This window comes from Musa acuminata, chromosome BXJ1-8 (assembly GCF_036884655.1).
Source record: "Musa acuminata AAA Group cultivar baxijiao chromosome BXJ1-8, Cavendish_Baxijiao_AAA, whole genome shotgun sequence".
In the NCBI taxonomy this organism is placed as follows: domain Eukaryota; kingdom Viridiplantae; phylum Streptophyta; class Magnoliopsida; order Zingiberales; family Musaceae; genus Musa; species Musa acuminata.
The window spans coordinates 49,376,918-49,495,729 of NC_088334.1; the positions used below are offsets into that span (position 1 = coordinate 49,376,918).

Here is a 118,812-nt window from a genome sequence, read left to right on the forward strand (position 1 = left end):
CAAAGTCTCATCTTTTTCTCTCGATCTTGACACGAGCACAATTATCACCTTACACAGGTACCACAATTGATCCATGTCGACTGGAACTCCAATCTCTTCATGGTGACTGCTCCACTATTGACCCTCAGACATTAATCATCACAGGATTGACGAGGCTGAATGTTCTACCTAATCCAAAGCACTAACTTCGCGTGTCAAGCTGCTGCTGGTCATACAAACCACAGTCTGTCTGGTCTTTTGTTCACTTCAATCACCGGCATGCCTCATGGTCCCATAGTCGGGTCATCGTTAATCATCTACCCCCTCACATTGTGTTCAAACTCATCATCTTCTGAATCTGATGCCTGCCATGTTCTCATTCCACTGGCTACCCATTTTAATTCTTCCACAAGAATTGCCAATTCTTCTTTGTTCGGCCATGCCTGGAATGATATGGACTGTTCATGCTACCTACACGTGAAGGATGCACTCTGTCGTTGATCAGCCAAATGACCAAAAAGCCAAAAAGGAGAGGAAAAGCCAAAGCTAAACAACGCACAGTAAGGTCCCATGCTATTAAATTAGGCCAAAGAAGAGGGTATCTGTTCTCTCATTTCATCATTAGTTCAACACACCCGAAACACATTGAGCCACTCACCCCCCACCTCTCCTCCCTCTGTCATGCTTCTCCTTCCCTAGAACTTTTGAGACCATGCCTTGTGGCAGTGGTGTGGTCAATCCACTAATGAGACTTGCTTTTACTTCTTCCTTCCTTTATCGAGTCGACACTCTCCCCTTCCCAAGCCCGAAGCTCCAACCTTGCAATTGAAGTTTGTCAACGGAACTTGAACAGGTCGTGTCATTTATAGGACTTCCCTCCCCTTATTGCCATTAAGACAAGCTTCCGCCTTCGAGGGTGCCCCGTCTAAAATTGTGCTCTTTGTTCGTAGCAGGCGTGATTTGTATCATATATTTGTCCTCATACCAGATTTCAGTTGTGGTTCAGCTAAAATCTAAGCTCTTTATTTGTCGCAGAGTGAGTTGTACCGAGAAGCTGTTCTCTTCTTCTATTGCTTATAGGGAGGGGAAAGGAAGAGGGAATAAGCTAAAGGTTGGTATCTTTCCTTCGTAGAATTGCTAGATGGAGTGGTTGAGAAGGCCGTGTTTGGTGGCGGTGGTGGTGTTGTTGGTGGCGTGGAGGGGAGTTGAAGGGTCTCCGGAAGAGGACTTGGTGGTGAGATTGCCTGGGCAGCCGAAGGTGGGATTCAGGCAGTACGCAGGGCATGTGGATGTTGATGTGAAAGCGGGGAGGAGTCTATTCTATTACCTTGCCGAGGCTGACGGAGACGCCCACAAGAAGCCTCTCACCCTCTGGCTCAATGGAGGTTGGTGTTTGGTGGCCTTTCCTGTTGACAAAATCACTCCTTGTTCATCTTCTGTCTGGTGATCTCGATGCTTTCTCGATCGAGATTGCTCGATTTACACGTCTGCGTCTTTCTCTTGCGATGGTTTCGGTGTTTTGGCTATCAAGATTTCTCCTTTTTGCATCTTGAGATGGTTTGGCAGTTTTCTTCTACTGTTCTATTGTTGGCACTATACGGATTGCTCGGTGTCGCGGCACTCGATGTTGTTCCTGCTGATGCTTGTTCTTGGATCTGTGAACTGCTTCCGGATGCCGGGCTTGACCTTGTTAAAGATTGTCGTATTTGTTTGTGCTCGTGTGAATGCTTAGATCGTACGTCGCTGTGCTCTCATTTCTTAAAATATTATGGTTGTCGTTTGATGTGGGGATGTTTACTACTGTTTTAGGTTTTATTATATTAGCACTGTTTCCTTCTGAAAGTATCTGTGCATTCATTATTATGCCATTTATGAGCTGGTTGTTGTTGGTGGGACTACAAGATACGAACTCTCCTCGGTGAAAAAGGTTATCTTTCTTGCTTTGACTCAAAAGAACAAATAAAAGAAAACAGAAAACTTGGTGTCTCTTGCATCATTTGATTGTTTTTTTTTTTTTCACCTTTTGATTTTCCACTATGTAGGCAATCTTCTTGTTGAAGTAAAAGTTTTACTTTATGCTTCTCTCACAAGAAAGAAAAAAAAAAAAGAATCCATGATCTTTTCTTGCATCATTCAATTATTTTTCTTCCTTTTGATTTGCTACTGTGGAAGCAATCTTTCGATGTACTTATTTATACTAGCATCTTACTTGCTTCCTCGAAGAAGATACTCGATAGACATGCACAATTGGAAACTGAAGTATATAAATTCTTCTCTTTTAGTTTTGTTCTTACCTAATAATGGAATTGAAATATGTTAATTTGCACCAGAATCATGCAAAACTTTTGTCGGATATGCTGTGGATTTTACAGCTTCTTGACTGTCACAATTCTGAACTGTTCACAAATTTCAGCAGGAATCAACTTGATTTATAATTCTATACTTGTGGACATCGAAAAGGCACCTTGTGGAATCTATATTTGTTTGTATGCATAGAAGAATGGAATTAAAAGTTAAAACATACTCTTCCTTTATCTTTGCTTTGTCTTGAATTTTATATTTGTCCTCTACATTTGATACGCATATAAATCGACATATTTCTTCTTTAAATTCATACTTGCTAGAAATATTATAAAAGTTTAAATAGACTGGATCTGCCCAATGCCTCAAATGATTTTATATGCAGGTCCAGGTTGTTCTTCGGTCGGAGGTGGTGCATTCACTGAGTTGGGTCCATTTTACCCTAGAGGAGATGGACGGGGCCTTCAAATAAATAAAATGTCATGGAATAAAGGTTTGGTTATCTTGTCAACCCAAGTGAAATAATTTGAACCACTACAGAAATTATAAAATAAATTAGATACCTTGTGTTCTGATTCACTTAACTGACTCATGTTGTTCAACATCCTAGTATCAAATCTCCTTTTTGTTGAATCTCCTGCTGGGGTTGGATGGTCTTATTCGAATACAACTTCTGATTATAATCGTGATGACGAATCAACTGGTATGCTTGTAGACTCCATTGCACCTCTGTGCTTATTCAGTTTATTCTTCGATTAACAAGGGAATTATAATTTTTTCCAACTTCAGTTTCTTAAAATATGGTTTATTCTGTTTGTGTTTTTGATTAACTGTATAATTCAATATCTGCCATTGTTCTCTCTTCTAACTGGTTTTTTATCCTTCTGTCTTGGAAGCCAATGACATGTACATATTTCTGTTGCGATGGTATGACAAATTCCCTGAGTTCAGATCAAGGGATTTATTTCTGACTGGAGAAAGCTATGCAGGTCAAAGCATCCCTTACTAGTTCTCCCTCCTATGCATTAAAGAACAGGTTTACCATTTTTCTTTTATATAAATGATCCACAGGGCACTACATACCACAATTGGCCAATGTTCTCCTGAATCATAATCAGCATTCTGTGGGTTTCAAGTTCAAGATCAAAGGAGTTGCTGTAAGAAGACTTGCTTTTACTGCCAGATTATTTGTTGATTTATACATATAAACATTTCAAACTCTACTGCTCAGATTGGGAACCCACTTCTCAAGCTCGATCGGGATATTCCAGCAACATATGAGTTTTTCTGGTCACATGGCATGATTTCTGATGAGATAGGCCTGACGATCATTAACGAATGTGATTTTGAGGATTACACCTTCAGCAGTGCACATAATGTGAGCAAATCATGCAATGATGCAATTCTGGAGGCAAATGCCGTGGTTGGGGACTACATAAATTCATATGATGTGATTCTGGATGTCTGTTATCCTTCACTCGTGGAGCAAGAGTTAAGATTACGAAAATATGTATGTGTATCTATTCAATCTTTTGTATTATTTCATAGAAATTTTACTATAACAAATACTTGCAAAGTTTTCATCTAATTCTCTTTTTTTGCGTCCGTGTCAAACCTCAGGTCACTAAGCTGAGTGTTGGTGTTGATGTTTGCATGTCCTATGAAAGGCGTTTCTATTTCAACCTTCCAGAAGTTCAACATTCTCTTCATGCTAACAGGACAAAATTGCCTTATCCTTGGAGCATGTGTAGTAAGTAGGTGTTTTTATTCTTATCCCAATCGATATTTGTATTTTTTGTATAGATATGACAAAATCTAACATGCGAATCAGAGATGATTTGATCTATCAGTTAAGAGCAAACTGAGCTTTTTATAAATAACATGACAGTTCATTGCTGGTCATGTTTTAACACTATAAGGAGAGCATGATTCTCTTTTAATATAATAGAGGAAGCATAATGATTCCAGAATTGGATATCGAGAAAATATGATTAACATATATAGCATAAGGAAAAAAATTAGCATATTCAACTTTTAAGAATATGAACTATATTAAGAAAGAAATTGGTTATTAGTCCTCTCTCTGTACACCACAAAGGCTATTCAATAGAAAGAGTAAATTCTATCTGCTAAAATGAGGCTATACTGAAGTCGAACTTAGTTTATGCCTCTGCCAATTTTTCTTTTATTTTTTTTGAAGAAAATATTCTCAGAGTTGTTAACATCTGTTGAAATGGTTCTTACTTGAAATGAAATGCAAGATATCCAGTTCTTCTTATTATTCTTGAAAGTTATCCGAGAAACAGTATTGCTGATAACTATGAAATTTTGGAACCAAAATATGTCAGCTAGCAAATCAAAGAACAAAATTTTCTCTTTGTATTACAATGATATCGGATTCCTGGGGACTCCTACTATGGTTCTTAACCTAACGATATACGGAACTGAAATTTTCTTGTCTAATTATTTAACAAATCATCTTGTGAATGTTTTCTTTCATATATTGTTATTCCTTTAATTCACAAAATCAAGGTAAATATGAAATCGATCTCTCACTATCGAATGCAGCTGGTGGTTATTTCTCACAATTTCTTTTGCTGATTTTACAAATGATTCTTTGTCAGTGTCCTAAACTACAGCTACACCGATGGTAATATCAATATCCTGCCCTTGCTCAAGAGAATTGTTAAGCATCAAATACCAGTTTGGGTTTTCAGGTAAAGTCTGATGTTTGCAAACATTGAACATCTACCCAGTATTATATGTTTCATACTCAGGCTAAAAATCTTTGTTCAACATCTTGTGGCTACAGTGGTGACCAAGATTCTGTCGTGCCGCTCTTGGGCTCTCGAACGCTTGTGCGAGAATTAGCTCATGACCTGAAATTTGGAATAACAGTCCCTTACAGTAATTGGTTTTACAAAGGCCAGGTATTCAAATATCCTCTGTGGCTTTTTGTTATTTCAAATGCTATTTTTCGGATTTCCTTGTTATTCTCGAATACATTCGATCACATAGGAATGATAAGTATAACATGGATCTTCATCTTGTTCTTATCGTTTACTGGAAAAAGAATAATTAATTCACAGTTGTCTCTTGTAATTAATACCAATGTGTTTACTCACAATGTTTGTATTAGGTGGTCACAATATAGAACTAAGATGGCGAAACTGTGTTCGTACAATTTCAATCTTTGTTACCATGCTCTTATTGATTTCTTTTTAACCAACTTATCCATGTATTTAAGCTCATCGCCTTCTTTCTAATTATGACAAGGTCGGCGGCTGGGTAACAGAATACGGGAACCTATTGACTTTTGCGACGGTAAGAGGTGCATCTCACATGGTTCCATTTGCACAACCTGGGCGAGCTCTTCGCCTGTTCGCATCATTTGTTCATGGCCAAAGGTTGCCAAACTCGACATACCCTCCAATCGATTAAATGACAATAGATGAAGAAGGAAGCAGCAAACTGTTTCTGATTTCCTTTTAACAGTTCAGCCATTTGTTATTCTGACAATTGCCTCATTGAATAAAAGTTTCAAGTTGTTCATTCCTTGTCATAGATTGCTGCTGCAGTTGTGAAGTTCTTAAGCTGTTATCATACATGTTTCTGATTCCTGAGACTGTTTCTTCTTCATTTATATGGAAGTCTTTGGGTTTCATTTTTGTCTATTCATTTTCTGATATGTTTTCTGCTCCCCATTTCTCTTTTGAGAACAAGTTTGCATCAGTCATCAGCCACATGAAACAAAACTGAGGAAGATAGATACATGGATCGATTGATCTACTGAGAATAAGTTGAAAATGAGGTAAATTTAGCTTACAAGACCACACAAACCACAGCAGAGGAAGCAAAACAAAGCATGGAGGATCTTATCTACTAGCTTATTGGTGAATTAATAATGTATTAGATAAAACTTGATCTCATACTTGTACCATTGAATTGCATTGATAGAAGATGTTGTACCCATATTTCTAATGTAAGACTTGGGCTTCTGAGTAATCAAATCCATGTCTCCTTGTAATCACGCCATAACTTTGTTTTTAAGCATTCCTTTTATTTAGCCTTTAAGCTTAGAATAATTGATTTATTAGCTTATTGAGGCACGTGATGTGCCCGATGATCCTATGTCGATAATCAATTCATTATGATTCGGTTTGAACAATAAATCCAATCAGAACTAAATCGATCAATAGTTTCATGGTTTTGAACTAAATCAGAAATCGAAACTGAACTAAACCGATTGAAAAAAAAAAGATTAAGATATAAATAATTTACATAATATAGTGATTAGTATTTCCAACTCATAGCCTATGGATTCTAATCTTTATAAAATCTTTTTATTTTTTTTCTCTTTTTTATCAATCGAAAGTGATAGTTCGTAACCTAAGATCTAATCAAAATCTTATAAGTCAATCTAAATCTTTATCTAGAAATAATATAAGAGTAAACTGAGATATTACAAGTATTACTCCACAATATCAAGGTATTCGATATTTTGCTTGTATTGGCAGGATAGGAAACAATATATTGAAGGCAAGAAAAGCTTAATCATCTAAGTTCATAGACTTTTTGGTAGATATGGCAGTATTAGCTAACCTATTATTGTAAAGCCCTACCAAAGCACCCATCACACTCAATGCTTATTCTCCCTACCAAAAGCACCCATCACACTCAATCTCTAAGTTAGGTGAAGCCTCCCCTAGAAAGCTGTCTTTAGGAGCCACCCACATTTCCTTAGGAGGCAGAACAGCTGATTCATCGCTATGTGTGACATCAATATCTGTTTAGTTAGACTCATGACTTTTATTAGAATAGCCAAAATGATATAAAATTTCTTTTCTAACAATATATGATAAATAACATAACTCAATTCAATCAAAATTTTTATTTATTAATTTAAATCAACTAATATCTTTTCTCCTCACGATGATGACCTCTAAAGAATGACCAATTCAATATACTTTAAACCTGAATTACATGAGAAAGAAAACCTAAAGTCATCGATATGGTGTCAAGTTAGCAAAGGTTTTCAACGTGATTCTTATGATATCTAATTTAATAATTTTAATAAAAATAAAAAAAAATCATATCTACGACTTCTTTTTATAGTCAATATTCTAATAGTAAATAAAAAAAATTCTCTAAAATAAATAAAAAAATATTTATGAAATATATATGTATATTTTTTTCAAATGAGTTATGAAATATATATTTTTTTCAAAAATCATTAAATAAAATTTTAAAATTTCAAATTTTCATAAATGGGTGCGATGATTACCAAAAAAAAAATTTAAACCCTTAATTTTAACAAATGAGTTGATATCAATAATTTAGGCATAAAGAGATATATGACTCTGCTCTCCGCCGTCCCACGCCGGTCGGTCGACACAAATGTGGCGACTAAAGTCACGAGGCATAGTAATATTCTTCTGCTGCGATGGGTACGACACGTTTCTCTCGGCACGCTTTCCGATGCTCCCGCTGATTCCCGCGAAACGCGTCACGAATTCGCGTGCGGAACGATACCGAGGGTCGCACTAGAAACCCACGGGTCGATTCCCCTGTTCCGGCGCATAGTTTTAGACGTCTCTCTTCTCGGCATCCCACCGACTCAACTCGTCAGTTATTATGTTCGTCTCACCCACGGGTACATCATACCGAAAAGGCCGATGCGGGGCACTGTACTCCGAAACCGGGTCCTCGTCACGCCGTTGTATGAGATCGGGAGGCGTCCACGCGACCATACTGTGAGAAAAGCATGGGAGAGGTAGGACTCGATTTGTGTTCCTCACCCTCTCTCTCTCTCTCGCGCTTGGTGGCTATATATAGCTGTGTCGATCCCCGCTCTTCTCTGCGAATGTGCATTGTATCTGTGTAGGGAGGAAAAAGAGTGGCAGAGATGTCGAGCACGGCTGGTCAGGTCATCAGATGCAGAGGTAGGTGTCGATTGTGATGATGGAGTCGTAATGCTTGGGTTGGTTTTGGTTTAGTGCTGAATGATGTTTTCTGCAGCTGCGGTTGCTTGGGAGGCTGGGAAGCCGCTGGTGGTCGAAGAGATCGAGGTGGCTCCTCCAAAGGCCATGGAAGTTCGGGTGAAGATCCTCTACACTTCTCTTTGCCACACCGACGTCTACTTCTGGGAAGCTAAGGTACCATCAAAGACGCTACCTTTGAGATGTACCATGTTATGGTTATATTAGCCGTGTGTTCTGTGATTTGCAGGGCCAGACTCCGGTGTTTCCTCGGATCTTTGGCCACGAAGCAGGAGGGTATGCATCCACATTTCATGTCAATTGATTCATTGGAGTTGTTCTTTGGTCGTGATTGTGGTTTGGTGATGTTAGAGTTGTGGAGAGTGTGGGGGAGGGTGTCACCGGTCTTGCTCCGGGAGACCATGTCCTGCCTATTTTCACGGGAGAATGCGGAGAATGTGCTCACTGCAAGTCCCAAGAAAGCAACATGTGTGATCTCCTCAGAATAAACACCGACAGAGGAGTGATGATAGGTGATGGGCAGTCGAGGTTCTCCATCAACGGAAAGCCGATCTACCATTTCTTGGGCACCTCTACCTTCAGCGAGTACACCGTCATCCATGTTGGTTGTCTCGCCAAGATCAACCCTTCGGCTCCTCTTGATAAAGTCTGTGTTGTTAGCTGTGGCATTTCAACAGGTGATTGGCAGATGCTGTGCATGGGATCTATGGAGTGTTATTATGGACATCGCTTCTGATCCTTGTGCTTGTTAATCTCTTGTAGGTTATGGTGCTACTGTCAATGTTGCAAGACCACCAAAAGGCTCAACAGTTGCGGTTTTTGGCCTTGGAGCTGTAGGACTTGCAGTGAGTTTCTTCCTCTATCTCATCTTGTCATTACATCTCGCACATCACTTCATTGGTTTGAGAACATGTGATGTATGTACTACTAGGCTGCTGAAGGGGCAAGGGCCTCAGGGGCATCAAGGATAATTGGTGTTGATCTTAATCCTAGCAGATTTGAGGGAGGTGAGATTACTCAAAACTCTTACTGCATGCACATCTCTAAGTTTGATGCTCCTTACATTTTGATCTGTGAGTAATTTGTTCTGACTCCATTGGTTTTTGTCACCAGCTAAGAAGTTTGGTGTAAATGAGTTTGTGAATCCAGCAGACCATAAGAAACCAGTTCAAGAGGTTTGTTTCTAATGTTAATTATTCATGCTGGTATATTGCTCCTTACATTATCATGTCATTGTGCAAAACCTTGCATTTCTATACTAGTATAGAATCGTTAACATTGTATTACCAAGAATAATATTTTTTCATGTTTGTCAATGCAAATAAGAGAAAAAGAAAAGTGAATGTTAAGGACTTAATACCAAACTAATATTGTACTAAAACACCAAGAAATGGCACTATATGAATCAGTGTAGCAAGAAGGACCCTGATACTGTTATGTAACATTCCATTAGGAAAACATCGAAAACCTAAGAAGAAAGTGTAGAAATTCTATGTGAAATGTTTACAATATTGATAATACAAGTCACTAAAATCTTCCATCTGGTAAAGACAAGAACTTCAAGGAAAAACCAGAGTTCATTGAACTGTTTAAGATCCATTTTGGAAATATTGCAGCCAAAATGCAAAAAATGGTTGATATGAAAGAAGTCTCACATTGCTGCAATTTAATTGTTGGTGTTTCCTTATTTTGATAATGAGAGTTGAATAGCAATGGAATGGATACCCGTCTCTGTTTCATCCACACCACCTTTCATTACATGGAAACACCTCTCCTGAGTTCTACCTTGAAATGTATTCTTTGCACCAACTGCAATGATGTGTCCCACTGAAACTAGTGTCTCTTCCAGGTGCTTGCTGAAATGACCAATGGTGGAGTCGATCGGAGCATCGAATGCACCGGCAACATAAACGCCATGATCTCCGCATTTGAATGTGTTCATGATGTATGTTCTTGCTTCCCAACCTTGCTTTCCTCCGAATCCACCAGTACTAGAATTTAGACTACCATTTGTTAGTATCATGGAAATGTGTCATCAACCTCAGGGTTGGGGTGTTGCTGTACTCGTGGGGGTTCCTCACAAGGATGCCGTATTCAAGACGCACCCTGTGAACTTCCTCAACGAAAGGACCTTGAAGGGAACCTTCTTCGGAAACTACAAACCGCGGTCGGACATTCCCGGAGTCGTCGAAAAGTATATGAACAAGGTAAAAAAAGGATGAGTTCATCTATCCGATCTGATGCAAGTGCACCGTTCTAATCCTTCTTGGCTGGCACGCACAACTTGTGCAGGAGCTGGAACTGGAAAAGTTCATAACTCATAGTGTGACCTTCTCTGAGATCAACAAGGCTTTTGACTACATGCTCCAAGGTGTGGGTCTTCGTTGTATCATTCGAATGGATGGCTAGAGTTCTTCTGAGCACGCTCACAAGCTAAGCTTCAAGCAGGACTTAAATGTTAGGGAAGAGGGAATAAACTTGTGTTACTTTCCAAAGAGAGTTGGATCAAGTAGAATTTCTGATCTGTGATTTGCTTTGCTTGTATCAAGTTTGGAGGAAGTGATATTAATGTCTGCTTGTTGGGTTTTGTTTCCATGGGTTTGCTTTCTTTACATGAAAGCCATGTAATGTCATTTTCCATGATGTTAGATTGGATTTGTGGAAAGTATATACTGCTGGTTAATGGTTAATTGTTGCCTATGAAATAAGCATAATTATAGGAATCTTCTGTTAATGCTCACAAAGCTTTCCAAAATTAACCTTCTTATGTCATTAAAACTAAACCTATTTAGAGTAACCATAAATCATAGTTGATGATTTCATATAACCACCACCACCTTAGAGACTAATAGTCTCACTTAACTCATAAGGATTATACAAGTATATAAGAAGCACTATGCCCTAAGTGGACTCATTATCTGTAGAACTGATGTTAGCATAAAGCTCTTAGTAGAAGTTTCTTGTGGAAGCAATTTTTGACGCCAATACGACCTCTCTCTCGCCATTTGATCGTGAAATCATCTATCGAAATAGGCGTTTAGAGTTTAGAAAATGTTAATGAACAGTATGTGTGCAGTAGATCAAATTATTAGGCCCCATGAGATGCACCATTTCTTGTGTGGTTTTGTTCCGAGATTGTCTCGATAGTTAAAGACCCACTGCAGTCCAAAAGTTCGACAAGACTACCATTAAAAAAATAAATTTAATTCTAAAAAAATATAAATAAAAATTAAATTAGAATCAGTTAGACCAAATTAAATGGAAATTTGATGAAGCTTACTGTAGGTAGTCCCCTTCTTTACCATAGACAATCTTCTTGCTATTGATAATCTTATAAATAAAATAAAATTATTAATTTACTATTTATAACACTTATATTATCGATTTATTTTTTTTCTTTCTAATAACCTCTTATTTTATCCTTATCGTTGTTGTTAGATGTTGTCCAACTAAGGACGAGGAGGAGAACCAAGGGAGGAAGAAGAAAAAGGGAAAACTTGAAAGAAAAATCTTATAATATATATAACCAACCAATCATGAATAGTCCTGCTTACGAATTAAACATTATATTGAAAATGATAACAATAATGAAAATAGCTTAAAACACGTGTAAAGAATATTGCCCAAAAATGAAAGATTAAATGTCTAATAAAAAAAGGGGGCATTCCGAGAATCGAACTCGGGACCTCTCGCACCCAAAGCGAGAATCATACCACTAGACCAAATGCCCTGAATGCAATGTTTAATCATTTTAAATTTATAATCAATTAAAATAAATATATAAGACAAAACGAAAAATAAAATTGGGGCATTTCGAGAATCGAACTCGAGACCTCTCGCACCCAAAGCGAGAATCATACCACTAGACCAAATGCCCTGAATACAACTTTGGATCTTTTTCAATTTATAATTAATTAAAATAAATATCTAAGACAAAACAAAAAATGAAATTGGGGCATTCCGAGAATCGAACTCGGGACCTCTCGCACCCAAAGCGAGAATCATACCACTAGACCAAATGCCCTGAGTCCCATTTTGGATCTTTTTAGTTTATAATTAATTAAAATAAATGTCTAAGACGAAACAAAAAAGTAAAATTGGAGCGTTCCGAGAATCGAACTCGGGATAATGACCGGGTAGTATTCAATCTTAATTTTATGTTTATTTTTTTGAAAATAATAATAATAATAATAATAAACTATCTCTGTTGAAATCCAAAACAAAAAAACAAAAGGTGTGTTGAAAGGATTATGAGCTAGAAATAATCCTAGAGAGAGTGCAAAGGAATTGTTCTATATTGGACATCATCAACGTAGCTTCGATTCCCATCGAGCGCTAACATTCGACTACGAACCAAGTCGAAGAACTATCTTTGCGAGTGATTCGATTTGACGATCTGACTTTGAAACGAACAAACAGTTTTAGAGCAAGTTTTCCTTAGTACAGTACCTTTGGGAAGGGTGGGCTGCACTGTGGTAGCACTCTTAACTACTCTTAAAAAGTTATTCTATTGGAAGTTGATTCTAACAACAGTTTTGAAATTTTCTATCCCACTACGCCAGTTAATTAAGATCCCTTGGAAGATACTACACATCATTGTTAAAGACATTCTTGGTATTTTCTTGTTTTTAATTCAAATTTATCTATATTCATACACAGGATAATTAGACAATTACTTGCTATGATCCCTTCTACTAATTGTCTTCTTCTATACACCTTCAAATATTTGTCACTCCTCTTAACATCCTTCTTATAAACTTATATCAACTACCATAAATTATGATTATTATACCCTTCATTGCTTTCACTAATTAACTCAACACTTAAGTTCCCAGTATTTTAGATGAATATTAATATCTAAAAATAACCTTTTGCCTACCAACAAGCTTGTGATCAAAGGAGACATACCTCAGTTCTAAATTAGGTTCAGCGGTTAACACGAGATTAAGGTGGTGCAAGCTACCTCTGAGGAAAAACATCATCCAGTCAAATGGAAGCCAATAGGAAATAATTAGACGCCAAATACATTGCTTAACTTAGTGTGAAAAATAGTACATAGCCGCGAAACCCTTGCATACCTATCGATGGCCTGCCACCTCGGTGGCTTTGACCGGAAAACATACCTGCTAAACTGCAGCTACTCCATATATACAACATCAAAGTTGTGTTGCATCTCCCTGCTAACTTCTGGTTTCTCATGGCATCGTGGACTACTTTGTCCAGCTTCTCTTGTAGACAGCTTTCCCTTCTTAACAACTCAGTATCACGTACAAGAGTGGTGCAAGGAGCAAATGAACAGAACTCTTGCCTGAAGCAAAAGCTGAACACAAACGAAACTGATGTTACACCAAGAATAATGCAGTAATTGTATGAAGCAAAGAGTTTATAAGAACAGTGGTAACAGTCAACAGGTAACAATTGCTTCTGATGCTTCACATTTAGGACAATGCACTTGATTTGGTTCTTCGTCTATTTCAAAGACACATTAGCATTCTTTTTTTTTCCAAAAATACTGAAAATTTTAATTAGAATAAGGAAGTCTACAATAGTAGGAGAGCCATCCAACAAAGAAGAACCCTGATGAGCCAACAAGATGATGCATAACCATTGTTGATTAATTGTCAAACAAGTATTTGATCAAATTAGTTCTTCCAAACTTATTTAAATAGTTGATACTTTAGACGAAAATTCAAAATTAGTCATCTTCATTTAACTTTGTTTGTTCGATTAGAAATGGAATCTGAATGCATGTAAATCTTGTTCTACGATGAAAACTCACCCCTACATTCACTTGAAAATATGATTGGATATTTTTCTCACAGTTCATCTTACCGGTCCGTACCAATGTACCGACCAACAATCTATATGATACATACCGATGTGCAAACACATAGTATAGTGGGACGAACCAACAAACTGGTATATACCGCCCATACCGGTTCCTTATCGGATCGGTATGTACCGCCCATACTGGACGATATACCATGGTACGACGAACCATGATTCTTCTTATATGTATGAACATGAACGAATTTCATGAAGACTCCTTCCATATTTTAACAGTAAAACAATAAAAAACATCCATAATGGATGGAAGGGAATTGTTTTTCTCATTCCAAAATAGAGAATATTTCTCTTAACACTATTTGAACCTCATTAAGAGCCCAAGTTTAAACTAGTCATTAAGTAGAAAAAGTTAAACAAAAAAGGGTTAAGATGTCTGGTTAACGACTAAAAACATTTAACCATGTCAAACAGTCAAAATGATCATTTCAAAACACTCACAAAACTAAATCAAGAAAATTATTTCACAATAAATGATACTGAATGGTGAGGGTGTGTGTAAGACTAGGTGTATGGTACATTACCAGTCTGGACGTTTAGCGAAACTACTAGTCTAGATTCGAGATTTATATCCTTGCTAGGACAACCTAATATATTTTACAACTAACAACTCTTTGATTTTATCCTTGTGCCAAAATAATCATGAACATAGGGTGATCGAGACAACGGCTAAAGAACCTAAAAGGCCTCTCCTGCTGTTAAACTCATGCATAATAGAAATCGTCATTGGTGTTGCCTGAAACACCATGATTAAAGAAGTCAAATTCAAATCCTGGATATTTCTGCATCCAAAAGTAGCTCACCATAGATCTATCAAGTTTCCTGCTAATTCTATCAACTACTAATTGTTGCTTCCATCAAGACCAACTGAAGCCTTTGTATTCTAAATCATTGACACCAATTTTAAAAAGCATTCCTTCATATCAGCACAATTGCTAAGAGAAAATTTTCTATCCTTGGAATCATCTGGATTTATTATTGCATTCAAATCTCCTAGGAGAACCCATAAAATAGTACAATTGATGTCTACATCTTAAACTTTCCAATAGCTTGCATATTTTCAGATCCAGAATTAGCTCCATGAATGACAGACAACAAAATATCATTTCCTTTGGACAATGTCATCTAACAATGAATAACTTGTCTCTCTTTACTCAAGGGATGAATAGTAAAAACAACATTGTTCTTGGAATTTAATAATAACTTGAAGGGACCATTCAAACAACTCTTTAAGAAACCATATTAAAGTTGAATATCGAGCCTCTTGATAAATGTTCTTGGAATTAAAAGGATGCATCTGTGACCTTTGTTGAAGCCAATGGAATTCAATAACTCCACATAGTCTAGTAAAAAAGAAAGGCTTACACTTGGAGTGCTTCTTCTTAACTAAAACTGACAGTTCCTTCTTCTTACTTGCAGTTGGAGGAGCTGATAATGACACACCAGCATTTGGTGATGGTCATTCACAAGGACAGACAGAGATTAAAAGGGATTGGCAGGATATCTGCATGGATAGCTTGGAAAAGGGATGACTATGAAATTAGAAATATTTACTAAACAGGAATGTACCCCGTAGCCTCTACCACACAAACCATATGCACAAACTCTGGTAACACTTAAACCCACAAGGTCAATCTGTTGAAGAATGATATAGGAAGTTGGCTAACATACAGAACTGATCATTCTCAGTGACAACTGGTCCAATGAGATTGCTAACAGATAGCTAATGAACCTTACTTTTTGCAACCATCTGCTAAAACATTCATTAAGTCTGAGACCATCCACATATGTTTCTTCATTAAGCCGAGTAATTTCAACTCCTAAAGAGAAGCACGGTTTTATAGTCATGGGCACATAAAGGGAATTACATATGGAACACCAAAGTGCACACCCTTGGATTCAAGATACAATGTATACTAAAAATTTTGTCCAACTGGTATTTCCTAGTCTAACCATTTAATTGATTAGAATTGGTTAAAACCACAACACATCAGTCCCCAGTTTTTGGACTGACGATGTCACCCAAGGGGACAATCATCAAGTATACAACACTACCAATGAATTATGCAGATGAGAAGAAACTTGATCAAGATCATGCATGATAGACATAACTAGAAAATGGTTATTCCACAAGAACGAGAAGAAACTTGATAGAATGGGTAAAACAACATGTGATGACACCCATCATGTCATAAGTTATGCAACTTAACTTTGACCTAAATCAGGTTTAATCAAGTTGATTATTCAAAAGAATAAAGACAAGAAAAATCCACTTCAAATCATGAAATTATTCGGAAAATTATGTCATAGCAAGATCTTAGCAGTCAATGTTTTTATCTATTTTCCATAAGTCATTATCAAAAAAATTAACAAGCTCTGACTATGGCATGAAATCACATGATAAAATATTTGAAACCATGTTGAAACAAGATCATACTATCACATGTCTTCTCTTTAGCTTATTTTCAGTTAATTATATCATTTGCTGTAGAAGTTAGTGTAACAATTCAAGCTTTTGCTAAATAATCAGTGATGGTATGAGAAAAACTCACATGAATATGGTGCAGGTGAAATAGATGGCAACCTATCAGGAGGCTTGTTATCTGTTATACCCTCACTACGAGGTTGAACATGGGTAAAAGAAACAGCAGGTGAAGGAGAAGGTGGATTCATGTTTGGAGCTGGAACAGGTGAATTTTCATGCACACGAGGAGCAAGTAGATGTTGTGGAGCACTTGCAGGCCTAGTAGAGTGCCCCAAAACAGCTTCTGGTGCAGCAGAATGCTTTGGAGCATCAACAGGTGCAGCAACTGGGGCTAAATAACCCTTGCTTCTTGGTTTTCTTGAAAATCGATATCGGCAGCCAGAGGGAGTTGGAGATTGGTAAGCAGGTTGTGGAGCTGTATCAGGCACAGGAGCAGGAGCAAGGTGCATAGGAATATGGTGATGATGGCCATGGTGATGATGGTGGTGGTGCAAGTAATGATGATTATGATCTGGATTTGGTTGAGGAGCTGGACTTGGTGAACCAGTATTTCCTCCATTATTCAAGGAATGTTGAGGAAAAGAGAAAAGACGTATTTGCTTTACTCTACCAAATACAGTATGATTTAGGCCAAGGTTTCCTGCAGAAGAATTCTGAATTGTTTGAGCCAACTCTTTCCACCTTGGTAGGGAGGGCTGCCGATTCCCAACTGCAAGTATAATGGAGGTTTGAACAATTGTTGGAGGAGCAACTGTAGAGCCCTCCAAGTTTGTCAATCTAACATATAAATTCTGCAACAAGTAACGAAGAAGTTAGTATCTAAAAAACAACAATTTAAGAAGTGAAAAGCTCACTATTAGTAACTTGTTATTTATAAGTTGCAGCTTATATATCAGAATGCTCACATAAACCATCCAAGATGATGTTTTGCCACTGGAACCATGGGATCATGCTATGCAGGTGATGAGGCAAGTGCCCATTGACAACTGCACCAGCTATACAGGCACGGGGCACAGTTGCATTGTATCAACCTGAAGCATTCTTTTTTTTCTTTTGAGACATCCTTGCCTAAATTGCTCTACTAGATTTTCCAAAATGACTAGTAGGAGTCTCTTTCAAGCCAATGCTATACCCTAAATTATCTAGGGTCTGGTAATTGTAATAGTAACTACAAATAATAGTCACTCTATATAGGAGAACTAGAAATCAAGATCCCAGAAAAAATGATCGATAAAATGGCTTCAGATATTAAATTCTTCAGGTTGTGCACATAAAAAAACCTTAAGCATACCCGGAAGCTAGCTTCTTTCAATAATCTGTTTATGGTAACAAAAGTAATTCAGTAAACAGATGCACCATAAGCAATGAAAAATAGAAAAATATATATATATATCATTTAAGTGAAAATGAAAGAAGCCATTGGCACAGGGAATGGACATTGTGTTCAAACCTCATTCGAGTTGAGAAGTAGTCCAGCCTTCATCTGATCCTTCAGTTCACTGACTTTGTCCTGGACTTGATCAATAGAAAAATTTAAAGTAAAATTGAAAAGCATTTGCACCTTCTGCAAAAGAAAAGCTCTTTGAGGGGGTATTATGGTGATCCCTCCAGGAAACTTAAGCACTTCAAAGAACCATGAGTTCCCAAACAAGGATGCAGTCAGATGAAGAGTTGACTGCCTTACGACCAAGGACATAAAAGACTCCCTAAGTATGCTTAGCCCAGTTGTTGAGAGAGTTGAATTTCTTGGATAGGGCCAAACTCCAAAAACCACATTTGTCCAGTTAGATCCACCCAAAGGCTCCAGATAGATTACGGCTACCTGATCGAGTTAAAGCATTCAATAAGTGCATGTTCATGTTGAGGTAAACATAAAATATGCATTAAGAGTAAAAGAAAGAGCACCGAAGAATCAGGGACACCAATTTCTTCAAAGATGTCAAATTGAAGTTTTCCAATATTGGCATTTAGCAGAGCCACTGGCTTTTGTAGTCTGAAACTCGCAACAACTTCGGCTGGCAAAACTAACTTAGTCAATTAAAAAACTCAAATGACCAAATTAATAAAAATATAATATAATACAAAAACCACATCATAGTTTGTATATAAGAAGATTTGACAAATATATTAATTTAACACATTTTAAGCAAATGATGGTTAGGAGCAATTGGAAAGAACATCATTGTTGTGAATCATACAATATTGCTGTTGGTGGAACTAAATAGCAGAGAAATAATGTAGCGTTGGCTTTCTTGCTCTAAATCGAGACATACATGAACAAGAACTTCCGCTCTTGTTAAATTCCAAGGCAACAAAGATACTCAATAATCTATATAACTTAACCATTTTACATCAAGCCTCAAGGCCATCGTTCTTGTTAGATACAGCAATCAGCAGCAAGAGGGGACAACTAAAAGTGACAATTTCTTCAAAAGGATTTCAATTTTTTTCTACAAAATATCCAACTCATTTTTGCCTACATATGAACAATGAAGTACTGAGACAACAAAGCCCATTACATTATAAAGGTAATATCTAACATAAAATTGCAGAAGATTTTGTGGGCATAAAATGTGATATCCATACAACCAAATAACATGCTGAAAGGTGTGCTACTAAGAAGAGAGCGCCATCATATGATTAGACAATTATTTGGTATCGATCAGTCATGAACTATTATGAACTACACAGAGCACATAACTTTACGTTTTCATGTCCTGAACAGTTCTTTAGGACCCGACACTGATTAATTCTTGTAAAACTAACTAAAGGATGATGCTAATAAGGGTTAATGGCACAAGATAATTATCAATCTCATTAAACTTCCTACGTTCTACTGAATACTAGTCAATCGTTTGTCCCTATGCCGGTGTTGCTAACATGGATGGTGTTGCTGTAAGTTTCTATTGAAAATTATTATAATTTTGCTGAAGTTGACCCACTAAACCTTAAATTTTGCTTTGTCATCACTGGCCAAGCCCTACTTCTGTCGCCTAATATTCCTTTCCTCTTCCTTCGCGCCGCCGCACCACCACCTTCTGCTCCTCTCCTTCACCGTCATCATCCTCCCCCCCTCATCCGCGGCCTGATTCCCAGGCCTTCCCCGCTACTGTTAGAATTTCTTTCACTACCACCACCACAACGCCAAGGGGATCTGTGAATAGGAAGGAACGGACGAAAAGGGGAGGCGGAGATGGTGGTTGTGATGGTGGCGGTGGTATCGGAAGAGGAGGAGGAGGAAGAAGAAGAAAATGAGGTGGCAACGATAATGCCGCTTTCAACCCAAAAATATACCAAGCTTTTAACACTCCGCCACCTGACCTGTGAACCGCGAACCTCGATCGTGACGCCCGTACATCTTCACGAACGGCGGCAACCAGAACACCGCCGACAGCAGCACCGCGAGGCCAAGAATCAGAGCGGCGACGCAGCGGGGCCGCACTACACGCCCGATCGAGCGGCAGCGCGGGAATCCGGAGCCGGAACTCCTCTCGGAAGCCTCAGGCGGGGACGTCGGCAGCGCGGGCGCAGGCTGCTCCTCTTCGGATTTCCCCATCGCCACCCCACCAGATCTCCTCAGCCCGCATTCCCACCGTAATCTCCTTCCAATGCGCCCATTGCCTCAACACGGCGACTAATCGTAGCGGAGATCAACAAGACTGAGAGGGTTAGAGCTGGACCGATTAGGGTTAGAGCAAGGCGAGGGGGACGGAGAGGAGGGAGAGATGAAGGTGAAGGGGGGAGAGAGAGAGAGAGAGTTAAGTAGACTTCAACACTGTGCTTTATTCATATATATTGTCATATAGTTTCTTTTGCCAAACCATCGGAGAGACGTTTTTGCATTTGCACCCCTATAATCCCGTGTTTCGCACTCACGTTCTTTCTGGTGACAAACTGACATGTAAACCCGCCATGTGTCAATATAATACAATTGCGTTTCGATCCTGGAAGCACGCATGTGAAATTTTAAAATGGTGAGGGTGTTAATGCAAAAAAACTCAGGCCGTTTGAATCGACCCGTGACGCTGGTGAGCGTTCTTTGCTTCACAGTCAAGGGAGAGGTTGGACATGGGGCACAGATTGGTGGATAATTACGAGAGTGCCATATTCCTCAGAAGACACGTGTGTGGTCGATGGGACAAGTGGCATGAGTCAAGATGGAAGACTTGTCGTGGACCGGACTCCGGTTCATGAACCGTGGGTTCCGGTTTAGTCTAATTTGGAATCTAAACCGAATCTGTTGCAGGTGATTTCAGTCCAATTTAAGATTCGATTATTTCGAATCTGATTTTGAACTAAATTATTTTTTATTTTTTTAATATCTTTTAAATTAGTTATTTAATTTATCATTTACAGGATATTTATTTTTTTTTTACTAGTTCGAATTTCGATTTTGATTTTAAATTTTAGAAACTGAAACTGATCTGAATCATTTCAGTCTAATTTAGTTTGAAATCGTCCGATTCAATTTTGGTTTAGTTTTGATTCGAACTGAATCGAGTTAAGTTGATAAGCTTTGATATGCTAATTAATTAATTAATTATATATATATAACTTAATTAAAAACTTATGCATGATATATATATAATAAATCACTTTCGAACGTAGGTGATTAGACTACAAACATGCCTTATTTATTTTAGGTTTTTATCATTCTACCAATTATGTAATGTGGTGAATTTTTGCTTACAATAATTACAAAAATATTGTCCAAAGATTTTGCCAAATATTTATACAAGATATTTTCTACAAGATTGTCAATGATTTTATGATATTATTCATAAAGCTAGAACGGAAAAAATAAAAAAAAAAATATTTTAGTAGACTAGTTGAAATCCCATCATCTTGGTCTTTGAACCCTACTTTGATTGTTGAGCCTTATCACTTCAGCTTATCCAATCCAATCCAAATGTCACGTGTTAGTTGTTTGTGAGTGTTTCAAAAAAAAAAAAATATTAATTTTCGTTATTATAAATAAAACCAACAAATAATATTTCATATAAAAGTGAGATATGCATGTATTGTTAAAATTTTAAAAATTATTATATTAAATGAAACATATGTTATCCATATAAAAGTTTTTGTTGGGCATTCACTACTCAAATTTGTTGTTCAAATTTCAGCAAATGAAAAGGAGATTGCAAAAGATTATTTTCAAGCTCATGAAACAATAGTTCAATTTATGCTAAACTCTTTAATCTGGTATTGTATTTACTTTTGAACTCAAGGAAGATTGCATATAGTTTTATCATCACTAACCAACTAGAAAAAGATGATATAGTAAAATACACATCCTCAAATAGTAAGGAGCATGAGACTGAATACACGACCCAATGAAATTTCCGGATCAGATGCATAATTTATGCTGAGTAAGATATCTGTAAAGCATATATAATAGTGGAAATATGCAGGTCAAAATGTCCTAAATGTCCATTTAAATAATGTTGAAGATGTACTAAATGTAACTTATATTAAATCTTATATAGAGTTGGATATCATTAAAACATATGAAAGTTGAATGAGAAAATAATTCTCCCCAAATAAGAGCTTTGACACACAAGGACTGAAGAGAAATGCTAAAAAAATATTCCGCTCATACCTCAAAATATTTATCAATCCATCAAAACATTAAAATTAAAATCGACATAGAGTACGTATCCGAGTCCACCTTAGCCCTCCAACAAGCGCTCGAACTCCATTCTTAAGCAGACGATCATGAACCGAATCAGGTTGATTCAGACATCACTAACAACATACCTATCAAAAAATATTATTGTGTTTACAAAAACAACAATAATGTCCCTACCATATGGCATCAGCTACATTGTTATTTCCATGCTCCCACAAGCCCTTGTGCAAGACAAGAAGACAACATCCTTGGTTATTGGCTGTGGCTATGTAACACTTCAGTAAAAGAAAACTACAAAACCTACCTTCTAGATCAAAAAGTTTTTCTTTCAACTTTTGCTTTGACCCATAAGAAATACTCATGATGTATAAAAGAAAAATTGTAGGCAGGAACTATATAAAATAGAAACTTGTTCCACCAATAATCAAGCAGCCAATTTTCTCGAGCATTTCTAACTTGGTATACTATGGCACAATATATAAAGCTCAAAATTTGTTCTGTGACAACATTGTCCAGTAAAGAAAACCAAAATGATGTGTAATTCTTCGACACTAATTTGCCATTGTCAAAACAATTGGCAGCTGGAAAAGGCCTCAATCCTATGATGACAAACCATGATTGGCCATTGACAAATCTTCATCAACAAAATTACAGCAAAAGGCTTTATAACACATTTCATAACCACACAAATGCATACCAAATCCTATATTTGAAAGATAACCACCTTTCAGAACAGATGATTACATTAAAAAGTGTAAATTACATGATTCCAGAGAAATTTGCTTCATCTCATATTGAACATCCAATTCACTCCACACAGCAGTGACAGGAGACTTCAACCTCAAACAGTGTCATACAGCTACTAGAGCTTCAACTTAGGATCATACAAGTCATATCCATTTTCTCCACTTCACTTTATCCTTATCTTATAATGGTATAGGATATGAAGAAATTACAATTAAGAAGCAACAAGAGAATTCTAAGAAACATGTTTACTTTGAGTTATTATTCAAAGAATTTTGAATAATCAGAAACTCCACACTTTTGATGGAAAGCATTCAATTTATGGATAAGAGAATTCTAAGAAACATGTCTACTTCGAGAATTCTAAGAAATATGTCTACTTTGAGTTATTATTCAAAGAATTTTGAATAATCAGAAACTCCACACTTTTGTTGGAAAGCATTCAATTTATGGATAAGAAATACTGTACAGAAGACCAGTCCAAAACCAGCATTTAGCTGATAATTTTATGTACAGAAGAAAATACTAGAAACAATGTACAGACATGAATACTAAATTTGAACAACATCGAAATGAATAAGTAATAAGAGCAATATGCTCAGTAAATTACCGAAAGCATGCCCTTGACAAGGTATCATGCAGGTAAGTGATGCTTACTCCGTTATGTCAAAACACAGTTTAGCTTCATCCCATGGACCATTTATCTCAAACTTGTATTCCTGTATCCTTATAAGCCAGTAGGGGCAAACAACAGATATGAAAAGTAGAAGACCTAACAAGAGAACAAAGAGCATGCCATGCAACTGGTACACAACACTCAGTGTCATACTCATTAATGCAAATGAAAAGCCTAGGTGCACTCTGTTGGAGTATTTCTTGATGCAAAACGTGATAAGTGGCGCAAAAAGAAAGATTTGCAAAGAAAAGAGCATGATGGCAAAGACATGAAGCCTAGATGGGAGGCGTGAGGCCACAAGAACTGATGCCACTATTGACGCATTCAAAGAGATGTTACTTGCCAGATTCGGGTTCTTCAGAGCACCGGGGGGTCTTATTGTGGAGCCAGAATAATCATGCAGGAAAAGATGGATGATGAGAAGCGATACAGTTAGTGCCACTATTGAATCTGAACTCATAGACCTGGTGAGAGTGTGATAGATAGGTGCCAAAATGTATAGGCCACATATGAAAAAGGAAATGTTGAGAAAATACCGTGAGAGAAGCTGCACGGAGAGCTGACTAGTAGTGATCAAGAGTATCGAAAAACCAAGTGCTAGGAGACCTACATCCAGTTTAAGGAGAGAGATCTCATCAATGTTCAAGCTCAATGTGTGAGCCCATACAGAGACCACAAGAGCTACTATGCATATATATTGAGTAATGGAGACAGAATCTTGCATCACTTTCCAAAGATCCCTCTTTACCACATTAGCATTCATAACCATTTCTTCAAGAAATGACTCATCGGTGTAGTTGTCATCATAACCTGGCTGCATTCCTCCATAGGCCACTTTCTTCCACATTGGCCGTTCTATGACCTGATCTGTAGCACCTTCCATCTACCTTGTTAGGTCTTCGGATGCTGAAGTCTTCAGTAATCAACTTTTCCCTGCAGAGGGTAAGAAAGTGAAGTCCAAATGAACCAACAGGATAAGGTCGATTAAACGGATTCTCTCCTGCAATCCAGCACAATAATACCACATGATGGTATCCATATATAACGTGATGATAGTCTAATGCATACCGATCGATGGCTGAATTGGTATGACGCAGTACAGATCAACATACCAACGCTCAGTATAGATCAGTATCACCTATACAAGAGAAAAGAGGGAGAGAAGAAAGGGAAGGTCTGAGGCAGAGGAGGGTTGGGATCGGGAAGGAGAAAAGGGGTGGAGGGTACCGGGGCAAAGGGCACGGGCGGTGGCGGCGGCGACAGGAGGAGAGGAACGCGAAGCGTCTGGGAAGCTGGGCTTGAGAGGGATCACCGGCGGCGGCGGCAGCAGCACCGATTAGAAGACCGATACCGACTAGGGTGAAGGACCGGATAAATCACTCTATTTCTTTTATATTTGGGGGGTTTTATTTATGAGTTGGCTTGAGTTGCATAGCTAAACTCGGATCAACTCGTGCGAGTGGACGATTCACTGTCCCAATCGATTCGCTGGAGTTGACCAGATCGTCATTTTGACCACTTGCTCTTTGCGTGCCGAAATTATGAATACAAAGTGTCTATACAAAGTGGAAAAATTCCATTTTTCAAGAAATTATTAAATACTAAAACGAGGTACAAATTGATCCAAGATATAAAGTACTTTCAACATTAATTTTTATCTACACGTAAGATATTCATTTGATGATAATATATCATAATTATTTATTTAAGAGTTATGATTCATTTTAATCATTGTGATTTTGATTATTGACCTCTTAAATTCTTATGGTTTACTCATGTTTAAAATAATTTTTATTTTTTAAAAAATATAACATATAAACTTCTTCCGTCAACTCTAAGTTTATAAGTTTATTTACGTGACATTCTAATTCATAATAAATTATTAATATAATGATACTTACAATTTAAGTTTAAAGGATTAAGGTTCATTTTAGCGGTTTTGGTCATAGACCTCTTAAAATCTTATTATTTATTCGTATCTTAAAATAATTTATATATTTTAAAAAATATAAGATATAAGCTCCTCTCGTAAAGTTTGAGTTAACAGACGTTAAAGTTTGCGTATGTAGCACGTTAACTCATAATAATATATTAATATAATGATATATATATAATTTAAGTTTAAAAAAAAAAAACTAAGACCATCATCGATTATGGGAGGAGGCGTTATCGTGAAAGTGACCACTAATAGCAGCACCGAGTCGTTGTTGTCTGGCAATGCATCATACTCACGTAGCCTCTCTCACGCTAATGATAAACTCAGAAGCTTTTGATCATAGTATATCAATACACATCCACTTATGATAGAACTATAAACTCATAAACTCATTGTAAATGCAGAAGAGATTTTATGTATATGACGCCCTAGTAGACAACAACTCGATGCTGCTGTTGATGGTTGTTTTTAATTTAAATTATATGAGTTAATAGTTTATTATGAGTTATTATACCATGTAAGCTGACTATAATGTTTGTTAACTCTGATTTGATGGAAGTGACATATGTGTTATGTATTTTTTATAAAAAAAATTATTTTAAACGTAAATAAATTATAAGAGCTTAAGAGATCAATGACTAATGCCACAAGAGCTAAAATAAATTTTAATCATTTTAAAATTAAATTATATATATCATTCTATTAATGATTTATTTTTAGTTAGTATGTCACATAAACAGATTCTAACGTCTATTAACTCAGGCATGATAGAAGGGTCTTATATGCTATATTTTTTAAAATATAAATGTTATTTTAGATACGAGTAAACAATAAGGACTTAAGTTCACCAAAATTATAAAAGTTAAAATAAACATTAAACCTTCATTTTTGAACGCATCTTGATTAGTAAAAATTTTATTAAATCATTGTAAGACTTTCACAATTTTATTAAATCGTAAGACTTTCACTTACTCTTGCAAAAGAAAAAAAAAAAGTCAAGAATTACATTCAATTAAAATGTCAATTATCATATTTATAAATCTGCAAGGAGTCTAACGGGCTCATTGATTAAAAGGTTGTCAAATAAAAGGTAATTGACACCCACGATATCCGCACCCCTTACATGTCAAATAAAAGGTAATACAATCCAACTAAATTAATTGTTCGGCTTGACCGTGCCATTCTTCTGTACATACGTAAAATAATGAAGCCAACTTGTAATTTTGGATCGTCGCAACATTCACACGCACACACCAACAATAATTTGGTCCATGGTATGGTCCACATCAGCTCCATGAAACACCCTCTCCAATCCCCCCCCCCAACTCAGCATGGGGCCTACTACCCATTAAAGGAAAAAAAAAGGCATGTGCCACACGAAACGCAATCCCAGCCGTTTGATCCCGCTCCCTCCATCATGATCGTATAAATAATGTCTCCTTTGCTTATGATACAAATAATGTAACATTAAGTGAGGTTATATTTGCTGTAGCAGAAGATTAAGGGGGTAGTCTTAGCTGGAATTTGTGGAGGACAGCTGTCAGTCTCGTACGGCCGACAGAACGAGAATATGCTGCCGATACTTTCCCACTCAACTCCAAACTACCCCTTCACAAACCTCATCTTTTATTCGACGTACCTGCGGGTCCCGCGCTCCGCAATGACTAACTTCGTTTGGCCAAAACCCATCGAAGCGGGAAGGAGAACATGACACGCAGCGTCCGTCGCCGTTCGCGACCCTCCGCTCCCGACGCCCGAATCTGTAGCCGCGCTGCTTCCGCCCCACCTCTTATTATCTGTATTCCTATTTTACCCTTTTCACATGCGATCAATAATAACACCTCTCTCTCTCTCTCTCTCTCCTTCAACGACTTATCTCGGCTCTCTCAATAATTGGATTTGTTGGTAACTACAATCATTATGCAAAAGGTGGTCAGTGACTTGGGGCCATGATATAATGGCTGCGATGCATGTGATCCGAATGGGTCCCTCCACGGTTGATGGACACGGTGGACGACGTGTCTATCTTATCATTCTCCAAGTCAAGGAGTTGACGGGGTTGATATTTACGGTGGCGTCATCGCAAATAGGCCCCAAAGTAACGTCCTAATTCGGGGGCCACAAAGAACACGAGTCAAACACTCGCCCAGTTATGAAAGGACCACAGGGGCAAATCCGTCATTTAGGGAATTCCCAGCACGCCACTTCGCTGTCCATCTCTAAACTCAATATTATATATATAAATATATATTTTTATTAGAACTTATATTAAAGGAAATCTTCCGTATAAAAGAGAGGCACCCACTAATTAACCCCTCTCCTCTCCCTCTCGCTATACTCGCTCCGCAGGCTGTTCCATACTCCCTCGACTTCTCTTCGGCGCTCCGTCGAGCACTCGTCCCGTCGGCACCGGCCGGCCGGCCGCCGTGATTTGTTTCCTCCGCTGTTTCCTTCGGATTCATCTATTGTCCCTCCCTGCTGGCGGTGGTTCCTTGTCCTGGGGCCCTTGGGGGCCGGTGGATGGAGTGATCGATACGAGGTTGCGGGGGGATTGATGGCGAGGGTCGGCCTCGGGTTGGCGGTGGGGTGCGCCGTGGTGACGTGCGCGATCGCGGCGGCGCTCGTGAGCCGCAGCGTGAGGAGGCGGTGGCGCTGGGGTCAGGCGGTGGCGCTGGTGAGGGAGTTGGAGGTGGCGTGCGACACCCCAGTTGGGAGGCTGCGCCAGGTGGTCGACGCCATGGCGGTGGAGATGCACGCTGGTCTCGCGTCCGACGGCGGCAGCAAGCTCAAGATGTTGCTCACCTTCATCGATAACCTGCCGGATGGGTAAGTGGTAATTGCTTTTGTTTCTTCATTTGCCCTGGTCCATCATTCCGAACACAGACTTTGCGGCTTTTCCCTTTTGTGTTATTGTACTGTTTGTTGGATACATACAAAGGATCTTGAAGCGTTTCTGCTGTGTTTGTTTCTTTTGGGATATCTGTATCTGCTGCAACTTTGACTTTTATTGCATTAAGGAACCTTATCTTTATGTTGGAATATGTGCTTATAGTGTGATCAGCGGGAACACAGACCGAAGTGGTGAACTATTTATTGACTTTAATTCTTGTTCAATGCTTATTTTTATTATCCTTTTCCTCTTTTAGTTGTTTGTTTATGGCGTTGTATTAATTGGTACCTTGTTCTAATAGATTGCTATTTTTCTTGCAGAATTGATGGTCTGAATCTGTAAATATTTTGAAAAGATTTATAGTGTGCTTGCATTGTATATGTTATCATTCAATTTGCATGTGATGTCTTTTTATTATTATTTTTGTTTCTAGATAAAGTTGGATAGATGAACGTTTTCTTCATTTAGAATGATGGAAACAACTTCATGCATAAATCTATCAATTCACTCTTTCTTTTGGCTTTTAGTGAATCAAGTTGGTTATTTGCATTCCATTTTTCCTTAAATGAACATTTTTTCCTTGCAGTACTTCTGAATTATACCTCATTTTAAGTACTTCTCATCATAGCCTGGGTATTACTGACACTTTACTGCTTACAAGCTGAATCCATGCGATTAGTTGTATCATGGGTTAATTCTTCTCATATCAATTCAACTTGATTGGTTAGTGTATTATAGTTGTTGGTATATGAGTTTCGAGCATAGTTAGTAATGACATTTAGGAGCTACCGCTATATTCTGAGAAGAGATGGAGAAAGTTTTGTGCTCCTGGTTGTTCTTCATACCATAGTGTTATTAATGGCAAGAAATGGCGAATACAACCAAGTATTATTAATAATATCATTTTAGACCAAAAAGAAGCTGATTCGAGATGACATAATAGGGCTGGGAGGGGATTGTTCACTGCAAGAAATTATGATTTTAAATTTGGGCTGGAAGCATTAATCTTGCTCGTTTGGTAATGCCATTTTGATACTAAGAAACATGCACCTATTAGGTTGATTCATGTCATAACATTGGTGATGTAAGCATAAAAGCCATCAAAGGAAATTTGATCTTTCATTGTTGAGTCTAGGACCTACTGAGAATAGTATTTGCGGTCTTCCTTTTCTTTTTTTTCCTTCATTCTACTTCCATGGGGTCATGATAAGGATGGTTCTCTGCAACATGGGTGATCAGTATTGGAAGCACAGGAATAGTACTCTGCTTGCCAGGTTATGACTATGCATATCGACGCTTATGATGTGTTGTATTGGCCGTCCTTCGAGAACTGAACAATATGTTTTGACTTCCCCTAAACATAGATTACCATCATATGTCTATTGTTCACTGAAAGAAATGGCAAATACAACCAAGTATTATTAATAATTTCATTTTAGACCAAAAAGAAGCTGATTAGAGATGATGTAATAGGGTTGGGAGGGGTTAGTTCACTGCAAGAAATTATTATTTTAAATTTGGGCTGGAAGCATTAATCTTGCTCATTTAGTAATGCCATTTTGATACTAAGATACATGCACCTATGCAGTTGATTTAGCATATGCACTTGATTTATGTCATAATTGTGGTGATGTAAGCATAAAACCATGAAAGGAAATTTGATCTTTCATTGTTGAGTCTAGGACTTCCACAAGAATAGTATTTGTGGTTTTCCGTTTCTTTTTTTTTCCTTCTTGGGGTCATGATAAGGTTGCTTCTTTGCAACGTAGGTGATGAGCAGGAATAGTCCTGTGCTTGTCGACCCTTTCAATGTGTTGTATTGGCTGTCCTTCGAGAAGTGAACAATATGTTTTGACTTCCTCTCAAAATAAATCAGCATCATATGTGTCATAAAGTCATGATTAGGATGTGTTGCTTCATATTTGGTTTCTTCTTGATAGTTGTTGTATATTGTTTGGCATATATGAATATGATTAAGCCTTTGATCAATTTCATGCGTATATCTCTATTTTTATATATTCATGGAAGCACCTTAAAATGATTTTAGGAAACCCTTTGGTGAATCAGTGAATCTCAACTAATTTGACTTAATTTTTCAAGACATGTAGGGTAATTGGGTTGCTTGAGGGGTGCACAAACATGCATCTTTTACGTTAAATCATGTCAACTGGAAAGATGATATTCTATGTAAGGAAGCTCTAGAGGTTTTTGCAGATCAGTTTTCACAGTCTTTCTTTTTAGTTTTTTCTTAACTTCTTCAGGAAGTGAACAGTGGATTTGGACTGTACAAAATGCATATCACTATGATAAGTTTCACAAAGTTATGATGAGGATTGGCTGTTTCCTTTCCTTTTGGCTATGTTTTCTTCTTATTAGAAATGATTGAATGAACTGATGTTGATTTCTTACCAGAACCGAAGAAGGTACATACTACGCACTTGATTTAGGAGGTTCAAATTTTAGGGTCCTGCGGGTTCAGCTTGGTGGTAAAGGGTCCATGATATTGAGTCACAAAGTGGAAAGTCAACCAATTCCCCAGGAATTAATGACTGGTACAAGTGAGGTACTTCTTGCTTTCCTGTTTGGTCCATCTAATTTGTTTGTCTAATTTTCCTTATTTTGGCTCTTTTTAGTGGTTTCTTTAACCTAGTAAATTTCATTATTTTCTATGCAGGAGCTGTTTAATTTTATTGCTTCAATACTAAAGCGGTTTGTTCAAAGTGAGAATGATGGTTTTCAACAGCTACCAGATGATAGAAAAGATCTTGGATTTACATTTTCTTTTCCTGTGAAACAATTGTCTATTTCTTCTGGTGTTCTTATCAAGTGGACTAAAGGGTTTTCAATTGAAGATGCTGTGAGTTGAACTTATTGATGTGTATCATTGTTTTGTAAAGGGGTACTGACATATTGGTTTTGTGTCTTTTACCAGCAGCTTCTCTAGCGCTTGTGCCTACTCTGTCATGTTTTTCACATTTATCAGCATGAAATATTTGACATGTGGAAATAGAATATATGATGTCGGCTTTTGGTACCTTAATTATAGTTACAGTTTTATATACATGCTTCTCAGCAAGCATCTTTCCAAAGCTGGATGTGGTGTTCCTATAAATAGAAATATTTGTGATTATAATTATAGTAAGCTAACATCACCAATGCAGGCCCCAAGCTCGGAATAAAAAGGTGGAGGGTTGCGTTAGGTTACTGATAACCAGCGTAAAACTATGTTAGATCTCATGACATGGATCTTAACTGATTTTAGCATAGAGCTATGTCGTCACCCGGAAGTGACGTGAGACGCCTTCACTTTATAGGTGTCCTCAATTGATCTCAATGACGACAAAAGATCTATGTAGCCAACCTCAAAAAATTGAGACTTACAGTCTTGTTATTGTTGTTGTATAATTATAGTAAGCTTTATTTGTCACGTTAGACATTCATTTTACTGTTAGATTTTCTGTTCTCTTTATATTAAGATGTGACACTTTTACAGATGTGTTTGCTAATATAACTATTCCATGAATAACAACAGCATATAATTACAGTTATTATTGAGGTTTTGTTTCAAATATCTCATGTTAAAGGCCGCTACTTTCTTGATTTTACTGCAATGAAAGCATAAAAAGGGAACATTTTTTGCTTTTTGTTGCTTGTATTATTTTTTCCAAGCTTGTATTGAGATAATATTGATGTGGTTACACTCTCATGATCTGTCAAGTGAAAAGTAGCAGTAACCTTTTACATTTGAGTACTGTTTTTAAACATGATCTTCCACTAGCTAATACCTTGAAGTAGCTTGCTGCACTGGTAAAATACTGATCTATTATATGTGACAATTTTGGTAATTAAACATTTGAAATTGGCACAGTCCATTTGGTTTATTAACTTGAATTTTTAACTAATTCCTAGTCTGTATCTTTGTGAGCCTGCGCATAAAGCTAGATCTGGGAACAAGTTTATACATCATGGGATTGCATTTTATAAATTTTATGTTTGGGTAAAATTGTATAATGATAAAGATATGGTATACAGATATAACTTATGTCATATTGACCTGGAATATGATTTATATTGCTGATGACTTCATTCAATACAAGCCATAATGACAATTTTAGTGGTTGTTTTGACTAATTTATGCTTTGGGATTTAGGTTGGAAAAGATATTGCACAGTGTTTAAATGAAGCCATGACAAAGATTGGACTTAATATGCGGGTAGCTGCATTGGTATGATCTTAGTCTTCTAGCTGTTACAGCTTAAAAGCTTCACTATATTTCTTCAGATGTTATTGTTGTTTGCTAAAGTTGTTTAATCATTCAATGCCAAGTCTGTGCATGCATGTAAATGCATATTTTTGCATATTCTTGTAAATGCATGCTTAAAACATTTAGCATTAAGTGTTCATAGCATTGTAAATACTTTCATCATCTCAAAGAAGCTGGTGTTTCTTTAATGTGGGAATGCTACTATGTGTCAGAACCTTGTGTCGGTACATACATCCAGGGATTGATATGCCTGGTCGGATATTTGATGACAAACCTTGATTTTTATTCAGATAATTAAGTTGGTATTCACGTAAATAATTCAGTGAACTCTAGATGGACCGCATGACCATGTTTGTGTGACTGGTCATCATCTGTATAGTACGAATTACCTTCTTGACAATGTATCAACTTGCAGATTGATATTAAGACTGGAGCATTCGACTGCTCCATCTGGTGATTGCAAATAATGGCTTAACCTAAAGTTGGATCGGTTTATGATTTTCTGGATGTTAGACCTAATTATCTCCTAATTTTGTTGTGTTTTTTTATTTGGATTTTGTTATTGTACTCAAAAGTTTGCAATAAAGTCTGCTGCCCAAGTGATTTTGATCAAGTTCTATGTGCTGGTTGTAACCAGGTGAATGACACTGTTGGCACATTGGCTCTTGGGCATTATAATGATGAGGACACTGTCGCTGCTGTGATAATTGGAACAGGGACAAATGCTTGCTATCTTGAGCGCACTGATGCAATTATTAAGTGTCAAGGCCTTCTTACAAATTCTGGTGCAATGGTATCTTTTACTTTTATTATTCAAGTCATACAGTTTGATGCCTTTCTCATTCTGTACTAAAAGTAAAGTGCTGGTTTTATATCATCTGTGCCCATTCATTATTATACTGATTAGGTTGTCAACATGGAATGGGGGAATTTCTGGTCATCACATCTACCGAGAACCTCCTATGATATAGCTCTAGATGATGAGAGCCCTAATCGTAATGAACAGGCAAGGATTACAGTGCACCCACTTTTTTGTATACTCTAATTCTTGGTTGAGATGGCTTCTGGTTTTGATTTTGTGGTATAGGGTTTTGAGAAAATGATTTCAGGAATGTACTTGGGTGACATTGTTAGAAGGGTGCTTTATAGGATGGCAGAGGAGTCAGATATCTTTTTAGATCCTGCAAAAAATTTATCAGTCCCCTTTATCTTAAGGTATGCTATTGATACATATTAAAACTTGCTGCTGGATCTTGGTCTAAGATTGGCTTGTCAGTTAACTGCTGTTCATTTCTAGTATACTTGTTATATCATGAAGCATTCTCATTTTTCTTTGGCAAATTTGTAGTGCTATTGCTTTTTAGTTCCTATTATACTTTAACTGAAGCTGTTCTTGTGATCTTTTATTGTGATGCTCTAGTTGATTTTCTGTTAGGACATTTATTGGTGTTGCTTAACGACTTAACATTTGCTTGTGTGCATGCTATCGCACACAAAGACATGAAGCCACAAACATCAGCATGTTTCATTTAGAGAAGAACAATACATGAATGGAACACAAATGGAAAAAGAAAAACTATTAGATATGCAAGACGCTCATATGTCATATGCCTCTAACATAATCCAGAAAGTGTAATCTGACCACATTGAACATGACCAATCACATATCATCAATATGAATTCAATTTCTACATTAAATAAAATAGATTGACTTTTTTGTTTTATAAAGATGACTATTGGACCTTCAGATCTACATCACAGAGACATAGTCATCTTGGATAACACTTTTAGAGTTTGAGGGTTGATAGTTGATACTATTAATTTATGAAAAAATGACCTAGTTAAGATCAATGGAGATATGCTGGCAATTGATCCTGCTCTGTTACTAATGCCATCATTGCATGGTGATACAAGGTTTTTCCTCACTATGGTGTGAAATCGTTTTCTTCTTCATGCTGATGTGATTGCATTAATATCAAGTTTTAGATCATGACACCGTAGCTGGTTCTTATCATATGATGGCTTCTTTTGGTCAGTTGAGTTCATGAACTTTCTCCAATTCTCAGTGCAATGGCATAGTATTGATGTTTGTAAAAGAGTAACAGCGTTAATTTCATAGTAATAACACAATAACAAGTCATAATGTTCCAACTATTTGAGATCACTTACGTGGATACTGTCTTAATTTTATTGAAAGGATAATGTTGCTAGAAAAAAGGTGCCGGCATCATCCAGAAGGTTCTTCTACAAATTTTTTGGTACGATGGAGAAATAATGAGCTGGTGCAGCAATAACTTTACTCTGATATCTCTCTCTCTCTCTCTCTCTCTTTATTTTTTGTCTGAAGGTGTATTAAGTGCAAACAAAACCCTCTTATTTGCGACTTTAAATTGCTCATGGCTTAAGTACTTACTATCCTGTAAGAGTTTCCCAATTACCTCAAACTTCCCATTTGATCAGGACACCTCTGATGGCTAACATGCATGAGGATGATTCACCTGATCTGACAGAAGTTGGAAGGGTACTTGAGGAACACTTGAAGGTAGGCGCACTGTTCAACAATATCTTCATGGTCTTTTGCACCCAATTAACCCATTTTAGTTAGCATTCTAATCATTTCTGCTGGATCATGCCAGATATCTAGAGTCCCTTTGAAGGTAAGAAGGCTCGTTGTGAGAGTATGTGACATAGTCACAAGAAGAGCTTCCCGGTTAGCTGCAGCAGGCATAGTTGGGATGCTGAAGAAAACAGGACGAGATGGGAGTGGTGGTGTTGCGAGTGGAAGAACGAGAGGCAAACCGAGAAGAACCGTGGTCGTAGTCGAAGGCGGTCTCTACATTGGCTATACAATGTTCAAGCAGTATTTGAACGAAGCTATCGGTGAGATCTTAGGTGATGAGGTCGCCCCATACGTTCTTCTCAAAGTCTCCGAGGATGGATCGGGAATCGGTGCTGCTCTCCTTGCTGCAGTATATTCATCAAATAGATAAATCTTTCTATACATATATTATTATGTGCAAATATAGAAAGATCAGTTGATCATATATATATGTGTAGAGTTTTCATGATGTGCAGAATCTTGTTTCTTCACACTCACTTTTTCTTCTAGAATAGAACTCATAACAAACTGACATCGAAGATCAGTTGATCAAATATATAGAAAGATCAGTCGATCATATATATATATATGTATGTATATATATATGTATGTATATATATATATATGTATATATATATATATATATATATATATATATATATATATATATATATATATATATATATATATATATATAATTTTCTTAGATTTCACAATGATGTCACATTAAATCTTCATATATTTTCTTATTCTTCAAAATCATTAGTAGCCTATTACAATCCTTCATCCATCAAGTAGGACAAGAAGAATTAATTGATTCTTTTACAGGTCATATTAATATAAAATTTCCATTCAATTGTATCCTTGTAGCAAAAGAAAGAAAAAAGAAATTGCACTAAAGGGCAGGAAGAGATGGAGAAATTGAGGTTTCTATCGAACAATCCATGTTTAATCTCCGAGGATATATCTCAATAAAATAATCTTCTAATTTTAACTTTGATATTAATATGATACAAGAATAATTCATTAATTGCTCAAACGAGACTCTTAACGAGAGGAACACTAAATTGCCGATGAGTGGTTCGATTCATTCGGAACCCTAATTTTACTCCAATAGGGCCGGAAACAAGTCGGGCCTCCGCGATAGTAACCCCGCCACCGCCCATCAAACGCGATCGAGCGATATAGAAAGGTTCTTCCGCTTGGCGTCTTCCCGCCTAGCTTCCTTTAGTCTCTCTCTCTCTCTCTCTCTCTCTCTCTCTCTCTCTCTCTATTTCCCCATCCTGTTCCCTCGCCCCCCAAAACCCTAATCGTCCGGCTCCTCTGATTTCTCCAACGATCTAGGGTCATCTTTCTCCGTTTTCTCTCTCCTCTCTCCTCACCCGGCTCGATCTGGTCTCAGATTTGGTGCGATCATGGCATCTTAGATATCTTTCTCTCCGTTACATCTCAGGCACGAAGTATTAGGTGGTCTGGATATTTCGATTCCGGACCAGATGGAGCCGCTCAACACCAAACTGTATGAAAAATACAAGAATCTGAAGGTACTTCTTTCCCTTTCCCCACTCATCTTTCGTTTGGGCACCCTAGGGCACCTTACACTTCGTTTCGTTTTGTGATTTGAGCTCACTTTTCTCAGAAAAGAAAGTTCTTTGAGGAGGAGGAGTGGAACCGTAAAAGAGATACTGACCTGAGGAGTTATCAGTCTGGTATATTCGTTAAACTTGCTCGGAAATCTTTGGTCATATGTGCACCATGTTGGTTTGACATTTGTGTTTCTTGTAGCTATGGAGGACTTAATAGAAGAGATGAAGAATGCAAATGAACGGCTCCGAGCTGAATTGTAAGACTAATTGACTGTGAATTATAAGTGATGGAAGAAGTCTTTCTTATCAAGTAAGCTGGAAAGTATTGAAATTGTGTTAATCTGATTGCAGGTATTCCTTTCAGGAACAATATGCTAACTGTGAAAAGTCACTGCTTGAAGAGAGCCAGAAATGTGAGAGAAAAATCTGTTTTTTCTATTTTGAACTCTGATAATTTTTTACTTACATTGTTGACTTTTAACCAACCATGCTAGGATAAATTCTGGTGCATCAAAACTTTTTTTAAGGTGACTACTCCCTGCACTGAATCAATATTGGACAACACTAAATATTTTGACAACAGATTTAATTGGTTGATTTTTCTCATATTCCAATCTACAGTGTTTGGATACAATGTGTCTTCTATTGGCGAGATGGTTGAAACTTTATGTTTTTAGCTTGGACCTTCGCTATGAATTTAAGAAAAGAACCATGCTTTTTAAAGAAAAATATGTCTTGTCATGCTCCAAGGCAAGTACATTCTACTACTACTATTATAAATGTACTGACCCAATTTTTTTTGCCTTGTCAGCACTGGCACAGTTGATTTGAATGCATCTTGGGAACTCCTTTGTGGTTGTGAAACCTAGTTATATGACTCTCAAATTATTTCCTAGATGTATAACTGAAAAAGTTTCTGCAACTTCTGGGCACTCTTATTGATGAATTCAATGCCTTCGTGCTTTCGCCTCAGCTCCCAAACTTGAATCACTTGCAGATTGGTTGCTTTATATATGCCAAAACTCTGTTAAAGGTGATTCTCGAGAGTTGACATGGCTTACATGCCTTGATGAAATACTATGAGCAATTGGACCACCTAAAGGAAATGAAAAGGAGAAAAAACATGAGGAACATACACCTTTTAGACCAACTGACATGAAACTGTGGACTAGTATATAAATTAGATTTATATTAATGGCTTTTGAACTTTATCATAGTTGAAGTTCTCATTCTGCATTTGTTTATCTTCTGGAATTTGATGGTTCTTCTACTCTTTAATTAATGCACTTTCTAAGGTTGTCCTTGTTGAACCTTTTTAGTGCTTAGTTGATACTTGCACAGCGTTGGATTTTTTCAGTTTTCCCTTGTGTATGTTGTCAAATATGAGAAATTTGAACTCCCAGTCTGACTAAACTCCATTACTATCCACAATAATCAACATCATAGCTAACTGCTACAATGTAACTACTGTGCACCACAGATCAATGTGTTTGTGGTTTAACAGATATAACCATTGTACTCTTGACCTTCATGTTTGTTGCAATTTCCTTACTTGGCAATCAACTTCATATCTTGGAATCATCATGATTGTGTATGTCAATGTTTTGTCAAGGAACTATAAGGAACTCTCTTTGCTTTTTACTGTGATATATATTTTACATATGATTGTGACATGGAAAGTTCTTATTTCCCCCACCCCCACTCACTCTCAGAGTTTGACATTTATGATTAAAAAATGTAAATTTTATTCACAGCCAAAGAGCTCTCTGATGAAGTTGGAAGACTCCAGAATCTTTTATTGAGGAAAAATGACACAAGTGACAAATCACTGATGTCATCACCTTGTTCAATAGCTGGAGTAATGTCCACAGAAATACCTAAGAGCTTACCAAGACAGAAAACACCAGACTTATGTGAGGAAATCAGCCCCATTCAAAATAAAGAAGCAGCTACCCTTACCTATGATAGCCACAAAGTAGAGACTAAGGTGGTGAGTAAATGCTATTGGTCTACACCATCATTTCTTCTCACGTTTGTAAATTTAAGGTTGAATAGTTTGATTTTGGAATCAGTTTTTTGCATCTCATTAATTCTTGGTTTGGATATTTTCAGCCAGATTGTTGCAGAAGAAACATGGGCAGTTCAAGTATGTATCGGCGGATATAACTTGCTGTTGGATTTTCTTGAAGCATTTTGCTATAGTTTTATTCTACTTTGCAGGTGATGCTTCAGAAGATTGCTGCAATTGCGTTTTCCAGACTCTTATGAAGCTCTTGGTTGGCATGGATTTTTCTGTCAATAGTCAAACTGAAAGTCTTTGTCTTTTAGTTGTTCACAAAATGAGTGGTAATATTTCCTTGACTTAGTTGTTCACAAAAAATTAGTTTTTTCTGAGATTGTGTCCCTTGTTTATATATTTCCCACAGAGTGTCCCTAATTTCAGGGGCAGACCAAAATGCCTTGGAAAAGTAGCCCACATTTTACCCATTGAAATAGTTGGACCGGATCAGTTCAAGAGAAAAAAAAACTTGGTTTGTGCTTGCACTAACTTTTAATGAGTGTAATAACATACATGATCTGACCTTATCTTATATGAATCCAAAGCTTATACGAAGTTATTAAAAAATGTTTTTATATGATAATTAATACAAAAAACCATAGTCATGGGGAGTTTGTCAATGTAAATGGTGATTATTTAATTTAAAATTTACGTATTGGAGTTTATGCCGCTTGTTATCTGACAGTTGTTAGACATAAGGATGTGTTTGTTAATGATGATTCTTGTAACTTATAGAAGCTAACATCACTCTGCATACGCTGATGTCATAAAAGCTTGCGCCTTGGTTATTTGATATATGCCTCTTGCCTTGTATTCTGATGATAGTGAATTGTTTGTGATCTTTGATTTTCTTGGTTATCTTTACTTTATCATGATAAACAGAATATTATTGTAAGGGTGTGCTAGTGATTTTCACCCATGAAATTCTAATATTTTGACTATATTGTTTTATATAATCTGGAATATTGCCTGTGGGGCTGACTTATTACTGATTTGGTCTAACTGTTTGCAGGTTACAGTTTTAGCTTAACATGGATGCCACGTGATGGTGGAGAAGGTGAGTTGATGTATCGTGTTTCTTCACTGGGGACACTGGAGAGGGTAGCTTTGGATTGGATGAAGGAGGACATGATATTTAGCACAGCCATGTGTCGTGTTTTCTTTGAGCGGGTAACACGAGTCACCGGGCATTCTTGATTCGATACTTGATGTGCTACACACGAAAAAAGGATTGTACTCCAGCCACGTTTCCTGTCTAATGGGGTTCCAAAAGCATCACCATAATCCAAACACATGGAGGGTTCAAGAAATCTGCATCAGCAACTCTTTAGTAAGTTGCTTTTGTTGGATTCTCCTTGAAGAACTTGTATCTTACTGTCCATGCCAAACAAGTCAATCTTTTTCTTGCTTCACTTGTCTTCAAACTTATTTATTGGCCTCTTTAGCTGATGCTTCATCCTCATAATGTGGTCTGTTTGGTTGAACATGAATGCTATGTTCTCTGATTAAAAGGATGCAAAATTGTTTAGCTTGATGGAGAGAGATCTATTTGTGGCTATGCTGTTGCAGTTTTACTGTTAGATATGTGGATGTTCTTTGAGGCTTCAGTCTTAGCCAAACTCGACCAGTTGTCGGGTTTGGACTCTTATTTAACTCGACGCATCCACATTTGGATTAATTTATCTGAGTGTGGGTTGGCTCGAGTTACCTTCGTATGGATTGTTATACTTGCTGTGTGATGGCACGTGAAGGAATAAAAAGACTTATTATCGACGCCAGTTTTTAATGCAGCATCTGGTTGTTCTACTGGGTTGTGAATTTGAAGCCAATCAAGATTCTAATCTGGACTGTCTATTTAGGGTTAATGGAGGTCCTATTTTGTGCTTTGTTTTAGACTAATATCAGGAATTGTTCAACCCACCCAATTTAGGATGTGTCGAACCCAACAAAAATTAAATTAGGTCAAGATGTGATGTGTAAGTTAATCTTAATTGTGAGTTGTGTCAGCCAAATGTTGAGTCATATTTGGTACTCGTCTCAAACCAGTGTCAAGAAATGTTGAACCCATACTTAAGTTAGTCTGAAATATGAGTTATCGACCAAATGTCAACTCCTTAAAAAAATTGAATGTTATAGAGTTTTAAGAGTTTTAGGGACTTGGGGAACGCAACTAGTGGGCCTTTTATAGTGAGATTTTAGGATCATTATGGTCAAAGATGCGTCTTACCGTCGGAGATGATTACACATCTTTTATGGTTTTGGGTGAGATTGCATTGTGTCAAATCTCGAGAACATGCAACGATTGTAATGTTTAAGGAATGTTACTCATGTGGTGTCAAGGTGTTAGTAACATGTCATTAGGGTGGTGACCACGTGATCTTGAGGTGTGTAGTATTAGGATGTCAGCTATGTGATGCCAATGTGTTTACCATATTGTCGTGGACTTAGTTGGTTTTACCTAAGTCGTGTGGTACCCTTACATATTCGTTTATAAATGATCAACCTCCTATGATCCTTTAAAGACATATAAAAGAGAGGACGTGTTAGATGAAGCATTTAACTTGGGATTCCACAAGCAATCAATTCAGTGAACACTTCATACGCAATATAAATTATAAGTATAAACTTCGTAAGCTCTGAACGATCGCATGACAGAGGGTCCAAGGTGGTTAGCCACAGTCAAAAGTCCCCACAAGTGGCCATATGATACTACTATGGAATAAGGTAGCGAACCACCTTAAACACTATCCTAAAAACCTATCCAGCCATGTGCCACCTGGGTAGCTCCTAAATACTATGTTAGCTTACACTCTGTACCACTTTGAAGAGCTAAAAAACCCCCCAAATGGCTATTTGGATGGTTTGTTTCTAAATAGTTTTGCCTCTACACAATGACTTTACACAACTTGCGTTTACAAGTCTGAAACAACCACAAAAACTAACCAAAATGGGATTACCAAGCCTATTGTAAGCTCTCTACATGTAGTGTAAAGTATGAACAAAACTAAAAGAAACAAACATGCACGAGCATTACATCAAACACCATATTTACAGCTTTGACATTCTCCCCCACTTATTCATTTGATATCCTTATCGAAGCCTTTACATACGCTACATCTCTTTGCTTTTACTAAATCTTTTATCTTCTGCTCTACTTGCAATATGCCTCTTGGCTCTCAATTGCTTTATGTTGTTGTTGTTGAGTAGTCGAACTTTAATCCACTATGTTACTTCAACTTGCCAATGACTCTGACTCTGGTATGAGGTTAGTGGGGTTATGTTAATCTTTATTGGTTCCTACGAATCCTTCAGATGAGAAAAAAAATATTCTTTGTTATTCACTAGTCTCTTAACTGTATCACACCACTTGAATTGGGTAGATGCTTATTAGAACTTTAATGAGCATCGCCTTATAGACTTTGAAGTTTTTATAGTCTTTCCTTTATAAAATTTACCCATCGATTTCTCTTTCACTTAGTTGATGCCTTCAAGTAAGTTCACATCACTTCCACTTTCGATTGACATTCTGTTGAGAAATAAAGTAGATAGTCTACTCTTAGTAGCATCGATCATCATTAATGAGAATTTGATGACTATTGTCTTCCATTATGTTTTTTTAAAGGATCTTTAAATATATTTAAAGCTCCTTTGTTGGGTAAATGAGAGAACTAGAGTACTTGATCTCCTTAGGATAATCATAGACAGTCCATCGTCTACATACAAGCCCTTGCATGAGTACTGAATTCTTTAAGTTAGCAATTCTTCTCACCTCTAACAGCTTTGCGTAACTCTTTCAATCATCATGCAACCTATCCCTCATTGCACAATCTCATCCTTTGTCAAGCATCTCGCTTGCTTTAAGCACCATTAAATTTGGTTGCCAACATCAAGCCATAGCTCAAACTTAAACATCCTAACCTTTGTGCTTTATGTGTTTTTCCTAGCTCGTTTATCCTCATGGTGTCTCTCATGTGAAGGGTTAGTTATTTATCTAAATGTCGATCTTGGATGCCCACTCCTTTGAGCGTCTTCTTTCCCTACATCTCAATGCCTGTTTCCCTCAAATGATAGCGCGTATTGGTAGCCCTCAATGCAACCTTGTTAGGTTCCCCACGTTTGCATGCTAAGTGTTTCTAAATATACTTGTCCCGATCTGATATCATTTGTCATAGGCTTAGCTGGTTTTGCTAAATTCGTGCGACACCCTTGCATACCCGTCCACAAAGAGTCAACCTTCCTAAAACCTAATATGGTCCCTTAAAGACCTATAAAAAAGAAGACGGGTTAGAGGAAGCATTTAACTCAGGATCCCATAAGTAGTCATTTCAACAAACACTTGATAGACAATGTAAATTACAAATATAGACTTTGTAAACTCTGAACGATCATGCGACGAAGGATCCAAAGTGGTCATCAAAAGTCTCCACAAGTGCCTACATAATACTATTATGGAGCAAGATAGCCAACTAACCCTAGACACTACCCTAAAGGCCATCTAGCCATATGCCATCGGGATATCTCTTGGTTGCTATGTTGGCTGATATTCTGCACCATTTTACGTAGCTAGAAAACCCTCAAAACGATTGCCTGGATGGCTTATTTCTAGGCAATTTTGCCTCTACATGGTAACTGCACACAACCTGCATTTACAAGCTTGAAATGACTATAAAAGTCAATCAAAATGGTACTTCCAAGCCTATTACAAATCCTCTATATGCTTTGCAAAGCATAAATAAAATTAAAAGATACGGACATATACGAGCATTACATCGTGCATCTTGCTTATAGCTTTATTTGTGATAATATGGTATCGATATTTTGATAACATAACACTAGAGTATCGATCATGTGGTGCCCAAGTATCCACCACGTGACACTGAGGTTTTGGCCACATAGTGTAAGGGTGTTGACCGTGTGGTATCTAGGTGTCCATCGAGTGACATTAGTGTATTGTCCACATAGCAAGTAGATATTGACCCCAAATAGCAAGACATAAATAGATTGATTATCAACTCCAACAAATCTTGATCAAAGAAAAAAGAATATCGTTGTTGATATGAATTAAACATAAATTTATTATATTTTGTGAAGATAATATCAATTTCATTTCATGGCGCTAGAGTGCTACTAGACATGTGATGTCCAGATAGATGCCCACCACATGACATCAAGATATTAGCTATATGATATCGAGATGTCAATCACGTAACCCTGATCATATGCTTTGCTGCCCAAGTTTTCCACCACATGACATCAGAATTTTCGATCAAATAATATCAAGGCATAAATCATGTGATGTCGGGATGTCCATCTCTAAGCATTAACAAATAGTTGTCGATCATATTATCATCCTCACAGGGTAAGGAATAAAAAGAACCCAATAATAAATCTTGAAAACAAAAAAGATTGAAGTTGATGATATGAATTAAAACTCACATTCATTATATTTTGTGAAAACAGTGCCGGTGGGTACATTATGAGTGCTCCTCCATTCAGTTGTCCATAAAAGAAAAATTCTTAGCAGGGTCCGGTTCTGAAAATTAATTCTTCGGTCAATTGCAACATGAATCATTCACACACTGCAATTAATTTAACAGGGATACATGGAACATTATGAAAACACCCCGGCGCTGCACAACAACTTCTTGTCAACTTTACTACATTTCTACACCTTTTTCACAATTTTTTACTTGAGTTTGGTGCCACTGCCAACACTTAGCAACTAAACAACACTACAGCTAACAGCTGCTTTTTAAGTTCTTCTATACAGAGAGCAGGACAGGTTGCTTCCCACACTGGCTGGCTGGCTGGCTGGCAACCGAATGCCTCTCAACGAGGCTGCTGGATGACATGGTGGGGGCCGCACCTCGGGCTCAGGCGCTGCGCAGGTTTCTCCCGATGCTTTGTTGGTTCCAAGATCGATCTACTTCCATTCTTCGGAGATTCTACGCCCAGGCTCCTTGCCACTGCTTCTGCATCACTCGGAACACCTGTCCCAAAAGAACACAATAGCTGCTATCGGACATGATCATTTATGATTTATCACATTATGGATGAGATGCGGTCAATTACCGTTACCAATTCTTTCTTTCTTCAGGGCCATGGAAATTTGGTCTCCAGCTGCATCATCATGCTCCGCCTCGAGAATGGATGACTCATCACCGACGCCAAGATCAAAGGAGTCTGGCAGCAGGTTTATAACATCCTCATCATCATCAGCAGCATCAAAGGTTTCTTGATCTTGGTGCTGATGGAGCCAATGTTCACGGAACCATGTGGTGGTCTTCACCAACTCCCACCACTCTGCTGAAAAATCTTCCACTTGTTGAAATGCCATCGGGATGAAGAGTGGAGCATCGGGGTTCAACATCGATTTTCCAGTTGCTCCCGATGACGCTGCCATTGTACTCATTGTCTCCCAGTCGTTGCTTCCTTTCTGACTACAAGCATGATGAAATTAGATAATCTAGAAGGTCTTACTGGACAATAAAAATGCTTCTCTAGACAACGATGCCACTCAAAATAAAGCCATTGTAATCATTTCATGCTTGCCGATACCTTTTCATCTACCCTTTAGTTATTGATCTAAATACTAACAAACATAAGCAATCTAGGTTTTGGGAAATTATGCACATTATCTGTTCATTTCTCCCGACGACATGAATAATGGATGAATTCAACTGCTGTGGTCCTTCTTCTTTATCAGTACAATTATTCAATACATTCATACTCTGAGACCAAGTTTAAGATCATCAAAGTTTGGAGGGAGAAACAACAGCCGAAGCAGCTCATGTTACCTTAGATAGTATGAAGTTATAATCATGTCAATTTACTAATACCAAACAAACAACACTTAATCTAATCTGCACCCAAAAATCATATAAAAAAAATGCTACCATGCTATAAGTTCTATCTTATGGTGTTTATTGTGGACTAATGAATAAATTATGTAGAAATGGATCAACTGAATAAACGCTGAGTCAAAAATAAAAAAGTCAAAGGAGAAATATAACATTTGATGTTTTTCAAAACAATTTAACTGACTACACAGGATTTTGCTACTGGAAAATGGAGTCAAGCTGCAAAGTAGGAAATATATTCTCAATACAGCTATTATATTTAGAAGCAATTGGAAAAGAAATTATGACTGAGAACGCAACATCTTAAGCCTACAAGTAAAACCTTTTGAGCTCACATAGCAGACAATCGATTGATCTCTAGCAAGTTCTGGAAACTCTCAAGCAAATGACTTGAGAAATTCTAACATAGAATAGAGTGTTTTTGCATTAATCAAAATATGCATAATACGATGAAAAACTAAAATGCATAATAGATGCCAAACATGAGATTGGAAAAGCATTCAGATTCATCAAAAAGATCAATATCAACCACTAAAACAAGAAAAAAGGGATCTAAAAGAACCTACATGAATGATCCGGTCTTCGATTTTAGGTTTTAAGGACTATAAAAATCCATCAACTAATTGAATAAAGCAGTCGAAAACGAAGAACATTAAGGTAATTGACACATACCCACAAGATCCATAGACAACAAAATCTAGCTAATGAAATTTGACAATCTTGGTCTATTTTGCCCACCATAACAAACAGCAAAAAAACTTAATCCAAGCTGCCCTTCCAAAATTTCAAATCAAAAGATGCACAAATTTGGTTGCGTCAATCGAGAATTTGAACTCGATAATGAGAAGTATAATTGGCGAATCTAGCTAGGGTAGAAAACAGCGTTTAAGTTTCCGGATCTTATTTTCGAGGGCAAAGCCACCATCTATCTGAATCTGCCCTAAAACTGATGGCCATATCAGGGTTCAAATCAACGTCCCCCCAACAAACAAATCAATTCAGAGACATGCAAAGATCTACCACATCCTCATGGAAGAAGCAGCATCGAGATCAGATCGTCCAGACCCAACAATTATCACAAAATTGGGGGATCACATCGACAGAGAATGATCGATGATTCAGATCACTCGATTCTTCTGGATTTTATGACAGATCGAGAGATAACTGCAGCTGAATCATGGATATAACACACCGATTCAAATAACATATATCGTTTACCTTTTCAGATCTACTGCTCAAAACATCCGAAGACTTCGATGGGTCGTCAGAAGAGGACCAAAAGAGAGCTGTTATTATTGGTGGGGTTTGATTGGGGTAGAACCGAAGCGAAGTTTGGGTTATCGCTTTATAGAGCCATGATGGGGTGCCCGAACCACCACCGGCTCCGATTAGTCCGAAGCAACGGCTTTTCGGTGACGAAGCGTAAACGCATTGGCCCCACCGCGTCAGTTATTTTTCGCTTCTTTTATTTTCGGAAATGTGTTCCCAATCCCTCCACCGCGGTCTAATCGACTCTGACTTATGATTCGCTGGAGAAGTGGCTCCCGCAACGGTTCTAACCTGGGACCCACTATTTCCTCTACTCACGTGACAGGTATAGCAGTGGATTAAACAAACGGGTACGGACGACAATTTTTCTTTATTAGATTAGCCCGCATGTACGGATGACCTTAAACTTTCTATTATTATTATTATTATTATTAGTTTAATACTATTTGTTTCACATTGTTGGGTACTCCGTCAGCAAATGTCTCTCGATTTCTTATGGGGTCTCTCGATGTCTTTTCGATAGTGGATCCAATCCTTACTTCGGATTAGTAAGCTTATAGGTTTCGGATTTGTATGGCGGATCCGATCCGACGTATACCATCTTAGTGTATGGACATAACATGTCTAGCACAGCCACATAAGTACATGTAAAAGATCTACCCGGTCTCCAAACCTCTCTCTGCCTCGGATGGCTTCTTCGTCCTTCCCTCCCTCCGCTTGGGCTTTCGCTCCCACCCAACTCAACTCTTCCTCGGCCAAGCCAGCCGTCCTCCTCTTCCGGACGAGGCCCTTCTCTTCCTTTACGCCAAACCGCGCCTCTTCCGCCGACCAAAACCCGCAAGAAGAGGGGGCGCCCCCCGACCCCGTGAAGCTCGCCTTCGCCAAAGCCAAAGCTTACCAGAAAGACAAGAAATCGGCCCCGATCGCGGAACCCGAGCCTCCTCCCAGCCCCAGTGCTGGAATCGAGGGGGTTGGTGATGACTCTCCCCCCCAGGTCCCCTCGGCGGTGAAGCTCGCGATGGAGAGAGCTAAAGAGTACAAGAAGGGCAAAGGAGCTCCGGGTATGGATTCTACGCTTCTGATGGTTCGAATGACATCGATATGAGAATTTTGATGTTTTGGTTTGTTTCTCTTAATTCTTTGTTTTCTTCGGGAAATTAAAAGCAATTGGTGAGAATCAACTTTGATCTTTCTTCTACTGTACCTACATGTTTCCTTAAAGAGATTTGTTTACTTCCAATCTGAACTTCTCAACCTCTTGATGTCTTTGGCTAATTAACTGTTGTGGAACTAGTGTGAAAGGATAGATTTAAATTGAAGATTTAACTTATACAAGAGAAAACCTTTCCCGGTCTCTCCTGATGGGTGCATTGTAAGACTGAACTGTGGACTGGATTCAAGAAAGAGTCTCTTTTTTTCTTTTTTTTTTTTGAAATTTTCCTGTCTATCTAATTTTTTTTGTGGCTTAGTTATTTTAAAGTAGAATATTTTATTCTCAAGAGTGCCATAGGAATTGTATAATGATTTACTCTTAGAAAGCTCAGATATTGTTCTGCTAATTTGCTGGACTTATATTTCTCTTTCAATCGGTAGGGCCACAAAAGATGAGCTTACCATACTCAAGAGAGCTACTTGAAGAGAAAAGTAAGAAGAGAGAGTTGAAAGTATCTAGTGTTGACTTTTTGGGGCTTGATTTTGCGGAGAAAAAAACATATAGAGGAAGGCCACCTGGCTTGAATCCGGTTATAGAACCAATTTCAGAAGGGGATTTGCCTGAAGTGGAGCTTATTGTTGGGGATCCCAGCAAGTTTGGAGAGTCAACCCCTTCAGTGACTGTGAATCCAGAAGAGAATGATGATAACATGGTATTTTATAAGCCCAAGGTTTCTACATGGGGAGTCTTCCCAAGGCCCAACAACATTTCTAAGACGGTATAATGTCCATGTGCTCTTCAGTTGCCAGTTAAGTAGTTTGTGTCTCTTAATGCTATTTATCTATACTTGTCTTTCGTTGGTTGTTGATCAATGTGTACACCAATACTCCTTAGTTGCAAGCTATAATACTGTTCACGTAATTGTAACTTGTGGCTGTACCAATTTAGGTTGTGAAATCAATTATTAGAAAATGATCACCCATTAAAATTAGGTAACTTGACCAGGTGAGATATGTGAAACAATTTGGAGATGGATATGCTTCTCTAACCCCATGATACTGGCTAAGGCCTTAAATTTTAGTAATATGTTTCCTGCATTAGTACTAACTTGTGGGAAAAATCATCTTGAAGCTTTCCTAAATTGTTGAGTTACAATTTCTATTTTTACACTTGTAAGTCCAAATTTTGAGTAGGTATCAGTCTAATTCACAGACCTATGTATGTTACAGTGGTCATTTGGTCTGCAATAATATTATCCAGCTGTAATTGTACACTTTAAGCAGGTTATAGTAAATGTAACATGATTAGTGAGTAATGATAGGAACTCATCTGCTTACTCTTTAGTGCTCGGTCTACCTAGGCCAATCCGCATTGTTGCATGAAAAGGGAATGCCCCCAAAGGATACAAACACATGACTGGACATAAATCCGGTTAGGAAGAGAAAGATAAGAGAAAAGAGGAAAAGACGAGCTGGAAGAGATGTCATTTCTCAATCTTAAACTAGCTTTAAAAATAATATACAATAATTTTGAAAATAAATATTTGTATATAATCAGTTTTGGGTCTTCTAGACAGATTCCTATACTTCTATCTTGGATTTGAATTTTTCTCAATCCTGTATCTATATCTTGAATTTGATCTTACGATCCATATATGTACTCACCACCCATATCCGAGTGACAGACTTTTAATGCTCAATTACTGATGATGTCTGAATTGGATCATCCATCAAGGTGTGATTGGAATCGACGTGATTAATTCCTTGTATGGAATGCATCACAGACTTTCAGAATGGAACTAAGCTGGACGAGTCCAGTGTGGATGCTGAGATGGGTATACTAATCTGGTAAACCCGCAAGACAAAGGGGGCATGGGAATGTGCTCGATGGGATCCTCTAATGCTAAGTTAGAAAGCGTTCAAGTTGGGTATTAGAATGAAGTGGAGAAATAGAGCATAAGAACTGAAGATTTCTTTTCCTGTGTAAGGAACCTCCTTTTATAGCATTAGAATAGTAATAACTGAATCATTAGAGAAGATACTCTGGATCTGTGCATTTATAGAAAATATTCCATCTTGATTTGGTGGTTGATGTGGCAACTGAGTTCGTAGAGTGCAATGGGCCTACCATGTTAACATCCTGCATGGCTCCCAACTCCACGTGTCAATATCAGTTGATTGGGGGTAGGTTTATTTTTCCACATGTGATGCAAGTGCAGGTAGGTTCACATCGACGATGGGAAGGGATGATGTTTTAACTTGGAATGGACTACCAATACCATTCTAAATGTGACCTTGAGGATGACTGACCTGGAGAAAGTGTAAGCCAAACGACTTGGGCATCTTATCCTCTTCCTCGGCCATCAAGAAGATGGATGGGGCTTGTCTTGTCCAAGTTAGAAAGTCCTAGCTCCAGAGGGCGAGCTCTTGCTGTTCTCTCTCTTCTTGGTATTGATCGAGGAGCTTTCGACCTCTCTTCATTATTGCAGATATGTTCACCAAGTTAAAAGCTGCTAGCAAAGGAAAGGGTGCAACATTGTTCAAATTTCAATACTGCCATCATGCACCATTATTTTACTATGCCTCCTACGTTTTCCATAAGTAGGCTATTTTGGCAGATTTTAACATGTAGTATATGCAGTGATAATATGGTGATCGGTGATCCATGATGCATGTACCATAGTGCAAGAGAAGCCCCTGTTATCTAATTATTACCAATGTGGCAATCATGGTTTGTTTTGGCTTAAATAGCCGGAACTGATCAATTTTCAGCCATTTTAGAGCAGAAAACTGGACTGGAGCTTGTTTTGGCTTGGCTTCAAGCAAGTTTGGCATGTTTGTACCCAAACAAGAGATGATAGCATTGCCTATGTGTACCATGGTGATCTTCTGGATGAGCAAACAATAAAAATAAGTGTCGATACCATTGATGTGAAATTTGTCTTGGGAAGGAGTTGTTTTTAAGAAATGGATGGGTCTTGTTCTTAGCAACCAATGGATCTAACAGGAAGCACACTTCACTGCTGGGAATTAGCTGATCTTAAAAGTCAAAAGGATCTGACATGGAAAATGCTTGCATGTATGTCAGAGACCCAAGAAAGTAGATGGTCAATAAATGCTACAGGTCAGAGTTCCTGGATCTATTGACAGTTTTTTGTCAATACATCCCCTTTTCTTGTTGGTGAAAAACTAAAATATTTTGTATAATGCTTATTTGCTAGTAAATAGCAATTTGTCTGGAAAGGTGAACTACTTTTATAATGCTGGCAAGCTTTTTCATAGAATCTTGTTACATAGGTTGATCGGAAATGGACCAAGGAAAATCTTTCTATCCGGAGAATTTTTTTTACAATTTCTTATTGGAAAATGATTTCTTAATATAATCATTTAGGATAGTGATAGACTTATACTAGTTGTTGCTTTTAATATATTTTGGTATGTCATCTGGTAATGCAAATGGATGAAATAGCATATTCTAATGAGTAATGACTACTGTTGTATTAGTACATACACGTACATACACTATACAGTCATAAGACATATTTATGAGTTAAGTGGTAGATGTGTGGTCTTGTTATCTATTGAAGTCATCTTTTGATGGTTGGTTTTCTTCCTTCTCTTCTTTATCAAAAGGAAAACAAGGAAAGGGGCTCCTCCCATGATTTAACCATGCATAGAACAATTCTAATTCTTAAGTAGTTTGTCTCTTGATTCTTCTGCTCCCTCTCTCTCACAGATAAAAATTTTATCCTATTTGTTAAGACAATATAGTGTTTTGTTCATTAGAAACAGTGTTTTCTATTTACACATCGTGATCCACTTCCTGATATCCTATAAAGATTTTATTCCATATCCTTTCATATTGTTCTCTTTTGATGTTTAGTTTGGTGGAGGAAGAAATATCAAACCTGGTGAGGTGCTGGAAACTGCCGAAGGTAAAGCAGCTAAAGAAAAACGCACTAGGGAGTTATTAGCAGCCTACAAAAGTAAGATGGGCTTGATGATTGATGCTAAAACAAAAGCTGAATGTGAGAAGGTATATGTCAAAAACACTTTACTAGCATATATTTTTCCTCATAAATGAATTCCTCTGCACAATTTTCATTACATGGTACTTGACATTTTTATTACTCTTATGCAAGGTTTTAAATACCAGGTGTACCATCTAGTATGGCCTGGTATTTATTGGTCTTATGGGAGACTGACACTCAGGTCAGTTTAGAGCAGGAAAAGATGTTCATAATATATATTTTGTTGGAACAGGACAAAAAATAAAGAAGAAACTATGAAACCAGATGATATCAGCTAAAATAACTTTTCTTGTTTGTTACAAGTCAATGATTTTCATCCTTCTGTGTCAGAGCATGCCTCTGGTGATGCCAGGTGGTGAGAGGAGAAAGGTGTTGTGAAAGAGAGTTCTCCCAGCTCTAAACCTAATGAAATAACTAGCCCTAAACTTGAAACTACTTTGGTAGGTTTCTGGGCCAAATTGATCTAGGGAGCGAAAGAATAAGCCATTTGCTTGGGTTTGAGCAAAACAGTGTCTCGAGACACTTTCAGATCTAGGTAAGTTGTTGGCTAGTAAGATATGGATGATATACCTATAACTATCTGATACTTGATTCCATATTGGAGGTCACAAACTTAAGTGGCTTATTGCAAAATTGTTCACTGGTTTTGGTTACAATGAGATCTTGTTATCTCACCATTTTAACTGGAGAATTTTGGTGTTACTTGACGACTTGATTTATATATAACCAATTTCCCATGCTAATTGATGTCATTTGCATGTTTGAGACTGGCTCTTGCAGCTCTATTTTCTGTGAAAAATTAATGGAAACAGAAACTTGATGTAAATGCTGTTATGCTAGTTGACTGATTATAATGCACATCATTTTACTAGAAAGTATGATATCATGAACATTACATCAACTTGCATCAGCTGTTGCTTGAAAACCATGGTGACTCCTAAGCTATTCATGTCCAGGCTTTGAAGGAAGGTGATAAATTGATGGATCTTGGAAGGTTACGGGAAGCATTGCCTTTTTATGAAAAGATTATGAAAGATTTGGTTTTTCAGGTAATTTATCTGTAGCTATATAACCTATTTTTAGAAATTGTTTGTGTTTGTCATGACATAATGCATAAATTTAGGTGCAATTGTCTTCATCTATCTGAATAATAGCAGCCATTCTGCAGATCTAAACATTATAGGATTAAACATTTGATGTTTAAATATGCATTTAAATCTCAACAAAATGGCATGATTTCTGATCTTGGGCCAACCAGAAGGCTTGGCTAAAGAACCTCCTACTTGAAGCATACGATAAAATTAATTGATGGAGAAGTTTTGCAGCATTTACAGTAACACTAGTTAACTAAGAACCTTTATATGCTTGTTTATGGCTGCAATATATCATTCTACCTTACAATTCTAAAGTAGTCTTCTGCAATCATTTAAAAAGGATGCAACATCAGCTTTTAGTTTGTGCAATATCCACTATTTCTACTTGTTCAATCAAATTTTTATCATGTGATCACTATATCTTGACAATAGATATTTTTGGTCAATGTCAGTATCCATTATTTTTTTGGAGATATATATTAGTGATAAATTAAGATTTTCTAAAGCACTGGTTGGCCAAAATTGTTTGGTCGGTCATAGAGATTCTAATTAGTTGTTATACTGCTGCTTCATTAGACTACTGAACAGGAACTCATGTATACTTGGTGGATTTAATTGTAAAACACATGCCGCAACAGCAAGAAACCGAACTGTCCCAAATTAGTTGGAAATTACAATGGTTTGGGTCGACACAAGGTGTCCCACATTCAGCTGTATTAAATTGGGCTATGCTGAAGCATTCGTGCCAATACTTGCTGCTTCATATTAGCTAGGCCAATTTTTGAGGAGTTTTTTCCAGAACAAGGTGCATCCCAGTAGAGTTGTGCTGACAACATAACAAAACCCCTCGTGATGGAATAGCATCCATAAAAGTACAATACTGAAGGTAACCTTTTGTGTATGTTTATGTTTGTGTGTTGTAACTGACATTGTATACTTATCAGCAAAAAGTATAGAATGCATGGTAGGATGTACTAGTGACTACATATATTGTTTGCGATATGTACTTTATTTTGTAGCATTGGGGCCACTTTGACGGATAATCATTCAATATCGATGATTTTTTCACTAATTCTGTTTTTCTTCTTCGTATCATCTTAATAATGGTAATGCAGAGTGAACTTCATGGACAAGCTGCTTTGCAGTGGTCGATATGTCAAGATTCATTGAGCAGGTATGGTTGTTCATAATGACTATATATTTCTTTGAAATAAATGTTCATGTAGTATGCTTCTGATGATCCATTAGCTGGTTCATCTTTTGGGAATTTTGCCTTAACCTTCTCCAGCTTAACTAACTTTGACTTCTGCCTTCTGAGATACATTAAATGGCGATACTTAAAACCATATATCTTGACATATGGTTTATTGACATAAGTGGGCCTTCATTTCCAGCTGTCTAATCATTATTACTTTGACCGAAACTTTTCTGAGTAGGACACAAACTAAGCTCGTTTAACGTCTGTCTAAAATGTTGACAGGCCAAATGAGGCTAGAGTAATGTATGAGAAGCTTCAGTCTCATCCGAATGTTCAAGTGAGCAAAAGAGCAAGGCAGTTTGCTTTTAGCTTTCAGGTACTGGAGATACAAAGTAATATTTGTTTAGTCTAATTTACCAATTAGTAGGTGAAAATTCCACTAGACTCCTAAATTTCCAAGTATCATATGTCCTTGTAAATATAAAGCACGCTGGTGTTTGGATCAAATTGGTGGTATAAACTGAAAGTGACAATCAGTACCAAATAGTGTTGACGATGGAATTCTATATTCCACAGGCTATGGAAATGATGAAAGCGTCAGGCTCATCGTCGATTCTACGGAAAACAGGTTATGAGACCTACTTTGATGCATTTGTAGAGAATAATGATGACTACAGTCCTACAAAGGAGGAACAGGAAGAGAGCACACTGCGACAAGGCCTTCCTTACATTATCATGTTTCTCTCATCTCCCGTTCTTTTTATAATTTTTCTCGCAGCAAGAAAATCCCTTGGGCTTTGAACAAGGTTGTGGATCACTCTCTGACACTCTTACAGAAACATAGATATCTTTTCCCTTTGGCATTATTCATTTCTAAAGGTAAATGCTCAAGGCTGAAGTGTTCTTGCAGGTGTTCCTTTCGAAGTGATATGTCAACTTCTAGACAACGGATGAGAATTTTTTCCACAAGGCATCAGTGAGGTAAAACACTGTCACCGAATGGATTTGTTTGGCTCCTTTAATTCAAGCATAGTTAGATTTTGGCTTGGTAAGGACAGTTGACAGTAGATTTTTACCAATTACTTTTGAGCCAGTGGAGTGAGTGCATAGGGTATTTGACTGCGGATGAGCAGCAACCTTTTTCTTTCTCAAGAAGAAGCCAAACGATGTTTGGTGGAACACAATGCCACGAGGAAGTGGCATTACATGTGAATTAACATCACAACGACCTTAAAGTAAATAATACAAAACTATAATATTGTTGATGGATCTCTTTTTTTATCACTGGACAAGGGTAAGCGGAATCGATTAGATTCACGCTCTTTGGTCTATCGAGGTCACCGTGATTATACAGATGGTAGATGTTAGTTCTTAGACGACCTTCCTTTGATGCTAAGTTTGGTGGGGATGGTAGGAAACATTTTTGTCGGATCAGTAGGTAGAAATGGGCCTCAATCAATAATTTAGTCATATGGATATTGACCTAATATAAAAATCTGGAGAAATATTTTGTATATATTGTAGAATATGTTATTGAGTTAAGCCCATTATAAAAACCCATGAGGCCACTATAATCGATGTTAATTATTATTTATGATTTTTTTAAAAACTAACTAGAGAATGTGAACCAACTTAGACCTTGATCTTTATACAAACATGAATTGAATCGAAAAAAATAATTCGTTTTGGTTCAACAATTAACTATTCGATTCGAACGCATAAGTCTCTCGTTTAATCACATCAGATTTCGATTTCGTGTGTACCTAAACCTGAAAATAATTGGGGACATCACATATATCCATCACATCAGTGGAGATTTTATTACTTTAAAGGGAGGCAATTTCGATTAAGCATCATAAATTCAACCAAGACCTATGCTGCATGCGTCTGTCTGACATGGGCCCACCTCACGCGTTGATCTTAGAAAAATCACGTCGTCCTCTCACGGGCGAACGGACTCGTTGTATCCATCTCATCTCACGCGTACCACCACCACCACATAGTTCACGAGATCCTCCTCCTTCCCGTCGTCCCCACGTTCGTGTTTCTTCTCTTCCCTTCGTCCATACGCCATTTATTATCAATAAATAATTCCAGACCCGATTCCCCCACCCACAAACCCGATTATATCGGGGCCCACCCGTAGTTCTTACTTCACATTGGCCCATTCTTTCAGTAGAACAAGTAAATCGTCGGGTACCTCTTCTTGTGGGGCTACAAACATTTTCTCTTTCGGTCTTTTCCTCTTTCTTTACGCAATCGGCGCTGCTCGCCCCCACCCACCTTAAGACGGCAACCCCAACTCGTGGCTGGTAGCTCTCGAGACACCAGTGTGGGCCCCGTCGTCACGCGTTGCGTTTGTTTGGTTTGGGTCAAACGACAAAATGGAAGTTGACGTGGCGGGTGTGCGATGTGACAATCTAGTTAATGCAATTAGATCCCGACAAGTGGCCTTTGGCTAAGCCATACCGAACCTAAGTGCCATTCATTCCCTAATTCAACCCAAAACTGATCAAACCCATAAATTCGCATCAACTCAAACTAAAAAAATTTTTACATCCTCATTGACTTTGATATGCATGCATGCTCTTGTCATGGATGGATTGCTCGATCCTCACCTTCGTGGCTTCCTCTTCAAAAGGGGGGTGATAAGGTGTTTGACCTTGTGTCGTTCGTCAGTGGTGCGGCCGCTATTCCATCCAAAGAAGAACAAAAGAATCATAGTTATGCTTTTGTTCCTTCACCACTTTAAAAAGGTATATAAAAATAGAAAATAGCTAAAATATTTTCAACTAATTAAGATTAATTGAAAATTTCTCTCTCATCTCTCTCCTAAAGTTCTTGAAACTCTAGAAGTTTCTCTCCTAAAGAAAGTTCTAGAAGTCTCTCTCCTAAAGTTCTTGAAACTTTCCAAGTAATTTGTGGCAGGAATCAATTAAAGAACATTTGCAGGACAAGTCTCTCGAAGGTTCTTAGACATTAACATTGATGTAACGATTGATATTTTTCTTTTCTTTATAAATAAATAAATAAATTCGAATTGAGAATTTTGTGATAATTAGTTAAAATTTTACTGACTAAATTAATTAACACCGTTGATGTTAAAGTCTTTATTAGTCAAATTAATTATCTTTATCGACCTATCAAAATTAAAATTGAAAATAGGATAAGATTGTATAGATTTCCGCCGTCGAGTGAAATCTAAATAGAAGCGGCCGTCCGGTGACCAACAACGTGGGCGGCACATCCACCACGTCTTTATACCATTACTTAACGCTGTCAGACCACCGACGGCCGTTATTTTAAGCGTCCCGCGATGACCATGTCCTCCTCGAATCTTGTCTCAAATCAAACGGAATCCGTCATTCTCGCCACCCGCGCAATTGGGTCGTTATGCTCGCACCACAACTCACCAACGAACCAAGCAAACAGCGAACTCCTAGTCATCGCCGTCACACACTTGCCCCTTTTCTCCCTCTATATAGCTCCATCGCTCCTCCGGTTCCTCAAGATTCAATCGCGCGCGCTCTCGATCTCGATCCCACGCCATGGGCAAGATCCGGTCCCTCTTCCGCCGGCACCGATCTAAGCCTCAGCCCAGCCACGCCGCTATCCCCTCCGCCGCCGACCCCGGAAACCTCGAGCGGGTGTTCAACAAGTTCGACTCCAACGGCGACGGCAAGATCTCGTCGGCGGAGCTCGCCGATGTCCTCGAGAGCCTCGGCGGCCAGCGGCCCTCCGAGGAGGAGCTCGGCCGCATGATGCGCGAGGCCGACGCCGACGGCGACGGGTTCATCTCCCTCGCCGAGTTCGTTGAACTCAACACCAGCCCCCCGGCGGCCGTCGAGGAGGACCTCCGCCTCGCCTTCGCCGTCTTCGACCTCGACCGCAGCGGCGCCATCTCCGCCGACGAGATCGCCCGCGTCCTCCGCGGGATCGGCGAGGGCGCCTCCGTCGCCCAGTGCCGCCGCATGATCGACGGCGTCGACCTCGACGGCGACGGCCTCATCAGCTTCGAGGAGTTCAAGGCCATGATGACCGCCGGGGGATGCAACGCCCAGGCCTTCGCCGCCTTTGCCGCCGCGAATTAGGCGGTGGAGTTCTCCAATCGAACCAATCTGGATCCACGAGGTTCCCCTCTCTGTCTCTCTCTCTCATCTTCTTTAGCCCTAAAACAAAATTCGACGCGGTCCAGCCCTATAATCGAAGGTGATGCCTTCTAATCGACCGTCAGATGTAGATCTGACGGTGTAGGCTGGAAGATGGTTGCTGGGAAAGATGAATTAATTGTATATAACGTGGATCCTCTCTTTTAATTCCAACGAACATATTCATATCATATTTCTCCCTCTTCTATAGTCATGATTGATGCCGTCTTTATCTTTTTTATGGGTAATTAAATTGTTGTCTTATAGATGAATAGATTATGGGTGGAGTTTTATTATGGAGTATCGTTGTTTACGGGCTATATATGAATCTGCAGCGAGACTCGAACAACTAATTAAAGCATCATTTCTCATAAAGAGAAATAATTGATGCTTATTGGTAAGTTGGATTTCCTTGTTTTTAAACAAGGAGAAAACCTCATGAAAAATATTAGTATGGTATAAAAGACTTCATCTTCTGGGATGGATGGATGGATGTTGACTTGAAAATATCAGTGGTATTGCTATAAAGCCATCAAAATTAAAAAGGGAGAAGAATGCCTCATGAAATTTCAATCCCCAAATGACTTGTTTCTATCTCATTCTTTGATGTCCCAATTGGGGATAATTGAAACCTTATAAATCACACATTTGTTTATGTGGAAATATTAAATATTAAATAATTGTGTAACGATACACTAACCACTAGAATATGATGATAAAACTTTGTTACACAAAATGTTACAGAAAGCATTATAGAGTTAATAAACTAGATGTAAGGATAGTGTCAAACACTCTCCACTCTCAATCATGCTTCTCTCTCTCTCTCTCTCTCTCTCTCTCTTTTATCTTTAATTGTCCGGGTTGATGATTACCTTATTATTTCAAATGAGAGAGAAAGAATGTTTTCGGTAACAAGAAAATTATTTTATCAATTTGGTGTTGAAGTCTGATTGAGCTAAAACTTAGCATAGCAGAAAATTATCAATTGGGGATTGTTCTCGTCAAAAGTGGGTCCAATCTGATGCTGTTTCAGTCTTTGTTTGTTCCGCAGATCAACCAACATTAGGTTGCTAACGACAATATGGTCAAGAATTTTAAGCTTTCAGATTCTCAACCTCAATAGGATTTTTCAAGAGACATGACACGATCTATCAACTTAGGTTGATGGAAGATTGGATCGAGGAGGAGACCTCTTATTTATATAATAGTACATGTATTTAATAGGACTTTGTTGACAGAAAAAAAAAAAACTTTACATCCTAGTGAATTTGATATAATCCACATACATATATGTCACCTTCTCGGTAGAAACATCGAGTTCCGAAGATGTCACCTTTATAAAGACCAAGGTCAAGAGAGATTTTTTGATTGGATCGTTCTGACACCTAAATTAATAATCCGAAGTATTTGAGGGTCAATACGAGTGGTCAAAAAGTGATCCTTCATTTTTTATTATGTTGAAGATGAACTTTTATATTTGGTCGTATAGAAATATAATATTTTATGAAATATTCTAGAAGGAGATAGTCTTTAACTATCTCCAACAGCCTCTCCTTAACTTTTTATCCATGTATATGACAAAAGAGGGATAGTTAAATAAGATAGCCTTCCCCTTGACTTTTTATCCATGCATGTGACAAAGGAGGGATAGTCAAAAGAGATAGCCTTTAACTATCTCCAACAACCTCCTCTTGACTTTTTATCCATGTAAGTGACAAAGGAGGGATAGTCATCGCTTGTCTTTGATCCTTACCCACGTGGGCATACAAGTGGAGAGTAGCCTCTATCTTCTTCCACTCTAGACATCACTGATAGTCATACGTTAGATGACGATTAACTGATGGTGTTCTCTATCATTTATCCCCTATAAGAGATGCTTCGAGGCTCTCGCGAGAGGGATCCAAAGTGTGATGTCTAGTTCTTCTAACACATTAAGCTTATGCCTCTTCGATAAGTTCTCCAACTTTATGCATTAGGCGAATGCCGATAAGGCCGAGAGGTGCTCATGTCTTGAATTGACAAACCTCGTCCCTCAACAAATGGGCATTTCTCGCCAATGCGCTCTCCTCGATAGAGAATCAATCCTTGCCAATGTGTGAACGTAACCCTCCTTTATGTATGAAAGACCATGGGCAAGGGGTGCGAGTGCTATTGGTGGTAATCCATCATGTGCAAAGCAAAAGAATTGATGAAAAGTGGCTTCAAGCGAGTGTACTATTTTCATGCTGAGCCTCTTAATGTGGTTAAGAAGGCGTAACACATCAAGGCATCCAAAGTGCTTTACGATAACATTTGGGCACAAAAAGCTATAATGTGCTACGTCGAGTCGATATTGTCATCGAACGCCTCCAATAACGGGAGGTGGAAGTTTGTTGGATCTATTCCTTCATGTATTTTTTGGATAAATGTTGATCAATCTAAGGTGAGGTCAACCAGTGCTTCCCCTTTTTATTATTAGAACTCTTATCGTATTTTCTTCAACCATCGATCCATCTATCGTAGTTGTATCGAAATCTTCCATCGAATATGTCAATTAGGTCTTGGATTCAGGCAAGGTAAAGTGGTGGTGTGGTCCATTGAATTCCATAGTTGGGGATTGAAGTGTCCACTCAATTGATAGTTTAACAAGTCTCGAGTGCTTTTGGGATGTCGGTACCATGTTGGGTGAGAAAACCTCAATGATTGTCAGTGCCAATAGTGGTTGAGATAGTGACCATAGCTGAATTGGTGACATCACTTATTGGGCTAATTGAGGCAAAAGATGAGTGATGATTTGTATCGTGCTCATTAACATCTACACTTATTGAGTGAGATTTAAGAGCACCTTGATGAGGATGAGTAGATGGCTAAAGATTATCCTTTGGGGTGAGAGACCCAGGTCATTGAATAAACACCAGTATTGCATCGATGTTTACACCGAGGTGAATATATCAATGTGCGCAAAGGGTAGCGATTGCCACCATGGATGAAAGTATTATGGGTCAAGGGCAAAGCTTGCTTACTCGAGTGTTTATTGAGAGAGTCGACGGGCGAGCATTCCTGTGACATCAAACCCTTCTTCTAGTATAAAAAATGTTGAGGAAAAAAGTCATTGATAGCCTGGTCAGCCGACATCGTCTGAACTTGTATTTGTGGGTTATTTTGAGGTGCCTCCAAAGTAAAAACGTCAAACTCCCGATATGTATCCTATACGAAGATCGAGATCGAGATAGGTTTCCTTACTTAATCCCTCCGATGCCCAAGTTAGTAACCTGAGGTATGTGAGTGTAGATATGAGTGATCAAAAGATAATCTTTTTTTCTTTATTCTATTGAAGATTAGCTTTTATATTTAGTCATAAAAGGATAAAATATTTCATGAAATATTTTATGGAAAGACAGTCTCTCTAACAGCCTCCAACAATCTCTCTTTGGCCTCTCATCCATACGGGCAATGAGGATGGGACAACCCATAACCGTCTATCTTCAATTCTTATCCACTTGGTCAGATCGATGGAGGATGATCTTCACCTTCTCCTTCCATACCAATAGGATATTCTAATGGGATGATCATGAAATATCACTTTGACAATCATATATCATATGACGATTGATTAAAAAGATATTCTAATGGAATAGATATATCTTTAATGAGTAATCGTAATACTTTGGTTCAATACGTAAGAAAATATATATCACAAAGAATTATAATGTCTTTACATATGCCTTAAAAAAAACATTTACTGATACAAAGCCTCAATTATAAACATAAGATCTTATTGTAGATCTCGGAAGTACAAGAAGAACCTACTGACAATTTTATAAAGCACAAATTCAACGGATAAATGTGCAATCTGTCTATTATATCTTTGGTTGATGCTAGGTCAACATACATTTATTTACAAGGATGGAGCCAAGAGGATTTGTTTCTTGATCAAACAAGTCCAGTGTTCAACATAGTGATGGTTCTTATGTTCCTTATAAAAGATTGCTCATGAGGCAAGATGACAATTCAAGAGAATTTAAAAATAGAGTTGGCTCATTAACCTCTAAAAGCTTATGATGGCATTATGTGCATAGCATGAATTGGCATTATGTGCATAGCTTTGATCATAAAGGGAGGTGAGTTGTGCTTAAATCTACAGAGAAGTTGTACTAAAAGAGATCCTCCGAGATGCCTACTGTTATTACAACCACACAACAAAATTCTTCTTCTTTACTTCAAAAATCAAGGTTCAATAGCCTTTGATGCTTGGTGGAGCTTAACATGATAATTAAATTAAGCAAAGATATTTTTAATGTAAATTTTGATTATTCGATGCATCGGAATATGATGTCAATTTCATATTCTGATTTGATATAGAGAGGCGACTAGATTCGATAATGGGGATTTGCAAAAGATATGTCTAACAAAAAGTTTTTATGATATTTAAGTTAGTTTTAGGAGACTATTAAAGTGATAAAAAATTCAAAGGGTTTAGAAGGCATTGGTAATCCGCCAAGAATAAGTGAGAATTAATTCATGAGACTAGTTATTCATAATTATGTGATGTTACTCAAACCCAAAGATTGATCCAAATCGTTAGACATTACAATTAATGTCATTGTGCATTGCACTATCATTGTGGGGTGCTTAATTGATGTGCCAAAGTACGAGTGTAAGGGTAGTGAAATATTATCTCTCTGAATTCACCACCATCCTTCCTTATAATGGCTCTTGCTTTTTCTTGATGCTAATCGTAGACAATGGAATTATTGACACAACACTACTGCTGGAATCGAACTCAAGTGTTACAGTATATTAACTTGCAGTCTGCTGTTTGCCTCTGTCACTACTTGTACATGCCTTCTTCCTAGGATTTCTTTCTCGTTCTTAAAGCCGGCTGCCAACCCCTTACAAGGTGCCGACTGCAACTTACGAGCCTAAAACCATCCACATTAATCCTAGAACAGATCTAAGCAGCCTCTATATTAACACTGGCGATTGCTGTATATATATATATATATATATCATATCATATGATTCAGTATTCCAGCTTGAGGGTTTACTTGATCGTCCAAGTCGACTTGGAAATTTCGCCTGCTCATAAAGAAAAGCTGATGTATCTGTATTTGTCAGGTCAGAAACATATTCAATGTCTTCCGGTCTTCACCACGAAGAACAGCCACTTGCAGTCAATCCTTTTTCTCTGTATATTAGATCTAGCAGTAGTAATTTTATGGGGGATTTCTGTGGATTGTTGCATAGTCTTACATAAAAAGATTGATGGTTACTCTTTTACTTTTCTGGAGTTAAATGCTTTAATTTCAAGTCACGCAGAATTGATTGCTACTAACACTTGCTGCTACCTCAGTTTTCTAGTGCATATTTTACTTGCTCATGGCTGGAACTGCACATGCTGTGGTGGATGCTCCATCACATCGTTTCAGGCTTCATTAATTAAAGGGTTTGGGGTGGTACATCCATCTATCGACCAGAGGGAAAGAGAGTAGCTCGAACATGGGTTGCCGGCCATGGCGGAAGAGGAAAATGACAGTGTAACCATTATCTTAGGACTAGTTGCAGTCTTCTGCAATCTGCATCTTTCAGCCTTAACGAGGGCTGCTAATGCTGTCATCCAAATCATGGAAGAATTTTTGGTAGCAGTTGTCCTATTCTTGCTCACTGAAGTTTCAGTTTTCTAAGGGAAGAAGCTTCTCTTGTGGGTTGGTCTTGAATGGCTCCATTAATGATCCCTTCCCTTCCCAGCTTTAATTAGGAAATCAATGTGCGAGAGAGGAGATAGGTGAGAGAGAGCGGTGGAGAAGATGAGGTGCAGGTGAGAGTGACACTGCAACTACAACAATCCAGTAGGTTTAGGAAACAAGATATCAAGGCATACTCCTCATCCAAAAGGTTATGCTGATGAATCCTTCAAGATATATATGCATGTTCTTCACCAAAAATGGTCTATGTTTGACTTCTCATATGTGGAAATCCATATACATTGACCATACAAAATATATTTTATCATACACTTTTTTGACATGAATACTAATAAATTATATTTATAAATTAATAAAAAAATATATTTACACCAATAAAGATTCTGACTGCCTAATGAGATAAATTCTAAGAAAAGATTTTACTCATACCTCAAAATATTTCTCAAATTAAATATTTTATTATGATAATCGAGATCAATTATTATTTATTAAAATTATTTTTTCTACATGGATCGATGACTTAATCACTGAATGTATTTGTATAGGTTCAGAAAACCATCTAGCAAACACTCGACCTCCTTTTTATTTTTATGCATATGGAGTTGGGATTATTCGATCATCACATATATCTTGGCTATCGTAGATTCGTTCGTTGACTTCCAACTGGTCTCGTATCCTCTTCCATTCTGCTCCTCTTAATGAAGCCCGCCTTCCAAGACCAATTTCACCGATCCCTAAGGTTGCAATGTTTGGTCAGCAGCACACAAATAAATGCAATTTATTGAAGTTCCCGAAAGGAAGAAACTTAACCTTCATCTTCATCTCTAGATCCGGAGTTTTGGCAAGCATGTGTGTGTGTACCAGTGAGTAAATAGCTACCGCACATTTGGAATTGCGTGCATGCATTGTTTTCTTGTTCTCCTCGTGCCAAGAGTTGACCCGAATTATCCATGTTTTTTTGTATTCCCTACACAGAGGTGTCGCGTGCTTTGATTGCTGAGCTCGAGGGAAGTATGGTTAATGGAATCCTAATAACTCACTGAAACTTCGCAAGAGCACATTGTTACCCCGATTTCATACAATGGGCGTCGGTTCTTATAGTTTTTGTCTCTCTCAGGAGCTCAGTCCATCGCATCCTCATCATCCCTTTCCTGTTGATCGATCCTACATTTGCACATACAAGAAAAGAAACGTGTTCTTTCTTCTAAGCAAAGCATTAGAAGAGACCGACTGAAGTGGCAGTGGGAAGCGAGGGCTTCGATTTGTACGATTCCATCCTTTCTCTCTTTCCTCTCCATGCTTCCCAGCTAAGAGATCTCTCTTTCGGCTGCTTGCTTGCTTCTTCCTTTACCGCGTCCCTTGATTCCTGGTCTCAGTTGGTGAGTGAGATCTTGTGATGTGTTGACCGAGCTGGAACGAGTATATATGGTTGGGAGAACCAGGAAGCGCCTCCTCTCCAATCACCTTCTCCTTCCACCAGCCATGAGGGACTTCGCCTCATGTTTCAGCGAGAATGCTGTGAAGATCTCCGACGCCTCTTGCTCCGGCAGCAGCAGCAGCGGCGGCTTAGCGCTCGATGGCACCTCGGTTGTCAGTGCAGTTACCTGTGTCTACGGTGTGCGACTCTCCACCCTGAAGGAACTCCTCATCAGGGTCGCCTGGTCCAAGAGCCACGTCGGCCCTGCGCTGTCCATCGGCATCGACGACAGTCCCTCGCTTCATTGCTGGAAGCCCGACGCCATGAGCTGCCAGCTACTGAGGAAGAAGAAGGGGGCTCGGTCCTACGTTTCCGGGAAGTCCGCCGTCGTCGTCCACTGGGACTTGTCCTCTGCAAGATACGGGTCAGGCCCCGAACCCATCGACAACTTCTACGTTGTAGTCATGGTCAACGCAGAGTTCGGGCTCTTGCTCGGAGACATGAGCAAGGAGCACATCAGGAGGTTCGGGGGCACGATCCCGACAGCAGAGTTCTCCATGATCAGCAGAAAAGAACAAGTGCTCGGCCACAGCCGTCACTCGACGACCTCACGGTTCCGCGACGCGGGGAGAGACCACGAGATCACCGTCAGGTGCAAGGGAGACGGCTGCGACGCCAAGGACTCGGAGCTGTCGGTGTGCATCGACAGGAAGAGGGTGGTGCAAGTGAGGAAGCTCAGGTGGAACTTTAGGGGGAATCAGACGGTGTTCGTGGAGGGATCGCCGGTGGACGTGATGTGGGACGTGCATGACTGGTGGTTCGGGAATCCTTCGGGGTGTGCCACGTTCATGTTCCGGACGAGGAGCTCGCCGGAGAGCAGGCTGTGGTCGTCGTCGTCGGAGATGTCTGGTTTCTCACTTGTGATCCAAGCCTTCAGGAGCCCATGAAGGTTTGCTGACGCCACTGGATTTCTTCTTCTTCTTCTTTCTTGTTGCCAATGGATTCTTGGAATGGAATTGGAGAGGAGATGTTGTTGATCTCAGTTTGACAAAGCTCAAATTGTGTGTGTGTGTGTGTAAAAGATGGTACGCAAAAGATTGTATGAGGAAGGATAAAAGACACATAAAATAATAAATGTTTTTATTGTTCTTAATTTCTAAATATGAAATCCCACATGTTATGAAGTCATATGCCAATGTATATATGTATATCTAATTATGATTCATAATCAACCTTTATGTTCCAATCCTAAGAAAAAGCCTTAGCTTTGTAGTATCTCTCACATATATCAGATTTCTTATAGTGATGTGATACTCAAACCACAAAATTAACCTTCGAGTGATTATATGATTCTCTTAGTAACACTTTATCGAGATGGAAATCATGGCTTTGATAGGTCTATAATATTGTAATACGCCCACTAATCTATCGAGAAGATTATTATACCCAAATTAACAGCAATTTTAATCCAACTTTGGAGACTGGTAAGGGTGTCACGTACTGAGTGAGTCGTGTGACCAAAGGAACTTTTGGGTACTTACGAATGGAAGCAGCAAAAGGAGACGCTTGCAGTTAGTTATACTGCCCATGCAAAAAGCTTCAAGCATACATATGCCCAAACTACAAACACCAGCGCTATGATGCGACTGTAGATCTTGCAGATGTGTTGGATGCTTCGTCGGTATCCAACGGAGGACGGAGATATATAGGACTTAAAGAGACTGCTGTCGGACGTGTTCACTTCCTGGGCTTGACCGTGGCGAGGAGGCGACGGTTCTTGACGATGGTGAACTCCTCCTTGTCCATGAAGTCCAGCTTGGGCTCCGACGGGTGCAGCCGCCACTCGAACGCCTGCACCATCCTCGCCACCATCAGGCTGATGTGCGTCGTCCCCATCGCCAGCCCCGGGCATATCCTCCTCCCGGCCCCGAAGGGTATCATCTTTATCCCCGCCGACCCGGTGATGTCGGCGGTCTCCCCGCCCGTGATGAACCGGTCCGGGTTGAACTCCAGCGGGTTGGACCACAGCCTCGGATCCTCCGCGATCGTCAGCAGGAAGAGCTCCAAGTTGGCGTCCGGAGGGATGTCGTACCCACCGAGCTTCGCCGGCTCGACTGCGGCGTGGGTTAGCGAGAAGTACGTCGGCGGGTGCTTCCTAAGTAGCTCCTTCACGAAAGCTTGCAGGTAGGGCATCTTCTCGATGTTGCGGTCGTCGACTGGTCGGTCTCCCACCTCGGCCACGATCTCCTTGTAGAGCTTCGCCTGGATGTTCGGGTCGTCGATGATGCGCGCCATGGCCCACTCGATGGCGGTTGAGGTGGTGTCCGTCCCGCCATTGATGAACTCCGAGCACAGGGTGACCAGCTCTGCCTCGGTGGGGGCGGTGTCGCGGTCCTCGACTTTAAGGTCGAGGAGGGAGTCGAGGTAGGAGAAGGGTGCGGCGTTGGGCTCGAGGCTTGGGTCCTTTAGAATGGCTCGACGCCGGTTGATGAGGGAGACGACGGTCTCCACCTGCTCCTTCCTGATCTCCAGGACCTTCTTCTGGTGCCTCGCGTAGAAGGGGCGGAGGAAAGGGAGGTAGTCGTCCATCCTGGGGCTGATGGTGAGGAGCACCCGCTTCATCATCTCGTCGACGCGCACGATCGAGTCCTCGTCGAGCTGGACGCCGAAGGTCATGGAGAGGAGGATGGCGAACACGGCGAAGCGAGCGTTACGAAGGACCCAGACGGCGCCGTCGTTGGCCTCCGCCTCGGCTTGGAGGCGGTCGATGAAGCGGTCCATGGCGGAGGCGCGGGCGGGACGGAACTCGCGGAGACGGGAGGCGCTGAGCATGCCGGACACCATGTTGCGGCGGAGGGAGCGCCACTCGGGGCCGTAGACGGCGGAGTTGACGGTGAACTTGTTGCAGCTGAAGACGGAACGAATGGTGCTCTCGGTGGGGCGCGAGGCGAACAGCTGCCCCTTCTCGATGAGGGCCTCGTGTGCGAGCTCCGGGCTGGTCACCACGATGAGGGTACGCGCGCCCATGCGCAGGGTGAACATGGGCCCATACTGCCGGCGGAGGTCATGGACGAGATGGATCAAAGGCTTGCCCGCGAAGGCCACCTGGAAAAGGTTACCGACGAGCGGCCAACCGGGCGGGCCCGGTGGCAGCCTCAGCACCTTACTTCTCCTGCTGCGTCTGTACATGACCAGAACGAGGGCGGAGAAGGCCAAGGCCGAGGCCGTGAATAAGAGGTTAAGGTCAGGGTTGTCCATGGCGGCGGAGGCCGTGGAAGAAGCGGAGGAAGAGAAGAGACCACTGTGAGGAGGAGACAGGGATGAGCCGCGGGATTTATAATGAATTGACATCGGAAGCGGATGCCGAAAAAGCAGTTGCGGTGGATTAATATGCACCGGCCGGAAGGTCCACACAGCTGCAAGCAGCTCTGGTCCCTTAACACAAGAGAGATTTCGGGGGATCACTGTTCACTCCCTACTACTTACTCTTCCCTCCATTACTGCAGCAGCTGCTGTCGTCGTTGCCTCCATATGGACTATCGATGGTCAGTTCACGAGAAGGATGAAGGGTTGGTTGTTTGGCACTACAGGGAAAGGGAAAGAGGAGAGCGGTGGCGTGAAACGAGGATGGTGAACGGGTTTCATGGGCGGCGGCACTTATGAGCCCAAGTTATTGGGTGTGGAATTGAATGCTTGGGGACGGCTTCCTACCCCTTGGAAGAACACCGGAAACGAACGGAGGCGTGGCCGCAGACAGGAGCATGCACGAGTGGATGACGCAGAGATCTGTTTCTCGGGACGGAGCGTTCGAGGCGAAACTTAATGCAGTGAGTCTCCTGCCAATGTGCACTTGCCGCGCACTCCGAACCATCCCCGAGTCAGAGCTTGCAGCCCGATTAGCTTCGGCGTCCCAAGTAGCTGCAGTGAGGCTGGCGGAAGGGTCAAAACATAGTTATGACCGGACCAAGAAAAAATTAAAGAACTCGATTATTATTAAGAACTAATATTAATCGGTTTTGAGGACAATCAACATTGGTAAGCCAATTAGATGTTCACTGTTCTTCCCCTCTTATCATCTATTTAGATTGCTTTCTGGAGGAGTTGAAATGCCTCAATTAGGTGTTCGACGAAATGCCAACTTCAACAGTACTACTATAAACAGCTCACGATGGTACGAGACACAGTCCTTGAGATTAGGTTTAAATCCTTCTGTTGAAGATGGAACATATCGAGATATTTCCGGTTTGCGTCCATGCACAGAACAAGAGGAAGAAAATGATTAACTGATAGTGTTACTTGCATGCATCTAAGTGTTCGACGAAATGCCAGGTTTTCATGACTCGAAAGTAGGGGCACGGCCTACTTCATCCTTCTCTTCAGCCTGACGGGAAAACCCCCCTTCATTCTCAGCGTGACTGACATCTCGTACTCCGGCACGGACACCTCGCCACCGCCGCTGTGTTCCAGCGCTGCCACTTCCACTCTAAACCTCCTTATCACCGCCGCCGCGACCGCCTTCATCTGCACGTAGGCCATCTCCTTCCCCAAGCACATCCTCGGTCCGGCATGGAACACCGGGAACCTCGCTGCGTCCATCCCCACGAACTCCCCCTTCTCGTCCAACCACCTCTCCGGCTTGAAGTCCCTGCAGTCGGCGCCCCACACAGCTTCGTTCCTCGCCATCGCGTACGGGCAGTAGTCAGCGAACCACCCGGCCTTCACGCACGTACCGTCCGGGAGCACGTCGTCCGCCACCGCCACTCGCGTGTCGATCGGGACCGGCGGGTACACCCTGAGCGCCTCCGTTATCGCGGCGTGCAGGTAGTTCATCCCTTTCAGCTCCTCGTAGCTCATATCGTGCGCCGCCTCTTCGTCGTGCTTGGCTATCTCTTCGTAGATCCTCTGTTCGGATCGCGGGTGGACGGCCAGTAGCCAGAAGAACCAGGTCAGGCCCGCCGACGTTGTGTCCTTGCCGGCGAGAATGAAGCTGATCACTATGTCCCTCAAGAACTTCCTCTTCTGCTGTGGTCCCTCAAACATCCGTCTCAGCTGGTTGTCGTCTTCCTCGAGCGCCGCCGCGAACCTCGACAGCAGGTCCAGCTTCTTGGTTCCTTGCTGCTCTTTCAGCTCGATGATGTTCATGGCGTACTCGTCGATCGTCTTCATCACGTTCCTGAGCTTCCGCTCGGACCCCACGTTGAGAAATCTCTTCAACTTCCAAACCAGCGGCAACGGCGCGAACATGCGAGCCGACGAGATCTCGACTGCCGCGTCGAACGCGTCGAAGAAGGAGTGGTCTTCAGCGCCGACGCCGGAACCGGGGCGGAGGGAGGCGGGGTCGGTCCCAAAGGCGATGGTGCAGATGTTGTCGAAAGCGAAGCGGCGGAGCAGGTCCTGGAGATCGACGGTCCCGCCCTCGTCGGAGGCGACCGAGAGCCGCGGCAGGAGCCGATCGCGGAGCTGGAACCGAACGACGTCAGAGACGAAGGACTTGAGGGAACGCGTGGTGAACTCGCGGCTGGCGGTCTTGCGCTGGAGGGACCAGAGGTGGCCGTCGGCGTTGAAGATGCCGTGGCCGAGGAGGTCGGAGAGCGCAGCGCGGGTGCGGCCGCCCTTGACGTAGTTGGAGAAGTTGGAGCGCAGGAGGTGGTCGACAACAAGAGGGCGGACGGTGGCGACGCCACGGGAGAGGCCGAGGGGGCCGCGGACCTCGATGGTGCCGGTGGGGGAGCGGGAGAGGAGGTCGGCCGCCCAGTCGAGGAAGCGGCGTTGGTTGCGAAGGAAGGGGATGAGATTGCCGAGGAGGGGGTCGGGGAAGGGGCAGTAGTTACCGGTGGGCTTTGCGGTCGAGTAGCACCGGCGAAGGAGGTGGTTGATGAATAGAATGGAGATGGGGATCAAGAGAATTACATGAAAGGAGGAGACGGTGGTGGTTGCCTCCATCCTCTTCTTCTCCGCTAATTCTTCTTCCACGAGGGGATAAGGTATGGATGAAAGGCAAGAATGATCGAACTACTGATGCTGATGCCACACAAGCGTCATTGTTGAAGAGTTCAGGCAGGGTTGACTACTACAATGAGTCAAGTCAACGATCCCAGCTGGGTTTTATTCTCCCTGTTACATTACCCGAAACAAGTTTCGTATCTTTCCCAGTGGCCTTTCGTACCTCTACATTATGATCTGACGTAAAAAATGATTTGAGTGCAATAAAGAGAAACAAATCAGAACAGCACAAATTGAGGCATGCAATTAAGAACTATCATATGACCACATGAAACTACAAAATTGAGGTATCAATAGATACAGATTATCCAACAGCATTTCAACATAGGCTAAAGAATGGCTTGGTTGTTTGAACATCCAGCACTTTTAATTAGGATGAAAGAAAGCATTGGAAAACACATTATTTTGATTCTGCATCTTTGATAACAGAAGTGAGAATTATTACACTGCCGAGGATCTAAAGTCTATGAGATTAGATCTCGATTATAGTTGAAACCAGATGAGATCTAGGAGCATTTTGCTTTGTAGGCATCCCAACCCTGGGCCCGGTATTCTCTGGCAGCTTCAGCGGGATTTGTCGCCTTTATAATTCCACGACCAACTATGATGATATCGCTGCCTCTGTCATGGATTACCTGCACAGAAGAAAGCGATTATGGGGAGCCGGATGGATGACAAAAGAGTCTCAGATGCGATTAGATGTTCCAGTTGAAAAGATTAAAGAACAAGTACAAGACTTATGTTCGGTTTGTCAGCAAGACAACCAAGTAAAATTTATTTAAGAAATTAATTTTATTTAAGTAGAGACTATACTTGACGACCTGTTGACAATACACCTCGTTAGTATATCTTCTACGAGTCTTACATGAAGATCTAGGACACAAACAAGGTATTTCATTTCATCCGGACCGGTTTATACCAGTTCCTATTCACCGGTCGGGGTGTGTAACCAGGGCAGGGTTTGTCTCTTTTTAGGCGATCCTCCTCTCCTCCAAAATATTGAGATGTTTGTAAAACTAATACAATCAAGCAGAACACATTTCAAAACATTAAATTTTGAGATGCTTGGGCGGTCGGGAACATGACCTGACATGGCTAGATTTTCATGCATATCATGCCATTGACAAACATGAAGAGCAAAACGTAGCAAGATTACTCGTCGCTGGGAAAAAGAACAGTTCCTATTTCAAGAGATATATGAGACATTATTCAAGTATAAAGTTTCAGGATCCCTGGAATCAGACAGGTCACATCGTTCCTGGATCTACTATGATGAAGAAGGTTCTAACCCAAGCTGATCAGCGACTATAAGGCAAACCAGATCCTAAAAGAACCAAGACAACATTAAAAGTATCCGGAAAACCCGAATCTGTAAAATCTTTGAAAGTTGCCATGCCTTAATACCAAGAACCTGACCTCATCAAGTTAGTAAAAGGGCCAAGATTACCATCTTCTGAAAGAGACTCACCAAAGAAGACAGTAGTAGTTATGCTTTTAAGCTTGGCACACCTTTGTAGGGTTCTGACTTCATTATCACGCTTCATTGAAAATAAAAATGTGATGGTTTAAGATGTTGGGCATGATGAAGAAAGGTTGCCAAGAGTGAACAGGGCTATCAGAAGTTTTAGGGTTGCACAAGTTGCGGAATTTTATATTTGATGAAAAGAGGCTTATAGCATGATCAAACTTCGGCGTTAGCAGTTGCGATGGATGAATGAAGACCCAAGAACCTAAGTCCTAAGGTTTAATAGGAAATACACAACAAAGACAAAGCACAATGAATTAGACATGAAGCTGGATTTAGGATGTTTCATATCGAGACCAAACAAATAAATTAACTAAGAGGGAGAAATAACCTTGAACATGTTACTAAATTGGAGATCAGAAGGGGATCTTGTACCAAACTTGAAGGACTCATGCCCACAGATGACATTGGCTTATGAGAAAGAAATATAAATAATCAATCAACTTAATTTGAATTATCCATACAACATACTTTTATGAGTTTATATGATATGAAACAAGGTTCGTCGTACCGCAACATACCGCTCGGTATAGCTAGTATGAACTGATCCGACAAGGGACTAGTATGGGCAGTACATACTAGTTTGTTGGTAAACCCCATTGTACCATGTGTCGGTATATCAGTATTGTTCGGTAAGTATCGTACGAACAACCAATGGATACATTGGTACGGATCAGTGAGGTGAACCATGATATAAAACATATCTAATGTACATAAAAGAGAAACCAAAGTATCAATTATATAATTTCAATAAAATAAGATGAAGATATACGTCTGAGATGCAATAGTAATTGCAACTTGAAGTAGAATATGAAGTGTGAATCAAAAGATTCACATGCACAACAGTTCTTTAACTATCTTAGTCACGTAAACTAAGGGGTCTTCTCAAACAGTTACAACTTAAGATCCATTCAAAGCAAGGCACCTACCAATTTTGCACAAGAATCTTACCACTAAGGATCCAGTGCCAATGCAGGGTCCAAGGATGTCAAGGTACACAGCCTTGTCCCTGCTAGCAGAGGCTATTTCTGTGACTAAAGATTTCTTATACGAGTCTATTGTTAATTCTTACTGCAACAACATCTTCTCAAAATTGGTTGCCCTAAAGGAAACCTGGATACCATATCAGATTACAGAAACTAGCAGCAGTCCTCTATCACTAAACTGACCAAAACAACAGTCTCTTGATTGAAAAAGAAGAAAACAACATAAACTTGACAAAGCGTCTTGAAGTGGAAAGAAAAGTAATTAATACTGTTCTACAAGCCAATGAAAAATGTAGCTAAGCAGATGCATTTCCAAAGGCAAGTGAGATCATCATTTCTTGACATTCATATCAGCAAGAATTCTTTTAATTTGGATAAAATTTGGGTAGCTATTAAATTTTCCTTCAAAATTTAATCATCAAATGACACATATCCAGACAATCCTACCTGCCTATCAACTCACTTTTATTCTTTTATTTCATCTCCTTCTCAATGGTCAAAAAGCCTATAAATCAATATATTATATCTTTCAGCATTTGACTATTAAAAAAGGGACAAAGTCGATGCACAAGGATTCTGTCAATGAGGGCCCTAGAACGGGTTAATAAATGCAGACTCCTCTGTAACAGGGAGATTGTTTCATGAACTTGAATCTTAGTCACCCAGGTTGCAAAAGAGCAACTTTACCATGACACCAAGACTCATCCTCTAAAATTGATCACTTTCTATTTTGCATGCAATAGTATTATGTTGCACCTTCCACAGTGTGACCGGAGCAAAATTAAGGGATCTAGTAGAGAACCAAGCGCCCAAAGAAAACCACCATGCAGTGTACTAGAGCAATGGGCAACTAGAATTGTAGCTGGTACAACAGCTAGCCAAGGACAATATGTTTAGAAGGGGTGAGAGAGGAGAAAGAGAGAGAGAGAGAGAGAGAGAGAGAGAGAGAGAGAGAGGACGAATACAGGAACCGTATAATAAGGTTCAAGTCGAAACTACGTGTTTTAAATGACAAGAAACAATAATATGATGTTTGGTTGATATGTGCCAAAAAAATATGTTGCAGTAGGCATCCCCTATTCCATGGGATAAAAAGATCATCTGCATGAAGCTGCATATATCATCCAGCATAGTTAGGACTTAGGACAACCAATCCAGGAATATAATTCCTTTTTTCTCTTCTTAAAGTCATCTACCCAAACACATGCAGAAACAAGCGCTCAAAAATCACCTAATTTTTAGGAAGACCAATGAACGTATGACAAGTCAAGGTCCTCAAATACCCTAACATGGCTTTGAATGTTTCAATAAGATAATGTTTGAAAGATCTAACCAGCAAAAAACTTACAGAATAAGGAGTGTTGTACTGCTGGCCTAATGAATCTCCCCCAGAAACCATTTGAACTCCTGGTGTTGCATGAATGAATGCTGGATTTGCTGGCCCCCCTTGCCATGATGCTGGATTGACAGATATGAAGCCAATCACAAAATCTGAATGTTCTTCAGCTATTTTCACAGCAGCAGATGTGTAATCTCCTGTCGCAAGATTTCCAGCTGAACTCATTTCAGCAAGCAGCAGGAGGCCCCTACCTTGACGCAAGCCCTTACCATATCAAAACAGAATTAACAAAAAAGTTAAGAGTCACATTTCTCCTGACGCGCAGTTAATGATGCATCAGTTGTTTCAGTCAATAACCTTCAACTTCAGACCATCAACAATCCCAGGCCCTGATATTATGTGCGCATTAACAATGTCAGCCCAGTCCAATATGTGGAATATACCTCTGGACCAAGAATCAAAGTCACATAAAACTAGAAAATGAAAGAGTTAAGATAACAAAAAAAAAAGATAAATGAAGCATCTAGCCATTATGAAGTTGGATCTCACCCTTCATACTGCATGGTCACTGTATTCCCAATGTCAGCAAACTTGCGGTCTTCAAAGATTAAGAAGTTGTGCCTTTCTGCAATCTTTAGAAAGAATAATAACCGAAATTGGCTAAAAAATGACTTATGAATGCCTCATCAATCTAAGATGGATATGATTTTGCATCATTTAAATAAAATCATCTTTAGTAAAGTATTGAAAGGACAAGCACCACATAGGTCGTTCAAGAATTCAACTAAACTCTGGAAAAAATCAGATATTATTTTATGTCAACAGAGGCTAACTAAGCCAGAATAAATAAAACAAGAACAGACAAACAACTAATGCTCAGCTAAGCAGTTATTTATTTAGGCATAAAATTATCTTTGGGAGATCAAAAAGAACAAATAAAGATGCTACCACAGTTTAACATAAATTATCATAATCTAGGCTGGGTTCAACATAGATGAGATTTAGTATTATACATATCTTCATTTTCTTCCGCATGTTCATCATTATTTGCTGCACCCATGCAACTAACTAAAATGAATAAAGAAAACAAGACTGTTGGTGTGATTAGTGTCCATAAAATAGAAAATAGTCAGATAGTTTGAATCGTTTAATGTTGTATCATTTGACATGTATATATTCCTTGCCTCTTACTAAGAATGCTAAGATATAAAACGTGTAAAGGGGAAAGCAAAAGAAGTTAAATGGAAGCCATAAGAGACATACCGCGCGTAGCTGAGAGCCAAAATCTGATGTGAAATCAGGCAGTATATCCACGTGAGTTTTCAATAGACAGATCTCTGGGCCGACCTGTATAAGGAATAAAGTTCATAGAATGAGTCAAAAATGCTGAAAATCACAATCGTTTGCATAACAACAAAGATGCATAACTATTAAATTTCTGATGGATGCAAAGCATATAATTAGAAAAAAAGAACATAAGGAATTCACAAGATAAGTAGTAAAGATGAACCGAAGAATCAAAAGAATGTGATCCAAGTGTTTGCACTTCCCAATACCCTAACATTAGTGAGATGAATTACAAATTAGCTTTATGTAGTTCTGCATTTTGTGATTTGTAGCAAGCAAACATAAATGAGACGAACATAATCGAGCGAAACAAACAAAAGATTAAATCTTTACCACACAGAAAAAAGAATACAAAAAGATAGTTTCGGATTGTCTGAAAGTAACCTTATCCGCCAAATCCAGCAACTCTTTTGCGGTTGAAACATCCGCCGCCAAGCACAGGTTGCTCTGCTTCGCCTCCATCAATTCGAACAGCCTCTTTCCCGTGGGGTTCTTCGCCATCGCCGCCCTCGCCCCATACGGAAGCCTGACGATGGGCTTCGTCACCGCCGGCGTGGACACGGCGACCCTGCGATTGGCGTCCAAGAAGGCCCTCACCTCGGCAGCCTTGTCCTCGGACACCTTCCCCTGGGTCACGAGCACCCTGAGGACGTCGGACAGGGTGACGAGGGCATGGAGACGTATGCCATTGTCAGCGAGGTTCTCGCGGCCGCCCTGCTGGCGGTCGATGACGACGACAGCGTCGGTGATGCGGAGGCCGGCGGCGCGGAGCGGAGCGGCGGTCTCAAGGACGGAGGTGCCGCTGGTGACGAGGTCCTCGACGACGAGGCACGATTGGCCGGGGCGGAAGGCGCCCTCGATGGAGCGGGCGGTGCCGTAGTCCTTCACCTCCTTGCGGCGCATGATCATCGGGATGGAGCGGGCGAGGGAGATGCCGGTGGCGATGGGGAGGGCGGTGTAGGGAACGCCGCAGACGAGGTCGATGGGGGAGGAAACGGCAGCGGCGGCGGTGGTATAGAGGAGGTCGGCGATGCGGGCGAGGAGGGAAGGGTACGAGACGATGAGGCGGAGGTCGACGTAGACGGGGGAGGTGATGCCCGACTTGAGCTTGAAGCTGCCGAACTTGACGGCCTCGATCTCGTGCAGCTCCGTGATGACGGACTCCATGGCTCTTCCGCCCTTCTCCTACGCTTCCTCGAGTGACAGCGGACGGCTCCTCCGCTTGAGGATGATGGCAGTTGAAAGCCCTATCGGATCCATCGAAATTTAAGTCGATGATGGGACGGCCAATGATGGGCTTGTGCTTCAATCCAACGGTTGATGGAATACGGGCGTGACATGTGACGCAAAAAGCTATTGGGTCGGGTCCGAATTGAAATGTGGGGTCCGGAGTTGCACCAAATAAATGGATCAATTAATCGAACTATAGATTTAATATAAATATTTTAAAATAAAAATTTAAGCAAAAGCATGTATTCCAATTATATATATATACACACACGATTAATTATGTGATATTTTTCTACTTATTTTTTATTTATTCTTTTGTTAGTTCTTATTTACTTCGACATCAAAGAGTATGGAATTCTATAGATCATACATCAAAAAAGAAGACTTGAGTGGATATATATAAGATTTATAGGAATCTTACTATCATTAACTTGTGCTTAAACATATATAAGTATAATTGTTTAGATGCAACAAAATAATGAATTATTATCATAATATCATTGTGGCATTAAACAGCAAGTAGCATTGCAAAGTAACCCAATACAGAGAACATATATCACACACTAGTGATAGTCTTCATATGAGAGACAAGATTAATACGAAGTTATCCCATATAGCCAATAAGTCCATGTAGTATGTCTTCGTGATCTCCTTCCTCTAGTCAAAGTATCCCCACCTTCAGTAGCAGCAAACTTCACATAACCAGCAGCAGCAAAGTGCAGCAAGACTGCATGAAATATACACATAAACGTGATTGATATCTTATCCTAAATACAAAGGCATAAAATTAGATGATGCTATCACAAAGAAAAAGGGATAAAAATGTTCCCCAAGGTGTAATCATGGATTGTAGGAGGGAGGGAGAAGAGGTAGAAGACAAAGCATACCATCCTTCAATGAACCCTCTCTCGCCCTTCTTTTTGGATTGCGGCCAGCATTTCTTCTTAGGTGGTGATGACTTCTCAGTTGGATAACCTTTCACATAAACTCATTTACATCAAACTACAGCTTTATTGTTGCAGATAGATAGATAGATAGACATATAGAGAGATAAAAAGAGAGAGAGAGAGAAAGAGAGAGACCTGGTGGAGGAGCTTGCTTATTGAAGTTGTCCATGGAGCAAAGGCTTTGATTCAGTGGTTGCTTCAGCTTTAAAGAGTGGTAGGAGCTGGAGGACAAATATATATACACACACACACACAAGCAGGCAAAGGAGAGCTTGGCCTAATGTTGTAATGAAAGGGTCCAAAGATGAAGACTAGATGGATTTCTTGATTGTGAAGGAAGGCCTCAACCGCCCAAAAAGCAGTAGCTGCTTTTGACATTGGCATCTGTTTTATGTTTCTTCTCTTAAAGAGTCAATAATCTTAAAACATCATCAGGGATCTGATTCCTATAAAGAAAGTAAAAGGTGATAGAAGAATAAATTCTTTCTCATCCTTTGTAGATTGTGATCGAAGAATACAAGACATATATGTACGTCCAGGATATGATCTCTTGATGTAATATATCCTTTGCTTCATGCGGAAGATTCTAACAGGAATCCACTCGAGAGAACTTGTTGGAGTTGGGTATAAGTTCTTATTTAGGTAGGAGGAGGAACTACTGGAAACTCTTTGGGGCCTCCGTGTTCAGAAAGAACCGAAAGCACCACGCTATGACTTTTCTAGCAAAACAAGTCAAAAGAGCTATGACTTCTCTGAATCGATTTCATCATCCCAATTTTGACATGCGATGGTTTCAAACTACGTAGATAGATACTATTTTTTATTTGAGACTCTCACCACATATAATATGATGATGATGATGATGATGATACAAATAGCTCTTCTAACTTCAATACTTGGATATCGGTGTTGAACAAACAGATCTTTCTGCCCGTAAAATGTCAGCGTTGTGCAAATCTTGGATAACCTAATACTCATAATCGAGAAACGAACTAAAATCTTTCGGCCTTATTTTCTTTACGAGAATAATTAAAGCAGATATCGAAACTAGGCAAGAAAATGTGAAGAATACATCATATACGAAAAATGGAGATTCAATAAACGTTGATGGAGATTTAGCACAATCCAATGGAAAGGCGCAGCTAGATTCGTTGGTAGAAGTGATTAGAGCAGGTTTATCTGTGAGAGGGTGAAACCTGGCGAACCATAATATAGAATCTAATAGAGACGATTAGAATTACATAACAATATCCAGTAAATCAAGTTTAAAAGATAATTTGAAAAACATTAAAAGAATGATGAACAAGATATTCAACAAACAAACAAACAAATCGTTAAAAATAATGAGACATAGCCTGAAGCACTGATCACCAAATTAAAGTTCATCAACAACCAAGTTCTTGGAGCTTAACTTGAAAACAGATGGGAAACACTACATACATTCGTTTTATACCTTCAAATTACAAAGGGGACTAAACTAAATATTCTGTCAAAATTACAGAACTGGGAAGAGTTTAACATGAAATAACATATATCTCAAGTAAACAATGAAAAAACCTGACTCACGGTCAGCCATGACAAAGGCATAATATTTCGAATTGTCTTTAGCAAATATGAAAATAACAGATGCTACAAATATGAATTAAAAAATGGATGCCAGACAAATTGAACTTGCATGGATTCATCTACCTACCTTCCGTGGGAGAAGTAGAACAAAATAAGATAAAGTGAATCAATATCTACATAAATTGGTTGGAAAAAGGTGTCTAGCAGGACAAGCCCCTGCTTGTTTGGCTTACATGCACTTAAGCTGTCGAATATGAAAAATAAGCTATTATCCAACTGCTTTTTCATATGGGTGGAGGAAAATAGAAACAAAATCTCTTGTAACATCTGGTTGACAAGTAAATAGTATCAACAAAGCTAATCACATCTCATTGCCAGAAAATAGTATCGGCGAAGCTGAATGAGCTTGAATGAAAGAGATCAATTACCCTCAACCCACATCTCGACACCAATCGGGAGACCAATACAACCAAAAAGGCAAGAAGGCTACACGACATAAGAAAAGCGGATACAGCATAAAGGTTGGAAAGACCATGTGTCAACTAAATTTTAAATTATCAAAGGTTTCTAGTACATTTTGATGTAAAAGCAGTTTCTACATGTATTGACGTTTTTGTTGATGTGAAGCTGACTCTCTCGGCTCTTCTCCATCACCAAAAATCTCTACCTATTTACGAATTACCAAACTCAATGCATCAAAATTCTTGCAGAACCTACTTTGGCTTTGCGTTAGCACTGCAACTTCAGGGTAGCGGATATGTATTACATGGTCATCATCATTCATTGCTCATCGAGCAGCAGCTTCAGGTCGCGGCTCAGGACTTTGCAGCATCACTTTCTCCAATGGGATAGGCGACCTTTATTCCCTCGGGAAAAAAAAATGTTCAAGTAAATGGCAACATGGCATTCCACTTGCTGATAGCAGCTCCGACACAGGGATGTACTATTTGAGCTATGACATGTGACCTTGTCCTGGAGGAAAACGGCCAGGATGTGCTCTATTAGGTCTATCATTTGGATACCTCCTCATTTCTACTGGACCCTTACCCAAAATCCCTGCAGAATTTGTCTGCTCATTTAGACGAACGCCATTGCTCATCATATCTGGCTGACAATGACTGTGGATTAGAAGTTGGTTATCCATTTCAGATCTTTTCCTGCGTTTCCAAGCTTCTGATTTTCCTGTGGATTGATTCCGGTGAAATGCTTCTGAGGGTTGGGATGAATGCTGGTAAGGTCTTTGCCTTCTTTGTAGATCATTATTCAAAGTAGGGAACTGGTTACTGTTGAGGGTTCCATAACTGTTAATGTACGAAGGTCCAACTCCAGCATCATTTTGCTCCTCTTTGAGTTTTGAATAGATTTCATGTAACCTCTCTCCAGTCAAATTGGAAAAGGTGGAGACGTAATTCCATAATCTCATTGTCATTCCTGTATGGCATATAAAAACGGTTAAAAAAAGATATGCTTTCTTACACCTCAGTGTTAACAAAAAACAATGACAGTTTGGTGATGAACATGGATTACAAGCAAAATGACTATCACAAGATATAGCAAAAACAATCTAACTTCAGTGCAACATAAAAATGATAAAAGAACATATTATTCCAAAACTCCTTTTCTAATTATAATACATTGTCATTAGCCATACTAAGTTTCCACCAGATGTTACGTGTAGCCACTATATAGAATAGATTCTACAACTTATAGCATGCCAATTATTGATTGGTTAGGACACCATTTTTAAATATTATCCACACACCTAGTGGCGAACCTAGCGTGTGAAGGCATTCAGCTACTATCTTATCTAGTGGCAAACCTAGAGTATGAAGACATTCAGTGACTTCCTAGTGGCAATGCCTGTTGCATTACGCAGTGGTAGAACCAGCCATACTGTATAAGAGGATCCAGGTTCCACCATGTTGATGCATATTGCCCATTCCAACCAGGTCAGATGCATGTTCTCTTGTACCAGATGCATCCTCAGCGGTCACCATGATGAACGACCAAAGGAGACCAAGAAGGAATAGGCAGCAAAAGTGTTGAACTGCAGTGTGATGCTATCCCATGTCAGCTGCTCTTGGGCTGTTTGCAAGATAATAACCACCAATCATATATGTCAGGGAGAGTAGTTCCATTTTTTCCAGGGTGGGGTAGGGATGTGACCTCAACACCAAATTAAAGTGTGAAGGTTACTACAGGTGAAAGATGGTTGAGAAGTGGCACCCTTCAACCCTAAATAACTGCTACCGAGGGGCTCACATAGGGCTGGTAATGGACCAAGCCAATGCACATCCACAATATCTCAGCCCGGTGCAAATGCTTGTAAGGACAAGACCTGCACAAACCTAAGTCAAAAGGCATTGACACCAGATTGAACCAACTCAAAAGGCATCCTTGAGCTAACCTGAGCCAGCTTGGTTAATGATCAAAAACCCATTAGAAAATCTATTACTTGTTTAACATATTTAAATTAGATTATGCATTTTGTATTTTCATAACTTTTTTATTAGCTTATAAATATATCCCTGTATCTGTTTTTTTCTATCACCAAGTAAAACATTGAGGTATGTTTCATAGGTGACATCCCTTTATGTACCATTGGGCACCACATAATTATGTAACCTACTGACACATTTGATAAAAGGTTAACTCCACAAATTCCTAAATTTATCCAATAGTAATTTAAAAGTGCTCCCTTTTGACTCACCAAACCATGATTCATCTTATTGGTCTGTACCGATGTACCGATCGACCATTGGTATGGTATATACCGAGCCATATCGATGTACCGACACACGGTATAATGGGACATACTAATGTATCAGTATGTGCCATCAGTACCGATCCCCTATCGGGCTAGTATGTACCACTTATACTAACTGGTATGCTACAGTACGATGAACCTTGCACTAAACTGTGTGCATGTCAAGTAAAATTATGTAACTGCATTTCATAAGAATACTAATTTGTTTAAAAAATATATTTTTTCCATAAGTTCATGAAATTAAGCACAAATATGTATCTACCGGTGAAAAGACCTCAGCAAACAGAAACACATTGAAATTATAGCATTAATCATATAGCTGAAATGAAAAGAGGATGGGAATAATGTAACTTACGGGATTGCTTATATGATACTTCATGTTGCTGTACAATATTGTCAATCTTTCTTCCAATAAGTTGGAGGTACCTTCTAATTCGCAAAAGAACCTGAAGAAGTAACATGTTTGAATTGAATGAAGACAAGAAAACTGGAAGGCTCCATTTTCAACAACAAACGAAAAAAAATTGAACTACAACCTAAACAAGATAGTAGAACCAACCTTCTCTTTGGGAAGATCTATACTGGTAGTCTGCAACCTTTGTAGGCGCTTTAATGTTTGCTCCTCCTCTTCCATGACATCTGCACACCATTCCATCCACTTCTCCTCCTTTAGCTTTTGATATCTTTCCTGCTCAGAATCTGATATTTCACCTTCCTCTTTAACCTGAGGTTCTACTTTAAGCTTCTGGAAACGATCTTTTTCTCTGGAATTCAGTTTTGACAAACCAGCTTTCATGTTCACATCTCTTACTCGACTGCCAGAAAATTTTGATACATTTTCCCCTTCATTGACAACCTTGCGAGAACCTTTAACTTTGGTCTTACCATTAATGCTTGCAAACTCCTAAGAACAGAAATTCAAGCCACAGTAATAATGTATCAGTTGTTTGCAATCCAACTGACAACCAAATCAACCCAGGAAAAAATAAAAATTAAGGAACAATCACAATTTGGTGATCAAAATATATTCATTGGGTTTGACTCACAAAGCAAGAAGAAGCTGAACTGATAACAATACAATAAGATAAGTCTGACAATTATTGCACCAACTACATACTATAAGAGATTGGAAACAATAAATAGTGTTATGACAGGAAAAGAGCCATGCAGCCAGCTCCAAATAGTTTGGACATTACAGCTTGTTGTCGTCCTACATACAAAATATATAATAACTTTCTTAGATAACAACTGAATTATAGACGATAAGAAAACCTACCCAAAGTGCCTAGCGAGGTATTCATGTAATATCTACACCAAATGCAATTATATAATCAATTCTTGGACAATGATGAGATATTAACTGAAGCAAAATCTGTAATGATCATCATGGTTTAAAAAACTGGCTGAACTGATACAAACTGGATGATAAATACTGGTCCAATATGTCCAGTTCAGGAATTTTTATTAAAAGCCTTCACTAAAACTCTCTCTCTCTCTCTCTCTCTCACAATCTGTATCATTCCCCGAACTCCATGACTCGATGCCTGCCACCCAACAACCCACTCACAAGCACAAGAATCACATAGCTCATTGCAACTCACTTTCTCACCCTGCGCTCGGTACTTCGCCTCCTTGTTTTCCATCTCTGCTCCACTTCTTCTCCTCCCCCCTCTCTGTGTCATCCAGTATGCTGGCATACCACGTGTTTGTATGCTGGAAAGTTCCAGTTTGAATTACTTGAATTTCTACGATTTATATACCTAATCAGTGTTAAGAACTAATATTAGGCCTCACAAAAAATGGTGAGAAATTCAATTCAAATCATTTAATGAACAACAAAATGTCTTTACATGTCAATGACAATGAAATGAAAGAGGTATTGGCACTCTGCAACTCTAATGAGCAGAAAATCTGGGTATTAAATATCAGGTGCTCTTCTAACAGTAAAGCTGCTCTACTAAACCTAAGAATTATCAGTCATCGAGTCCCATCTTAGAAGAACTGCACCGTCTAACTGGGCTAATAAACTGAAGGTCAAGGCAATCAAGCACTCATTAATTGATTAAACTATACAAGGTTAAACTTTAAGAAACCACATCCTTGTTCACAGATGGTCCTGTTATAATGGGATCTGAATAATTAAGTTGTCTACATGATGGAACTCCAATGTACTTCAGAATCTGAGACATTCATTTCCAAAATAAGAAATTATAAGAAATTCACCTAACCAAATTCCAGATCTGCAGGATTTGTCTTTAACAAATCACATTCAAGTTAAATGATCTACCTACTAGAATTACATTGTAATCTAAATGTTCTTTTCTAGAGTAGATAAATTATTGTAGCTGAAGTGCAGCAATATATTTTTCTTGTTCATTAACTATCTATGAATAGGTTTCTGTAGAAACCAACAGAAACCAACAAGGAGTTTGGTTATGATTGTATTGGGCAGTTGACCTTGATTATCTGTTACTCATGAATACATTCGACTTCTGATCTCCGTCTTCCATACCATGATTTGTGTCCCCCTCATCCTACACCCCATGGTAAGATAGTCATGGTTATCTCCTCCCTCTACTTGAGATATTATTCTTGTTTCTGATCCCATTTTATGTACTAGTCTGCTACCTCTCTAATCCTTTCATTCTCTTTATAATCTTAGTATTTGTACTTAAATTTGTTTGGTATCAGAGTCATTTGCATTTCATTAGTTTGGTAAGCTAGTTTCAATTGATTTGTCTTGAATACACAATTCTGCCCTGCCTATAAATCCTATCTTCCTTATTACGGTTTTCTCCACCCTTCATCCTTCGCTGCATTTTATCATATCTATCATATTCATGCTAATGGCATCACAAACATGCAAACATCAGTTTGTTGTCAGAGCAAGTTCTTAATGCAGTCTTCTACCTCCGTCACTCTTCCTTCCTTTAAAAATTGATTGGACTAATATGTACCGGCTCGTCTTTGTCAGTCCGTCAAAATACCTGTCTTCAACATATAACTCAATTCTGGTAAATATACAGTTCACTTTCAAGATTTCATCCAATGATATTGGAGTATTGGACGCTATAGGTTGCTACACAGATCCTATATTGGATTCCTTTCTTATACAGGTAAGCAAAACAAGGTTGCATTTCCATTCTCAGGTACTTAAGGACCACTAGACCATGCTCAACAATGCTGATTTATGATTGGAGCAATCCCTCACTAATTTTGGATGGGAAGTACCAAGGCCTTAATAATTTCGAGTACCCACATATTTCGTATGTGTATGTCAATGCACTAGGATGTCACTCTTGCCACATAATTAAATGTTATTACTTGTATATGTACCATAAATGTTACTAGTAACTTTCAATTGGCAGTAAATTTCACCAAAATACCAGGAATGAATTGCATTAAAGGGAAATTCAAGAAAACTTGAGGAATTCTTTTTTGAACTATTTCTTTATTATTTCATTTGCAATCAACAATAAATTGCACTATGGTTTTGTAAGATTATAAAGAATTACAGATAGAGGTGCCAAATTTATTAATTTATGGAACACAGTTCGCAATAGATGGAATCACATATTCCAAATATGGGGAGTTGTGTAAGACAACCAAGCAGCTCAAATTGTTCAAGGCAATTAGTCAAACTTGGCTATGCCTATTCCTTGCGGACAAGAATGGTAACAGCAATCAAGGATCTGAACCATATACCCTTCAGTCATCACCAAAGGCAATATTTATGCTATATCAGAGCCTTGTGGAAAACAACTATATTTATTAATTTTTTTATGAAACAAATCAAGTCCCTTTTGAGATATACCTTCCACATATTCTTCATGTGAAAGTTGGATATTCAACACCTGCTTATAAAATTCTTCAAAGAATATCCACATGCTAAAGCTTGTTAACTTTAAATCATATTTTCAGAATCCTTTTTTGTATGCATGAATTTTATAGCTTTTCTGAATCTATGTTGCTAAAGAAAGAAGCTTATGATAAATCCAAAATGAACTTATCAGATGCCATGACAATCAGATACTTAGAAAAAAGTAAAATTAGAAAAGGTAGATAAAAAATTAAAAATCATGATATATACATGAGAAAATACAGGCTGCAAGAAAACAAATAACGAAATCCTTCAAAGACTGGTGCCACATAAAAATATTGCATAATCATCAAATAGAAAAGTATATAAGAATGAAAGTAGAAAGAATGATAAATTGATGGAACCAATGAACAACATACCTTCTGCAGAAGAGCACTAGCACGATTGTCTAAGTTAGGAGCACGAGGTAAAAATGTTTCCCGTTCCCCAAGAGTTATTGGAGCAATTTTCTTTGTTAGACCAAGACTAGGATCTAATCTTATCTTTTCCCAATTGCCATATCCATGATAATATATCCCAAGCAGCAATCTCGCGTCATCAACTAATTTTGAAAAGAAAGATAAGATTTCATTAGTAGTGAATCTTGATTATAGCAGAGCAAAATTGATAACCAGGCAACAGTCAACCTGAATTCCAACCACAGCTTTTAGACCATTGTGGACTTTTATGTTGTGTTACCAGACGGAATTGAGAAACAGGATCTTTATATCGTCCAATGCGCTTTGCTAGAAGCTGAAGCTCTTCAACACGATTTAAAAATTCATGGGCCTTTACAGATACACCAAAAAAATCTAAGAGAGTTCCCTGTTGACACCACCAGAAATTAAAAACTGAATACAACTTTGTAGCAGATTGGAAAAAACAAATCAATCATCGGAGCAAACCTTAGCATCTATGTTTCCTCCACTGACTGCTTCCCTACAACCATCGATCAATAAATCAAATAGCTCAATCTGGGCCTCTGGAAGAGCTGCTTCAACTACACCACCAACCTCAGCCACAATGAGGTCAATTTGACGTGGATTTCCAAATCTTTTTACCTGACGACAAGAATTAAAAACAATGAATAATAGAATATCTAAAAAACAATAACATATGAAGAAACAAGTCTGTGATTGATAGAAGTAACATCACACAGTTAAACCTCAAAAACTTAACCAAATCGATTACATCTCCTTAAAGTCAATAGCTTAAAGCATCAACAAACAATAATTCAGCAAATTTGTGCTACTTGTCATCATGTCACTACTTGCCAATAGACTTAGGCAAAGAAATAAAAAATTTCAAATAAGAAAAACTATACCGCTCGGACGAAATGTGAAGCATCTTTCTTCGGCAAACCACCAAAAGACCATTCCCTTACTTGAGCTGCAGCCCCCTCGATTATTGGTAGAGAATGGACCAGAGCATCTGCAGCTTTGCTGGAACGCTTCTGTGTCTTTTCTCGAGAATCAACCACACTCTTTTTACTCTTCGTGCTTTTCTCAGGTTGTTCATGCTCAGCATAGCTTTTGATGTTTCTTGCAGCACGAGGTGCCAAGGCTGCCTGGAAATTGAGCATAACAGTTATACAGCTACTTACTTTTCTAGTAAGATAGTAGTAGCAGGACTGGATAAGGACACTGCACGAACTATAAATTAGAAAAAATAGAAAGAAAAAACATAAACATAAAATTGTGTATATCAAATCATCATATTCACATATATGCACTGAAGCAAGTAAATACATCAACTTGATCTTGTGCTTCTGGTTGAATCAAACGACTCCAAAAGGTTGCATCATCTTCAGCACTGCAGAAATTGGCAACCTGTATGTGCATATAAACAAAAATAGGAGAAATAATTAGCAAAACTAGAGCATAAAATGAGATCAAGAAAGGTCCAGAATCATGTTTTAGCTTGATACTAGCATAGACTTCTTGCCTTGAAAGCACTTAGTAATTCATTCCCTTCCTCTCCATCAGGCTCCTTGGATTCAACCTTTTCAGCTCTTTCAAGAATTTCATCAATATCCATGGTTTCCAGTCGCTTGTTATCTTCATCATCTTTTTCTTCCTTGAACAACTCCTCAGCTCCAAACCTCAAAATTGCAGAAAGTTCACGCTGCATTTACCGAGTGAATGATTTTAAATAGAAAATTCCCAAAAAAATTCTGAACAAATACAATAGAATTATGGACTAGGAATTTATCATGATAAATTAAAAAATGCAAAAAAATTTCAAATGTTATGAAGATTCAAAGACAAAAATGGCTGAAATATTATTTGTAGCATAGGCTTTAAAAAATGAATTTGACCTTGTCAAACATAGAGCTTCCTTTCTTTGTTTCTTTCTTTTCAAGCCTGCCCTCAGCATTTAACTTCTGGATTACCAGGTGATCCAAAACCTACAAATTAGGACAGTTAATTATAAATCATAGAAACAATATTATAAATCATAGAAACACATTCAGTACTCTTCTAAAGAAACAATGTAAAAGTATCCCTTCAAATTGTATATTACCATCTTCTTCTTGGCACGCTCTAATATGTCCTCTTCAACACTTCTGCTGGTAACGAATCGATAAATATTTACTACTTCTTGTTGCCCTATCCTATGCGCTCTGCTCATTGCCTATACATGCAAAAAAGAAAACAAGAGATCAAATTAAATTCAACACACATAATATGCTTCTCCAGCACATAATACAAGATCATCAAATTTTGTGGGCTAAATCTGCTAAGTGAATTTGTGAAAACGTTCAACAAAAACCAAAGTTTAAAACTCTTAGGTTCCAAAAAAGATGATTGCATTCATCCAGACCTGTAAATCATTTTGTGGGTTCCAGTCCGAATCGAATATAATGACAGTATCTGCAGTTGCAAGATTAATTCCTAGTCCACCAGCACGAGTTGACAAGAGGAAACAGAAATCATCACTTCCAGGCGCATTGAAGTGTTCCATGGCCTGGTGACGAAGATCAGCTCTCGTACTACCATCAAGCCTCTGAAATTGGAATCCCCTAAAAGATAAATACTCGGCAAGTATGTCCAACATTCTAACCATCTGCATATCAAAATGGCACACCAGTAAGCAGTATTTTACATAGTTCTGTTGGTGAAAGAAGCAATTCTAAAAAACATTAAAAAAATACCATTGCAGATCTGGCATCAATAGCTCAAGTAACATTTCACATCCCAGAGAACTTACAGTTGGTCAAAACACACACTATACCAGGTTGTCATTATATATGCGAACCTCCAGAATCATAATGGTTGAACCTCTAAGTTACCTTTTATATCTCCATCATTGCCTCATCAAAGTAAATATTCAACCCTTTGGTATATTTTGATTCGCATCTTTATGAGTAATTTTAACTCATTAATTCTTTTTCTTAGAATTGACTAACTTAAAGGACCTTCCTTCTTCCAATCTTTATCAATCAGAAGTATCAAATCAAGTTGATCTGGTGCATTGACGAAGTCATTCATGGAACATTAGGCAAAAATGACCATTCCTCCATCAAAAGTCAAAATACATGAAAATAATCTTATTATGGTTTTGTACTAGATAATTTTGTGAAAACCTCAACATGTGTACATCTTGAGCCTACTAAATCCAGTGCTGGGTGCCAGAGTCTAACCTCTCCAGATTCATCTGAATAATGGGAAAAATGGCTCTAATGCCACATCCATCTGAAGCTATGACTTTATAAAGAGTGGAACAAATACATACGATATCAGCAGAGGTTTAGAACAAAGCAGCATTGTCTCTCTTAAAACAAAATAAAATTCCAATCTCAAGCACTTGAATATACTCAACATCCAATTGTATCGTATTATTTTTTTTCAACATGCAAGGGAAAAAGGGAAATAGGATTGTTCAATTATATTATGATTATAATAAAAACCCCAATATTCAATTATGATATAGTCAAAAATGAAATAAGGTGATGAAACATAAAGTTCTTCATTGCTGGTTGTTCATAAGATCAATAATCTATTCAACCAAAAGATACATAATGCACATTCCAAATATTGTTTCCTTCTAAAAGCAATTAAATGGGAAACAAGTGCCTTTAATTATAAAATCTGTGTCAAAATTCTTGACATGATGAAGCATTAGAAATGATGTTGCATCAAGTTAATACAAAAACACACAGATTCAAGAAGCAAAGAAACACTTAGAAATCACATAAATAAAGCATTTGCAGAGTAAAAGCAATTCCGAAACAAGGAATTTTAGTTTTGTTAAATATACCACAAAAGACGTCACATGTAAATTAGAAGTAACAATCCTCAAATTTGTATGTCACTAGGCCAATCTAATATCAACCTCATTTTCGTGATTAGATAGATTATAGACTACTGGACAAACCAAGAACCAGTACATCACTAACCCAATCTAAGTTGTACCCTGTTTTCTGAATTAGATGCCAGTTTTATCATGATAAAGGAAAATGAGACATGGACAAAATAGCATTGCATTATCACAAAATAACCTTTATCTTAATCACTCAGAAGTCATTATATATAGGAGTAACATACCTCCGAATGATTAATGCCCACTAACTAGTAAGTTCTGTAACTTACTTGAAACAAATCTTACAAATAGAAGGCCAATTAAATTAGGATTACGGCTTGTTTTCCACCCAAAAAATTGCCTGACCATGTAAAGAGAAATTGCAAAAAGTATAGCTGATCTTTGCACTAGTTCAAGTTGTACTGGCAGAACAGAAAATACAAACCTGTGAGAATATTAATACACGATGATTTGTCTCTCTCAACCTAATAAGTAGTTTGTCAAGAATTACTAATTTCCCGCTGCTCATAACTATTCGCTCAACTTTATTAATATCACTAGTGCCATTATCTCCACCATAACCATGATCAGCACTCTCGAACAAGAAAGGATGGTTGCAGCATTTCTTCAACTCAACAACAATATTTAAAAGTGAAACCTGCATAATGTTCAAAAAGATAATAATCATTATCTTGGAAGTCTCAGAAACATCTAGAAGTCTAAGAAATAATACATACTAAATATTTCTTTCTACTCCCATTTAGAAGTAAAATAAATCAATGGATTTATTCGTTTAATCATTTACATGCATTTGGATCAACATACCTACTGTAAAGCCTCCTATAAACAACAAACATGCTGCCATCACATGGACACCCTTACCCATATGAAAACAAAGTTCCAAACTTTCAGTGACACTCGCTATTACCTAGATTCCAGAATAGTTTGAAACAAGAAAAAAGAAACTCACAAATACTTAAGAAAATAAATCCATGAACTTAGAGAAACAGATGATAGTCACATACCAATTGCCCAAAAGCTTTTTCGACTCATGTTGCTGATGATACATAATTATATTGGCCTTAAAATTGCATGTCACTAAGATGCTACTCTTGAAAAGTACTACAAACTTATTCATATCTAAACTCAAATTGGATCTTTAAATTACAGTAATATATAGTATATACGTGGATTGGTGTGCACCTCCCGATAGACACCATTCAGGCAGGCTAATGGCACACGGACCACAGTGAACTACGTGGTTCATTGCCAAAATAGGGTTTACCATCCAGTAAGCCCATCTGGGGTGATTATACTCAAAAATACCTATTGGGGTCTCTTTGTGACTTCAAAGCTGTGCCATTCAGCCCTCTTTTCCCATTCTTTTCCAAGTACAGCACAGCACCCTCTCTCACTCTCATTCCTTTCTCTTACCAAATTTCCCCCCAATTCTGCCAAATCACATCCAAACCTCTTCCAGATTCAAGCAATAGTTGAAGGGAAAAGCCCAATTTCTTGAGGGGAAAGTTGGAATTGAAGATCCAGCCAGATATTTCTACAAAATTAGGTAAATCCAAACCAACTTTATTAGCTTAATTACTTGAATTTAGGTCCAATTAGGTACCAATTAGATAGACTTCTTATTATATGATGCTAATTATGATATGATCATTAATTAAAGAAATGACAGGCATAAGATGTTTGTTATGATATGATCATGTTGGACCATTGAGATTCACCAAATATAAATTACAATTAGTTGTAAGCAATTTATTGTGCATGGTTTTGGTCACAAACACGAAAATAATTGCATAGAAAACCAAAACATTATACATATATATATATATATATATATATATGGAAGAACACTAACAAAGGAATCAAATTTTAGTGTTATCTGTCCAAGGACTGGTACAAGGCCATATAGGTCACACTGGTCATTATTTATTTATTTTTCTTGTTGAATCCAGTGTGTAAGGTGGTATGGGTCAGTTTATCAATATTATGCCAGTCCAACCAGTCACCGAAATTAGTATGGACTGATATTGAAATATCTGATATCAACTAATAACATTAAACAGATGAATGATAATAAGGCAGAATAACAATACTGTCTTAAACTAATTCATAGCAGTTATAGTGCCATACAATCCACTTAGATCTACAACAAGATTTTCATCAAGTATGACATATAACTGACATAAATACTATACTCATGCATATCATGGAGTAATGGTTGAAGGGCAGACCTGATTTCCACGAACTCCTTTGTTTAGATTGTGAAAATTACGCTCCAAAATCCACTTATAGTACCTGTCAGAATATATGTAATAGCAGATAATATCCAGTTCACTCAGAAACAAAAAGTTTATGGTCGACCAATCGCATAGGGTGAGAAATCTTACTGCTTCTGAAGAGGAGACATTTCCACCCTAAGAATGCGTTCAATTTTTGGAGGTAAGGACTTCTCCACATCTTTTATGATTCTTCGAAGAATGTGTGGCCTCAATTCCTTATGGAGATTGGCAAGCTATACACAAAGATTTGCACTTTTTATGCACAAAAAAATAGTTTGCATTATCATATCCAATAATATATGTCGAAATAGAAAAGCTAGCTGGATGATATGTAATGCACCTGAATTTCATTGAAGGAGCTCAGATTTTTGTATTTCTCAACAAAATCATCCTTGTTAATAAATTTTTCGGGATCAAGAAAATGCAGAAGGGACCTGTCGACAATACAGCAAGGACAAACTAAGATGAGCAGTGGAAATATAGGTTATTAAAAGCAATAAACTTGTAAATAACAAGTACACTATAACATGCACAAACTTTAATATCAAACCCCACATGAGGCATGTTAAGCATAATCCTCTAACAGTGATTCCTTGAAAAAGAAAATTGCTCTCAAGTAGAGAATACAGAATAAACTTGCAGGCACTCCAATATTCAAAGTCATAGTGAGGCAATTAAAATAATAAATTCCCCATCTCCTTTTTCACACAATATCAAGGCTTTTTTTTTCAAGTCAGTACCCAATCAAGAACAAAGCTGATAATAAATAATTCTTACTTAAGAAACCAAATACAGAAAAGTTAAATCCATCAAACAATATACTTTCTGATAGTGTTGGTTGTGATCTAGTAGGGCCGGGAGATCAACCACAAAAGCTGTTTACAGATATCTTTGCGGTATCATTAGTGAGACTGCTGACACAAGCAAAAAAGGTTTTGTAAAAAGTACAATCAGCCATTGATTTTTATACTATTCCATACTGCTTATTTCGTGGTGGTGAGAAAGAATTCAATAATGTGTGATGAGTCAGTTATATCTGCTGCTACAGGACAGTACAAGACTACCTGATTTTGGTCAAACAGTCCCAGAACCAGATCATTATTTGGGTGGGACTATTTGCCTCACCACATATACATAATCCCCTAGTTCAGTTCCAAATGGACCAGCACAGTATATTATATGGTATACCTACCCACACTACCAAATATCACCAAAACAAGTTGATTATATTTGAATACTGAGTGGTACCTATAGTGTACAGTTATCCATTACTAATTGGATCAATAGATATTGGGCGATACCTGATTACGTATTTGTTCGATCAGTATAATATAACCAACCACTAAATCTTGATCCAATACTAATACCAATCATTGACTGAACTGGTATGCCGATATTTGGTGGCCGTCCAACAGATGTCAGTTTTGGATCCAATAAACCCTCTTTTTCATTTTTATTTTCTTGTTTCGATCCCAAACCAGGAGGTACAACAGTGTTTCTGATTTTGACTTGAACAGGCAAACTGACCAAGGTTTCTTGCCTGGTCCGATCCAATAAGATGGTTACCACTAGGTTGATCGGACAGTAAGACCACCCTGGCTCAGGAGCACGAAAGGTCCAATTTGAAATTAATTTAATCTATTTTTTTTCAATTTGACAGGTTGTCTATATACTTTAAGTTGATCGGACAGTAAGACCACCCTGGCTCAGGAGCACGAAAGGTCCAATTCGAAATTAATTTAATCTCTTTTTTTCTATTTGACAGGTTGTCTATATACTTTTTAATGCCTCTTTCTCCTAATTCTCCCATCCTTATGCTCCTCTTCTCTCCCCTGATTATCGTCTGCCTTGTGCTTTCGCTGTGATCCGACATCGACCACTGCTTGCTCCCTCATGCTGCCTGCTGCCGTGTCACTTTCAATACTTCTGCACCTTCTCTTCCTCCATCTCATATTCCTCCTAATCCTTTCCTTCTCCTTCACCTCCTCCTACCCCCTTCTCGCTGCTGACCAATGCTAGGATACCTTTGATATAGATATTGTAAACCTCTTTTTTTCAATAATGAATCAATCTATGTTTTTAATTTTTCACACCTCTTGTAAACCATATGTCAAGAATACATGCATAAAATACTTCTACAAATGTATGATCTTAAAAATGCAATACATGAATTACAAATACATAATTAAAAACTCATACTACATAAATATACAAGTCACACCTAATTAGTGGCTACTACATCCAACATCACCTAGTAATAATCATGACATCTTGATTATTAAGTGAAATTGAGGTAGTAGCCACTATGTTCGGCAAAGTTTGAGTTTACCTTGATTTACAGAAAAACAACCAAGAATATGAAATCAACATTGTAACTTGAAAGAAATGCTTAAACCAAACTTCTGAATGCATTTAGTTCCATGTTGATTAAGCATGGTAAACATATTGGTTTCTTATATAAATCTAAGGAACCAAGCATTCTAGCTTGATCATTTATCTAGAGCACCTGATCATTACAAATGAATTGGAGAGAACCAAACTTCATTTACATCATTCTTGAGAAAATTACAACATGGATCTAGGGCTGATGGCCACAAATTGTGGTTTAGGATGCTGACAACAAAATAATCAGTCTTAGGAATTACCTTGGCGACATGCATTTATTTTCGAAATAAAATGAATTGGATACTAAATTAGGAAAGAATAACACAAACAGAACTTCTAGATAACCTTTTTGAATACGATAGAGTAAAGCATGGATTCATATATTGACCGGATATCGATTGTTTGCATTTACTATATAGCTAATGGTGTAAGCAACTCTATATAGCTAATGGAGCAAACAACCAATATTTCTCAAATCCATTAACCATAAATTTCAGGACTTTCATCTCTCTCATAACATTTTATATATGATGGTTCTTGAACAAACTATTTCACAAGGCATGGAAGAGATAAAGTCATTTAACAAATACTAGAGTATATAATGGTTGTAGAATTGTAGTTTCCATATAATATTAAAAAAGGTATGTACAAAGTGCAACAATGCCTTCGTGAAACTAAACCACAATATGATTCTATCTAGAAGCAAATTAAGAGCTAAATATGGCATTCATATACCTTGAGCAAGACAAATCTGAAACACACAACAAATTCAATTAAATCTATACTATGAATAGAAACTTCAAGAGAATTAACATTCACCATAATTCCTCGACACTGTTCTGCAGTGGTGTACCAGTAATAAGGAGTTTGTTTTTGGTGTTGAATTCCTGTGTCACAAAATGAGTCACATAAAACAATCTGTTATAAAGCAAAGTATAGAGGTGAGATATGAGCAATACCAGGAGAGTAGTGTATAATGATGCTTCACTATTTTTTAGTCTGTGCGCCTCGTCAACCATAAGGTAGTTCCATCTAATTTTAGATAATACCACCTTATCTTTTAATATCACTTCATATGTAGTTAACAATGTGTCAAACTTGATATTTCTGCCACTCTTTCTATTTGTGTAAAACTCAAATTGTTGACAAACCTGCTTCAAGAAAAGTAAAAAATCATGTAGTAACAGTCGACCTGGTCTGAAAAGTAAATCAAGGAGAAAATAATTAACAAATAGGTCAAGCTCTAGGGTTTATACAAAAAATATTTTACAATTAATTAATTATTTGACAAGATGTAACAGAAAACTTTATCTGGTTGACAAAAAATTTAAGTTATAGATATCTAATCCTATATCTGGCTCAAGTTCTTCTATTTCAATGAGAATATCATTTAGTGGATTGATTGCTATGCCTCCCGACTTTAAATCAACCACAGCTTATTGTTTTTCTCAAAATGTATAATGGTCATTGCCATAATTTTTCCCGTGTTTCTCTTGAACAGGAAAGATCCATCCAGTTCCTCATAATGCTGCAGCAACTTCTAATCTAATTTAGATAATGTTTAAAATCAGAATGGCTTACAAGACTTCTTACATTAACTAGATACCATCATATTCATTAATCATCATGCATTCAATCTCCTGATTGAAAAAATAGAGTTTATTGAAAGCAGATAAGTTGCCAAATTGATTCCCATCACTTAGACGCTATGCAACCACATCAGCCGCATTCTGGCAATCAAAGACGTCCAGGAAACTATCAGAAACTTAAAAGAACAAAAACTAGAAGAATAGTCAACATAAAGATATCTAGAAATAAAATTAATCCTAACCCATGCATGTTACAGAAGAAAAAGAAAGCATAGATTGCCTCTGCATGGCAGCAAAGGAGGAAAAAAGAAACAGATGAAGATAAGGAGAGGATATATCTTCATCTTCTGTTGGTCAGTGATCCAACAAATCCTTTCATCTTTCTTCATCCCCCGCAATTGCTATAAGGTAAGGATTACAAGATACAGCATAGAAATGATCTAATATAGAAATGCCCATGAGAAATTACTACACATTCAACCTGCAGAAGACTCGAAAGCTAAAACGAAAAAAAAAAAGAGGAAGAAGAAGAAGAAACAATAATACATTAAAGTTCACAATACAAATTAAGTTCATTTTTTATCAAAAGAATATTTTCCTCCAGTTATTATGGCCATAAAATTGAGAAAAAAAATTGCACAAATGATTTACCTCTCTGCTAGCACGATTTCCAACATACACAACAATATTCATTTCAGGAAGCCATTTTTTAAATTCTCGTGCCCAGTTTGATAGTGTTGAGAGAGGTACAACAACAAGAAAAGGCCCTTGTATCTGTTGAGCATTCTGCAATAATGAAGAATAAAAGAATTGATGCCTTAACCAAAAAAGAAGAGTATATTGCTAAGGAAACGACAGAATATTAAAGCAACATACCTGTAGAAATCCTAACATAGAAACTGACTGGACAGTTTTACCAAGGCCCATTTCATCAGCTAAAATAACATTTGTATCATTTCTCCAACTGTGTTGCAAGAAGGCCATTATTAAACATCTTATCTGACATTGAATAACATGAATTGATTCAGGTAAGTGAGAGAACCTGTTAACCAGGAAATTCAATCCCTCAAGCTGATAATCACGAAGTTTGCCCCCCTTCAGCCATTCAGGCTGTTCATCAAGCCTTCGCAGACTAGCTAAAACCAAACCCAAAAATAGAAGAAAAAAGACCATTTATCTATTTCTAGTGCCAATTTGATTAAATAAACCAATAATACAAACTTGATCAGATAAATCTATAAACAGTATGAAGAATTAGACAGTTAACACATAACAATATCCTGACAATACATTCAAACAAGGATTGCAATGCTGCCCGGTTACCAGTACAAGAACCACTGTAAAACAGACGGTATGCCCAGTACCGGGGCCTGTACCGCCAAAGCCAGACCGGTATAGTCACTGACACAAAATTGTGAACCGTGCTTTCAAACAAAAATTAACATCTCAATTCCTAAAAAATCAACTTACTTTATAACATGGTTTTCCTTAGCAGTCCGTCTCAGTATACCAACCAACCATCGATACAGTATGTACCGAATTATACCAACACATGATACGATGGGATGTACCAACATACCAGTATACATCACCCATAACGGTCCTCTAATGGACCAATGCATACCACTCACACCGAGCGGTACATTACGGTATGATGAACCTTGCTTTACAACTCAAAACCCAACTCATCTATTCACATGTCTTGCACATCAGCTTGTCATGCACATTATGAGTTGCATGTGTTATGAAATTAAATTTTCTGGATGATATAAAAACATATTTTTGTTTATATAAATATTTGTAAAATATTTAAAGATAAGTAATTCTTCAATTTTGTTCCCAGGTTGTGAGTTCTACTTTAGAATGTTGTCATTCTAATAATGCTTCGACATCTATGTTTAACCAAGTTTTTAAGATCAAAGGAATGACCCAAGAAAAAAGACAAGATAGCACATATCAATTTCACCTAACAGTCCAGCATGTTAAACATATGTTTATGACATGAATGCATGGAATACAGCAAACCTTTGCTATTCTTCCGCTGAAAATCGACCGTTTTTCCTTGTACAGTTGTGGCAGCTTCACGAACCTGATACAGGAAAACTGTATATGAACAAACAAAGAAAACACATACATCCACAAAGCTACAAATGAATGGCAGTAATTTGTGGCATACCAATATATATGAATAGTGCTGACTAATCAAAATAAGGAGTCTACAATCTATATACCACCTATACATTATGGTTGCAGTCACCTTTTAGCTCTCATTAAAAGCATGAAAACAGTTCCAGATCAAGCCATAGATTATCCTAATAAAATATACGGAAAAAGAAAAATGACTGCTAAAGAAAGCAATATTAATAGCAGAAGAAAGGAACAGCAAATAAAAATGTAAATAATAATTGATGAACATTTGCAGACTGAAAGTTATTGTTGAATCAGACATATTTTAGTGATTGATCAATGAAGAAACCTTGAGGCAAAACTGATATTATGTAGCCACTAAGAGGAAAAAGAAGAGAGAGATCAGAAAGAAGGAAAAAAAAAACAGCCAAAAATGCCACTAGCCACTTCAGTTCCTTTTCAACTGAAAAGTATCATACAATCTAAAAGAGACAACTATTAGCCCAATTATGTGACTCAGAATGAATTCTGCTTATATGTTTAACACCTTGGAGTTCTTCTATGCTGAAACAGAAGAACTAAAGCTGTTATTTGCTTTCAAAACAAATAATGAGCAGAAACTAGAAGAGGAAATAATAATTTAATTCAAACTAGAAGACTTCAAAATAACACTGCTATTGAAGTTTTGTTCATGTATCAAAAAAAACATGAAAAAAGAATTGCACTAAATTACCCAAACACAGAAACCGCCCTTTGCTTGCTTGCAAGAGAAAATCCATATGCGTTTACTGTCTCCAATATACTTAGTTTATTGTCCCCAATATACTTACAAAACATGCAGTATATACCAGACCAGCTAACCAGCACTACTGCAACAAAATGATTTATACAATCTTTTGACCTTTGCTTTTCGTGTCATATGTTAAATGCTTTGAATAATTCCAATAATTTTTCAACTAACAGACCAGGCCCCTAACAATACAAAGGAGTTTCAAGCTAGTTTAGGGTTCAAACCTTTACAGTCAGGTCACCAACCATGTTACATGAAAAAATTTATTAGATATGCAAATATGTTTTTGTTTCATTTGCCCGTGTTGTTATCCTTTTCCTTTTTTCCAAGACAGCCTCTTCTATCAGAATGTTAAAATCTAAATCCCCATTGACATACTGGTTTGCCAGGCTGCTAAAACCCAATATAGACCCAAAATTCAACCCTCCGCTACATCTTTTCTGCAGTCTGTTATATCATCTGCTTCAGCAACACACAATATCAAATTTCTAAACTCAGTCAGAAGAACATCATATTCACTCCATGAGCTAAAGTATAAGCCTAAACAAGACACTAGTTTCTATGAGTTAAAAAAAATTGATGATAGTCTTAGCCAGTAAAGAATGACTAAGTCTTGATATATAACCCAGCTTTTGGGAATTAGTATCAATACTATCAACCAAGGTTCTGAATACCATATCGTACCGGTATACCGATCAGCTATCGGTACGATAAGTACCGAGCTATACCGAGCGTACCGACACACAATACACTAAGATGTACTGATGTATCATCTATATCAGTCCTCAATCGGACTGGTACGGACCGTCCATACCGAGCGGTATGGTACAGTATTGCAAAACATGTTATCAACCCTCTCATTTGAGATTGTTTTGCCCAAGTTTTCCTCCTACTGCAACGTACCTTGATGCTTAGTATGTACAGTCTCAATAGTTGAAGCCAAGGATTTTAATCTTGACCAGTTCAATACGGTTCAGCTGGAATTTACAGGTCTAACCAGTGACCCACATGCCCTCCACCTGCTGATAACTCCAGCAGCTCCAGTACATCTCCTCCTCTTCTTCTTTGTTTGCCTTCCTCTTCCTCCTTCCTTCATGATCTCCATCCCCAATGCTACTACGATATATTATGGCTAACTGTGTATTGATATGCTAAAAACAGAATGCGTCCGTACAGGTCCAACCAGGGACTGGCACAGGTCCAGTACCCGAAATTGCAAACTTTAGTTGAAGCATTAAAGATGTTTGCATTTATGGAAAAAAGAAGTATTCAAGATAAAATGAGGGAACTCTCAAAATGTTTGAACATGACCAAAGTGCACCAGTAAGGTGACAAATCATTTCTAGCCAGTGGTGTCATGAGCAAAAAAGGCCAAAGAGAACTAAAGAATTTGGATATCAAGTGACACTGCAATTGACAAAATTTAATGGTGAGAAAACACCCATGGAGCCAATCTATCAATGAAACAACAGCTTGTAAAGTTTCATAAACATTAAGAAATCAAACATACTGTCTAAAGAGTTTAGACAAATTCACATATAATTGTACCTTGTATTCATCAATTGCATCCTGAGCAAAAGCAATATCAGTATCCTTTTCCCTGCGGTAAGATAGTGGCACCAGTAATTCATATGTGACGAGCATTTGCAGGAAGAGGTTAACAACATTTTTCTTTAAAGTAATACCTCACTTTATTACAAAAAAAAAAAAACAAAGGTTTTTAGTTTTAGGGCATAATGAAAACAACAGTATACCAAAATTACCATGTGCACAGTCTTCACCACAATCAATTATTAACTTGAAACAAATGCAAAATTACAATATTCCAAGGAAAACATGGAAATACTTATTTATAGCAAAAAAAGGTTTTAATTTATGGACATAAAGCCATAACTATACATAAAGCAACCCTGTGTACAGTCTTCTTTACAACTAATTATCAGCTCAAACCATCTTCTTCCAGAGGTAATATACTGTATCGACTATCGAATCCTCAACAAAACATGGATGTGCGTTAACCTATTAAACAGCATCCAATAAGGACAATACTAATATATGGAACGTTCTCCATCCGAAGTGACATGGTCAAACAGATGATAAGCGATGAGCAATAGTTTTTCAAGCTAAGCAAGTAGATCATTGAAATATGTAAGACCATCTCATAATCTATATTACATTCCCCGACAAATTGCCAACAACATGGTTTTGAGGTATTACTTACATTCCCCTGTACCAAAATGCTTGGTGACAGATTATATCTGTATTCTCAATGATCTTTATAATCAACCACAAACATATACATGCTAAAGGAAGAAATGAAACAGAACTTGTACTCATCTCTCATAGTTCCCCGTGAACATGATATGTTTCAACCTCCTAAGATGCAGTGCTGCTAAATTTCCAAAACTGTGTCCAATATCAATCATCAGGTTATCAAAGAGTCAATGTGCACTGAGACACTAAGATCTCGTAGAGCGCAGGCATGAAGTGTGGGACATGCCTAAGTGAATCATGGCGCATTTTATGATAGTATATGTGAAACATGAAAGGAGGAGTGATCCAGAGTAAAATAGAAAGTTATGATAAAATCAGTACCAGATCTGAAAACAGTAGAAAAAGTGAAAAACAATGCAAAGAAAGATCACAAAAGCAGTAACTATACTATTGCAACTTCATTTTAGAATGATTTAGAGAGTGAGTAGAAGTATGAGATTGTCCGTCAAGATCCTTTAACTAGCCAAAGCTAAAACCTAAATATGAAGATATGTTTCAGATATATTAGAAAAGAGAGCAATAACGATGTTTTTAAGATCAGCAGATTTAGACAACATATGAAAAATGTCGCTGAAGATTCACAAGAATTTACAAAAAGCAGCCCTAATAAAGTGAAACACCAGTCTACAATGAATAGTAAATGCAACTCATTAATCAATCAGAAACAAAGAATAATATAAATAAATGAAATTTTGAAAGCTTTTCTGCCTCATTCATCTGCCTTGCAAATTTAGCTAGCAGAATACAAAATAAAGGGAAAAAATGAGAATGGCTTGACAAAACCTACTAAAGGTGTATAAAAATTCATTTAAACTAGTATGCAAATCAAAACAAAAGATGCCAGAAAAAAATTTGTAAGAATGATGAAAAGCTGAACAAATAAGAAACAAAAATTTAGTTAAATCAAAAAAATTAGTTTTCTAGCTTTTCAATCTTAATCAGGCTTTGACAAACTACTTCAATAATTTTCCGAAGTTCTACAAAGCTTCTCTTTAATAAGTTGAGCATGTTGTCATCATTGCCTGCCATCTTTGTTAATAGTCATAAATAAGACTCATAACTCATAATCACCACAGATGCAGCCACCATTATTACCACAGACCTTGTCATCAATGCCCCACTATTGTCATCATCACTGATCCCTCATAAACAAAATAAATCCTTCAGTTTTCCTCCTCTGAAGCTTAAATCTCAACAAGATAAGAGGCATCATTCTCAAGAAGGATGTCATCATTAAAGCAACTTTCAGTGAACTAGTATTACTACATCAGTCAGAGGTTTGTTTTCGAACTACTGATAAACAACCCAAGAATGCCACAACCAATTAAAGTTCACAACTTCACATTTAAGAAAAACACTAAAGAGAAACGTTTTTCTTAGTCAGATTAAAGTAATATGTTGGTGTTAACATGTACAATTATCCAGCATACTCTATATCAATATGTGCAGCGATACCTTCTCATTCTAGTTGCTGTCCATTTAGTTTACATGTTTGTGCAGAGCATCTACTGTATTCTTGTCCACGACTATATTAAGAGAAAAATCATACCAAGTTGCTTCAGCATAAGAAAGTCCTTGCCACTTGACCAAATACTCTGGTACCACATCATCACCACCAATTTTACTGATCCTATCTGCAAATATCCTTTCTACCTGATCATCACGCAACCACAAGCCAGTTGAAGGACCATCATCATGGGGGAAATATTGGTACCAAAAAACATAAGAGTGAATTATAAAGATAAAAGATGATAGCAAATACAACCTGGCTGTATTGCTTGAGAAGGTCTAACTCCATTTCCTTACTAACATCATGAACTTCAATCTGTTCAAAGAAAAAAAATTAAATCACTTGTTCCCAATATACAAAAATATTGCAGACATAAGGAAAAGGCACAAAGTTTCATACAAAACTAAAAAGTGGCATCCATCAGAGTATATTAAATATCATTTTTAAATTAATTAAGTTGTTGTTTTCATCACAAAATTCAGAAGGAAACGATGCAAACCATCTAATAAGAAAGAAGTGCAGACAATGACACAATATAATACAAATCAGCAACTGAACTAAATGCTCGAATGGGCCAATATGGATAAAAATGTGATCCGGTGATTTTAAATTAAGACCACCATTTTTATGCATTGCCACCATAAAACTTTTCAGTCACCACCATAAATATACCAAAAGAAACATACTGAATACGCAGGTGGACGTTCCAAAACAAAGGTTGCTTGTGAGATGATTCAGAAGACAACAAGTACAGTGGATAAAGACAAGATTTCTCATCAAAAATGTAAGATTAAGACATAATCTGTAAACTATGTAAACAAACCAATCTCCAGCGAGCAAACCTTTAAAGATTGCTTCATCCTTTTCAATAGTCTTAAGCATGATACAGTTAAGAGAATATAAATGTGAACCTGATTTTTTTAATTAACTACACCATCATATTAAGGTCACGTTGATATGTATACGAGAAAAGAAACTACAACTGCTTATGATAGTACAACAATTATTTTACTCCATCGATGATATAAAGTTCTGATAGGCCCACATCTATCCTTCTTATAAGGAAAAAGAACTACAACCCGATGCATCCATTATAAAGCTGGCTGATGTTTTCTAAACTCACTACAAAAAGTAGAAGGTAACCAATAAAAGCTAAAGCAGAAACAAAGAGTAGAATTAATGCTATCACAAAATATGACTATGAAAACCTTCGGAATTAGAAACAATTGTACCAACTTTACCTAATTTGTCTTCGCCAAGAACCATATTCCATGCGGACATAATAGGGCAGCCTCATAAATTAATAATTATGCAGTGTAAATTTGTTAACATAACCATGTAGATGCAATTTTACCAGTTGTTTTGTTGCACCAAATTCAGTAGTAATTATATTTCTAATTAACTTGTATCCAAAAAATACAAGTAAAAACATCAGAAAAAAAAATACAAGTAAAACCATCAGAAAATGAATCAAATTAACACAGTTTTTTATCAAGTTTAAAAGAAGAAAATACCGAGGTAGGTTATCACCTCCTCACGTGACAAGGCCTTTTTGTGTCGTCTTTCCTCCGTTGCCCTTTTTATGTAGTTAAGTACCTTCTTGAATCCACTAAGCTGGTAAATCCGGAACCATCAGGTGATTTCATGATACAGAGTCAATATTCAATGTCAAGGAAAAATAAATAAATAGAGAATTTGCACATTGCACCAACAAATATGTGGCCAAATTGTACATCTTACATTTTGGAGATCGGCAAATGATTTCCATTCACAGTGAAGATATGATTGTCCTTTCCATTTTACATAAAACTCAACATCATCCCAAACAGGTTCGGAGTCTGAAATACTACTAAATACAACAGGTTGGGTTGATCTGTTGTCCCTCATAGCATCTTCAGCCGTACCTTTGGGCTGGTGCCAAAGCACCTTTTCAATTGAATCACCATCATCTTCCTCAGCATCCTCCTAATTAACAAAAATAAGACTATTACAGTTAAAAACTTGAACATGAGTGAAATGGATCAGTAGTATGAATATGAACCAGAATAGAAGATCATTCATATAGAAGTTTATGTGCAATCAAGATAGCACTCTGGGTTTTCTATAAGCAAAAGGTGATTAAATGGAACTACGGTGAGGTAACTGCCAAGCATATATCTTCAGATCAAGGAAAGAAAGATTATTATGATTTCAAGTGCAAAAATATATATATATTGATACACTAGCAACACATGCACACACCTAAAACCTTACGTATTTAAGTATACATGAGTATACATAAAGTAAACAGAAAAGTGATAAGTTAAATGGCTCCTCTTGGAGTAACTCCATAGTCACTTCTGCCAACTAATGACCATTGAACCGGTAATTGGCTCCATGAGATATGTACACAATTGAAGTTCTCAATTCCCTTTTATGCCTCACATGAACTTTTAATTCACTTGAGTGCCAAAATGATAATTTTGTGATTCAATGGTGTAGCAGCACCCTTAAAGTAACTCCAATAATAGCAACAAAACAACTGCCAACAATAACAAAGATTAATAAGTAAAATTCCATAGAAATCCAAACCTTTTGAAATTTGTTTGATTTCTCCTCGTCAACATCCTCGCTTTCTTCACTTTCAGCATAAGAAACTTTTTTTACCAACCTACCAGACGTCCGAAGTTCACTGCTGATAAGATTGGTATTTGCAGTCATGGTAGAGTTGCCCCCACCTCTCTTGCGTGACTGAGATGAACTCCTTGCCTTACGACTGAGGTCTTCTTCACTATCTTCTTCTAAGTCATTTCCTGATGAATGATATTCTTCATCTGAAAAAGTTCTGCCTCTTTTTCGTCGTATATTTACAGAAGGTTTAGTGTCTTTCTGTTTCAAACTTTGTCCAACTTTACGTGGCATTCGTCTTCGTCGATTATCAAAATAATCATTATCATCTTCCTCAGAGAGATCAATGTCATCTTCATTGTCGTCATCAAAATCATCACTGTCTGATGCTTTTTCCTGCAATTCAGCAAGAGTAAGCACATAGCAAGCAAAAGCATACTAAATTCAGTTAATAAACAGCAGGTTTTGGAGATGGAGTTACATCAAAAATTACTCACTGAGATGTGCAAATCCGATAAAAAAAGCACATGGAATTTTCTTTGGATTACATTAAACAACAAAACTTGATCAAATTTTAGAAAGTATCCTGGCAAAAAATTATAGTTTATAGCCATCCAGTAAACAGGTGTTCTCTATTTTTAGTGTCAAGTAACTAATCAGACTCTTTACCCTACAAGAAAAGGAAAACAGCAGAAAAAAGAAAAGGTTTGAATATCCACAATCATATGAGAGTTAGTTATATGAAAAAGAACCATCTTTTACTTGAATTTCTTGACAGGATGGTTTTCCGATCGGGAAGCTTGGTCCGCCCCATTTGGGGGGACCTGGTCTGCTCCAATCGTGGTGGGTGGCTCATGATTCACAAGACCTCTTCATCTCGTTGTTGCCCGGCCACCATCATCCACTAATGCATGTCCATCCACTGGCTGCCTCTTTTTCGGTCCTCCTCCTCTCACCTCCAACACATTGGTATTGCAGTACATGTCAGTATGCCAGATGAAACCAGGCCTACTTAAAGTTGGATTCCTTGATTTACTATAACTTCATGGAAACAACTATTTACTTGCAAGGGTAAGGTGTCGTATACTAATCCCCCTCATCCTCAGAACTCAAAATAGCAGGATCCTTAATGCACTCAACCATCCCCAATTATTTATAGTAATATTGAATGATAATAATGATTTCCAATAAGTACATCATAGCTTTTTTAATGAATTGGTCTCAACTATTTTTTACTATTATCTATTATATAATATCATGTTTTTTCAAAGTAAGACATCTTATAAAATGAGCATAAATGATCTGTCAGCATAGGATATTTTCATTTTCTTAAATGTTATTTTACTTTATGTAATTGTTTTACTATTTTATGTTTTTATTTTTGATGTTCTAAAATCTAAATCACCATCTTGTCTGACTTCTATTTGGCTAATCTAATTAGATTGATATTGTCAATCTCAACCATAACGTCCCTATCTGATCTCAATTCCAATACCAATCTTTTAACATATATGAATGCTAAAATAAAACAACCTTCTCCTCTTAATCTGAGTTTTTTTAGCTAGACTCGATTTCAAAGCAACTACACTTTACTGTACAAAATGTTGATAACACTTTAGCAACTATTCTCACCCAAACATTCCTTCAAGAAATCAACTTTTCCAGTGCATGTTCTATATTCTTTTCTGCCTTTTTAACTGGTTTTAACCACCATCAGACACAAGATTAAGAAATTTTTATATGCTCCGATATGGACATAGTTATCCAGATGATCCACGTCAACCATGTAGTGGGTACTGAATAATACATAAAACAGTTTCAACAAGACTATTCTTCCTCCAAGTAAATCCTTATCCAAAAGTTGCATAAACTGTTCCTTATCAAGGATCTGAATCAAAAGAATTTAAGAAAAAACATGTTGATGAAACTTCAATTTTTTTTCATGCCATCCCCATATGCAACTAGATCATCCAAGTGTGACCATATCATTTCTTAATCCATATCATTACAAACTAAATCCTTTTTAGCCTTTAGCTTTGCTCCAACCACCAGGTCCATAGGTCCAAAAATCATCTCCTTGTCATTGTACATATATAACCCTTTCTTGGACAAGCTTTCAAAACTTTCAGCAATTTTTTCACGTTATCCTCATCAATCTCTATTTATTCATAAAACTAATCAATTATTGTATCTTCTCTCATGGGAAAAGGCACCCACCTCAAACCCAAATTTATATAGTATGAGCTTATATATATCCTGTCTCCCAACATCCAATGCCCAAAAAAATGTCTTGCTTTAGAATTATCTTCTAAAATTCTCCTTTAATCTTACAGAATTCTCATATCAATCAAAGGAGTACCCGACAAATACATGGTACTCTACATGCTCTCCTGTTTTAAACATCCCATTCTGGACTTACACAAAAACCTTTTGCAGCATCCCCTTCCATGAACAATAGATCCAAGATGTTAAGTTTTACTTTTCCAGAACTTCCAGATCATCTATTTGAACTATATTTTCATTTGATTCATTCATGGTGTCAAGCTTACATCTATCACTAACAAGGTTGTCCATGTAACTAACAATGATTCTAAGTCAAGGTGAGAAAATTGAGGAAATGGAAGCACCGAACTATTATGGTGACAGAATATTGTCATAAACTCAATGCTCAAGTGAGAAAGTATCTACAGATTTTGAGAAAAGTAAAGCAATTTTTTTCCAATCGAACAACCAAAGACTGAAAATACTTCTCATGATAATATAAAGAACAGTATATGACAAGCCAACCTTGCTTTTTCTGCCCTTGCCTGTATCACTAGACTCTGGCTCAAAATCAGCATCATCTGGATCGTCTTCTGAAAATAAAACAGAAGTAACAAGGTTACAAGTACTGACACCAAAAAGTAGTTCAATTGTGCAAACAGAAGCGAAAAGGATACTAAAAGGATGTGGTGGATGACATTAACATAACCTTCTTCCTCATCATCTTCATCATAATCGTCATCATCATCACCATCATCATTGTATTCTTCGTGCCTCGCCACTTTGGCACCTTTTGCGATGCTCTTACTGACAGAAACTGGTTGTGTTAGTAACCTGGAACCAGCTACATTTAGATGGCTCGGTCCGCTGCCATGTAGGGAGTCACTTTGTTCCTCGCCATCCTGCTCATAGTAATCATCAGAGAGCATTTCCTCTGCTGGTACTTCTACATGTTCTCTTTGGGACTGTCTCCTATCTTTCTGCCCATTCGAATCTTCCGAATAATTATCTCCAGCATCCTCACCTAAATCATTATGATCATACTCTGCATCCCCAGAATCAGACATTGGTTGGCAGACCTTCCAAAATTTTGAGCCCCATGCACCGGTAGGAGCTGCTCTCTTTCCAAGCTTCCCACTTGCATCTCCTTCAGAGTTGTCAATTTGCAGTCTGCCAGTATTAAATTGTTCTTCCTCATTCTGATTAGCATCTCCTGTCATGTCAGCGTCATTATAGTTGACATTGACATCCACATTTCTATTCCCTACAGAATTATAGTCTTCAGCTGGTCTATCCTCCTCTACCTTCTCATCAAGGTTGTGTCCAGAATTTATTTTGCTATTATAGTTCCTGAAGAATGCCATTTACCCTGACATAGAGATTCTTCCACGCAAAAACGTACTGCAAGAATATGGAGCAAAAAGAAGGATTTTTCTTTAATTCAGCATATTTGATACTACGAAAGCTTAAAGCTATATTCTTTTCTATAGCAATTTATAAATAAAATACAACTAGAAAGCTCCATTTTGAACTCGAGATCATGCAAGCTCATAATGAAGAGCCATTTAACAACCTCGGCCACTTGAGATCCAGTTGAGAAGACCAAGATATAACACGCAGAAAGAGAAACACGAAGTCATGGTACCGAACCGAGACGACCAGCTATCATTTCATCGAAAACAACTTCTTGTCATGAAGAAAAAGAATTGATGCCCAGAAATCGGAGGCTTGCAGAGCAGAAGTTATGTGTAACGAACAAATCTTGCAAGCAAATCCCAGAACCATTCGAATTACATCAGGAAAGGAGCGATCAAAAATCCGATAAGAGAAAACCCGATGAAAACCACACTTATGGCTCCACACTGATCGACCTCCAAACGACCAAATCCAACACAAGAAAAGAACGGATCGGATGATCGAAGGCAAGAGAAACCCAAAATTAATCTCCAAAACCCCATAGAAAACCTAGCGACAAGATGGACGATGCGAACAAATCCTGATTGGAAGGGCACCCTACGAGAAACCCCGTCCAAGACAAGAAAGAAAAATCAAAGAGGCGGGGGACGAATTTGGCGCTCAAGAGACGCACCTCGGGACCCGACGGCACGAGATCGAGGTGGTTCGGTGGGATAAGGGCATTTATAGAGGACGGCCGGCGGCGCAGGCTAGCATCGTGCGCCGGAGGGCGGCGGTCGAAACCGGTTGAGGATAGAGAGACGGAACGAGAGAACGGATGATTTTTACCCCCAATTATTCGATTTTTTTTAATCTTAATCACCCTTTTTCCACCAAATAAAAGGGGAAAAAAGAAAGGGGGGGAGAAGAGGAGGGCTAGGGGAGGCGGCGGAGGAGAGGCGAATCGGTAGCGGGATTAGGCGATATATCGGGCGATTTCGGGCGGCGGTGGGAGGTTTGTCTTCGCGGTCGGACGCTTCCCACACAAGAGAGAGAGAGAGAGAGAGAGAGAGAGAAAGAGAGAGGGCAAGAGAGACGATTAAGAGATCGAGATTTGGGGGTCTCTCACCCTTTTTTTTCCCTCATATATCGTGGTGACAATAATTCACATGAGGCCCTCAAATAATTTTTCTATTACTAATTAATCCTTTCACAGGGACGTATCTGCAAAACATACCGACCCGGCTGGTCTTCCTAATATTAATGTGAGTTCGTCTCCATATGCCTGCGATTAATATGTTTGATTTGGGGATTATTTGTTGGTGGAATATAATACGACGGAGCAATATGGGCGGATCCATGCAGGGGCGTCTAACGCAGAATTTTCACGGTCCAGCCAGTAGATGACCGCCACGTGGGTATGTGGCTCGCAAGCGACACGGCTTTGTGGGACCCGGGTGAATCATGCGTTCGGGGAGCGGCGCGATGCACGGTGATGGAGCCTGACGTGGGAGTTGGAATTAGAAGTCTGGGTGGAGCAGATCCCCCGGGGAGAGGGAAAAGCCTCTCTGGAACCAACCCGGCGCGGACCGAAGTAGAACTATGATCTCCGCCGATTGGTTTACGTGGCGAGCGTCTTTTACCGGACGACGACTCGATCCCTCACCTGTTTTGTTATTGGACGCAGAAGGTGGGATCCACGTGATCGGGCCATTAATACGACCAATCACGACTTAGCTAGCAATCTTATCAGGCTTAGCTGTAGAAGGTTACTTTTGTTCCAGCGATCAATATTTTGAGATGGCACAAGACATGTGTCTTGCACGTGACGAAAGCCCATGGAGGCCCACATGAGGTATTAAATGATACTATAATCACGAATTATAATCACATTTTTATTTTAAAATTATATTCCCGACTCAATTACATTATCATCGATAATATTTTAGCTGATTTGTATGATTAAATTATAAGTAGTTGGCAATTCTCTAGTCTAATTGAGTTTATTTGATTATCTTAAATATCAAACATCTTATTGTTTATCAATTTAAATGCATTATTACCTTAATTGACCAAAAATGCTTTTAAAACTATGTTTTATTTACTATAGTAAGAAAAAATCACAATCATAGCAAAAATAAAAAAAGCAAATTTCACTAATAAGGGATCGACCGATAAAAAAATTTTCATCGCGATCATGTTTCCGATACAATTTGATGAACCATAATAAGTAGTTGATCCCCTTTTTTTTAACCATAAAATATAGACTGTTTTGACATATATGACAATTTGTAAACTCAATTAGCAAAGTACATAATACATGCCTCATAAACATAAATATACAAATAGATAATACACAAATATACATATAAATGTTTTAAAAAATTAATCTACTACATTCATGGTCACCAAAAAAGATTAAGTATCCAATGAGCTCTCATATAAATTTTCCTTATGCCTAAAACATTTGCATATATTATTCAATCATTCTTCTTGTGTTGTGCACAAAATCTTAGTTTAATCTTTTCTTCTTTTTTTATAAGTAAGGATACTACTTTATCTATTATTCATATAAGTTTATGGCTCATGCTTTATTTTTGTTCTGTTTATTTTTCCTTTTTTTTATAGAGCATTTCATATTAGTATATCTAAATATTTTATTGGATTGGACAAATTAGTTATATGACACACATTTAAAATTCAAGAAAGTTGGATCATAAGTAAGCTTGATACAATTTGCTTTTATTTTTATTTGTAATATACACGTCAAATATTCCACATATGGGACTTTAAATGTTATCTTTCAAACCTAAATGTCAAATATTCCACGTAGGGGACGGCAGTCAACTTCTCGTCCTATCTACTCTGCGGTGGCTGCAACAAGCACAGTGCTCGGTCGGTGATGAGATCGGCGACCGGAGTTCACGTCAGAGAAGATGCGACGTTGGAGACAAGGATGAGCAGTGGGAGATCTCTCTCACGTCTTCCTCGCACCTTCGTCGCCTGTTCCTTGAAGCTCCATTTATAGGAGCGAGGGAAGGCAATGAGTCGCGCTCGCGAGCGGACAGGAAGACGGCCTGACGGCTGCTCACCTGTGAGAGAGGAAGTGTTGCAGCCGCTCGACACCCAGTCGACCGTAGCGAACATTGGTCGAGCGGTGAGAACCGCAGGCCGCCGTGAGGATCGCGGGCGACGGTGCAAGCACAAGCATGGTTAAGAGCGCTGCGGCAAGGAACGCAGGCGACGACGCGGCGATACACGTGAGGGAGATCGTTTGGTGAAGAATTGGGCCGGTTCAGCTCTGGTTCTCACACAGCTTAATGCCGCATACGGCAATAAGCTGAAGCTCGATGCACAGGGAGATCGTTTATGCCATTATTTTGGAGATTGTTTGCCGTCGTACAGGGACTTGTTTAGTAAACAAAATTGGTTCTCCTTCCCCTTCTTCTCGAACTATTTTGGTTGATCCATGTAGATCTCCTTTTCTAAATCTCTACGAAGAAATATCGTCTTCCAATCTAACTACTCTTAACTCAACAATACTCGAATAGACATGTTTTACATATAGGAAAAAATATATCTTTATAATCGATCCTTACCATTTGGTCATATCTCTTAAAACTGCCCCATTTCTCTGATCTTAAAGGTGCACTTGCACCCAGCTAGTTTTTTTATTGGGTGGAGGCTTCACCGATTCCTAAATACAGTTCTTCAATAGCAAATAAAATTCTTCTATCATTGCTTAATGCACTTCTTTGAGTTTAGACCACTAAAAGCCTCCTTATATGTTCACATATTTTAGGTTCGAATACGATCCACGAGAAGGCTGGTTGAGAGCAATGTAGGAGGGGTGCTCCTTGTTGACCGATTGTGATTCCTCTTCATATTTTTCATCTTCCAGAAACGATAGGTTTTTTAGGTGCACAGGATAGTTCTAGAGTCAAAACTCCTTGTTAAACGAATTCTATATTCTATTGTAGCCTCCTTCCTATATTTTTATAGTATCACCTATTTGTCAAAAATAATTTCTCTATGAAATGCTTTAAATTTGTTTAGGCACCAGATGATATGAATCAGTAAATTGATCATAATTCTACCCAAGACCCTTTAACTATAAATGGAAGATCAATGATATGAGAGAAGTAAGTTGGTCACGACTTGATCAATATTCTATGGATGCAAGAAAAGCCTAAAATGATCAATATGATTCAAATAAGTCAAAATCATAAAGAGAAAACTCTTGAAAGAATGACGAATTTTAGCTCATTTTGAAGAATAAACGTCATTAAGTCATGTATGCCCATATTAGAAATTATATGCTTATTCATGAATGATTTATATTTAGCCATCCAAATAAGTTGAAGACAGATTCATGAATGATCTACAATTATGAATTGGGAATGTGAATATCATTTAATGTATTTAATGGATTTATTTTCTTTATACTTGACCTCTGTACTATATAAATAAGGTCGACTCTTTTTATAATCAAAAAATTTAGAAGTATAATCATCTTTTAACATCGGTGAGTATTTTGTTTTTAAGTTCTTGCATAAACTTTGAAAACTTATCAAGCTTTTTTGTTCAAAACCTAAAAATCTTTGCTTTTCCTATTAATTTATCAAACTTCTTAGTTTGTGATACTTTAAGAGAATCAAAGTATTGTTCTAATTATTTCATCAATTTTTCATTGATAAAGTAATTAGAATAGTTTCTCTTACTTTGATCTATCTTATTTTAATTTATTAAAAGGTGTCAATTCTCATTCCATATATATCATAGCTCTTTAGCTATTTGGATATGTGAAAATCATCAACTTAGTAATCATACACCCCAATAGCTAAAAGGCTATGATACATATGGAATACGAATTGACACCCTCTAATAAATTACAATAAGATGAATCGTTCCATATTAAAGTAAGAGAAACTATTTTAATCACTTTATCAATGAAAAATTGATGAAATAATTGAAATAATACTTTCATTCCCTTAAAACATCATAAACTAAGAAGTTTGATAAATTAAAAAGAAAAGTAAAGATTTTTGGGTTTTGAACATAAAAGCTTAATAAGTTCAAAAGTCAGGGTAAGAATTTAAAAACAAAATACTCAAAGGTGATTATACTTCTAAATTGTCTAGTTATAAATAGAGTTAGTCTTGCTTATATTATACAAATATCAAGTACAAATGAATGAATCCATTAAATGCATTAAATGATATTCATATTCCCAATTCATGAATATAGATCATCCATCAATCTACCTTGAACGTATTTAAATGATTGAATGTAGATAAGCTCATAATTTCTAATATGGTCCACTCAATGACTTTTATTCTTCAAAATAGGCTAAAATTTATTATTCTCTTAAGGTTTGACTTTCTACTTATTTGAAATCATTTTATGCTCTTCTTGTATCCATAGAATCTTAACCGAGTATTGACTAGCTTGCTATTTCTAGATATTATCCAATAAATAAGTTAAGGTTTTTCATCCTTTTAGCTTTAGCTTTTGTCATTGATCATTCGTGAATAGTTAAAGAGCCTTTGGCAAAATTATGATTTAACTTACTAGTTTATACCAAATGATAGAAATTATCAACTTAGCAATCATATACCCCGATATCTAAAGAGCTTTGATACATATGAAATACAAATTAATATCCTTTAATGAATTGAAATAAGACGGATCGTTCAAGATTAAAGTAATAGAAACTATTATAATCACTTTATCAATAAAAAATTGATGAAATAATTAGAACAATATTTTGATTCCCTTGAAAGGTCATTAACTAAAAAGTTTGATAAGTTGAAAGGAAAAACAAAGCTTTTTGAGTTTTAAACGCAAAAAGTTTGATAAATTTTAAAGTTCATGCAAAAACTTAAAAACAAAACACTTACCATTGAAAGATGATTATACTTCTGAATTGTTTGATTACAAAGAGAGTCAACCTTTTTTATATAGTACAAAGGATAAGCACTGAGACAATGAATCCATTAAATATATTAAATAATATTCATCTTCCCAATTCTAGATCATTCATGAATTTTTCTTGAACTTATTTGAATAGTTGAATGTAGATGAATAAGCTCATAATTTTTAATATGATCTAACATGACTGAATAACTTTTATTCTTCAAAATGGGCTAAAATTCATCACTCTCCTAAAGTTGAGCTTTCTTTTCATGATTTGGACTTATTTGAATCACGTTGATTATTTTATGATCTTCTTGCATCCATAGAACCTCGACCGACTTTTGACTAACTTACTCCTTCCAATAAACAAATTAATGCTTCTTTCATCTTTTTAGCTTTAGCTCTTGTCATTGATTCTCTATGAATAGTTTAAGGATCTTTGACAGAATTATGATCAACTGGTTGATATCATCAGACTTTGGAGCCTTTTATCCCTAAGAAATAACCTAAGAAAATATAATATTTTGACTTAAGTTCTAGTTTATTATTGTTCACCTTAGCATATACTTAATACTTAAAAAAAATTTAAATGTGAATAAGAGGCGGGGGTTCCACTCCACTCCTCTTATCGTGTACTCAATGATAAATGATAACAATTTATTTGTCAAGTATCATATGGTCAATGCTGTCTCAGCCGGGAATGACTCCAAAAGTTTAGCATTTGAAATCATAGACCTCACCCTTTCCAAAATGATATAGTTTATCCTTTTCGTTAGGTCATTCTATTCTGAAGTGTGAGACACTATACAGTGATAAATAATTCCTTCCCATGCTAATTATTAAATTAGATACTATAAAATTCTAGATTTTTATTATTCAAATATACCTCCAAATTTATTTCTTCAACATATTTTTTCATATTTGAAATTTATGAAAGACATCACGTGCTTAACAAAATATATCCATACCTTTTTTTGAGAAGTCGTTAATGATGACGCCTCTGAGTGGGTGTAGTTAAGAATTCTCTTTATGTGATATTGATCAGAGGAAAAAAAAACTTATATTGTTTTCTAAAAATATAGTGCTCACATTGTTATAATTTTGATAACTTTATATCGCCTAATAAACTTTAGTCTTTGTACAAGAGAGAGGATTCAAAGACAACTTCTCCTATTATTGTTGAGACTTGAACTATATAGAGCTAGTTTTTATTTTTAGCTTTCATCAACATAAGAGCTCCATTTTTTTTACTTTGAATTTTTTTTTAAGTAATACAATAACATTAGATTTCTTTTTAAGTGAAAAATATGTTATAACCTTATTATGCATCTTGATTTTAATTGATCACAACCTTATATAATGAATTATTCCCTATAAGTTTATCTCATACTCAAGTGGGTTCATAGGTAGAGAATCAACCATAGTGTAGTGTCATATGAAACAAATATCAAAGTTCAAAAGTGCTTTATTGGATTGGATATGCACATGAATAAAGTACTATCAAAATTTCAAAATTACCCCAATTGACCAAAAGTTGGCCATACCCATACCCATACCCATACCCATACCCAGCTTTGGTTAGATGGGGCTGGAGTAGTGGGAGATCTATCTCTTCTTACCTCTTCTTCCTCACACCTTCCTCCACTGTTCCTTGAAACTCCATTTATATAGGAGCGAGGGAAGGCAATGAGTCATGTCCGCGAGCGGGGAAGAAGATGGTCCGATTGCTCCTCACCTTTCTCGATCGTTCCTTGTCGTCGTGCATTACGTAGGCGAGAGAGGATGTGTCGCAGCCACTTGACACCCCCAGTCGATCACAATGACAGGAAGCGGCGAGGATGCCGGCGGTTGTGCACGGGTGGTCGACGACGCAGGTGAGGCTGCTTTCCTCATCCGACTTGAACCGGTTCAGTGAAGATTTGGTTCGGTTCAACTCTGTCTGATT

The 118,812-nt window shown here is 38.1% G+C and overlaps 14 protein-coding genes and 3 non-coding genes across 27 annotated transcripts; 7 read left to right on the forward strand and 10 right to left on the reverse strand.

Moving 5' to 3' along the window:
• The first annotated feature begins 587 nt into the window (after positions 1-587).
• On the forward strand, positions 588-5,832 carry LOC135581182 (serine carboxypeptidase-like 42). 5 transcript variants are annotated; one of them, XM_065080695.1, is made up of 12 exons: positions 588-832; positions 933-1,015; positions 1,112-1,364; positions 2,666-2,773; positions 2,891-2,983; positions 3,177-3,269; positions 3,352-3,437; positions 3,512-3,790; positions 3,901-4,034; positions 4,905-4,997; positions 5,093-5,210; positions 5,557-5,832. In XM_065080695.1, exons 3-12 carry the CDS (start codon positions 1,121-1,123, stop codon positions 5,719-5,721), a joined length of 1,413 nt encoding a protein of 470 aa, XP_064936767.1. In that variant the 5' UTR covers positions 588-832; positions 933-1,015; positions 1,112-1,120; the 3' UTR covers positions 5,722-5,832. The 5 variants fall into 5 exon arrangements, with proteins under 5 accessions (XP_064936767.1, XP_064936764.1, XP_064936765.1 ...); XM_065080692.1 differs by having other exon boundaries at positions 588-1,015; XM_065080693.1 differs by having other exon boundaries at positions 588-921; positions 1,015-1,364.
• A 2,230-nt stretch (positions 5,833-8,062) lies between these two features.
• LOC135588523 (alcohol dehydrogenase 1-like) lies at positions 8,063-10,969 on the forward strand. Its single transcript, XM_065080696.1, has 10 exons — positions 8,063-8,222; positions 8,299-8,435; positions 8,509-8,555; positions 8,631-8,956; positions 9,042-9,124; positions 9,211-9,286; positions 9,393-9,454; positions 10,129-10,224; positions 10,325-10,486; positions 10,572-10,969. The coding sequence occupies exons 1-10, from the start codon at positions 8,186-8,188 to the stop codon at positions 10,686-10,688; spliced, it is 1,143 nt and encodes a 380-aa protein (XP_064936768.1). The 5' UTR covers positions 8,063-8,185; the 3' UTR covers positions 10,689-10,969.
• A 968-nt stretch (positions 10,970-11,937) lies between these two features.
• TRNAP-UGG (transfer RNA proline (anticodon UGG)) lies at positions 11,938-12,009 on the reverse strand. The gene has a single exon. It is a non-coding gene; the product is annotated as a tRNA-Pro (tRNA).
• Positions 12,010-12,084: 75 nt separating this feature from the next.
• TRNAP-UGG (transfer RNA proline (anticodon UGG)) lies at positions 12,085-12,156 on the reverse strand. Its single transcript has one exon. It is a non-coding gene; the product is annotated as a tRNA-Pro (tRNA).
• A 75-nt stretch (positions 12,157-12,231) lies between these two features.
• Positions 12,232-12,303, reverse strand: TRNAP-UGG (transfer RNA proline (anticodon UGG)). Its single transcript has one exon. It is a non-coding gene; the product is annotated as a tRNA-Pro (tRNA).
• Positions 12,304-13,223: 920 nt separating this feature from the next.
• Positions 13,224-20,360, reverse strand: LOC135588524 (uncharacterized). Its single transcript, XM_065080697.1, has 5 exons — positions 19,930-20,360; positions 18,514-18,623; positions 18,059-18,430; positions 16,676-17,399; positions 13,224-13,599 (listed from the first exon to the last, which is right to left on the reverse strand). Exons 1-5 carry the CDS (start codon positions 20,162-20,164, stop codon positions 13,529-13,531), a joined length of 1,512 nt encoding a protein of 503 aa, XP_064936769.1. The 5' UTR covers positions 20,165-20,360; the 3' UTR covers positions 13,224-13,528.
• A 3,031-nt stretch (positions 20,361-23,391) lies between these two features.
• On the reverse strand, positions 23,392-25,039 carry LOC135588526 (phosphatidylinositol N-acetylglucosaminyltransferase subunit C-like). 2 transcript variants are annotated; one of them, XM_065080699.1, is made up of 2 exons: positions 24,885-25,039; positions 23,392-24,590 (listed from the first exon to the last, which is right to left on the reverse strand). In XM_065080699.1, exon 2 carries the CDS (start codon positions 24,538-24,540, stop codon positions 23,635-23,637), a length of 906 nt encoding a protein of 301 aa, XP_064936771.1. In that variant the 5' UTR covers positions 24,541-24,590; positions 24,885-25,039; the 3' UTR covers positions 23,392-23,634. The 2 variants fall into 2 exon arrangements, with proteins under 2 accessions (XP_064936771.1, XP_064936770.1); XM_065080698.1 differs by having other exon boundaries at positions 24,726-25,038.
• Positions 25,040-27,906: 2,867 nt separating this feature from the next.
• LOC103995938 (hexokinase-3) lies at positions 27,907-35,837 on the forward strand. Of its 3 annotated transcripts, none has more exons than XR_010476316.1 (10): positions 27,907-28,419; positions 30,896-31,046; positions 31,158-31,340; positions 32,634-32,708; positions 33,385-33,540; positions 33,655-33,753; positions 33,835-33,962; positions 34,945-35,005; positions 35,208-35,289; positions 35,384-35,635. XR_010476316.1 is itself a non-coding variant. In XM_009416688.3 (9 exons), the coding sequence occupies exons 1-9, from the start codon at positions 28,148-28,150 to the stop codon at positions 35,735-35,737; spliced, it is 1,500 nt and encodes a 499-aa protein (XP_009414963.2). In that variant the 5' UTR covers positions 27,907-28,147; the 3' UTR covers positions 35,738-35,837. The 3 variants fall into 3 exon arrangements, 1 of the variants encoding a protein (XP_009414963.2); XR_010476315.1 differs by having other exon boundaries at positions 34,945-35,029; positions 35,384-35,520; XM_009416688.3 differs by lacking the exon at positions 34,945-35,005 and having other exon boundaries at positions 35,384-35,837.
• An 867-nt stretch (positions 35,838-36,704) lies between these two features.
• Positions 36,705-40,525, forward strand: LOC135588527 (uncharacterized). Its single transcript, XM_065080700.1, has 8 exons — positions 36,705-36,890; positions 36,986-37,055; positions 37,132-37,189; positions 37,284-37,345; positions 38,687-38,922; positions 39,045-39,078; positions 39,153-39,278; positions 40,004-40,525. The coding sequence occupies exons 1-8, from the start codon at positions 36,843-36,845 to the stop codon at positions 40,186-40,188; spliced, it is 819 nt and encodes a 272-aa protein (XP_064936772.1). The 5' UTR covers positions 36,705-36,842; the 3' UTR covers positions 40,189-40,525.
• Positions 40,526-44,547: 4,022 nt separating this feature from the next.
• On the reverse strand, positions 44,548-47,237 carry LOC103995935 (protein EARLY RESPONSIVE TO DEHYDRATION 15). 4 transcript variants are annotated; one of them, XM_009416685.3, is made up of 3 exons: positions 47,070-47,237; positions 45,064-45,431; positions 44,548-44,981 (listed from the first exon to the last, which is right to left on the reverse strand). In XM_009416685.3, exons 2-3 carry the CDS (start codon positions 45,401-45,403, stop codon positions 44,821-44,823), a joined length of 501 nt encoding a protein of 166 aa, XP_009414960.2. In that variant the 5' UTR covers positions 45,404-45,431; positions 47,070-47,237; the 3' UTR covers positions 44,548-44,820. The 4 variants fall into 4 exon arrangements, with proteins under 4 accessions (XP_009414960.2, XP_009414961.2, XP_009414959.2 ...); XM_009416686.3 differs by having other exon boundaries at positions 45,064-45,427; positions 47,070-47,215; XM_009416684.3 differs by lacking the exon at positions 47,070-47,237 and adding an exon at positions 46,872-47,030 and having other exon boundaries at positions 45,070-45,431.
• Positions 47,238-47,765: 528 nt separating this feature from the next.
• Positions 47,766-55,864, forward strand: LOC103995934 (uncharacterized). The gene is made up of 8 exons (XM_009416682.3): positions 47,766-48,181; positions 48,714-49,051; positions 52,156-52,308; positions 53,260-53,352; positions 54,513-54,571; positions 54,878-54,971; positions 55,172-55,401; positions 55,506-55,864. Exons 1-7 carry the CDS (start codon positions 47,809-47,811, stop codon positions 55,394-55,396), a joined length of 1,335 nt encoding a protein of 444 aa, XP_009414957.2. The 5' UTR covers positions 47,766-47,808; the 3' UTR covers positions 55,397-55,401; positions 55,506-55,864.
• A 2,111-nt stretch (positions 55,865-57,975) lies between these two features.
• On the forward strand, positions 57,976-58,934 carry LOC135588529 (probable calcium-binding protein CML15). The gene has a single exon (XM_065080701.1). The coding sequence runs from the start codon at positions 58,144-58,146 to the stop codon at positions 58,684-58,686; it is 543 nt and encodes a 180-aa protein (XP_064936773.1). The 5' UTR covers positions 57,976-58,143; the 3' UTR covers positions 58,687-58,934.
• Positions 58,935-65,502: 6,568 nt separating this feature from the next.
• LOC135589211 (uncharacterized) lies at positions 65,503-66,960 on the forward strand. The gene has a single exon (XM_065081497.1). The coding sequence runs from the start codon at positions 65,853-65,855 to the stop codon at positions 66,789-66,791; it is 939 nt and encodes a 312-aa protein (XP_064937569.1). The 5' UTR covers positions 65,503-65,852; the 3' UTR covers positions 66,792-66,960.
• Positions 66,961-67,388: 428 nt separating this feature from the next.
• LOC103995930 (cytochrome P450 77A2-like) lies at positions 67,389-69,579 on the reverse strand. The gene has a single exon (XM_009416677.3). It carries the CDS (start codon positions 69,193-69,195, stop codon positions 67,582-67,584), a length of 1,614 nt encoding a protein of 537 aa, XP_009414952.2. The 5' UTR covers positions 69,196-69,579; the 3' UTR covers positions 67,389-67,581.
• A 452-nt stretch (positions 69,580-70,031) lies between these two features.
• LOC135588530 (cytochrome P450 94A2-like) lies at positions 70,032-71,862 on the reverse strand. Its single transcript, XM_065080702.1, has one exon. The coding sequence runs from the start codon at positions 71,785-71,787 to the stop codon at positions 70,204-70,206; it is 1,584 nt and encodes a 527-aa protein (XP_064936774.1). The 5' UTR covers positions 71,788-71,862; the 3' UTR covers positions 70,032-70,203.
• Positions 71,863-72,080: 218 nt separating this feature from the next.
• LOC103995932 (uridine 5'-monophosphate synthase) lies at positions 72,081-78,295 on the reverse strand. Its single transcript, XM_009416680.3, has 6 exons — positions 77,429-78,295; positions 76,961-77,044; positions 76,247-76,329; positions 76,055-76,142; positions 75,707-75,961; positions 72,081-72,482 (listed from the first exon to the last, which is right to left on the reverse strand). Exons 1-6 carry the CDS (start codon positions 78,209-78,211, stop codon positions 72,354-72,356), a joined length of 1,422 nt encoding a protein of 473 aa, XP_009414955.2. The 5' UTR covers positions 78,212-78,295; the 3' UTR covers positions 72,081-72,353.
• Positions 78,296-81,296: 3,001 nt separating this feature from the next.
• On the reverse strand, positions 81,297-112,062 carry LOC135588531 (protein CHROMATIN REMODELING 5-like). The gene is made up of 31 exons (XM_065080703.1): positions 111,646-112,062; positions 110,266-110,957; positions 110,082-110,149; positions 107,259-107,690; positions 106,428-106,652; positions 106,218-106,301; positions 104,943-105,002; positions 104,727-104,830; positions 102,452-102,503; positions 100,012-100,075; positions 99,029-99,122; positions 98,863-98,950; positions 98,638-98,772; positions 97,357-97,548; positions 97,217-97,284; positions 94,353-94,446; positions 94,121-94,245; positions 93,965-94,028; positions 92,161-92,373; positions 90,237-90,479; positions 89,937-90,047; positions 89,731-89,820; positions 89,358-89,537; positions 89,162-89,242; positions 88,738-88,980; positions 88,319-88,474; positions 88,061-88,238; positions 87,794-87,975; positions 84,114-84,458; positions 83,910-84,000; positions 81,297-82,218 (listed from the first exon to the last, which is right to left on the reverse strand). The coding sequence occupies exons 2-31, from the start codon at positions 110,918-110,920 to the stop codon at positions 81,740-81,742; spliced, it is 5,196 nt and encodes a 1,731-aa protein (XP_064936775.1). The 5' UTR covers positions 110,921-110,957; positions 111,646-112,062; the 3' UTR covers positions 81,297-81,739.
• Between the last annotated feature and the right edge of the window lie 6,750 nt (positions 112,063-118,812).

Bases quoted from the DNA above. Each gene is read 5' to 3' on its own strand.
- LOC135589211 (XM_065081497.1), top strand. From the start codon at position 65,853: ATGGTTGGGAGAACCAGGAAGCGCCTCCTCTCCAATCACCTTCTCCTT.
- LOC135588524 (XM_065080697.1), bottom strand. From the start codon at position 20,164: ATGGGGAAATCCGAAGAGGAGCAGCCTGCGCCCGCGCTGCCGACGTCC. The intron at 18,431-18,513 runs GTGCTCTTTCTT...TAACTCGATCAG, and splicing joins TTGGTGTCCCTGATTCTTCG to GTAGCCGTAATCTATCTGGA. The intron at 17,400-18,058 runs GTTTGAACACAA...TACTTGTTGCAG, and splicing joins TACTTCTCAACTCGAATGAG to AATTTATATGTTAGATTGAC.
- LOC135588530 (XM_065080702.1), bottom strand. From the start codon at position 71,787: ATGGAGGCAACCACCACCGTCTCCTCCTTTCATGTAATTCTCTTGATC.
- LOC135588523 (XM_065080696.1), top strand. From the start codon at position 8,186: ATGTCGAGCACGGCTGGTCAGGTCATCAGATGCAGAG. The intron at 9,455-10,128 runs GTTTGTTTCTAA...TGTCTCTTCCAG, and splicing joins ATAAGAAACCAGTTCAAGAG to GTGCTTGCTGAAATGACCAA. The intron at 10,487-10,571 runs GTAAAAAAAGGA...CAACTTGTGCAG, and splicing joins TCGAAAAGTATATGAACAAG to GAGCTGGAACTGGAAAAGTT.
- LOC135588527 (XM_065080700.1), top strand. From the start codon at position 36,843: ATGGAGCCGCTCAACACCAAACTGTATGAAAAATACAAGAATCTGAAG. The intron at 37,190-37,283 runs GTAAGACTAATT...ATCTGATTGCAG, and splicing joins GAACGGCTCCGAGCTGAATT to GTATTCCTTTCAGGAACAAT. The intron at 38,923-39,044 runs GTGAGTAAATGC...GGATATTTTCAG, and splicing joins ACAAAGTAGAGACTAAGGTG to CCAGATTGTTGCAGAAGAAA.
- LOC135588526 (XM_065080699.1), bottom strand. From the start codon at position 24,540: ATGGAAGGTGCTACAGATCAGGTCATAGAACGGCCAATGTGGAAGAAA.
- LOC135588529 (XM_065080701.1), top strand. From the start codon at position 58,144: ATGGGCAAGATCCGGTCCCTCTTCCGCCGGCACCGATCTAAGCCTCAG.
- LOC103995938 (XM_009416688.3), top strand. From the start codon at position 28,148: ATGGCGAGGGTCGGCCTCGGGTTGGCGGTGGGGTGCGCCGTGGTGACG. The intron at 33,754-33,834 runs GCAAGGATTACA...TTTGTGGTATAG, and splicing joins GCCCTAATCGTAATGAACAG to GGTTTTGAGAAAATGATTTC. The intron at 35,290-35,383 runs GTAGGCGCACTG...GGATCATGCCAG, and splicing joins TACTTGAGGAACACTTGAAG to ATATCTAGAGTCCCTTTGAA.
- LOC135581182 (XM_065080691.1), top strand. From the start codon at position 1,432: ATGCTTTCTCGATCGAGATTGCTCGATTTACACGTCTGCGTCTTTCTC. The intron at 1,715-2,665 runs GTACGTCGCTGT...TTTTATATGCAG, and splicing joins CTCGTGTGAATGCTTAGATC to GTCCAGGTTGTTCTTCGGTC. The intron at 3,270-3,351 runs GTCAAAGCATCC...AATGATCCACAG, and splicing joins GACTGGAGAAAGCTATGCAG to GGCACTACATACCACAATTG.
- LOC103995932 (XM_009416680.3), bottom strand. From the start codon at position 78,211: ATGGAGTCCGTCATCACGGAGCTGCACGAGATCGAGGCCGTCAAGTTC. The intron at 76,330-76,960 runs GTATGTCTCTTA...TTCTTTCTAAAG, and splicing joins TTGGCTCTCAGCTACGCGCG to ATTGCAGAAAGGCACAACTT. The intron at 72,483-75,706 runs GTAAGTTTTTTG...TCTTCTGTGCAG, and splicing joins AGTACAACACTCCTTATTCT to GTAATCCATGACAGAGGCAG.
- LOC135588531 (XM_065080703.1), bottom strand. From the start codon at position 110,920: ATGGCATTCTTCAGGAACTATAATAGCAAAATAAATTCTGGACACAAC. The intron at 90,048-90,236 runs GTCTGGATGAAT...TTGCATGTATAG, and splicing joins ACCCACAAAATGATTTACAG to GCAATGAGCAGAGCGCATAG. The intron at 88,475-88,737 runs GTATAGTTTTTC...TCTTGTCGTCAG, and splicing joins CTTCACATTTCGTCCGAGCG to GTAAAAAGATTTGGAAATCC.
- LOC103995935 (XM_009416683.3), bottom strand. The intron at 44,982-45,063 runs GTAATTGACCGC...CTTTTGGGACAG, and splicing joins GAAAGAAAGAATTGGTAACG to GTGTTCCGAGTGATGCAGAA.
- LOC103995930 (XM_009416677.3), bottom strand. From the start codon at position 69,195: ATGTCAATTCATTATAAATCCCGCGGCTCATCCCTGTCTCCTCCTCAC.
- LOC103995934 (XM_009416682.3), top strand. From the start codon at position 47,809: ATGGCTTCTTCGTCCTTCCCTCCCTCCGCTTGGGCTTTCGCTCCCACC. The intron at 48,182-48,713 runs GTATGGATTCTA...TTCAATCGGTAG, and splicing joins GAAGGGCAAAGGAGCTCCGG to GGCCACAAAAGATGAGCTTA. The intron at 53,353-54,512 runs GTAATTTATCTG...ATGGTAATGCAG, and splicing joins TGAAAGATTTGGTTTTTCAG to AGTGAACTTCATGGACAAGC.